Source organism: Geotrypetes seraphini, chromosome 8 (genome assembly GCF_902459505.1).
Source record: "Geotrypetes seraphini chromosome 8, aGeoSer1.1, whole genome shotgun sequence".
Lineage (NCBI taxonomy): Eukaryota > Metazoa > Chordata > Amphibia > Gymnophiona > Dermophiidae > Geotrypetes > Geotrypetes seraphini.
In genome coordinates this window covers 111,148,538-111,292,716 of record NC_047091.1, presented here as the reverse complement: position 1 = coordinate 111,292,716, position 144,179 = coordinate 111,148,538, and the positions used below count along the sequence as shown (strand labels likewise).

At 43.6% G+C, this 144,179-nt stretch overlaps 2 protein-coding genes across 5 annotated transcripts; one reads left to right on the top strand and one right to left on the bottom strand.

The window, feature by feature from the left end:
* Positions 1-25,101: 25,101 nt before the first annotated feature.
* MFSD12 (major facilitator superfamily domain containing 12) lies at positions 25,102-91,059 on the bottom strand. 2 transcript variants are annotated; one of them, XM_033957135.1, is made up of 10 exons: positions 90,278-91,059; positions 68,786-68,996; positions 46,781-46,910; positions 44,680-44,883; positions 40,644-40,736; positions 36,234-36,326; positions 35,865-36,035; positions 30,038-30,132; positions 28,958-29,088; positions 25,102-26,012 (listed from the first exon to the last, which is right to left on the bottom strand). In XM_033957135.1, exons 1-10 carry the CDS (start codon positions 90,537-90,539, stop codon positions 25,924-25,926), a joined length of 1,479 nt encoding a protein of 492 aa, XP_033813026.1. In that variant the 5' UTR covers positions 90,540-91,059; the 3' UTR covers positions 25,102-25,923. The 2 variants fall into 2 exon arrangements, with proteins under 2 accessions (XP_033813026.1, XP_033813027.1); XM_033957136.1 differs by lacking the exon at positions 90,278-91,059 and adding an exon at positions 85,024-85,344.
* Positions 91,060-91,173: 114 nt separating this feature from the next.
* Positions 91,174-141,194, top strand: HMG20B (high mobility group 20B). Of its 3 annotated transcripts, none has more exons than XM_033957138.1 (11): positions 91,174-91,330; positions 104,705-104,760; positions 117,021-117,177; positions 120,968-121,091; positions 121,205-121,408; positions 121,740-121,860; positions 123,387-123,439; positions 129,124-129,193; positions 130,148-130,363; positions 136,230-136,362; positions 138,438-141,194. In XM_033957138.1, exons 3-11 carry the CDS (start codon positions 117,134-117,136, stop codon positions 138,448-138,450), a joined length of 978 nt encoding a protein of 325 aa, XP_033813029.1. In that variant the 5' UTR covers positions 91,174-91,330; positions 104,705-104,760; positions 117,021-117,133; the 3' UTR covers positions 138,451-141,194. The 3 variants fall into 3 exon arrangements, with proteins under 3 accessions (XP_033813029.1, XP_033813030.1, XP_033813028.1); XM_033957139.1 differs by lacking the exon at positions 104,705-104,760 and adding an exon at positions 94,607-94,692; XM_033957137.1 differs by lacking the exon at positions 104,705-104,760.
* Positions 141,195-144,179: the final 2,985 nt, after the last annotated feature.

Here is a 144,179-nt window from a genome sequence, read left to right as displayed (position 1 = left end):
AGGGAGAAGAATGGTGATGTCGTCTGCATAGCTGTAGGAGATTATGTTTGATTTATCTAGACAGGTGCTGAGGGACACAATGTAGAGGTTGAAGAGTGTGGGGGATAAAGGGGATCCCTGAGGTACACTGCAGGAGTTGGACCAGGGTTCTGACTTTTCATTGCTTGATTTTACTCTGTAGGATCTGGTCTTTAAGAATCCTTGGAATCATGTGTGCACTTTATCAGTGATACCAATTGCATCCAGAATTTGTAGAAGAATGTTATGATCAACCAGATCAAACGTTGCGGATAGATCTAGTTGTATGAGGAATATTTTTTTTCCTGTACTGAGATTTTGTCTAGCTGTGTCCAGGAGGGATCCTAATAGTGTTTCAGTGCTATAATTGGTTCTGAAGCCAGATTGTGTGTGGTGGAGTATGTTGTGGTCTTCTAGATAGTCAGTGAGGAATTTGGCTACTAGGCCTTCCATGATTTTGACATGAAGAGGTATTGATGCTATGGGTCTGTAGTTGAAAGGTTGATCCGTTACTCCTTTAGGGTCTTTTAGGATAGGGGTGACAATGATTTCGCTGAGGTCTTGTGGGAAAAGGCCATCTGTGAGCAGTGTTTGCATCCATTGTAGGAGGAGAGAGCGGAATTTGATACTGGCGTTTTTTAGTAGATATGGAGGGCAATGGTTTAGGTCACAGGCTGCATGACTGTATTTTCTGTAGAGTTTGTTGAAGTCTGACCATTGTATAGTGGGGAAGAGGGACCAGGTTCTATCTGCTGCTGTAGATTCTTTGTCTGAGGGGATTATAGTGATCTCGTCTAGGAGAGTTGGGTTTCCAGAGAGGTTGGTCCTGGCATTTGTGATTTTATTTTTGAAGTGTTCTGCTAGTGTGGTGGCTGAGGGGGGAGGGGTGTTATCAGTGGCCAGGTAAGGTTTGGTGTCTGTGAGTTTTTTCAGTATTTGGAATAGTTTTTTAGTGTCTTGGGTTTATCTGCCTATTAGGTTGGTGTAGTATGTCTTTCTTTTGTCTTTTAATTGTAGCTTGTAATGTAGGATGAGTATTTTCCATGCAATTTTTGTGGGTTCTTGGTTGGTTTTCCTCCATTTCCTTTTGAGTCGTCTGCATTGTCTTTTGAGTAGGAGTAGTTCATTGTCAAACCATTTGTCAGATTGTCTGTTGATTCTGGCTTTTGTTTGCATTGGGGCTAGTTCATTTAAGGTGGCTTTACTTAAGCTGCTCCATTGTGAAGTGAAGTCTTTGGGGTTAGATTCTTGGATTAATTCATCTGTTTTTGACCAGAATTTGGAGGGGTCGATATGTTTATGTGAGTTGTAGGTTATTTTTAGGATTTTGGTTTGGATTTGTTTTTGGCCCAGTTGATATTGAAGGAGTATGTGTAGTGAATGAGACCACTTTCCATTTGATGTCTGAATATCTGGGAGAAGGGGCTGTAGCGTCATGAAGGCTGCGATGTCGATTTGGTGACCTTTTTCATGGGTGGCTTGTGGGTCTAGGATCTTGTATGTTAAGGCTTCGAGAAAGGATAGTAGGTTTTCTACTTGTTTGGAAGAGTGATCTTCGAGATGTAGGTTTAGATCTCCTAGGATAAGGTTGTATGGGGTCAATAGTGAATTTCTGTATATGAAATCTTCAAATTCCGATTTTGCAGTGTTCCAGTTTCCTGGTGTTATATAGCATAGTATGCATGTCATGGATTCTTTTAGAGTGGAGCATGAGAGCTGGCTTGCTAGGAGGTCCATGTAAGAAGTGGATATCTTGTCTTGTGTGTTGATGTTAAGTGATTTTCTGATTATAATGGCTAGACCTCCTCCTCTAGCAGGATACATATTTCAAATCTGAAATATTTTAATCACAAAATATAAAATAAATTTATTTTTTCTACCTTTTGTTGTCTGGTAATTTTATTCTTCAAATCACATTGGTTTCAGGCTTTGGTTTTCGATTCCTTTGTCTTAATCATGGCATGGCTGGCTCCTGAAGGTAAAATAGGCCCAAGAGGAGCTGGGGAGGAGATGCCGAGTCTGACACGGGTGCAATTTTTTTACCACAGGAGCATGACTTTTCACCGCTCCTGCGGGGCGGTGAAAGGTCTTGTCCCCATTACCGCGGTGAAAGGTCTTGTCCCTATTCCTGCGGTAAACCAGTTGAACATGTCTCCATTCCTGCAGATTTACTGCGGTAACCAAGGTTTACCGCGGTAAATGGTCCCAGTGTCATTCTCTGCTTCATTGTCTGTGTTTTACTGAGACTTGGCTTCATCTTGAGGAGGAGGGCATTCTAGTTCAGCGCCTCCCTCCCAGATTTGACATTCTGTACCCATTTAGACCTCATAAGAGGGGTGGTGGTCTGACCTTATCTATTCTACCATGTTGTCAGTTCAGGAAATTCCTAACACCTTACCATCTCCAGAGGTTCCGATTGCTAAGGTGATTGCTACAAAAAATTGCTACAATGCTTAGACGCAATCGGCATCGGAGGTGAGGTATTCGACTGGTTCCGAGGATTCCTTACGACCCGCACCTATCAAGTACGCTTCAACTGCAACCTCTCTAAAACATGGAGAAACCCATCAGGCGTTCCACAGGGGTCTCCATTATCCCCACTACTCTTTAACGTCTATATATCATCACTAGGCATGCAGCTGGCCCAACGGGGTATAAAAGTATTCAGTTATGCGGATGACTTCACAATCATTATCCCGTTTAATACGTCACCCTCTGAAATCATCCCCACGGCAACAGAAGCGCTAAACCTGATGGAACAATGGACCACAGAATTCAAACTGAAGCTTAATTCAGATAAAACTAAATTCTTCATAGCCTCGCCACATCCACCTATCACCACAACACCACTACGCATTAACAATCTTAACTACCCTATTCAACCTACAATGAAGGTTCTGGGGGTAATACTGGATCAAGGTCTAACTATGAAAGACCATGTGGACTCCCTAGTCAGAAAGGGGTTTTTTACTCTCTGGAAACTTAGGTCCATTAGAGCATACTTCGACGCTTCAGCATTCAGAATTCTGGTACAATCCCTAATACTAAGCCACCTTGATTATTGCAACATTACCCATCTGGCAATCACCCGGAAGCAAATGCAGAGACTTCAACTGATCCAAAACGCAGCAGTCAGGTTGATCTTCAGACTGAAAAAGTCCGATCATATAACCCCTTCCTACTGACTCCTGCATTGGCTGCCAATGGAGGCACGTACGAAGTTCAAACTGGTTTGTCTCTGCTTCAAGGTATTATCCGGTCTAGCCCCTAAATATATAACAGATCTCTTCTCATTCCCAACCAACAGACATGAGAGAAGAGCACACCAGAAATTCGTTTCCCCACCAGCCAGAGGATGCAAATATAAGAGACACCATCAACAACTTCTATCATACCAAGCAGCCTTATGGGGCAAAGACTTGGAAAAACTAATTACACACTCAAACAATTATGGTGAATTTAGGAAACACCTAAAAACATACCTGTTCTCGAAATACCTAGGTAACGAATCGGAACAATAGCCGCCATCGCAATCCCTCCCCAATTTAGATCTTGTAAACTGTTAACCTCTAATCTCTAACTATGAATGTTCCTCACAATTTATGGAATTTTTCTAATTCATAGTGAACCGCATGGAACTTCACGGTCCTGCAATCTATAAACTGTTGTTATTATTTTTATTGTTGCTACTATCAGATATTCGCCGCTACACTCTGTAATTCGATGTCTGTGCAATTTATCTTCATTGTAAACCGCCTAGAAGTCGCAAGATTGTTGGCGGTATATAAGAATAAAGTTATTATTATTATTATTATTATCCTGGTTAACCATCTGTATATTTTGTTATTCTACTGCCTCCCCTCACTTTCATAAGAACAATGATACTATTGCCACCAGGCACTATTAGAAGCCACTATCAGATACTCTAACACGCTAATCCTAGTTGACTTCAGTGTCCAGGTACATAAGAATAGCCTTACTGGGTCAGACCAATGGTCCATCAAGCCTACTAGCCCGTTCTCATGGTGGCTAATCCAGGTCACTAGTACCTGGCCAAAACCCATGGAGTATCAATATTCCATACTACTGATCCAGGGCAAGCAGTGGCTTCCCTCGTTTCTTTCTCAATAACAGATTATGGACTTTTCCTCCAGGAACTTGTCCAAACCTTTCTTAAAACCAGCAACGCTATCTGCTCTTACCACATCCTCTGGCAACGCGTTCCAGAGCTTAACTATTCTCTGAGTGAAAAAAAAATAAATTCCTCCTATTGGTTTTAAAAGTATTTCCCTGTAACTTCATCGAGTGTTCCCTAGTCTTTGTAATTTTTGACAGAGTGAAAAATCGATCCACTTGTACCCATTCTACTCCACTCAGGATTTTGTAGACTTCAATCAAATCTCCCCTCAGCTGTCTCTTTTCCAAGCTGAAGAGCCCTAAACGTTTTAGTCTTTCCTCATACGAGAGGAGTTCCATCCCTTTTACCATCTTGGCCGCTCTTCTTTGAACCTTTTCTAGAGCCACTGTATCTTTCTTGAGATAGGGAGACCAGAATTGAACGCAATACTCCAGATGAGGTCGCACCATGGAGCGATACCGGGGCATTATAACATTCTTAGTCTTGTTAATCATCCCTTTTTTAATAATTCCTAGCATCCTGTTTGCTTTTTTGGCCGCCGCCACACATTGGGCGGAAGGTTTCATCATAAGATGATACCTAGACCCTTTTCTTGGCGCTAATCCCCAAGGTGGGCCCTAGCATCCGGTAACTGTGATTCGGGTTATTCTTCCCATCTCAAATCATCTGCTTTTCTTTCACTGTTGTCAAACATAGGGCTGACTCAGTGGATATCTTTTTCCACGCACCAGGCAGGACACACATTATCTCTCGTAACAAACCATGCGGTATCACTACTTCATCTACTTCATTTCATTACAACTTTGTGTTGTTTCTATCATGTTATACTATCCTGTATCACCCAATTCAAATACTGTATTCTGCTATCTCGTTACTCTGGTCATTGGCGTCACACAGATTTTTGAAGAGGTAACCCCATGATCAGCTCTTTTGCCGCTTGATTTTAATGTAAGAGCCTTCGCAGATCAGGTGCAAGTGTGGAATGATAAACTTAAGGCATCCTTAGACTCTTTTGAATCCCCTACTCCCACTTTATCATCCAGAAGCTCTAACCAGCCTTGGTACCACGGTAGCCTGAGGATGCTTTCACCTATTGTTACCCACCTTGCCCTGTTGTGGTTTGATTGCAATGTGATTGATGCTTTCCTATCTGAAAACTGTAGTTCCTTTCCTAAATGTACTAGTAGGTTGTACAATGCCTTGCTCTGTGCTTACAGTTAAAGGTGGTATAGTAAATCCGCTTTAAATAAATATAAAATAGAAGAGCGAAGACGCAATAAACTAGGCACGTCCAATAAAATTTTGTCAGCAGACCTCAATGCGCACACAGGTTTATAAATTCTGAGGACAGTTGCCAATATTAATGGAACAGCATTTCTTAAGGCTTTAAAAAAAATCAGTGTAAGAGCCATAACTCAATCCTTGTTGATTCTGAGAGCCAGTGAAGTGATGCTAAATTTGATGGACTATATCAGGTTTAAGTACAAAAGTTAATAATTGTGCTATTGAATTTTGTGCAATTTGAACCATATAGACAGTACAATTGGAAAAGGAGTTTTGGGTCTTTAAACTGATTCATGGCTATATTTCCAGACATGCAATATCTAGCCTAGACTAGAAGCAAGGACAGAAATTTCACCCATCCCTGTATGTCCCCACTGGAATCTAATCCATCCCCACACGTACCCTCTAAGATCCAGTTCATCTTCACTATCCCTGCAATTAATAATAATAATAATAATTTTATTCTTATATACCGCCAAAGCCATAGTAGTTCGAGGCGGTTCACAATAAGCGGAGCTGGACAATCAGCGAAGATATGTATAAAGAAGGTATTAAAGTACATGAAGCGGATACAGGAAAAAGAGAGCAGGAGCCTGCTGCAAACAATCAGCGAGAGTGGGGCACTGGACAGACATCAATTCCAGTAGGCCGAAAGCAGAGCGGAAATGAGAGAACGAGGTAAAAATCAGATGGAGTAAAGCGATAGGGCAAAGGAAGCAATTAGGATACAAATCGGTTGAACAAGTTTATTTTTACTAGTTTTCTAAAACTAAAACAATTAATCTCCTCTATCCCCACAGGTACTTCCACCCAAACTTTCCTTCAGATTCTAGAATGCATAAACATTAAAAAAATAAAATACAATAGAAAAACAACAATTTACTTCTTGACTGAGTGTGGTGCAGTGGTTAAAGCTACAGACTCAGCACCCTGAGCTTGTGGGTTCAAACCCATGCTGCTCCTTGTGACCCTGGGTAAATCACTTAAATCCCCCCATTGCCCCAGGCACATTAGATAGATTGTGAGCCCGCCGGGACAGACAGGGAAAACTGCTTGAGTACATGAATAAACGCATATAAACCATTCTGAGCTCCCCTGGGAGAACGGTATAGAAAATTTAATAAATAAATAGTTATTTCTTAAGTCTGTGGAGAAACAAAAGTCTGTCTACAGTATGTGGTCCTAACTATGCAAAGGGAATGGGGATCAGACTTGTATAGTGCATTTTTGTGGCTACAAATTCTAAATGGTTTACATATACTGTATATGGGGACTTATTTTGTACCTGGGAAAATGGAGGATTAAGTGACTTGCTCAGGGTCACAAGGAGCAGTGTTAGGATCAATCCTACAACCTCAGGGTGCTGAGGCTGCAGCTCTACCTCTAGGCCACTTCACACCTCACAGAAGGAAGCAAACTCATACAACCATGAACAGAGCACAGCTGAAGTGTATAGCTGTCTTGGGAAGACACTAGTAGACAGAGTAGGGAAATCGAGATGGGTATGTTAGCAGACCCTGACCCATCAAAGCAATAGGTTACATGCTACCTCCCAGCTGGTTTGAGGGGAGATGAAGACCGTGACCTCATCTTCTTGGAAGAGTCCAGCAGATTAAGTTGACTGTCATCGGCAAACGTATTTGATTTTCCAGAACAAGTATTACAGCTCAAAGAGTAGGAGATGGGGAAGCAGGAGATGGGAATGCAAGTCTTTTCAAGGCTGCATTTCAAAGTGTGTTTTCAGGTTTATTTGCATGTTTTGATCAGTCTGAACCCCCTCCCCCCCAGGACAGCATTTGTTCACCCCAAGTTTAAGACCTCAGGTTTTGAATTTTGTTCATTTCATAGGCGTCAGAACGTGGGAGGCCAGAGGGACCATGGCCTCCCCAAAAATTACTAACTGGAAGTATGGCTCTCCCGACTCCCTCACCTATCACCATGGCTGGCGTTAGGGTGGAGCAAACAGGGCAGCTTACCTGGGCCCCACAGCTACAGAGGACCTCTGACTGCCTGGTGAGATGAGGTAAGCTTCCCTCCCTTTGACTCATTTGCTGCTCTCCCACTGCTGCTGAAGCTGGTAAACAAATTTAACATGTGCCACAGGGCTCTAACACTGCGCGTGCTACTGCTGGCTTCCCTCCACCTCCTCCTCCATCAATGAAACGGGAAGTTACGTCATGAGGGGGAGGAAGGAGGAGGCGGAGGGAAGCCAGCAGCAGCACGCGCATTGTTAGAGCCCGCGGCACATGTTAAATTTGTTTACAGGCTGCAGCAGTGGTGGGAGAGAGAGCAGCAAGTGAGTCAAAGGAAGGGAAGCCTACCTTGCCTCTTCAGGCTGTCGATGGCCCCTTATAGCTGTGAGGCTCAGGAGGAAGAGAACAAGATTTGACAATACGGTGAGTGAGGGGAAGAGAGATGGGACCGGAGGAGGCTCCTTACCGCTGGTGGTTTGCCAAGCTTTACTCAAGCTTCGGGGCTAGCAGTGGGACATGTTAGCAGTGGCCCATTTGCTCCAGCAGGCACAGCTTCCTTCCTCTACTAGCGGAATTACTGGGGCAGAGATGGGGAGGCAGCTGGAACCCGGATCCCAAAAACACTTGAAAGGGGAGAAGCTGACTCAGGAGAGAGTTAATGAAAATGCATGAGACACAAATTGATCTCATGCATATGTATTGAGCTTACTCCAAATACCAGTCCATTTGGGTGGGCCTGCAGGGGATGCCACATACCAGAGTCATGATGGGGAAAGGAAAAAAGAGTGGGACAGGAGTATTGGGAAAGAGACAGTTGATGCTGAATGGGGGGGGGGGGGGTGAGGAAAGACAGATAGGGTAATGCTGAGGTTGAGAGACAAAATGGCATTGTAGATGGGGAAAGAAATAGAGAAGATGTTGGATTGTAGGGATGTAAGAGAGGGAGAGACAGAAGAGATCCCGGATGGCTGTAGTGGAAAAGGGGGAGAGAGGAGATTCTGGATGAAAGGAGGAGGGGAGGGAGACATGGGATGGAAAAGGGGCAACACTGACTGTAAGAGAGAGAGGGGAAACCGGAGGGAAGGGGGGGAGACTCTGGTTGGAAAGGAGAGAGAGAAGAAGGAGACACAGGATGGAATAGGAGGACAGGAGATAGTGAAATTCTGAGAAATATGAGGAAGAGGAAGGGGATGTCCAGGGTAAGGGAAGAGAAAAAGAATTGTTGGACATAGGTGTGTGGAGTGGGAGGGAAAGAGAGATGATATACATGGGGAAAGGAAGAAAGAGGGAAAATTATTGGTTGTGAGAGGAGGGAGGGAGGGAGAAATGTTACACTGAGAGGGAGGAGAGATGACTCAAAGAAGGAAGAGATGTCAGATTCTGGAGAATAGTGATGGAAGGAGGGAAGAGAAATATGTCAGACCACTGGAATGGGAAGGAGAGAGATGCCAGACCAGGGAATTGAAGAGGAGAGAGGAGTGATGCCAAACTGGAAGAAAGAGATGCGGAAAGGAGAAGAGAAAAAGAGAGAGATGTTAGACCACAGGAAAAGAGATGGAAGAAGACAGAGATGCCAGACCATGGGGAGAGGAGAGAGATTCCAGGCTATGGGAAGGAAAGGAAAAAGATGCCAAATTAGAGGGGGAAAGCCAGAGATGACTGACTACAGAAGAGGGAGAGAGAGGGATGAGGTGGTGCACAGGGATGGAGGGGAAGGGGAGACAGAGGGAGGAGATGGTGCACATCAATGGGTGTGGCAGGGAAGAGATGAGAAGAAATGCTTCTTATGGATAGATGGGAATAGGGGAGAAGAACTTGGGAGGAGAAAGTACATATGGATAGATTGGAAGGGAAGCTATGGAAAAGTAGATAAATTTTGAGAAGAAAACAGAAAAATAGAAGAAAGTTGAATGTTAAAAATTAATGCTAAAGATGAATGTAGCAAGGTACAGGGTGAAGTGTAACAAACAAAATGGAAACCAGAAAGAGGAATGGATATAGTAAAACAAACTGGCTTCAATAGAAGTTTCAAGTTTCAAGTTTCAAGTTTAATATTTATTTGTTTAATCGCCTTTTCAATATTCAAGGCGATTTACATATTAATAAAATTACACAATAAAATAGTTAAAAACTGACAAGACTAGACAATAACTGTACTAACTGGGAACAAAAGGAAGGACGGGAAAGAAGTTACAATGTAATTAAGCAAGGTGGGGAACCAATTAAGGAAAACACGAAAAGGATGGGATAGAAATAGTTGAATATATGAAGACAAGAGAAATAGAAGTAAATGGAATTGAATAATGTTAAAAAGAAAACTATAAATCAGATGAAAAGGAGTGATTGAGAAGTGACCCAATTAGGCTTGAAAAACTGCTCAGAAATATGAAACTCTGAAGGGAAGGCTGTTAAACCTCCCTTGGAGAAGAGTTCACCTTCCAGTCACTGCAAACTTAACAAGTTTATGGGCACCCTCAAAAACTCCAAAGATGTTTGAAAAAACAAAGTTTCAAAGTCTTTCTGTTTTATGCAAGAAATGTCTTCATTTGGTAAAAGTTAAAACTGCCACCACTGAGTTACTTAGCTCTGTTTATTATCTTTGGGGGTCCCAACGTGGCCCCGTTTCGAATCCTGCTTCAGGAGACCCGATATAGATGAAAATCAGAGAGTAACAAATGTGGACATGTGTGAATCTACAGTTCTTCATTAGCTAAATACTTTTACTGGTTGTGATGTTCAGTTGCATCACGGCTCTGGAGACTGACATGTAACAAACCCAAATTGCCAGCTGCAATTGCAATTTGAGTTTGTTACATGTCAGTCTCCAGAGCCATGATACAACTGAACATCACAACCAGTAAAAGTATTTAGCTAATGAAGAACTGTAGATTCACACATAGAAACATAGAAACATAGAAAGATGACGGCAGAAAAGGGCTATAGCCCATCAAGTCTGCCCACTCTACTGACCCACCCCATTAAGTCTGAGTACTAATGACCTAGTTCCTTAACTTGACCCTCGTAAGGATCCCACTAGGGCATCCCATTTATTCTTAAAGTCAAGCACGCTGGTGGCCTTGATCACCTGCTCTGGAAGCTTGTTCCAGTGATCTACAACCCTTTCTGTGAAGAAATACTTCCTTACGTCACTATCGAATTTCCCTCCTCTGAGTTTGAGCGGATGCCCCCTTGTGACCGAGGGTCCTTTGAGAAAGAAGATGTCTTCTTCCACCTCGACACGTCCCGTGATGTATTTAAATGTCTCAATCATGTCCCCCCTCTCCCTGCGTTCCTCTAGAGTGTAAAGCTGCAATTTGTTTAGCCTTTCTTCGTACGAGAGACCCTTGAGCCCCGAGATCATCCTAGTGGCCATCCGCTGAACCGACTCAACTCTAAGCACGTCTTTACGGTAATGTGGCCTCCAGAATTGCACAGAAAGACTTTGAAACTTTGTTTTTTCAAACATCTCTGGAGTTTTTGAGTGTGCCCATAAACTTGTTAAGTTTGCAGTGACTGGAAGGTGAATTCTTCTCCAAGGGAGGTTTAACAGCCTTCCCTTCAGAGTTTCATATTTCTGAGCAGTTTTTCAAGCCTTTTCTTCTACTGAAGCCAGTTTGTTTTACTATAAAGATGAATGTAGGGCAGAAAGTGAAAAAGGAGAGAAAAACAGCAAATGGATAAGAAGGCCCTGGATACACAATTAAGAGCAGAGACAGAATGAAGTGCAGCTAGAGACTGGGAAAAGATGGTTAGAAAAATAAAATCACCAGACAGCAAAGGTAGGGGAAATTATTTTATTTTCAATTTAGCGATTGAAATGCGCCAGTTTTGAGAATTTATAACTGCTGTCTATTCCCCCCCTTTTACAAAACCGCGATAGCAGTTTTTGGCGCAGGCTGGCGTGCTTAATACTCTACACTGCTCCCAACAATCAGAGTTCCTGCTATTGCAGTTTTTAATTTAAAAAAAAAAGGGGGGTATATTTTGCAATGTTCAGGAAGAAATGCATTTGTTTCTATTTCTCTGGGGTTGTACTGCATGCAGAGTCTTGAATCTTAGGATTTTGTTTGTATATATTAGTACTTTTAGTTTGTTGTCCCGTATTTGCATAGAGGTTATCTGTGTTCTGCATGTGTGACCAAGGCCAGGTGTTCTGGTAGGAATGAATGTTGAGAAACATACAGTGTGCTTTGTGTAGTTTAATTTTGTGGTAAACCATTTTGTGTTGTTAATAAGATTATATTGTGTGTATATACAGTATGAAAAATGAATGGAAAAATTGGTATTACAATTAGTACAATTAAGGGGCGGGGTCAGATTATTAACTATTCCATCATTAAGAATAATTAATACCAAAACGCCAGGACATCTTCTCTGTTGTCGCTCCTCAATATTGGAATTCGCTACCCACCAATCTAAGAAATGAAAAAAATCTCGACCATTTTAAAAGTCTACTTAAAAGTCATCTATTTAAAGAAGCATTCACGCTGTGATGACCTTCAGTTCTAAACTAAACTCTGCCCATTATACATCAAGGAAACATCTTTTTTGCACTGGTCCTCTAGTTCTTACCTTAAATGTCCTCTTTTACTTTTACAATTGTATTTCATTCCCTCATACCTTCTGTTTCCCGTTAGTCAAATGTCTCCGTTTAGTTTTGTTATCCGCATTTTAAAATTTGTGTTATTTTTAACCCATGAATCTTTTTTATTGTAACTTGCTTAGAAATCCTGATAAGTGATCTTATCAAATTTTTAATAAAACTTGAGAACTTGAAACTTGAACATCCACCATTGGATTCAGAATTGCCTCTCTCAGTGCATTCCAAGCCTCCTGCCGACACTTTTGCAGGAAACCCACAGCAACTTCTTCCATCCTTCAGGAACCCTGCAAATCCAAAAATTATACCTGCAGGATTTCCATGAACCCAGAAGTCATACCCATAGAAAAGTCTATTGCTTTTATATTTTTTTTTTATTTGTTCATCTCTGATAACTGATTCGTATATGTTTCATACCTGGAGTATTAATGTAATTAGGAAGATGGGAGAGAAGACTCCACTGACTGTGGCTCAGATACTTAAAGAAAATAGGTTGAGATCTAGTATTAACTTATTCCAATTATAAACTAATAGTTATTGATGCCAATTTTGTTATAAAGATTCATTTAAGACACACAGTCTGGCTACAAGAGACTTTTTTAAAGTTCTTCTGGGCAGTTATTTAGAGCTGCTGACAGCTTCAGGTCACACCGAGGGTTTCCACCTCTGAAGGGTTAAACTGCTTAGCATTGCCAATGAGATTGCCTTCCTGGGCTGTGTGCCAAGCTAACCTGTTTGAGGCCTTAGGGCAGCAGGGATGGCCAAAGTAAACCTTGAAAGAATAATCATAATCAAGGCAGTTGCCACAGAAAAGCAATGAGCTGTTTTGTAATAAGGACAAAAAAAAAAGTTCTGTCATTCCTGGAAGGAAGTTAAGCACTTCTCCTTCCTTTTCTGAGTACACATTGGACAATTAATGCCTCATTTATTCCAGGTAGGGGCACCAGCTTACACAGGTCAACCTCAATAGACTAATTTAGTTCTGGTTTTGCACCCTAGTCCCACTGTGTCTACAATCTCTCTGGAAAAGTAGGTCTAGATGTCTATAGATGCCAGGCTTAAGGGGTCCTTTTAATAAGGCGTGCTGGCCAATTTAGCGCACGCTAAACGCTAACGGGTCCATTCTATTCTATGGACGTATTAACATTTAGCGGACGCTAATATTTAATGTGCGCTAAATCAGTTAGTGCGTCTTAGTAAAAGAGGGGATTAGATTGGTTTGCTAGGGTTGACAAGGTTCAGATGGCAAACCCAACTGAGGACTCCTGCTTAGAAAGGATCCAGGTGATGGCGGGCAGGCTGAGCCAATCCTGGGTGTCCTTCCGTTGAATGTAACCTTGGATCTGTAGGAAGCTGATTTTGCACGAGGTCTGTATTTAGGCATAGGCAACTATTTGGTGTGTCAAATATCCCTGCCCCAAGAGAGCCTGCTCCAAACTAAGAGTGATTTCATAGGGATGCTTGCTTCTCCTCTAGTCCTACCTAGGGGTACCAAAATCTTAATCCACTGCTATATTTCCTTCCCATTATCAAGCATACAGAACTTGCTGGAAGAGGCTAAACTGGAAAATTCCTGCTCCCCAATGCACAGCACTGCAGTCCTATAATTTTGTTTGAATTATACCTCACAATCTTGTCCCTGCGTAGCAGTAAGGGTCAACATTAAATAATCTAGCATGCAGTAGAGACCCAGTAGGTTTAAATTTATCTCATGCTTCTTTATCCAGATATCCCGAAAAGCAGACTGGCACAGGATAGGTTTTTCAAAACCCTACCCTAAATACTTTTGTTGAGAGTGTGGCTTCCTGCTTCATAAAACACACACACACATCATAATAGCATCACTCATTTAAATACCAGAATTTCTTTGCTAGGTCACTGTCATACACTTTCACTCATAATTTATTGAGAGGTCTTGGCTTCAGTCATATAAAAAACAAAACCTTAATTTTTCTACCTTTGTTGTCTGGCTATTTTATTCATGTTTATCCTAGTTTCCAGTTCCAGTTTCTGCTTTACTCCATCTTTAATTTTCTTTCTAGGGTCTTCAGTCTATCTGCCACTTTTCTCTCTTCATATCTTCTTCACTTCCTCTCCTACATCCATCGCTGACTTTAACCTTTTCCTTTCAGTTATCCTTCATTTATTTTTCTGCATCTCTATCTGCTACTACTTACAGCTTTCCATCTCTCATCCTATTATTTTCCAGTTCTTTGCTAACTTTTCCCCCTTCTAGCATCTTCTTTCTCTTTCCCCCCTCTATTTTCTAGTTTCTCCTCTCTTGCCCCCTCCATACAGCATATCCTCTCCCCTCTTTCCTCCAATACCTCAACTCTCTCTCCACCTCCATCCAAGATCTCTTCTCATCACCTTATTCCTCTTTCATATGCAACATCCCTTGATGTTGCTCTCTTTCCCCTTCTGTGTCAGCATCTCCCCTATCTGCTTAATTCTCCAATGTCCAGAACTCCCTTTGTCTTATTACTGCTTCCACCCCATATCCAGCATCTCCCTTCTGCCTTCCTACTCACTCCATTCCTGTTTTTTCCTTCACCCTACAATCCCTATGTCCAGCATCCTCCCATATTCCTTTTTTCTCTTTAGCTGATCTAGTAGCAACTTTTCCCCTACCCCATCTCATTCTAGTACCTTCCTTCATTTCCCCATCTTAATCCAGCATCTCCCATCTAGCACTCTACTCCCTCTGTAACTCTGTGGTTATTATTTGTTTTAGATTTAATGAATTCTGTATTGAGGAAATTTATGGGGAAGATTTATTTATTTACTGCATTTTATAATGTTTGTTTGTGCTTGAAATTGTGGATGTACATCGCTTAGATTTAAGCGATTCATAAATTTATAAAATAAATATTATACCTTCTTATAAACACATATAAATATATACATCCATATTTAGTATCATGTACTGTGTTCATGCTACTCCTAATTCAATTCACGATTAGTGTCTGTATTGTGATCTGTGTTCATCTTGGAAGTACTAAAGTACTAAATTCCTGATAAATCTGGTTATCTGTGTTGTGGCCAAAGGCTTAGACGCGAAGGAGTGGACAAGTCCAAAAGAGACAGGTAAACTCAAGTTATTCCACAGAATCCTTTATTCCTTCAATACAACATACATCGACTCGACATGTACATGTTTCGGCCCGAATGGCCTGCCTCAGGAGTCTCACAGGTCTGTGTAAAGAGTCAAAGGAACGCATCCATTGACCAATTCAACATCACCTGATTCACGCTGCAAAAACACCACCACTTGCAAACTGTATACAGCTTGCCACCGCCACCGGCAACCAACATAACCTTTATATTACCGCAGGGGAGTATAAGAAGTGAGAGAGTAGTGCCAGCCCCACAAGGAGGAAGGAGAGAATTGGACAGACTGGACCTGGGGGAAGGGGTGGAAAGAAAAGGCTTAACTTATAGATCAGGTGAGATCAGAATATTTTCGTATCTTGGTGCCCCTAAATCGCCTGAGCCTTACCTAGTCCAATGGTTAAGCCGGCCCTATGAAAAACATTTGTGACAGACTCAGAGCCTTTCAGCATTCTACAAAACTGAACTAAAAGCATAGTTCTGAAAGGCTGCTGCTAAATGTATTTACTCCAGGGAAAAAAAGGTCTTACTAGCAACTTATTTATTGATTCTTACTGCCATACAGAGGATAATTCTATAAGGGGTATCTATATTTATATACCCCTTGTATATGTAAATTTACAGAATACCTGCATTTTCATAGATAAGGTGCCAATCTGAAAGGGCACACAAATGCAAGGAGGGTGTGCAAATGGGCAGAGCACCTTTCAAAATACTTTTAAGTTACATATGTCCGTGCTAGTGTTATGCAACTGCAGTTACATCAACTCTATAGTGAATGTAAGGCATGTCAACAACACTGGGTTACAATAGCATTTTATAATGGAATTTTACCACACATCCTCGGGCTGCCTAAATGGAAGTGGCCAGCTATAGTCTGGCCCCCATAATATTTACAAAATGAAAAACACTGCAACCTTTAGTTCTTAGAAACAGGGAAGCGGCCAGCTAAGAACTGACCAACCTTTCCTGGCAGTCAGCACACACAACTGTAGTGGTGAAAAGAACTGGTGAAATCGCCTTTGCTAGGGAAGGCTTGTCAAGTGGTTTCCTTTTCGCAACACAAGCACCAAAGAACTGGATTTAGCTCAAGGATTCTGCATCTCAAGTTTTCAAGTTTATTAAAAAAAAATTTTATACCGCTTATTTAAATTTCTAAGCGGTGTACAACAATAATAAAAAGAAATATTTTTAAAAAGAACATAACAATTGGAATAAAAAAAAATTATACAAACCATGATGAGTTAATAGACACATACAAGAACATATATACTAACTGCACACAATTGGGAAAGAAGGATGGAACCACAATATTTGAGAAAAGGCACACTTAGGGAAGAAACAATAGGTAAGGGTGGAGGCTATAGTTGATTTGGTCCTGAAAAGGACAGTTTTATCCAAAAGCATCTTCGAAAGATTCTGCATCACTAAGTGTAACTGTATGGTGGAATCTAGTGTGTCTCTATATTAAATACGAAAAAGTAGCAGCTGAGAAAACTAATTCATTGTCCACCTTTAACAAAATCTGGGCTTCTATTGTAGACATGTGTTGATTTATATAATATTTTGCCTGCCTCTTTTTGTATATTTCTTGTTATATGGGTATTCCCTGTGATAGTTGGTATGTATTTCTAGACAATGCCACAATACTGTATCATGGTTTATTTTCTTGTACATTTCTTATATATTTTCTGACAAAACTTCAATAAAAATATTGAACACAAAAAAAAAAAAAAGAATGTTTTTAGTTTTGCTTTAAATTGCTTTGTCGTGGATTCGATTCGTAAATGATTAGGCAGCGAATTCCAAAGAGAGGGTGCAGTGACAGCAAAATTATTAGCTCTCAACATAATAATTAGTTTTAATGATGGTACGACGAGAAGATTTTGTGATATGGAACGAAGAGATTTAGTGGGACAACAGGGAATTAGGAGTCTATCAATAAACTCTGGTTGATTATTTGAGCGAATTGTAAAAGTTAATAGTAGAATTTTGTAGCTAATTCTGTGTTCGACGGGCAGCCAATGTGCATTGATTAAAAGAGGAGAAACATGATCATATTTCTTTGCGCCATAAATGATCTTGATAGCAGTATTTTGTACTATCTGAAGGCGTCTTATTTCCTTTTTAGTAATGCCCTTATAGAGGGCATTACAATAATCTATGCAAGAAATTACCAATGAATGGATTAGTGTATTCAGAGATGATGAGTCTAATAGTTTGGAAAGGGAATGTATCATTCTAAGGCGGTGGAAACATTTCTGGACCACTGTGCTAATATGGTTGTAATAAGAGAATTTGCAGTCAAGAGTAACTCCTAGTAGCTTTAGAGTGGGTACGACTTTAATTGGGAGGGATTCAAATTTCTTATGTTTAGATATATTATTGTATAATAAAGTGCCAGTGCTTAGTAATGATAAATACATAGAAAATCGTCATAGTTTCCTAGTAATCTTATTAAATTGCCACTTAGTGTAGAGGGTCGCTACTTAAATATAAAGAGAATTCTACTGATGAGAATGCTTTGGTTTGTGTTCAACAGTTTTCCCTCCTGGCTTGGGATATAAAGAATATCATTTTGAAGAACATAAGAAGTTGCCTCTGCTGGGTCAGACCAGAGGTCCATTGCGCCCAGCAGTCCGCTCCCGCGACGGCCCATCAGGTTCATGACCTATAAGGTGATCCTTGCCTAAATCCTTTAATCCCCCTTGTCCTTCTATCTATACCCTATCATAACCTATCTCTATCTCTACCTCTATCTATATCCCTCAATCCCTGTATCCTTCAGGAATTTATCCAATCCTTCTTTGAAACCCGGTAGTGTACTCTGTCCTATCACAACCTCCGGAAGCGCATTCCAGGTGTCCACCACCCTCTGGCATTTGTCAAATTAGTACTAGATTCTGACGTGGATGTCCCAATTTTTGCCTACAGGCGAGCAAAAATTTTGGTGAGCTTATAAAACCTCCCAGAAGTCAGCCTGAGTATATTCAAAAAGGCCACTTTACTTGTGGACGTTGCCAATGGTGTGAGTCCTCTCTGACTGGGAATAGTTGGATTCACCCCCAGTCAGAGAGGACTTATTTTGCTAAATCTAGAACAGATTGTAAATCTGCATATGTTATATATATGATCCAATGTCCATGCCCTAAAATATACATAGGACGTACTATTAGACCCATGAACGTCAGATTGAACGAACACAAGTCTCGGGTTAACACGGGTCTGAAACAGCTCCTTTAGTTTGCCATTGGGCTTTTCTCAAACATAACATCACTGATTTGAGATGGCGGATCATTGACTCAGTACAAGTTGGGTGGGAGGGTAGTAATATTGAACATATTTTAAATCTTAAAGAACTCCGATGGATATTTGAACTCAACACTATGATCCCTTATGGGCTTAACCTAACAAGTGATTGGCTGACTCTGGCAGCATGAATCTTTATGCTGATCTGCTCCTGGTATGCCAGTGGTGTTTTGTATTGTTGGTCAGTGATTGGTGGGAGGTGGTGCACGTCACAGGGTATTCCTCTCTTTAGCTCCACCCAGAACGTCGCGGCCATGTTGCAGTCCCGGTGTGAATGTTATGGATTTAGTTACAACTTAAGAGGTTGAATTGTTCTGGTAAGCTAATGATTATGCACTTTTTTATGTTGTGCTTTTTACTTAGACGTTCAGGGAGACCTAATGAAGATCTTTGTGTTTTGTAGTAATCCCCGACCCTGAGGAAGAAGCTTGAAACACGTCAGTGGGGAATGAGACAGAACGGTTCTAAGCTAAATGGCAATTTAATAAGATTACTATGAAACTATGACGATTTTCTATGTATTTATCATTACTAAGCACTGGCACTTTATTATAAAGTAATATATCTAAACATAAGAAGGTCCAAGTGAAAAAGCTTCACCTATTGGTTCCCATGAGGATGGCTACCAACCAAGCAACTAAAAAGTGAATATACTCGGTGTGGCTTTCTGAGGAACATGGTGTTGGAAATCACTGGACACAATTGAGGTGGAAACTAAAGAATTATCAAGTTATTTGATTAGAGACTATTGTGTGTTGTAAAAAGTAGTGGTGACAGGATAGAGCCTTGTGGAATTCTGTGCTTAGTGGAAGAAGGCTTGGATGATGTATTGTTAAAAATAACCTTGGATGATCTATCTGAAAAGAGGTGAACCAGTCCATAACTTGACCTGTTATGCCTATTTCATGAAGACGAGATAGTAATAAGCTGTGATCAATGGTATCGAAAGCAGAAGAAAGATCTAAGGAGAAGAGCAGAACTGACTGGTGATGGTCAAGATGGTATAGTATTTTTGTGGTTAAACCTAGCAAAAATAGTTCAGTGGAGTGGTGGTGACGAAAGCCAGTTTGGTTGGGATGTAAAATCAGAAATTTGGTAGAAAACAATTTTTTCAGTGAGTTTGGCTATAAATGGTATATTAGCTATGGGACGATAATTAGACATGGTTTTTAAGTGCACTTATAGGTTCAGCCACATAAAAGACGGGTGCAGCTAGATTATGGAGAACCAGAGGAACCTTTGCTACAGGAGAAGAGCAAGCAGTTACAACAAAACAAGAAACCCTTCGGGTCGCTGATTCATCAAGCCTACTGAGCAAAACAGGAGATGCTCCAGTTAACATGTATACTTAAGAATTGCCATACTGGCACAGACCAAAGTTTCATGAAGGCCAGTATCTTGTTTCCAACAGTGGCCAACCCAGGCCCCAAGAACCTAGCTAGATCCCAAGTAGAAAAACGGATTCTATGCTGCTTATCCTAGGAATAAGCAGTGGATTTCCACCAAACCATCTCAATAATGGCCTATGGACTTCTTTTTTAGGAAATTATCCAAATCTTTTTTAAACCCCGCTAAGCTAACTGATTTCACCATATTCTCCGGCAATGAATTCCAGAGTTTAATTACATGTTGTGTGAAGTAATATTTTCTCCAGTTTGTTTTAAATCTACTACGGTACTTTGTAACTTCATCGCATGTTCCCTAGTCCTAGTAGTTTTGGAAAGAGTGAACAAGTGATTCACATCTACCCTTTTCCACTTCACTCATTATTTTATAGACCTCTATCTTATGATCCCTGAGCCGTCTCTTTTATCGATTCCCCCTTTGTTCTTCCCTAAAACATATTGCAAACCTTCCCTTCCTTTGTCAGCCTGCTTGTGTTCAGTTTGATTCCTTGTCATGGTCTATCTACTCTGTCTTTCTTTATTGATTTTTAACTGTCACCCTTGGTTTTATTATTGTAAATGGCTTTGGCTTATCATTTTTTTAAATAATTGCAGTATATCAAATAAAATAATTTTAACTGTTGGCACTGGCTTTTGATTGGCTAGCAGAGGAGGCTCGTTAGCTAAAGAAGCCACACGACCGACTGTTACTGGCAGTTTCTGGCATCCTGTAGATGAAAGCACCAGTGACCTCTATATTTCTCAAGAAGTCACCTATGTACTCTGCCAATCAGCAGGAGGTGTGATAGGCCAGAACTAGAGGAAGCTCACTTAATTTGATTTATTCATGGCTTAACTTGCACTGATGGTTAGGAGTTATAGCCCAAAGATGATTCTCTCTCTTTTTGCTTGAGCAGTTAGCACACTGAAGGAACCTCAAATATTTACCGTATTTGCTGTTTTACTCATCCCAGTAGCTAGAGGTCCAAAACTATCCAGGATATGAAACTGGAGCTGCAGCTTGAAAGTGAATTAAAAAGGCAAATGAATCCATCGGTCTGCCAGTGTTGAAAAAAAAATGATGTGGCCTTAAATTTTTATTAAGAACCACTGCTTAGAAATGAGGAGCTCGGGGGAGGGGGGAGCTGTGGGGAATTAAAAGAAATGACAGAAAACATGATAGGATAAAGGGGATGGGAATAGGTAATAATACTGTTTTTTCTGTGTGGCTACAATCAATGCGGTTTACATATTTTAGACAGGTGCTCATTATGTAACTAGGGCAGGGGTAGGCAATTCCGGTCCTCGAGAGCCAGAGCCAGGTCAGGTTTTCAGGATATCCACAATGAATATGTACGAGATGGATTTGCATGCACTGCTTCCTTGAGATGCAAATCTATCTCGTGCATATTTATTGTGGATATCCTGAAAACCTGACCTGGCTCCGGCTCTCGAGGACCGGAATTGCCTACTCCTGAACTAGGGCAACTAAGTGTTAAGTGACTTGCCCAGTCACAAGGAGCTGCAGTGGGAATCGAACTCATGACCTCAGGGTGCAGAAGCAGCTGCTCTAACTTCAAGGCCACTATGGGGAGCAGAAGCAGGGAGCAACACTATTGTATAAACAGCAAGCCCTCTTGGCTCAGCTTCAAGGACTGTGCCAGCATGTTACCTCCATCTAATCGGAGTCTCACCTTAACAGAGAGCCCTGAATTAGAGAATGACACGGTGACAAAATTCATCACCGTTCCCGTCCCCGCGGATAACCGCGGGAAATAATCCCACGTCATTTTCTAGTATCTATTTCAACCTCAGTCCTTCTACACCAGCATTCTTCAAAGCAAAGCTTGCGGGTCAGTGGCTGTGCTTATGTGAGCCAAGGATAATGAAGCCATTATGACATCACTGATGTGATTGGTTCTTAGGCACTGGTGGAATGAGGCATTATGACATCACAATATCTGCTCTGGATACCAGAGACTGTCATTCTGTAGTGTCTGTTTCAACCTCAGTCCTTCTACACCAGCATTCTTCAAAGCAAAGCTTGCGGGTCAGGGTTGTGCCCAATTATACTCTGATTCTTCCCTCTCTCTCCTTAAAGAATGACATGAAGATGGTTTCCCGCGGTTATCCGCGGGGACGGGAACGGTGATTAATTTTGTCACCATGTCATTCTCTACCCTGAATCACCCTTCCCAGTCATGACGTTCACATGCTGAACCCCCACCTCAGTGAAAAAAACAAGCTGGAATTTCTAAGAAACTGACAAAATAAAATTTTATTTCATTTCAACAATGGGGGCTATAGCAGCATTATATACTTTAATCAATGAATGGTAACATAGTATATGCAGGTTTACCATCTACTAATTTGAAATTACAAATACTACAGCATGCCGCAATAGTTACTGGATAAAGCCTGAGGACAGATTCACATTTAACACCTTTGTTTATAAATTTTCATTGGCTTCCTATACTTTATAGCAGTGGTTCCCAACCCTGTCCTGGAGGATCACCAGGCCAGTCGGGTTTTCAGGATAGCACTAATGAATATGCATGAGAGAGAACTGCATATAATGGAGGTGGCAAGCATGCAAATCTGCTCTATGCATATTCATTAGGGCTATCCTGAAAACCCGACTGGCCTGGTGGTCCTCCAGGAAAGGGTTGGGAACCACTGCTTTTATAGGATTGATTTTAAATTGCTGGTGCAGGGGAGTGTGGCGCAGTGGTTAAAGCTACAGCCTCAGCACCCTGAGGTTTTGGGTTCAAACCCACGCTGCTCCTTGTGACCCTGGGCAAGTCACTTAATCCAGTGGTTCCCAACCCTGTCCTGGAGGACCACCAGGCCAGTCGGGTTTTCAGGCTAGCCCTAATGAATATGCATGGAGCAGATTTGCATGCCTGCCACTTCAATTATATGCAAATCTCTCTCATGCATATTCATTAGGGCTAGCCTGAAAACCCGACTGGCCTGGTGGTCCTCCAGGACAGGGTTGGGAACCACTGACTTAATCCCACCATTGCCCCAGGTACGTTAGATCAGTGGTTCCCAACCCTGTCCTGGAGGAACACCAGGCCAATTGGGTTTTCAGGCTAGCCCTAATGAATATGCATGAAGCAAATTTGCATGCCTATCACTTCCATCATATGCAAATCTCTCTCATGCATATTCATTAGGGCTAGCCTGAAAACCCGATTGGCCTGGTGTTCCTCCAGGACAGGGTTGGGAATCACTGCGTTAGATAGATTGTGAGCTCGCTTGGACAGAGAGGGAAAACTGCTTGAGTACCTGACTAAATGCTTGTAAACCGTTCTGAGCTCCCCTGGGAGAATGGTATAGAAAATTGAATAAATAAAATCCATAGAACGTCTTGTAAAAATAGTCCATCACTGTATTCCTGGCAGAGCACTGAAGTCACTTTCAGATCATAGGATGGTTCTACCCACTCCATCCAGAGCTCACTGGGGAAAAAATGTGACAAAGTACATAGTTTTGGGGCTTTACTCTGGAATAAAGCTTCCTGTTTGTTTGTGCTGAAGTATCATTACATTTGGTATACAGGGTCCAGGGACATAGGGAGTCTGTATTACAGCATGCAAATTTTGAATGTATTTTTAGAAGGGTATTGCATATTTTTTGTGTGTGTGCAATTTGGTTTGGTTCTTTCCTATTATATTAACTGGAGTTCCTTTCTTCTTAAACATTTTATAATGTAACGATATTGTGAACTACCGTGATGGCTACAAGCTTGGTAATATAGCAAATTTTTAACAAACTATGCAGCCCCCTACTTAAGGAGCAGAGGTAGGATTTTATGGGTCTTAAGTTTCTCATCTAAAAATTTTTTTTAAAAAAACCTCTTGGTTTCCTGTTTATGGAATCAAATCTGCTCAGATATCCTATATCTCTACTTCTGTACTCAACATACATATAGTAGCACTGAAGTCCATATAAAACAGGCTTGTCCAACCTACAGCCTGCAGGCCAGAAACTGGCCCACCAAGTGCTTTTTTTCTGGTCCTCAGAAGCTTGGCAATTCTTGTGGTACTTACAACAGGATTCCTGCTAGCCACCACAATTCAACGCTTTGTAAGCTTGAGCCATGCAGTATGGGAAGTTCAGATTGATCTTGTGAAACCTGAAACCACATGACCAACCCCCAACTTCCGGTACCACATGGTTTCAAGTTTGCAGAGAGCTGCGTTACGGTGGGGAATTAGGAATCCCTCTGTTCCTCTGCACCTGAAGCCGGGTGAGGGGAAAGAGACTAGGTGAAGATGGGTGTGTATGAGAGAGTAAGAGCATGCGAGTGAAGGACGGGGAGGGGGGCAATACACCATCATATTTTGCCACAATTTGACAAAACATGTGGCAAAATATTATGGTGCGTGTTTTGGCCCTCCAAAAGTTGGAAAATAGGAAATGTGGCCCCTGATAGAAAAAGGTTGGGCAAGCCTGATGTACAGCATCTAAGTTCAGTATCCAGTCACAGCTTACTCCAACAGAACAAGCTCATCTAGGCTCTGGTTTTGCGTCATCACATACAGGAATGTGCAGTTTGGATCTGCTTAGGAAAATTCGTGGGAAACTCAGAATTAGGAGTCTAAACATGTGGGGAGGGAGAAGGGGAAATCAGAATTAAAAACACCCTGTTCAATGGATCTGGGGCAAGAAGCAAATGTAGGGCTCACTTTCCTACCAGAAGAGGCAACTAAGAGTATATATATATATATATATATATATATATATATATATATATATATATATATATATATATATAAGGTAATACCTTTTTATTGAGCTCCGTACATTTCTTGACCAGAAGACACTTCATTTTTAGCTAGTCAAGAAATATATTTAAGTTATATTTCAATTACCGCTATCACCTTATATTTTTGCAGGTCAATATTCATCCGCCACAATCAGCATTATTTTTTAAACAGCACCAGGGGCGGTCATAAAATATCCAGATATTCAACATCTTTACCTGGATAGTGGCCAGTGCAGAATACCCAGGTAAGGCAGTTAACACTGGGGCTTATATACCATCTTTCCAGATAAACAGATTGAATATTGCCACGATCTACCTAAGGTCCAGGACTGACCAGGCCCCAACACTATATGGATGGTGCCTCTGGATATCCCAGTCAGCAACACTTATCCAGATAACAGGTGCTGGTATTCAGATTAAGTACTTTATGAATCTGCTATTTTAGTCCACTTTTTGAAATGCAGCAGCTGTGGAAGGCACTGGTTTCAGTGAAACAGATAGGCCCAGAGCTCATTTTGAAATCCTTTTAATATAAACTTTTCTTTTTATTCCTTGTGTGCATAGCAAATTTAAGTGCATTAACTAACAACTAGAAAATGCAAAGACTAATTAACCAACCATAAATACAGGAACTTCCCACATATTGGTTAAAAACACAATGCCCATTGATTTCTATGCTGTATGGAATTTGTCCCTTATTTTTTGATCATGATGGTGGCAACCCTGACTGGCTAGCACAGTCCCAGCCTTTACTAGGACCAATCTCAGTGAACATTCTAAAACAAGATCCAGAAGAATTGTAGGGGGGGGGGTGACACTTAAGGCCCAAAAAGGGGTCACCAGCAGCACTTAGTCCTGCAGCATTCCAATCAGCTTTTGACTGTATTACCTAGATATGGCACCTGGGGAAGAAAACAACAATTAATGGGCAAACAGACAGAGAGCCCATGAATTGCAAAAGTATCAAGTAGTCTTGGGAGGGACCACTTCACTGGCCTTGTCAATGTTGAGAAATCCAAAGGATGGAGGTCCACAGAAGGCCTAAGCCTATTTTTTTAAGGAATGTGTTTGCTTGAAGTCTTGTGTCAGATAGCATGAAAGTTACCCAGTCCCATACACCAGCACATTATTATTACACCCACCAGCTTGGGCCCCAAAGTGGTATAATGCAAATAAAAATACAAAAGGAGTCAGAATAAAATAATGCCCGCAATGAATGGACTTGACTTTCTGTGCACCTGGGGTGGACGTGAGGGACTAAAGTGCTTTGGGCAGCCTGATCCCGAGGCTGCTACAGTTTGATTCCAGAGGCCAAGTTCTGAAAACTCTGTTCAGTTCACAACCGCATTCTCCTGATAGTCTACAGGGACCTCCAAGGTGGCTGATGTCCCACGTAACTTTGTCATTATGGGCATGCCATCTGTGGGGAAGGAAGGGGAAAAAATGAACATGAACCAGGCTCTCTCAAACCATTTAAAAAAAATAAATATACGTGTCAGAATGTACCAAGGTTATAACAAAATGTAACTTCACATATAAGGGGTTAAAGTCTTAAAGCACTTTAATATATAATCAAAAATTGAGGTGGGGGCACAGAGGAAGAGTAATACCAGTTTAAGTGAGTCTATATCACCCTAAAAATGAAAGATAAATAACTTTATTAGAAAGGTGGTGGGGTCTGCAATTACCACTGGTAGAGGAGCCAGCAAACCAAACTATGAATGCAGAGTAGGATAAGGCTTAGATGTGCAAACTCATGCAGAGTATTCAAGCCTAGGGACCCTCCTAGTTACATGGAACACTGGAGCTTTTCTAAGGCTGATCCTTTTCATTTGCAGCCAGCAAAGCTGGGTAACATGCAAGAACATGCAGCCTGCGACTCTGCATCCACCCAACCCTCGTCATCGACATGAGTAATGCTCAGAGCATGTTCTACTCTTTTTCATGGGATTACTCAAGCAGCGGCACAGGACATGCTGTATTGTATACTGGAATGCAGGGATTAATATAGCCAGCTTGTGACCACCTCACATGAGAAGAGTCACAACTAAGAATGAATGGTCAAATTGGGGGGGGGGGGGTGCGGGAGGAAACAGTTAAGATTAAAAAAGAAAAGGCCAGAAAAGCTAAAATAGTCTATATAAATGACTGAAAGAATTGGGGTTAGGAAGGCCTGTTTAATGTGTAATGGTGTGGTCAGATGATAATAGATGAGAATTTGATCCTTATATAAAGGGAAAATGGAGACCTTGCTCCTCTTCCAAGTTCTGACTACAATGATGCAGACCCCCACCTTACTTAGGGCCTCTTTTATTAAACTGCGCTAGCAGTTTTCTAGCGCGGGAAGCTGCGCTGAATGGCCCGCGCTGCTCCTGACGTTCATAGAGTTCCTATGAGCGTCGGGAGCAGCATAGGCCATTCAGCGCAGCTCTCTGCGCTAAAAACTGCTAGTGCAGTTTAATAGAAGAAGGCCTTAATGTTCATCACTGGAAAATGTGAGAACATGGCATGAAGTTTGGGGTGAGGGGAGGGGCACCGATTCCTTTACCCTCCTGAAATGTATTTCAGAATAGGAGCAAATAAGGCAGTAGCAGGCTTGGCTTATGGCTAAATAAGGATGTCTGAAGGAAAAAAAGAATATGGATATTTTTCAAATTTATTCACAAATATTTTCCAGTTTTCTTCTTCTTTCAGTTAGTTTCACATTCATTTCTTTTAAATGCACAATAGCATGTTAATATGCAGTTATCAACATAATGCACAGGTTGGTGAATGTTGAATCACTTTAAAGCTACTTAAAAAACACTTACTAACAAATGCATATCTGTACTGCTAAATTTTTATCCACTTGGCAAAGTTAAAGGGTAAGTATAATCAGGGCTACTGCTGGACAGGGAGGGTAGGGAAGGGGTGCTGCTGGACAGGGGGGAGGGTAAAAGTAAGGGAGAAGGGCTGCTAGCACCCGTTAATGTAACGGGCTAAAAAACTAGTTAAATTATAAAATAGGAAAGAGCCATATAGGAGAAATACAAAAGGAAGGAAGATCCCATCAGATAACCAAAGCAGAAATGAAGATAATGTTTCATAAGGTAAGTGCTTTAGAGGTTGACTGCATCTATAAAAAGAAATGTTTTTAGTTTTCCTAAGTAGTGTTGAGCATTGGCTACTAATGGGGTCAGAACTTCCCAGAGCATGCCCACAAGAGTTGTGTGGGCAGGCACAACTCATGTGTACATGTCCAGGGAACCATACTCCCTCCAAATAAAAGTCCCAGTGCTTTAGTGGACCTTCCCTTTAGCTAACTCAACCCCCCCCAATCTAAAAAACAAACATGCGTTGTTGGTCCAGTGGAACCCCTCCAATCTCCCCAAGGGTCAACACATTATTCCTGGTGGTCCAGTGTCTAGCTTGACAGCCCTCACTGCTTGCTCCTTCCCTCCATCTTCCCCACCCCCGACAGTGGATAGGTGGGTAGGCTGGCTGGCCAGGACCCAAGCTAAGCAGCCTTTCCCCCCTTTGTTCCTGCTCCTGTCTGGTATATCCTGTGAGGGGCCTAAACGCCATAGAAGGAGAAAAACTTCTTATATGGTGTTTAGGCCCCTCCCAGAATACACTGGGCATAGGCAGGATGCTGCTGTTTTGAAGAAGCAGGCCTAGAGCCAGGAGAGAGTAGGCACCCCTCCCTCCTGCCACTTCAGAAAAGGTACGGGGGTGGGGAGGGTGCTTAGCTTGGGTCCTGGATGGTTCACCCACCTGCCCACCCATCCACCCACCAAGGATCTTTTTTTTTTTTTTTTTTTAAATTCAGAAGGGGGACCTTTGGACCCCTAGGGTTTTCTGCAGGTTGAGCTTGTGCAATTCCCTGAGTTTCCTGTCAGTGCCTGAGCCAATCAGCGCTCAGGCACTGACAGGAAAGTAAGACTACGAGAGCTCAGACCTGCTGGAAAAGTCTGCACGTCATTCCTTGCTGTGCATTACAAGGAGTTCTCATTTTAATACTAATGAGCTCCTTGTAATGCATTTGCATAGGATTTTTGGTGGCTGCTACTGCTATTGATAAAAGCCACCAAGAACCTTTTTGTGCATTGATGGCTTAACTAATGTGCAAACTGGACTGGCTACCAGTCTTGTTTCACGGTAAGCTTTTGAGCACCTGCCCCTGAGATTGCAGGAGCAGTGAGCTCCCCCCTACAACCAGTGCTTCAGCACCATCTATCACAGTACCTCCTCCTGTAATCAGAAAATGATTTACGCAGCTGTGGTCTTCACTTAGTCAGAAAAGCCCAAATATTCATTCATGCAATAGTCTCATTGATTTCGCTCCTCAAAAACACACACCACAAACATTCAGAATCGTTTACTTACAGAATCGGATTCTGATGGGCCAGACCATTATGCAGCATAGGAAGAGTGTGGCTGTAATGGCCACACCTCCCGTCACGATCACCATCGTCCAATGGTAGAATCCAACACAGGCAGAACAGCAGAGCTGGGTCCTGATAGAAAGCGGAAGTGAGACTGAATTCATGGACATAACAATCATCAGAAACATAAGTCTTAGCACTCCCCCACCATTCCTAAAATGTCCAGTTACACTACATACAGCACAGGGGAGGGGAGAGAAGCACACACTGGAACAAATGTCTGAGGTTCCCAACTGTAAACTGGATACTTCTAGCATCTAAGAAAGAGAACACCTGACCTAAGAACTGTAACATCTTTTTTTGTTGGTTTTCTTTTTTGAATTAAACTCACACCTTTCAACAATAGCTCAAGGCAAGACACATTAAGGTACAGAGTATTTTCCTGCCGCCAGAAGGCTTACAATGTAGTTTTGTACCAGAGCACTGGAGGGTGAATCAATTTGCATTATGTCAGAGAGCAGCAATGGGATTTGATTCCTGGCTTGCTTGGTTCTTTGTGCACTGCTTTAACGATTCTGACAAGTAGATCGTTATAAATAAATAATTATTTATACCATAGTTTGTATGTAAATTGCTCCAGGTTTCTATCTATGGTCTGCAACCAACTCAAAAATGTGGAAAAAAATTGATAAATAGTTTATGTATTTATATAACTGTAAGGAAGTATATAAGTCATGAACAATGATAACTTTCTTCAGTGAAAAGAAAGTTCCAAAACAAGAAGGCTAACAAACTCAAGTGTAATGCCAGCAAATAGTTTGCCATGTAAAGTGTGGTAAAGACAAATACTGGAATTCAAGAACACATAGGTCAGGTACAGAGGATTAGTAAGAATTTCTACAGGAGTGGGTGGATTTTGGGGGGCGATTATCTGCTATCATATGCCAAGTCTTGAACATTCAAAACTCAGTAATAAGTTCTGTACCTGCTCCTCTCACCTATAGAGGGCACTGTAGGCAGTCATTGGCCTTGGAGGCAGCCATAGGTTGGGAAACACACTGGAGTTCTTTGTAATACTTACTGACAAGGATGCAAACTCTGAATCACCACCACTGCTACTCCGTTGGCCACCTTGTCTGTGAAACTCATAGCTCCGTACACAAAAGCTGCACTTTGCTGCAAATTAACCAGCATAAGAAGGTAAAATAGCTGTCATACTGAGTCACATCAAGAAGTCCATCAAGCCCAGAAGTACCCCATTTCCAACAGAAGCCTATCCAAATAGTTTAGTGTTTTATGAACTTGCTATGCCACTTGGCTTTACACAGGGCTTTTCTTGTGTCAGTATGCACCAGTACAGTGTACTGGCACCTTTTATTCCACCCAGACCTGCCAGTTCGCTCTCCCTCCCCCCTTCCCCCACTTCTCTCCAGTGGCCTCTGCTGCTTCTCTCAACAAGCAGCAGCGGAGGCAAAGAAAGGACTAACAGGCACAGGGCTAGAGTGCTCAGGTGCACATTGTCAGCTCTGCCAATCTCTTGACCCTCTGTTAACTTCCTGTTCCAGGGCAGGGGATCAACCGAGCAGACAGCATGCGCCCAAGCACTGTAGCCCAGCGCCTGCTATTCCTTGCTCTGTGGGGAGAGAGAAAGAGGAAGGATAGGGACAGAAAGAGGGGAAACCCTGGTAGGAAGGAGAGAGAGAAAAAGAGGTGGTGCTGGAAGAATGGAGACAGAAAGAGGGGAGATTGCATTGACATGGGGAAAGCTGTACGTTAATAAAACAAATTACTTGAAGTTTGATTTTTCAACTTACATTCATTAATATATAAATTTTCCTTTATACATATACACATAACATCCTATAAATACACTGCACTACATTTCCAAAACATGAATTCAAATTCTGAGATAACCACCATTGTGATATAAACAGTCAAACAAGTGAAATTAAAGATTAGATATTAAGAAATAATTAAATCTCCTTTTGACTTCTGTACTGATGTGAAGGAACTTTTAGTTCTGTATCATTACCGTCTTTCTGAAAGCTATCCTTCAGAGTTATACACAGACTGACATGTTGTGTACAACTGCACATTCCATTAAAAATAACTGAGAAACACACACTTTGGGCCTGATTCTGAATAGGATGCCCTTGCTCAGCAGCCACCTAAGTGGCTCTTTGAGAATCGCACACAGGCATCCTATACAGAATCGCATCTGTCCTAACCCCGCCTAACCTCCCTGATTCTCTATCTGGCATCCATGTCACAGGCACCATATAGAGAATCATGTTGCTGCTGAGCTGATCACGGCAAGGAAATCTCCAAGCCACGATCAGCTGAGCGTCAGGGAACCTCCAAACCCTACTGCAAGTCGGTCGGCAGGAGGGATGCCCACTCCCTTCTGCTAGAACCCCCAAAACAGCCCCCGGAAGGAGGGATGTCCATTCCCTCCTGCCGGCACCCCCCTTGAACACATGACCCTCCCCCAATACCTTTATTAGAATGGCAGGCCTTCCCCTTCCTGGTGCATTCTAGCCTTAGGGATCTGGCCAATCTGAGACTTAGTCCACTTCTACTGCATCACAGAATGCACTGGGAAGTAGGCTTAAGACTCCAGTTGGCCTAGATGCCTAAAGCCCCTCCTATTAATTGATTGGTTGAACAGACTGCCTGCTCAAGCAAAAAGTAAAAGAAACAAACAAAACCTATACAGCTGGGGATTCGCCAAATCCCCTAAACATATGCCACTGTAGGACAAGCATGTGCAGTTTTGCAAAATGTATGACACAGATGCCAAATTTCACTCATTAGGAATGTGTCCAGTTGCATAGTAAGGGGGGAACTCCCCCCCCTCCATATCTCTAACTCTTTACTGGCACGAGCAGCATCTCCAACCTGCTGTCGGCGCTGCCCTCAGCTCTCTCTCTCTCTCTCTGAAGTCACTTCTTGGTTGTGGGACCAGGAAGTGATGTCAGAGGAAAAGCCGAGGCCGGCATGGGCAGCAGGTTGGAGATGCTGCTTTTGCCAGCAAGGAGTTAAAGAGATACAAGTGGAAGGGAAAGTGCATGCAGCAGAAGGGTGGGGAAGGAGTTGGGGGGGCAGAGAAAAGGGTGGGGAAGGCGTTGGGAGGGCAGAGAAGAGGGCGGGGGCACCAGTGCCCTTGCTATGCCACTGAGTGTCACGTTCATTTGAAAGCTATCTCACACTTTTTGAGCACTATTTGTCACTCATCAAAGCTTCAGTACCAGTGCACTGATACTGATCACTGCTTTCATGAGAGGGAAGCCTTAGAAAAATAAACTAAATGGTCCAACCAGTAGGAAGAAATCTAAGCACACATTCTTGCCTACTGCTTCCTTTTGCCTTCTTTTCCCTTTACTGTTAAGTACATGTGATTTGAAACCAATGTACATACTTGTAACTACTGGGGGGGAAGACAATTTAAGCTCCTAAATTGCTCCTTACTTTGTCTATATTCTTTCATAGGCTCCAAAGAAAAGCTAATATCATTTAATACTGTCTTGATTCATTTGAAAAGCAATACTACACTTAAATCATTCTAGATTTTATACCCTGAAAAATCTCACTCTTTGCCTTCACACAGTAAATCTCACTCTTTGGGATGGCTCACCCTTGGCACGGTAACATTCATCATCTGTTCTCGACACATCAGTTTAACTATGGCAGTTGTTTTACTAATAACCATCTGATTGTACTAATAACAAAACACAACAGAGCAGCAAAACTTTAGAAGTTTAGAAGGGAGGGTGGGGGAGGGGCTTAATTTATATATTTAAGAAGATAATAGAAAAGATTTTCGAGTGATCGGTATGATTCAATTGATGTATTATTGTACACTTGATGTAAGATGAAAAAATGAATAAAGAATTGGAAAAAAAAAGAAGTTTCGCTCTGAAGCTATGTAAGCTAAAATAAAAGGGCAAGTGTTTACCAAGAATGAGCCTGCATTAGAATCTGTGGCTTCTGAGTGAATGCTTCTCCATGTCACCAACCTACAACTACCAGCCACTTGACCTACAGCAAATGTTTCACATGATCAGCCAGTTTGCAGAAGCAGCAGCCATCAGTGACCTCTAGTGGGCAGATGGAGTACCCACAGAACCAACTGGGGGTTTTTTTGTTTTGTTTTTTTAAATGCTAGGTGAGCATTGCCCAATATAGGAATATATATTATTGCAGTGTCATGGGGGAACCCAGTCATGTTTTCAGGATATCCACAATGGATATACGATATGGATTTGCATACCAAGGAAGCAATGTAAGCTAATCATTCTCATAAATATTTATTATGGATATCCTGAAAACCTGACTGGCTTGGGTTCTGCCAGGACAGGTTTGGGTATTACCAGATTATACCTCTGCAGCGAGCTCTGAGATTTCCAGAGAGTGCTCTCTGTCACTGCAAAAATCTACTTTTTCAGAGCCCCTGTAGCGCTTCCTAGGGCTACCTTTTACAAAATTATGAAACCCTTTATAGGAGAAATCTGGAACGCTCTTCCGGAGGCTGTAATAGGGGAAAGCACCCTTCAGGGATTCAAGACAAGGTTGGATAAGTTCCTACTGGAACAGAACATTCGAAAGTAAGGTTAGACTCAAAATAGAGCACTGGCCTTTGACCTAAGGGCCGCCACGTGAGCGGACTGCTGGGCACGATGGCAAATCTTATGTTCTTAATGTAAAGAAAGATTAGGTTCTTACTTCAATCTTCTTTCTTGTAGATGTGTCTAATGCTAGGGTTATGCATCTGAACCCGCAAGTTGCTTCCAGAATGATATCACTCATCTTTCAATTCCGCCTCCTTCCCAGTAGCCTTGTTCCTGCCTCCTTAGTTTGTACAAAAGCAGTCAAGAACCACTGTAATGGAAGACATCACTGGAAGGAAGGCAATGGGGAGAACTCCCCAACACTATACCTTTGTTCTGCTCTGAAACAAGTATAAAGTTATCAAAATTACACAAAACTGCGTGCAACTGGCACTAATATTTAGAGAGCTCGTAGCTACTCATATATCCTACTAAGATGCGAAAACTCAAGACATGATATCCCTTACCTGAGAGACAAAGAAATTCTTCAGTCAGACACAGACATGGGAGTGGTCTAAGGGACCTGGCCAATCTGAGTCCTAGGTCACTCCAAGTGCATTCCAGAATGCACTGGGAGAGAGGCCTAAGATTCCAGTTGGCCCAGATGGCTAAGACCCCTCTTATTGGAGGGGCCTTAAATGCCTGGGCTAATCAGGGCCTTATGCCCCCTCCCCGGTGCATCCTCTGATGCACCAGGAAGGGGAAGGCCCACCATTCAGTGGAGGAGGGCCTGCTGGCCGGAGGAAGTAAGCATCCTTCCAGTCAGCCAACTAAAGAAGGTACTATTGGGGTCCAGGTAGGCTTGGTAGGGGAGTGGGATAGGGTGCTGGAGGATGTCTTGGGGATGAGGGGGGGGGGGTCCAGCAGGAGGGACCAGGCATCTCTTCTGCTGGTGGATGTGTCGGAAGGGTGGCAGCAGGAGGAACTGGACATTGGGGGGGGGCTTTGGGGGTTCTGGCAGGAGGGACTGGCATCCCTCCTACCGATTATCTTAGGGGGGGATTCCGGCAGAAGAGACTGGGCATCCCTTTTACCAGTGGATGTGTTGGCGGGGTGGCGGCAGGAGGAATTGGACACTCCTCCTGCTGCAAACATTTGGGGGTGGGGCAGCTTCGGGGGTTCCAGCAGGAGGGACTGGGCATCATTCCTGCCGATAGTCTTTGCGGAGGGGGTGGAGGACATGTTCCCTGCCGCGGCCACTACACTGATCACGGCAGGGAGATTCCCTTGCCGCGATTAGCTCAGCAGCAACCCGATTCTCTAACTGGCTCCTGTGACATGGACCTCGGTTAGAGAGTCGTGATGTTAGCCGGGCTTAGGCGTCTGTCTGGGTGATATAACTGACTGGAGAAAGAATTCCAAGCTAGAAGTCTCAAGAAGAGACTTAAAATACATGTGTGGGTGGTCCTCCATGGACAACTATTTCCATGCTGGGGAAAAGCACAAAAGGAAGTGATTTTGTATCCTAGCTACTGCTTCCTCCTCCTTCTATAGGCTATTGGCTGCTGTGTCTAACCAATGGGTTGCAGGAGGAAGAGGAAGTTGATGTAGTCTAGCAGCTATCACTTGAAAAAAAAAAAAAAAAAAAAAAGCAGCAGGTAGACACCAAAAAGACAGTTACACTGTCTTATCAGCATAACTTTACCTGTGTTGCCAAAGTAATTTAATTAAGACTAAGGTAAGAAAGAGGCAAGCACTGCAAGAGGCATAGAAGAGCTGGGAAGTGATGAAGGGGTTTAAAAGAATACTGTTGTTGTTTGAAAAAAAATCAATAAAGATTAAAAAAAAAAAAAAAAAAAGAAACAGAGACAGTTACAGGGACTTTGAATAGTCCTGAGCTGTATGAGGTGCAGAAACAGGCTATGAGGGCGAGAGCATCTCAGGGAAAGAATATGAACTGTGAGAGGGGAAGGAGGTGATTTGAGAGAGAGGAAGAAGAGCAGCAGAATAACACAAGCTACAGAGGGAAGAGGAGCTAAAATGGAGAATAGCTGTGTGGAATTGGGAAAAAGAGGGGCTCGAGATAAAATAGTTCAGAGGAAAGCTTCACAGGACATTCAGCAGAACTGGCAGGTCTCCTTAATCACACTCGCACTAGGGGGCTGGTGAAGCACCTTAGAGTCTGTTAATGCTTATCAAACTGCTGGATGGTGTTTTGAACTTGCTTCCTTTTTTCTTTTGCAGCAAAAATAAGAAGGTGGAAGTCATCACTGGACCCAAACGACCACCTTTAATTTTAAGATGTTACCACCAGTTGCAGCTAACCTTTTCCCAGCAAGGAGCACCTCAGATTGAACTTACCGTGTTGTCCCCAATCAAGTCTGCGGTCATGGAGAGAGATGTGACCAAGATAACAGCCGACCCACTCCCCAGCACTACTGCAGCTCCATACACTGCGACTCCCATCTGGTGGTCTAATGCAACCCAGGAGGCAAAGGCCAGGATTGCCACTAAGCCCAGGAAGTAAGTAAACTGCAAGACAGACAGACAGAGAGAGGAAGAAAATAAGGAGCAAAACAAGAAGACAGAATCACCCTATGGAGGCACATGGAAGCTTGGATCTTGTATTGCATGGAATCAATGAAGTCGGTAACCCTAGAGGTTAACCTTAAAAACAGCAAAGGGTCCAGGTGTGCATGAATGGGACATGGAGATCACTTTTACACTCACATTTCGTCCAATCAGCTTGTTGATAGGTTTCATGAAGAAGGAGGAGAGAAATCCACTTACGTACATCACCAAAGGGATGGTGGCAATATATTTCTGTCAAAAGAAGAAAAAAAAAAATCCACCAGAATGATTAGAATGGAGGGAATGACAGGGAATGCTCAGATTGAGAGATGAGAAAAATGAACCTCGTATCTCTGCTTCAGAGAGACTGGCAAGAGGCAAGATCTCAATGGGTTAATTGTAAGGGATTTTTAGGGGGAGAATAAAAGGGAAGGGTTGTTTTCCACAGACAGAGGATTTTTAAAAAAACTTTATATTTATTAAACTTTATAAATATATCAATCATTCGTCACATTACAAAGAACAAAAGTAAAAATCAAAAGATCTCCACAATAAAACACCCCACAAAACTGAAGTCAACCTTTGACCACAATATACAGTATATAAGCAAAAGTAATGGGGCCAAGAACAAGGAAATAAGAATCAAATTACAGAACAGGTGGGATAGAAGCCAGATGTCAGCCAGGCCCAAGCGGGAACATCTGGAACTACATCATCTGGGAAGGTATGGGTATAACAGAGAACCTAAACAGTGTAGTGGTTGAACAGGAAAATAAGTGTACATTAAAATTTTAGAAACGCTCCTTGATGCCAGAAACAATGGATGAATCTGTTGCAGTATGATGCTTAAGCAGCTGGGCACATGATGGAAGGATGTTGCAGATGGCAGACAAGACACAAATTATGTCATTTAACTGTAGTTCATTGAAATCCAAAAGCAGTGTCTCCAGTTTTCTTTTTAATCACTGAATTCAAGATGTGTTAAGTTTTTATATATTGATACTAGTCTCAAGTTAGAGAATGACACGGAGACAAAGTTCATCACTTTCCTGTCCCTGCCCCATGGGTATCCATCCCCGTGTCATTCTCTATCTGGCACGAAAAAAAAAGCAAAAGGAATGGAAAGTGTTGCTTCTCCACATCAAACTATGGTGCCACATCAACCAGCTCACAGTAGATGTCACTCCCCTTTTCTTCCCTCTGCAAGGGTATGCTCAGCGACAATCAGATCAGGCCAGCATGACAAACACAGCCACTCAAGATGTTCTCTCAGGGTTTCTGCAGCTGGCTTGTTGCAGCTTTCCAGGTCTTGCTGCATCTTTGTCAGGTAGAAATAGTCGTTTCAGCCACCATGCTGTGGCTTTCTTCAGGGTATGCTCTGAAGTCTGCAGTATGACTTTGTAAATAGTGGGTTCACTGACCTGATTGGGAACAGGGCAGTCCACCAATTTGAATTTTGGCGGGAAAGTCAATTGGTCAGAAATTTGAGTTTTGTTGTGGAAATCCAATATCACAGCTTACTACAGAAGCAGCAGCTCCAGGTCACCTTCTGTTTACTCTTTCTCCAGAATTTGGGAGAAAACTTACCTCTCCTCCAAACATAACAGCTCAGAGGATGCTCTGAACTCATTTCCCATCTCAACCTCCTCAGTTTATGTAACACCTGTGGAAACAATTTCTTCAAGAGTACTACAATTCAAGACGTCTAGATTATCCTCTCCTCATAGCAGGTGTTTTATTCCGAGATATTTCACCATCTCCATCTTCAAAGCACTGAAAGTGTACCTGGTCCTTGCAGAAGCTTTATCAGACAGTGACCTATAATCTTCTGATAGTAGCTGGGCATCCCACAGTCCAAGGCACAGTTCACATTTCAAGTCCTGAAGGGGAACTCATTGGTTACTGTAGGATCCCATCACCACTGGAACTGGTCAAAATCTCTCAAACAAACACAAATTATCTCAAAATTTCTCCCCAAAATTACAAAGAATTTACCAATTTTACACAGTGAACTTGATGACCTGGAATTTGTGGGCATCATAGTGTGGGTCACTATGATGCTCCAAAAGAAAAATTACAACACTACCATTATGCAAAATTCTTTTGGATCATCAAAAGATTTGGAAGACACCATTCTCCTCTAGGTGAGCCAAGAAGAGTCTGGAAACTAAATATAAGGTCCAGGAAATAATGTGGCATGACAACTCAGCTTTCCTACAATTCCATGGTGGTCAAACCAGCCATGAGAAAATACACGAGTTCCAGATTATAACTGTTCACCAGGAAAACATCAACAAGACCACATAGAATTTTGATATGTTCTCTTTCCTATGTTAAAAGTGCAAGAATTGCCACCCACCAGTTCCAAATATTATAATTTATTTATTTTATTAGGCATTTATATACCGCCTAACAAGGTTATCCAAGCGGTTTACAATCAGGTACTCGAGCATTTTCCCTATCTATCCCGATTAAAAATTGTATATTTTTATCTTCATCATCCAGACTGATCATTCAGCACTTTCATCTCTTATTGGATTTTGAGAAGTGCTCAAAAAACATGATTTGGGCTGCTCATGATGCATATGATAACAGCGGTTATGTGCAACAGAAAGTCACATGGCTTGGCTCAGAGTATCGGCTTTAAGAGAGGACATTCATGAAAAAGCTGCAGATGCTCATTCCACAGGAGACAACCTATTTGGAGAGAAGGTAAGAGATCATTGGCTCCATTGAAAACAACTGCAATACTCATTACTTTAGCAGAGGTCAACAGAGAAAAATCAAACTCCTGCTCAAGAAAATCACAAATTATTACTCTGGCAGAAAATCCTATTATTCATCTGGAAGATATCAACCCTACAACAGATTATATTTGAAACACAGATTTAGTTATTCCTCCAAACAATTCTAGTAACAGCGTTCCATACAGGATAAGAAACTGCAGTGAGCAATTCAAGACAAATCCTGGTTTTTGAAATCATACAACATCTCCAAGTACTAGATAGGAGGCTGCTTGCACTTGCTTCTCAAGCACTGGAAAACGATAATAGACAAATGGATCCTTAGTCTAATACAACATGACTATTGATTGGCTTTCTAAGAGGTAGAACCGACAAAGTTTAATTTCTCAAATAACTATGCTGCAAAATGAAGTGAATCTCCTATTGAAGGTTAAGAGCAACTGAGGAAGTACAAGAACACAATTGGAGACCAGAACATGACTAAAACCAGTTTCTATGGTTTGGGCCGAAATCAAAACTGTCCACTAGGATGCACAGAATGAGCCCCTACTCCCCTCCATCCCCTCTAAATAGAAAAAGCCCCCCCTCCCCTCTGAACATTTCTCGGGCCTATCATACGCTCTTTGGTGGTCTAGTGGATAGATCGGGGAAGGAGTGATGCTCAGCCAGTCACTCTTGCCCATGTCCTTGCCACTGCCAAAATGGCTACTGCTGGAGGTTGTGGCAGCCATTTTAAGATTGAAACTGACACAGACAGGAATGATTGCCAGTCACTGCTGCACATGCTGGCTCCAGTCTCAAAATGTATTTTCTTCTGCTACTCTACCGCAGGCAGTGCACACACTGCAAACATTTCCAAAATTATAGTATACTATCTCCACTCCATGGCTGCCACAAGAGCATTTTTGTAAGTGCTTTCACCACAAGATATTTGTGAGGCAGCTACTTGGTCTACCATTCATACGTTTGGAAAGCACTACTGCCTGGACCATTTGTCAAACGTGGACTCAACACTTGGACAAGCGGTGCTCAATTTTCTTCTATTAAATGCTTCACTTCTCCACTGCCATAATTTTACAGGCTGCAAAATTTATGAAACGTGAATATGTACTTTACCTCTGCAACCCCCAGCTTGGAGTCACCACTTGAGAGGCTTAAAGATCTGTTTATGGAGAAAACAAGAGTTGCTTACTTAAAATGTGTGGTCTCCATGGACAGATGATCCTTCAGCCCCACAAATTCTTCCGGTCAGCTCCAAGCTGAAGCAAACTTTTTGATGAATACATTACAGTATGTACAGTAGGTTTACAGTAGGTAGGAATGCTCACACATATGAAGAAGTCCAGCCAGGTTGGCTACATCACCATGATGTCACCACTTGTGTCCAAAGAGAATACTCATTACAGGTAAGCACCTCTGTTTCTGTTTAAAAACACACTTCTTTTCCCACTTTATCTTTTTTACAGTTGCAGAGTTCTGTTTTAGGTTTGCAGATTATATTAAACCATTACTGCATGTCCAAATCCTTAAACACCCAAACCCCAACCACCATCGTCATGGATGTTTCCATGCATGTGTTTTTTGGTCACTGAAAGAATTATGACAACCACTGAATGTGAATGATGATGATGATGATGAAGAGCTCAGCTGCATTACTAAATTTCTCTAGTACTGCATAGGTAAGAGCAGAGATTCCCCATTAAAGATGAGAAAAAGACATTTCTTGAAATCTCTGTTACAGGACACAGTTTTTAAATTGATCTGGAAATCTAAAGAGCGAGACATGTCAGGCAGTGTTTCTGCCGTTTCTTTAAGGGCAACTTACCTTAGGCAATTGCAGGGAACTGGTCAGATACATAGCAATGTAAGTCTGGCTCAGGTTCACTATCAACCTTGTGCTCATGTACAGCAGAGCTACCTAAGGACAAATATTTCAAAATTACCAGGCATACTGTCTACTATGCATAATTTAAAAACAAACAAACAAACAAAAAAAAACACCTGCTTTTTTTTCTTCTGATATTTATAAAACCACCTCCCAAACAAGGGTTCGTCCTCTAAAAGAATTTCCTTATCCTAAGCTAGCATATAGACTTCCCTTTAAAAATAAAAAAATACCCAGCATGCTTTTCAGATATTGAGGCAATTGGTTATACAACCAAGATCTATATATTACTCAGCCTTGCGAAAATAAAGGGACTCAAAGCACAGTGGAAATACAGTAAATAAAGGTAAGGCATCTGCCTAAGTAGGGGGTGATTTTTTTAGCTTTTCCATCAGTAGTCTGACTACTAAATTAGAAACAAATTCTATAAAATAATTTTTCTAATTAACATAATTAAATGGCAGGTTTGTTGCCAGAGAGTGAGATCAAGGCTAGTACTTCTATTAAGGAATATTGGATGGTTTTTCCAAGATCCAATGATCAGTCCACAATCCAGAGAATGTGGACAGTTTGAGACAGGTATCAGCGTTACATTACTGTATGCTGGCTGTCAGCATTTGTGTTGGTCTAACCAGAGTATTAGCAAAGGCCTATGGGATAGTAAACAATTCTGACCCTGGGAAGGTTAGTGCAGATAGACTGAATAGTTCCCCTGCCCGAATGAGCCAGAATGGGAGTATCAAGCCAGCCTGAACTTCTCAAACAATAGAACAAAAAAAGCCAGACAGACTGATTCCAACTACAAGTCACACCTTCCTTATCAATTAAGGGCCATTGTCTCAAACAGATACTAAAATTATGGCACAAATAGATAATGGAAAATATGTTATGATCAGTATTTACTAAAAATTGTATCTATTGTTAGAACAAGACTCAAATCTATAAAGACAGGTTGCAACATCTTGATCCCTCTCTCTCTGCCTCCTCTCTTTCCCCTTCAGCCTTATACATCCATCCATTTACACAAACTGTCTTTTCTCTCTTATTCACCAAAGCAAAGAAATAGCTCTGTAACATCTCTTCTATGCACTGTACCTCTGTAATAACAAGCCTATATCTATATAAATAAAGAATATATTTTTAAAAAAACACCTTTTATGCACCACTCCTGGCTATTATTGTCATTAAATCTACTTCTCACTGCATCTCTGAGGCTGAATCTAGGAGAGGGAGATGCGAGTTTACAAGTCCTTCTGGCCCACTGAGAGACTATGGATCCACAGTTTCAACCAAGTGCTAAGCAAATATTTTGTACAGATCTTTGAAACCTTCTCTTATTAATATTAGGGTTTGTCTTTGAGGATTACAGATAAGCGACAGGCACTGACTGAGAAGACCTTGAGAGTAAGGCTGGAACTATGATGGAGCGCTATAGGCCAGGAATGAAGTGTAATAATGGCAGAGCTGTGTGTGTTTCAAGAGTGGAACAGCAGAGGGCACTGTTGGACACGAGCAAGGTGATTTAGGGCAGTGTTCTTCAACCTTTTTACACCTATGGACCGGCGGAAATAAAATAATTATTTCGTGGACCGGCAAACTACTAAGACTGAAATTTTTTTTAAAAACCATCGCCGCCCCGTCCCCACAAGCTCGGTCCCACAAACCATCTGATCTCATCTGCACAAGCCTCAAATAGTTATGATTTTATATTGAACATATTTTATTAAAGTATAAAAAGAAACAATATTCTATACAATTGTCATTTTATAATACAAATAATACAGGGCAAAGATCAACAAAACCCCTGTCTTCCCTCCCCTTCACATATATCCCCTCTACTATCAAGAAAACTGAATAAGCCAAATTATTACAGAATGCTACACAAATATCATGTAACAGAATACCACAGTCACACATGGCAGGAATGGTGTTAGGGGAGTGCAATTAGGGCAACTGCCCCCTGGTCAGAGAGAGCCCTAAGCCAGCTGGAAACTAAAGAAGCACTGCCTGGGCTTTGCACTCTCCAGTTATGTCTAATATCAGCTCTAGCAAGATACATATTTCAAATCTGATATATTCTAATCACAAGATAGAAATAAAATTATTTTTTTCTACCTTTTGTCGTCTCTGGTTTCTGCTTTCAATGTCTTTTCGCTCTCTTCCATCCAGCGTCTGCCCTCTGTCTCTTCAGTCCAGCATCTACCCCTTCCATTCACTGTCTTTCCCTGCCATCTCTCCTCCTGCCCCCCCCCCCCAATTTGGTCTGGCATCCATCATCTTCCTTCTGTTCCCCTCATGGTCTGGCATCTCTCCCCTTCCCTCCCCCCTGTGGTTTTTAGCATCTCTCGCTTCTCATTTCCTCCACTCAGATCTGATATCATTCTCTCCTCTCTCTTCCCTTTCCTTTTCTTCTCTGGTCTTCCTTCTCTATTTTCTGTCTCCATTTAAATTAAATTCTTTCTTACTATTTAGTCCTGTTTCCCTCTTTTCACTGTGTCTACCCACAGCTTGTCACCCCTTTCCCTCACCCCTCCATTATCTTTCTAACTCTATTTTCTTCCCCCTTTATTTATCTCCTCCTTCCATCCAGTATGTGTTCTTTCCCCACTTCCATTCAGCATCTGCTCTCCCCTCTCAACTGACATCCATCTGCCTTCTGCTCTCTCTCCCTTCTTCTCACTTCCATCATCTGTCCCCTTCTCTCTCTCCTCTCCTCACTTCCATCATCTGCCCCCTTTTCTCTCTTCACCATCCCCCATACTTCCATCATCTGCCCCCCTTCCCCTCACCTTTGCGGGTCACTTTTTTCCCTGAGGGTGGCTCATGTCAGAGGGGAAGCTTTGGCCATGCAGAACTGCTTGCAAGGAACAGTGGAACTTACTTGACGTCAATGCCAGGGCCCGTCGCTGTTTGAAGGGAAAAAAAAAGTGGAAAAAAGGGACCTGCAAAGGTGAGAGGAAGGGAGACCTCCAGGACAGCTGCTCTTTGCCCTCCTTCAGCGGCCCAAGAGTCTTTAGGCTAGCAGCAGCTCTGTGTGCTTTTAACTTCGGCACAGAGCTGCCCCTAAGAAGTAATTTAGCCGCGGTTTCATGAGGCAGCTTCGGGGCCTTTGCTAGGCCGGCCCACATTGCATCATCGAAGCGGGCTGGCCTAGCAAAGGCCCCGAGGCTGCCTCATGAAACTGCGGCTAAACTACTGCTTAGGGGCAGATCTGTGCCAAAGTTAAAAGCACACAGAGCTGCCGCTGCTGGTTTGGGGTAAGGAGACAAGGCAGGAGGCATATGCGGTGGAAGGCAGGAGGCATACGCGGTGGAAGGCAGGAGGCATACGCGGTGGAAGGCAGGAGTCCCGGCACACTGACGGCAACAGGAAGTTGCAAGTCAGCTGACGCCGGCACCTTTCGTTGCGGCAGGGACCTGAATCCTTTGCGGACCGGCAAGATTTTTTTGCAGACCGGCACCGGTCCGCAGATCGGCGGTTGAAGATTTAGGGGTCCTTTTATCAAACTGCGCTAACGGGGTTAGCACTTCAGACATTTCATCACGTGCTAACCCCTGCGGCCAGCTAAAAAACTAACGCCTGCTCAATGCAGTTGTTAGCGGCTAGTGCGGCAGGCAGTTTAACGTGCGGTATTACGCGCATTAAACCCCTACCGCAGCTTGATAAAAGGACCTCTCGGTGAAGAGGGGATCCCGAGGTAAATTGTCAAAGCTGGGAGGTAGATGGTTTCTGAAATAGCAGATGCAGGGCAGGAATGGATGCATTTGCCATATGAAAACAATTTTTGTAAAAAGGCACATCTTGCTAAGTAGTAACCAGAAAATTGAAGTAATTAATGCTAACAAGTTTGTTAGTCTTAACCTGTACTTAAAAACATAGAAACATGAAGGCATAAGGTCTATCCAGTCTGCCCATCCATGCCATCTATCATCCTTTCGTCTCCCCTAGAGATCCTGTGTCCTTGTCCTAAGCTTACCTGATAAAAAGCCGGCTCTTGCAGCCAGTGCTTCCACAGAAGGAGAGGCTTGACTGCAGTCACCGGAATTGGATCCTGTGATAGTGCAGAAACATGCTCCTCAACATTAGGAAGTTGGTTATATGCCTGCTTCTTCTCCTTTGTCCCAATATGAAATGCTATTGAGAATAAAGTGCCAATGCCCACCACGATCAGTGCAAGGTTCTGCAATAAACACACAGAATATGTAGCTATAAGAAAGAGGAAAGGCTGACTGACCGCACTCCATTTATACACATCATCAACTGGTGGTGCAGGGCTCTGCCAATATTGGGTCACTATGAGGCCCACAAACTCCAGGTCATCAGCGACAAGTTGATCCAATCCTAACTTTACTCTCAGTCTATCTATGAGCTTGCAGTCCTACTGGTCTTAGAGAAATTGGCTAAACATGTCTCTTATGACGCTGACAACCAGTACCAATCATATGCCCACCTTTACAGCTTGGGTTTCAGAGTCCCTGCCCCAAAAAATCATGAAGCAACAGCTTTATGGGGGACCTTAAAACATATAGAAAAGCTCTTTCCAAACACTTCAGATCTAGAGTCGGTTGCATTTTTCATCCAATTCTTCTAAGGGTTATATTTAAACTTTATATATTTTACCATCAAGGAATTACTGTCTTAGGCAATATTAGGCTAAATGTCTGAATTCTGGGATTTACAGTTAGTCCCAGATTTCCCCCAATCCCTGAAGCTACATAAAATTTAAATGAAAAACTTAGAAATTTTCTAACACTTCAAAATAGACTTATTTGATCAGGATTACTTTTTAATTTAGTATCAGACTGAAGTTAAATCTAATTTAATTTAAATGTGTAGAATTATTTTATCTGGATATCAGTGATGTCCACAGGTTTACCATAGAGGGATGCTTCATATAGTAAATACTGCTATCAATTCTATAACACTATGAGAAATACAAAATATTTAGGGAGTGTAAACTTCATAGATTCCTATTAGATAACACCATAGAAAGGTTTAAATGATCCTCAGCAACAACACTTAGGGCTCCTTTTACAAAGGTGGGCTAGCGTTTTAGCGCACGCACCGGATTAGCGTGCTCTATAGTGCGCACTACCTGAAAAACTACCGCCTGCTCAAGAGGAGGTGGTAGCGGCTAGCGTGCATGGCATTTTAGTGTGCGCTATTCCGCGCATTAAGGCCTTAACGCACCTTTGTAAAAGAAGCCTTTAGAGTTCAATAAATTTCATTACTCTAAGCTTTACATGTTCAATCGTCATCTGATCATAAGGAAATTTCATTAAGTAGATTTATTTCATTTTAAACGTTAAATAATCTTAAATAGTTAAATTTTTTAAATAGCTGAATAAATAGAATACTTGTTTCACTCTTTCATATAATATACTTTGAATAGTTAGTACTTAGCTTTCATTCGTGTGGTCTGAATCGGGGACATAAAATTCACCAACGTGTTTCGCTGATCAGCTTTTTCAAGGTGAAGTCCCCTCAGATTTAAGTCCCAGATTTGAGGGACTTCACCTTGAAAAAGCTTATCATCGTGGATGAAGTGGTCTATGTTACTGGCGACTTAAATCTGAGGGACTTCACCTTGAAAAAGCTTATCAGCGAAACATGTCGGTGAATTTTATGTCCCCGATTTAGACCACACGAATAAAAGCTAAGTACTAACTATTCAAAGTATATTATATGAAAAAGTGAAAAAAGTATTCTATTTATTCAGCTTTTTAAAAATTTCACTATTTAAGATTATTTAACGTTTAAAATGAAATAAATCTACTTAATGAAATTTCCTTATGATCCGATGACGATTGAACATGTAAAGCTTATTTATTGAACTCTAAGTGTTGTTGCTGAGGATCATTTAAACCTTTCTAGGGTGTTATCTAATAGGAATCTATGAAGTTTACGCTCCCTAAATATTTTGTGTCTCTGCTGTGGGATACCCCAATACTATTACTAGTATTGAATTGAGTGCCTGAACTTGGATAGCACTAGAGAAATAACCTTAAAGAGAGAGACAGTCCCTGCTCTGTGGACCTTATAATCTAGAAGCAAGGACTGCTATGGTAGCCACTTACCCTAAAGACTGGAATGTCACTTCTGCCTAGATTTTCATCATCGTCTGTGGGAGAACTACCAACCCTAAAATGCAGAAGCAGCCAGGCAATTGCATACACTGTGATATTAGCCATGACAGTGAAGGCATACCTTGGGAGGGGTGGGGCGCAAGAATGACAAAAGACAAGAAGAAAAAGAGAGAGATGCCCAAAGTTATATGGTGGACTGGAGGCATGTAATGAGTGAATAATTATTTTTCGTAACTAATAGAAACACAGAAAATCGGAACAACATTTCTGATCACAGAAAATACAAAAGAAAAAAAAAATATTTTTGTATCTAATGTCTATTAGTATACAGTTTATAAAGTTTCATAAAGAATCTTATCTGAGCTAATTGCTTTCAAAATGGTTTACAATAACTGGAGTCTCCAATATTCAGTCCAAGAAGAAAGGAAAACCAATGATTAACTAGGTAGCAGAGATACTGCATTCTAAATGCGTGACTCCATGCAACCACCAGATTTTCTGGCACCACCCTAAACCTGCTTCTACACGCCTAAACGTACTTAGCTCTATACAGCATTTATGAGAAAAAAGGCAGAACATCTGTGAAAGGGCCAAAGCTTCTTGATATAACAGAAGAAACTGCTTCTTGGGGAGGATTTGTTCAGGCAAAAGGATTACACCAACTAGCCCCTTCCACTTCCAATGTCAGATCACATGTGCATAGGATTTCAAATGTCCTTCAGAACTGCAGCACCAGAGAGATTAAAATTTAAAAAGCAGTGGATCCATTTATTCTAAAATACAAAAATACAAAAACCGTTTGGTGGAAGATGGGCAGGGGAGGGCTTCAATGGCTGGGAGGGTGTAGATGGGCTGGAGTAAGTCTTAACAGAGATTTTGGCAGTTGGAACCCAAGCACAGCACCGGGTAAAGCTTTGGATTCTTGCCCAGAAATAGCTAAGAAGAAAAAATTTAAAAAAAAAATAAAAAAATTTAAATTGAATCAGGTTGGGCAGACTGGATGGACCATTCGGGTCTTTATCTGCCGTCATCTACCATGTTACTATGTTAAAACCAAAGTGGGGAAAGCATGTGAAGCATGGCTCATGCAATTCTTTCCAAACCCACTGTAGGTGTATGAATGTTATGTCTGCATTGTCTATGAGCTGTTGGGGGGGGGGGGTAGGAGGAAGAAATGTATGTGTTTAGAATATGGTTGCGTGTTTGTGGTTTGTGGGGTGGTGGGACAGCTGAAGGGGTAGCAGAGAGCAAGGAGAGGCAGCTTGAAAGGATGAATTGTTTAACTGCTATGTTTCACTGTATGTAAGTTTGTATCCCATTAAAATGCACTGGGCCTATTTTTTTAGGGGAGGGCAGCTTTTTTTTTTCTGGAACCCCAGTCCCATTTACTGGTTTTTCCTAAGTACTAAGTTTCATCCCATTCCATTAGATTTTTGGAGAGATATATTCCCTACCAACCCTGAACAGACATAAATTCAACTCCTTATGTATAATTTTTCTAACTTATGTTGGGATGGGAAGAGTTAAAAAAAAAGAGTGTGGGGGGGAAGGACCCAGAAATCATTTGCTCAGCCTAGAAAGTGGCAAAGCCTATAACTCTAGAGCCACAAGGACAAGAGCAATGAGAAACACAAGAGCACAGATAAAGAAAAAAAAACTTGGATTTTTATGTCAGTAAACAGAATTGTGTTAAAAAGTGATGGTGTGAGTGTATAGTTGTGTGGATGCACTACCAGAACTGCCTTTACAAAGGAACAAGCAAGGCAATTACCTGAAACCCCAGTACCACAAGGGATCCCCCTCAGCAAAACTGTCATGACATCAAGTTAGTGCTTTAGGTTGCTTAGCAACAACTGAGGCCACTGTATGTATTTTCTGCTCTGGATTCCAGAGAACCTCATTGATAGGCCGCAGAGGTTTCCGCATCCGTCGTCACTGGGGGGGATGGGAGAGGTGAAGAGAAAGGGCATTTCATGTGGTTACAACATTTTGACCCTGAAAGATGACTTTTTTCACCTTTACTATAGTCACTATGGTGGGAAGGAGGTGGGAAGTCTGTACCTAACAGTTTTTGCTATGAACCTGGAGGCAGAGATAGGGTTACCAGACGTCCAGATTTTCCCAGACATGTCCGGGGGTCTAGATGGCTTTTCAAAACCCAACACTTTGTCCAGGTTTTGAAAAGAAATCACGTCGGGAAGGGGCATCCGCAAATGCACGAATGCAACGCAGTGATGTCACATGCACATGACATCATCACATCACATTCGCAGATACCTTCCAGCCCGACGAACAGCCATCGGGGGGTAGGACTGGGGCATAACAGGGCGGGGCTGGGTGGAACTGGGCGGGCCTAGGGGGGGTCCAGATTTTACCGATGTAAAATCTGGTAACCCTAGGCAGAGACACCTGACTATATTAGTTCACTGATTGGCTGATAAAATAAAGTGCACAACGTAGTGCAGCTGTTCTGTACAGTTTTGTGTACTACCGGGGATACATTATGTTAAAACACTTCTTGCATATGAGCTAACTGTGCACAAAGACTCATGCTGACATCAGCACATAGCTCATTTAAAACCAAGGTACTCTTCCTGTTTGTTTTGTACATTTGGACCTCTGTGAAGGAACAACACGGATGGTCTCTTCCAGTTTTGTTGACTGTCTATTGTCATATTGGTTGTTATTGTGAGAAAAAATAATAAAATTTTAAATAAAAATACAATGGTACTCTTGATTTGAGTGATAATTCAGACTTGGAGTCAGATGAGCAGATTTTTGTTCATCTTGAAAGCTTATCCTTAGAGCTAAAAGATATGTGAGGAGTGTGTGGCACAGTGGTTAGAGCTACAGCCTCAGCACCCTGAGGTTGTGGGTTCAAATCCCAAGTTGCTCCTTGTGACCCTGAGCAAGTCACGTGTAAAACCCTCATTGTCCCAAGTACATTAATTAAGAGTGTGAGCCCTTCAGAACAGATAAGGAAAAATGCTTGAGTACCTGAATGTAAACCACTTAAGCCATAAGTGGTATATAAATACATAAATAAATAAAATAAAATATATTATAACACTAGTTTTATGCCAAAATCAAAATGCGCACACACTTAAGAACAGAGCATTTTTCTATGTTGCAAATGGGTGAAAAAGTTATTAATCAGTTTATACAAGTCTGAGAACTTTTTTAGGCTCTCAACATCAAAACTTAGCATAAATAAGGAGAAAAGTGGTAAAAATGGAAAGCTCAAGAAGGATAATACAGTTTTGATACTAAGGTAAAGATGCTAGAATACTTGTACAAAGATAATAGTGACAGAAAGCATGATAAATAAAATAAGGAGAAAAATATGCAATATTGACTTAGGAAAACCCAGTTTATGAATAGAATTGGATTTGTAACAGCTTTTGATAAAGTTCCTTCTGAGAGACTCCTGAGAAAATGAAAAGTCACGATATAGGAGACAATATTCAGTTGTGGATTAGAAATTGATTATTGGACAGAAAACATAGGGAAGGGTTAAATGGATATTTTTCTCAATGGAGAAGAGTGAATAGTAAAGTGCCGCAGGGATCTGTACCGAGACTGGTGTGTTAGAGGTGACATTACCCGTTAAGAAGGAAATGACACAGTTTAGGGGTTGTTTTGGACCCAGGTTTAACCATGAAATTACAGATAGTCAAGACTGTAAAGGCATGTTTTGGCCAACTTCATATGCTTCATTGCCTTAAAACATTGATCCAGACCTATGATTTTAGAACCCTTCTTAATAAAACCCCAGCATTTATTTACAAATTATTGATTCCATATTCTCCAATCAGAACCCTGAGATCCAACGAACAGAATTTACTAACTATTCCATCCCTTAAGTCATCAATACAAGACGACAATTCATTTTCTCCGTTACTGCACCTCAGCTATGGAACGCCCTTCCAATTTATTTAAGGGAAGAGCAGAATCAAGAGAAATTCAAAAGTAACTTAAAAACATTTCTCTTTAAAGACGCTTTTGATAATTAACGAAACTCACCGCAGCTCAGATTATTTTATTGTACTATATTATACTGTTTTTTTTTTGTTACTCATTTTGTATTTTTCCTTTTTTGTTCTACTTTTCTATAATGATTTTGTATTTCATCTCCCCCCCCCTTCCTCGTGTATATAAGTTTGTAATGGTAATTTTTTAATTTCGTATGTTATTATAATAACAACAACAGTTTATATACCGCAGGACCGTGAAGTTCTATGCGGTTTACAATAAATTAGAAAGATTTTACAAATTGAATAGAACATTCATAGTTAGAGATTAGTGGTTAACAGTTTACAAGATCAGATTTGGGGGTGGGATTGTGATGGGGTCTATTGTTCAGATTCGTTACCTAGGTATTTCAAGAACAGGTATGTTTTTAGGTGTTTCCTAAATTCACCATAGTTGTTTGTGTGTGAAATTAGTTTTACCAGGTCTTTGCCCCATAAGGCTGCTTGATACGATAGAAGTTGTTGATGATGTCTCTTAAATTTGCATCCTCTAGCCGGTGGGGAAACGAACTTCAGGTGCTGCTTCGCGACCTTCTACTGCCGATTTCCTCTGCCGCGTCTCTGATGACATCATCGGAGACAGACGCGGGAGAGGAAATCGGCAGTAGAAGGTCGCGAAGCAGCGTGTTTAAAGTGCTGCCTACGCGGCTGGAGCCCAGAGGTTTGTCGGCGATGGGAAGGTCAGGAGCAGGCCAGATCGAGCAGGACAACGGCAGTAAAAGAAGGGAGAGGAGCCGAACGGAGCAGGGAAGGGTAAGGTAAGAGAAGGGAAAGGGGGTGGGGGAAAATGCTGCTACTGCTTCTGCACAGGAAAGGGGGAGGGATAGGAGGAAAATGCTGTTGCTGCTGCATAGGGAAATGGGATGGAAATGCTGCTGCACAGGGAAATGGGGGAAAATGACAGACAGACAGCGGGAGGAAGGGAGACAGAAAGAAAGAAAGACACAGGGGCAGGGAGAGGGACAGAAAGACAGACAAATTCAAATTCAAATTCTACTGCCTGATATTCAAAGCATTACACGGCTCTTCCCCCTCCTATCTAAATAACCGCTTAAACCAAATCTCCACCTCAAGACACAGAAGAACCTCGAACCCTTTCGCCTTCCCCCCACTCAAAGGCACACAACGCAAGAAAATGTTTGACAACCTTCTAGCAACACAAGCAGCAAAAATCAACCATTCCATCTCCAATCTTATGACAATATCAGACAACTTCAAAACATTCAAAAAAGAAATCAAAACCCTGCTTTTCAAAAAATTCATCCAAATATCTTAACCCCTCCTCTTTTACCTCCAGAAGATTCACCTACCTTCAGATAACCTTCCCCCAAATTACCCACCTTAACACCTTCCAATTAAACAAATACTGTACCATAAATAGATTGTAACCTACCCTCTCTAACTGAATTCCATATGTATTTTTCATACAGTTCTTCACTGTCAGTTTAATTTCCATCCTATAAATTCACATAGAATTTTTCTTTTTTCAACCATCTTTATTTTCTCTTCTTTATTAATTTCCAGGTACTTTAGTTAGATTGTGAGCCTTCGGGACAGTAAGGGAATTTTTTAAGTACCTTCTTACTTCTCATTTATAATATTAATGTATATTTTCTTCAAACCGCTTAGAACCTAACGGATGTAGCGGTATATAAGAAATAAATTACATTACATTACATTACAAAGGGGGCCAGAGAGAGAGAGTCAGCGGGAGAGGGAAAGGGGGCTGCTTTGGGGGGAGGGGTGTGCTGGGGGGAGACAGAAGGGGCCATGGAGAGATAGGGAGAGGGAAAGGGGGCTGCTTTGGTGGGAGGGGTGCTGGGGACAGACAGCTTTGCTCTGGAGGGGGAAGACAGAAGAGGGCCATGGAGAGACATTTCAGGGGGAGGTGTGTGCTGGGGGAAGACAGCTTTGCTTGGGGGGGAGGGGGAGACAGAAGGATACAGACAGTGGCCAAAGAGAGAGAGATAAAGAAACACAGACAGACACATCTATTCCAGCACCCGTTAATGTAACGGGCTTAAAGACTAGTGATTATTATAATACATCTATTATCACTCATGGTGCAACCTCACCTTGCATATGGCGTTCAATCTGTTCTGTGACCATGGATTGTGGGTCATTCATAAATCCATCTGATCAGCAAGAATATACTTTGAGAACCTTGACTTCATGTGACACTAGAGGGGTGATTTATGCAATGCAGTGCCCCTGTAAACTTTTATACATTGGACAAACCTCGAGATCTTTTAAAACAAGGATTATTGAACACAGATCTTGTCTGACATGCCAAAAATTGGAGGCTCCTATGGTACAACATAATATGGACTTTAACCATTCTTTTGAAGATATGCGATGCTGGATAATTGAGAAATTAATCCCATCACAGAAAGGAGGCGACTTTATGCAGCTTCTGAGGCAACGAGAGCAAAAATGGATCTTTAAATTACAAACCTGTATCCCGAACGGCTTGAATGCCCGCATTGAATGGCGTGCCTTTTTTTGAAGATCGCTTTTGGTTTTTGTTCTCACTAGCTTGCCATCCCCCTTGCTAATGCGATTCATGTCAGCACGCACTGATTTAAAGCTCTGGGCTGACGCCGGGGTGCCATTTTCCCGCGGAAGATTTTTTTGAAGCTGTTGCTCTTTTTCAAAGGTAACTCAGATTTCTGTTGATTAATGTATTTATACATTTCTTCATGACTAATTATATAATTTTTTTCTTAGATATTCCCCTGAAGCAGCCAATCGGCGAAACAGGGCCTGTCGGGAATAGTGAGATATATTTTAAAGTACAACTTTAAAATTGAAATTGGTTCCTCTTATGGAGCAGTGGAGATCTTACTTAACTGTCTGCCGGGAGATGTATGGAAGATAAGTGCAAGTTTATTTTTGTTGTTTATTTGCAGTTTAAACTGTGTATTTTAAACTGTGATACTAAAGCTTTCTAACTTTTATTCACGGAGTTTTTTGACCAAGGATGTGTTTTTTATGACAGTAAAGTACTTGTCATAATAGTTTCTTGGATGTTTCCTTGAAACACTGAGGTCTTTTTCTCCGTGTTAACTACTTGCCTTTCAGCCTTTTTACCGTCCGTTATTGGCAGTTCTATTCTGAATATTTGTTGTGATATTTTCTATTTTTGATATTCAGCTTGTTTATAGTTTTGATAATTTGTCATTTGATTCAAACATATTTGGACAAATGGCAACCTCTTGGCAAACTGGCCTTGGCTTTACTGAGAATGAATGGCAGTCCACTCTACAAGCACCCTGTCTTTTCTCAGAAGACACGGTGCTTCCTAATATGTCAATTTTGATTATCCGTACAGCACAGATCAAAATAAGTGAAGAACAGAAAAAGATAGAAACTATGATAACAAACATGCAAACTGAGACCCACTTTACAATTCAAAAGAGTATAATTGATTCTAAACTTGATAAAATTATAGCTGATCTAAAAATGCAAAAAATTAAGAAGTTTAAAAGGGACGAGAAAGATTATACTGAGGGGTATGTCTATGTTTGGATGAAAACTTCCTTAGAAGAACAAGATCCTAATGTGAAACAATCTGTTCGGTTCCATTTATCATCCAACTCATCCTCTGCTAGTGATGGTAGTAATTTTTTAGGCAGAGGTGGTCAAGGCAAAAGAAGGGGACAAAGAAGAACCAGAGGCAGACATCAAGGCAACTCCCGCCCCAATACCAGGTCCCAAAAGCAGACCAACTAGCAGTAGTTAATATTTCACAATATACTCTTTCTGAAATAGAAAATCAGGTATTGTCAAAGGGGCTTACATTTGTACCAGAAGTAAAAACTGACCCCTTTCAATTAAGGATAGATTTAGAGAAGTTCTTCAGAAAATTGCATTTACGTCTACATTTTTCCAAACATGATACTGAATACTAAGATCGTTCAGTGATTCGACAGAAATCTACTTGGGTCTCTATTGGTCCTTTAGATCCTGCATTACAGCTTTATAAGGATCTAGTAATGACAGATATAGAACAACTGGAAACAAAAACATTTTTTTGTAAATGGAACACGACTCAATTAGAAAGAGATGCCATCCAATCTTTACGTCAGAATCAAAACATAATCATCAGACGTGCTGATAAAGGAGGAGCGGTTGTAGTTCTGGATTACCAGACTTATATAGCCGAAATTGTACGACAGCTGTCTGATAGAACTGTTTATCTCCCATTAGTAGCTGATCCCATGGAAGAGTTGAAGCAAGAAATAGCGGTTTTAGCAACAAAGGGTTATAAGATGGGATTTTTAACCCAGAACGAATTACAGTTTCTATGTCCTCAACACCCTACGGTTCCTTTTTTCTATATCTTGCCGAAAATCCATAAAAGCTTGAATTCTCCACCTGGACGCCCTAAAGTGTCGTCCTGTGGGTCATTGCTTGAATGGGTAAATCAATACGTAGATATCTTTTTACAACCACTAGTATCTACGGTTACATCATTTATTCAAGATACTACACATTTTTTACGCTTATTAGCTCAACACCATCCCTCATGCAATACGATACTTGTTACATTAGATGTACAGGCTCTGTATACTAACATCCCGCAAGATTTAGCTCTTGAAATTGTAGAGGATTTTTTGAACAACCGTACTCGTCCACATTCAGTACCGTCTGATTTCTTGATTAGTTTACTTTCAATATCCTTGAAGAAAAATTATTTTATGTTTCAGGATGTCTTTTATCAACAACAATCTGGTACTGTGATGGGTGCCACATGTGCCCCCTCATTAGCTAACTTATTTATGGCACATTTTGAAGACACTTTTGTATACACCTCATTTTGGTTTTCGAAAGTAATTTTTTGGTGCAGATATATAGATGACATCTTTTTTCGGTGGGAGGATTCTGAGACCAATTTGGATGCCTTTGTAATTTTTCTTAATGGTTGCTTACCTACAATACATTTTGAAAAGTCGTCCGACAGTCGACAGATTCCTTTTCTGGATGTCATGGTTAAGATTCAAGAAAATGAATTTGTTACCACAGTCTATCGTAAAGCTACTGACAGGAACACTTTGTTGGACTTTTCAAGTTCTCATCCGCCTCGCTTGACGGAAAGCTTGCCTAACTCCCAATTTTTGCGGTATCGCCGTGTATGTTCCACCAAGGAAGAGTTTAAAGAGCAAGCTAAGACTCTTACAGTTAGACTGAAAGATAGAGGATACCCAGAACCTTGCATTAAGCGTGCCTATACTCGGGCATTGTACAATCAAAGAGATCTTTTATTGCAATACTCTGAACCACAATTAGAGAATGTTCGTATTGTTTGCATATTAAGACATTCCCAGCAAGCACGCTTTTTTGATAAGATTCTCAAAAAATATTGGAATTGCTTATCCATTCATCCATGTTTTAAGGATATCCAAATAACTACAGCATATTCACGTAATAAAAATTTACAGGAGCTTATTAGCCCTACCAATAGTGGTGCGTTTCAGCTAAATAATATACATGTTGAACAGGGAGGGAGGGTGGGACACTTTAAGTGCGGGCACTGTTCAATCTGTTCTGTGACCATGGATTGTGGGTCATTCATAAATCCATCTGATCAGCAAGAATATACTTTGAGAACATTGACTTCATGTGACACTAGAGGGGTGATTTATGCAGTGCAGTGCCCCTGTAAACTTTTATATATTGGACAAACCTCGAGATCTTTTAAAACAAGGATTATTGAACACAGATCTTGTCTGACATGCCAAAAATTGGAGGCTCCTATGGTACAACATAATATGGACTTTAACCATTCTTTTGAAGATATGCGATGCTGGATAATTGAGAAATTAATCCCATCACAAAAAGGAGGCGACTTTAAGCAGCTTCTGAGGCAACGAGAGCAAAAATGGATCTTTAAATTACAAACCTGTATCCTGAAAGGCTTGAATGCCCGCATTGAATGGCGTGCCTTTTTTTGAAGATCGCTTTTGGTTTTTGTTTTTTGTTCTCACTAGCTTGCCATCCCCCTTGCTAATGCGATTCACGTCAGCACGCACTGATTTAAAGCTCTGGTCTGACGCCGGGGTGCCATTTTCCCGCGGAAGATTTTTTGAAGCTGTTGCTCTTTTTCAAAGGTAACTCAGATTTCTGTTGATTAATGTATTTATACGTTTCTTCATGACTAATTATATAATTTTTTCTTAGATATTCCCCTGAAGCAGCCAATCGGCGAAACAGGGCCTGTCGGGAATAGTGAGATATATTTTAAAGTACAACTTTAAAATTGAATTTGGTTCCTCTTATGGAGCAGTGGAGATCTTACTTAACTGCCTGCCGGGAGATGTATGGAAGATAAGTGCAAGTTTATTTTTGTTGTTTATTTGCAGTTTAAACTGTGTATTTTAAACTGTGTTACTAAAGCTTTCTAACTTTTATTCACGGAGTTTTTTGACCAAGGATGTGTTTTTTATGACAGTAAAGTACTTGTCATAATAGTTTCTTGGATGTTTCCTTGAAACACTGAGGTCTTTTTCTCCGTGTTAACTACTTGCCTTTCAGCCTTTTTACCGTCCGTTATTGGCAGTTCTATTCTGAATATTTGTTGTGATATTTTCTATTTTTGATATTCAGCTTGTTTATAGTTTTGATAATTTGTTCAATTGTGGTCACCATATCTCAAAAAAAGATATAGCAGAATTAGAAAAGTTTTAAAGAAGAGTGACCAAAATGATAAAGGAAATTAAACTCCTCTCATATGGAGGAAAGGCTAAAGGGCTCTTCAGCTTTGAAAAAAGATGGCTGAGGGGGGATATGATTGATGTTTACAAAAAAAATAAAAATTCGAACAGATCAAAGTAAATTATTTTTTTCACTTTCAAAAATTACAAAAAGTCTAGGTGCTAGCTGCACTAAAGTCAGCAATTGTTGCTAACCCTGTTTTCACAGCTTTAGCAATGATTGCTTTTACCAACCCAATGCACAAAACGGCTCACTGCGTGTTTTTCCCCTTCGATCGCCCATTTTCCGACCCGGCCATGCAAATTAGCTAAAACCCCATGCAAAGTATTTATATATCCGCTATAATAAAACCCTTAGCACGCATGCGCAGTTGAAACTCAGTGCGGCCGTGCTTCATGATCCATGTCGCCACATGCACAGTAGGAGCCTGTGGCGGTTTCTCTATCTGCCTCCATCCTCTGTCCTCATGCGCATACGTGGCAATGGCTTCCCCCCCTCCCACACCCCAGCCAGCCTGTGCCTCAAAATTTCAGGCCTCTAGGGGTCAAGGCACCGCTGCCAGGCGAACACACAGGAAGGAGCCAGAGGTAAAAGGGAGGAGAGCTGTGATTGGACATCTTGCCAGGATAGAAAGAAAGCCCCGAGGTTGCCCGGCCTAGCGGATGCTGGACAGGGAGCAGGAAAGGGAGAAGGGGTACTACTGGACAGGGGGGAAGTAAAAGTAAGGGGGAAGAGCTACTGCTGGACAGGGGGAGCAGGGAAGGGGTGCTGCTGGACAGGGGGTAGAGACAGAAAGAAAGAAAGAAAGACAGGGAGCCAGGTAGAAAGAAAGACAGACATACAGAAAGAAATGCCTAAGTCTACACATCTATTCTAGCACCCGTTAATGTAACGGCTAAAAAACTAGTGTGTATATATATATATATATATATATATACACACACACACACACCGTGGAACCTTGGTTTACGAGCATGATTCGTTCCAGAAGCATGCTTATAAACCAAATTACTCGTATATCAAAGCGAGTTTCCCCATAGGAAGTAAAGGAAACTTGCTTGATTGGTTCCACCTCCTCCCCCCCCTTGTGGCCACCAGCGCTGCTCCACCCCACCCCACAAGACTCCACCCCCAAGGTCACTGGTGCGCTTCCACATCCTCCCCTGCGAACCGGCATCCCCCCCCTCACGAACACCCGCCCGCCCAAACTGAAGCCTTACTCCCATCTGGCACTGGCACACAGCACCAATCCACGGAGGTACCAGTGCCCGAAGATCCTGCCTCTTACCGGACTGGGCCTTGAGCATCTGCGCATGTTCAAGGACTTTTGGCTCCCACCTCTCTTCGAGGTATATGTCCTGCCATTTTTTTGGTGTTCAGGTGAGGCGGGGGCAATGGCAGGAGGAATTGGGCATCCCTCCTGCCATTTTTTCTTTGGTCCTGGGGGGGAGTGGAAAGGAGCCATGGCATGGGGGTGGGGGGCTGGATTTTTTCATTTCTTTTTTAATGAGACAGATTGTGCACCATCTGTACCATTAAAAAAAAGAAGCCTTAACAGCAGTGACAGGAGGCTGCTTCCCCTGTCACTCCTGTTATGGCTCTGCACATGTCATTCGCTCACTGAGCAATTATTGGTCTCATTTGCATATAAATCATTTGCATGCAAACTTGATAGTGCATTGATCGTTGCTGGAGAATCGGCCAGAGAAATGGCCAACAGCGATCCAGTCGGTCTCTTTAGTGCATCTAGCCCTAGGAGACCCTCAATGAAATTACATGAAAATGCCTTTAAAAATAAATAAGAGGAAATATTTTTTCATTCAGCATACAGTTAAGCTGTAGAACTCGTTGCCAGAGGATATGGTTACATTGGTTAGTTCATCTGGGCTTAAAAAAAGTTGTGGACTTTTTCTCCAGGAACTTGTCCAAATCTGCTATTGAAACAACTGCTTACTCTGGGATCGGTAGCATGGAATGTTGCTGCTGTCTGGGTTTCTGACAGGTACTTGTGACCTGGATTGGCCTCTGTTAGAAGCAGGACAACAAGATAAAATGGACCATTGGTCTGTCCCAATATGGGTATTCCTGAACTTAATATATAACAGAGCATCAAAAGCTGAGAGCCTGAGAGAAGGTAAAGTAAATGGAGGGCAGGAGTCCCTTAAATCCCCCCAGATTAGTAGATATGATCTTTGTAGTATAACCAATACAAGCACACACTCACATTTACATGCCTGGAGTCAGTCTAGTAATGCTGACAACACTTTTTGAGATAAAAACAAGTCACAAGACTGAAAGTTAAAACTTGCACAAGCCTCTGTCTGATGTTTGATCGTGGGTCACAGATCCATGCCTGCCCCAGCAAGATAAGCCTGCCAAAGATCTTCCTTCTGAGGAGAACTGCATACAATGTAGCTACACAGCAGGTGAGACAATCCTGACCAAGCTCAGAAAAGTCACTTCTGTGAAGGTCTAAACCAGGAGTGTCCAACCTGCGGCCTGATGAAGTATTTTGTGTGGTCCCGGTCGAGGGCGATGCAGTGTTTTCCTCTGCTGCCCCTTGGTGTTTACCATCTTGCCGGTTCCCTCCTCTGTCTTGCTGTAGCATTTGCACGTTTGTGCGGCCCCAGAAACATTTTTTTGGGGTCAATGCGGCCCAGGAAAGCCAAAAGGTTGGACACCCCTGGTCTAAACATTACACCTTAAGGGAACCTGGAACTGGGAGCAGCCTTAGGGGCGGTATCCTGCTACCAATCCTCAAGGTGTAAGACATTCACAGGAGTAAGGGCTAGATTCACTAAGCCCATCGATTAAGTCCCGACCACTTAGCTACCTGATTTTCCTCTGACCCGATTCACTGACCTCTGTCCCGATCATCCTCCGATCCGTGCATGCAAATGAAGGGGAACTGCATTCAAATATAGGCAGGCAGCGATTCACTAAAAAAAATGAGGGACACCGACTGGGCTGACCAATCAAAAATAAGTGACTGCTAAGGACCAGTCGCTCAGGTCCTTTCTGACTGCCCTGCCTTCTGCCGCTCTGCTCTCTGCCCCGATCTCCTTCTGCTCTCTGCCCCAATCCTGTTTCTCTGCCCCGACTCTCCTGCCCTTCCCCGCAGTGCCAGCCCGTGGTTTTAACTCACAGGTTTAAAATGGGTTAAAACCACGGGATCGTGAAGTGAAAAAAGTAAAGTAAAGCAAAGTTCCTCCCGACTAAAAGAAAAAGTTTCAAGCATGGTGAGCATGCGTAGACTATCTACAGGCAAAGTAGATGGTCTGCGCATACATCAGGATCGCTGGAGAGCGATTCGGTCGGTCGGTTGGGGGCGTGATTCCGAACGCCCTCATTTGCATGAGGGCGCTTCGTGAATCAGCCCCCTGGCCATGGATCAGATCGTTGACAGATCGGATCTGATCCATGGCCTTAGTGAATCTAGGCCTAAGAAACTTCTGTTTCTACTTCTACTGAAAAGAGAAGGCAAGGCCCCTTAATATTCAGCAGCCAAAACAGCACTGTAGCCAGAGAGTCAGAGCGTTTAAAATAAATCTTGCACACCAGCCTTTATATCTTTATAAGAAACTCATCCCCCATTACTCTCCGCGTACTCTGAGATCAGCAGACCAAAAACTTCTACAAATTCCTTCAATCAAAGAATTCTATTATACCCGGAAAACAAACTTTACAGTTGTCGCCCCAACACTATGGAACGCTTTACCACAACAACTTAGAGAAGAACAACATCTAGATAATTTCAAGACCAATTTGAAGACATTTTTATTCCGAGATGCTTTTGTCTGTTCTTAGTTCCACCTTTTTTCTTTTTTTCCCTCTCTCCTAAATTCTCTCTTTTACTTACCCTACTTTTTCAATCTCTGCCTACCTTTATCTCCTCTATTCCACTCTTTTTCCTATCATTTTTTCCTTTTCAACTGATTCGTTTTAACTTATTTCGCCAACCGCTTAATTAAAGCGATCCTACCCAATATGTGTTTCCCTACCCTCACTATTTCCCTCTCTTCTCCAGAATATGTAACTTCCCCCCCTTCCCCTCATATCCTCACTTTCATGTTAGTCAAATTATGTCTTTAATGTTCACCCACCACATTTTATATTTTAAATATTATCTTTGTTTTCCTTTGTATAAATTGTACTGTGAACCGGCCAGATACTTGGTGATGGTCGGTATATTAAAAAGTTAATAAACTTGAAACTTGTCTGTGCTGAACACTTTATTCTACTTGCCTGATGTAGGGATTTTTGTTTTTTGGCATCCATTTTAAATAGTTTTGTCCCTCCAGGTGATGCTTTAACTTCTTGCTCAGGAAGCAAAAGTTACAATTTTTTCAGAACTTATGCAGTACTACAGGACAGTACACCATAAACTCAGACTATTATTGACTCATGTTGATTTTAAAGCAACACGGTTTGCCTCATCTTTCTTGAACATAAGAATTGCCGATGCTGGGTCAGACCAGTGGTCCATCGTGCCCAGCAGTCCGCCCAAGTGGCGGCCCTCTGGTCAAAGACCAGCGCCCTAACTGAGACTAGCCCTACCTGCGTATGTTCTGGCTCAGCAGGAACTTGCCTAACTTTGTCTTGAATCCCTGGAGGGTGTTTTCCCCTATGACAGACTCCAGAAGAGTGTTTCAATTTTCTACCACTCTCTGGGTGAAGAAGAACTTCCTTACGTTCGTATGGAATCTATCCCCTTTCAATTTTAGAGAGTTCCCTCTCATTCTCCCTACTGTGGAGAGGGTGAACAACCTGTCCTTATCTACTAAGTCTATTCCCTTCAGTACCTTGAATGTTTTGATCATGTCCCCTCTCAATCTCCATTGTTCGAGGGAGAAGAGGCACAGTTTCTCTAATCTTTCGCAGTACGGCATCTCCTCCAGCCCCTTAACCATCTTAGTCGCTCTTCTCTGGACCCTTTTGAGTAGTACCGTGTCCTTCTTCATGTACAACGACCAGTGCTGGATGCAGTACTCCATGTGAGGGCCCACCATACCTCGGTACAGCAGCATGATAACCTTCTCCGATCTGTTCGTGATCCCCTTCTTTATCATTCCTAGCATTCTATTCACCCTTTGCACCGCTGCCGCACATTGCGCGGATGGCTTCATCGACTTGTCGATCATAACTCCCAAGTCTTTTTCCTGGGAGGTCTCTCCAAGTACCGTCCCAGACATCCTGTATTTGTGCATGAGATTTTTGTTGTCCGGGGCAGTACTTCTCCCAATCCCTAAATTCCCAAAAAGGTTTGAAGGACAGGCATATCTTTACTATTGAGCATACTTTCCATCCTGGCAAGTGAGGTTTGAGAAAAGCACAGTTACTTACCGTAACAGGTGTTATCCAGGGACAGCAGGCAGATATTCTTAACGTATGGGTGACGTCACCGACGGAGCCCCGGTACGGACACTTTTAACTAGAAAGTTCTAGTTGACCGCACCGCGCATGCGCGGGTGCCTTCCCGCTCGACGGAGGAGAGCGTGGTCCCCAGTTAAGATAAGCCAGCTAAGAAGCCAACCCGGGGAGGAGGGCGGGTCCTAAGAATATCTGCCTGCTGTCTCTGGATAACACCTCTTACGGTAAGTAACTGTGCTTTATCCCAGGACAAGCAGGCAGCATATTCTTAACGTATGGGTGACCTCCAAGCTAACAGAGGGGGAGGAGGGATGGTTGGCCATTAGGAAAATAAATTTTGTAACACAGATTGGCCAAAGAGTCCATCCCGTCTGGAGAAGGCATCCAGACAGTAGTGAGTAGTGAACGTGTGAACTGAGGACCAAGTGGCAGCCTTGCAGATTTCCTCGATGGGCGTGGAACGGAGGAAAGCCACAGAAGTAGCCATAGCTCTGACTCTGTGGGCCGTGACAGCACCTTCCAGTGAGAGACCGGCCCGAGCATAACAGAAGGCAATGCAGGCAGCAAGCCAGTTGGAAAGCGTCCGTTTAGAGACAGGGCGATCTAAACGGTTAGGGTCGAAAGATAGAAAGAGCTGAGGGGATGAGCGGTGAGCCCTGGTGAGATCAAGATAGTAAGCAAGGGCACGCTTACAGTCCAGCGTATGCAGCGCCTGTTCCCCAGGATGAGAGTGGGGTTTGGGAAAAAAGACAGGCAAAACAATGGACTGGTTGAGGTGAAAGTCCGAGACCACCTTGGGAAGGAACTTAGGATGGGTGCGCAGAACCACCTTGTCATGGTGAAAAACAGTGAAAGGTGGGTCGGCAACCAGTGCATGCAGCTCACTAACCCTCCTGGCAGAGGTGATGGCAATGAGGAAAAGCACCTTCCACGTAAGAAATTTGAGCGAATTTGTGGCAAGAGGCTCAAAAGGAGGTTTCATGAGGGCGGATAAAACCACATTCTGGTCCCAGACGACTGGAGGAGGCTTCAGAGGTGGTTTGACATTGAAGAGGCCCCTCATGAACCGGGAAACCAGGGGATGAGCCGTGAGAGGTTTTCCGAGGATAGGCTCATGAAACGCAGTGATGGCACTGAGGTGGACTCTGATTGAGGTAGACTTGAGGCCAGCGTCGGACAGAGAGAGCAAATAGTCTAGAACAGTTTCCACCGCCAATGAGGTGGGATCGTGGTGATGTAGTAGACACCAAGAGGAGAACCGGGTCCACTTCTGATGGTAACATTGGAGGGTAGCCGGTTTCCTGGAGGCATTCAAAATACGACGGACAGGTTGAGACAGATTCTCTGGAGAGGTCAGCCCGAGAGAAACCAAGCTGTCAGGTGGAGCAAAGACAGATTGAGATGCAGTAGAGACTGATGCTGCTGTGTAAGTAGAGTAGGAAACACAGGCAGAGGAATGGGTTCCCTGGAGCTGAGCAGGAGGGAGAACCAATATTGACGAGGCCACCGAGGGGCGATGAGAATCATGGTTGCTCTGTCCCTGCGTAGTTTGAACAATGTCCGCAACATCAGAGGCAGTGGAGGAAAGGCATAGAGGAACTGATCCATCCAGTCGAGCAGGAATGCATCCGGGGCCAGACGATGAGGAGAGAAGAGTCTGAAACAGAACTGGGGTAGCTGATGGTTGTGAGGAGCTGCAAAGAGGTCCACCTGAGGAGTGCCCCACCGATCGAAGATGGAGTGGAGTGTGGTCGGATCCAGAGTCCACTCGTGAGGTTGAAGGATGCGGCTGAGATTGTCGGCCAGGGAGTTCTGTTCGCCCTGGATGTAGACAGTCTTGAGGAAGAGATTGCGGGCCGTGGCCCAGGTCCAGATGCGGATGGCCTCCTGACAGAGGAGGGGAGAACCGGTGCCACCTTGCTTGTTTATGTAATACATGGCGACTTGGTTGTCTGTGCACAGGAGAAGAACCTGAGGGTAGAGAAGGTGTTGGAAAGCTTTGAGTGCATAGAACATGGCCCTGAGTTCCAGTAAGTTGATATGATGTTGACGCTCCTGAGGGGTCCAGAGACCCTGTGTGCGAAGTTCTCCCAGGTGGGCTCCCCATGCGTAGGGGGAGGCATCCGTGGTGATGACCATGGAGTGAGGGGGTAGATGAAAAAGCAGACCCCTGGAAAGATTGGAGGAGTTCAACCACCATTGAAGAGATCGCTGAAGAGACGATGTCACACAGATGGGATGAGAAAGAAGGTCCGTGGTCTGAGACCATTGGTTGGCTAGAGCCCACTGAGGTGTTCTGAGGTGGAGTCGTGCCAGAGGGAGCACATGGACCGTGGAAGCCATGTGGCCTAGGAGGACCATCATCTGCCGAGCAGGAATGGAGTGATGAAGGAGTACCTGACGGCAAAGATGGAGCAGGGTCTGTTGACGGTCGGAGGGGAGGAACGCCCTCATCAGAGTGGTGTCGAGAACAGCTCCAATGAACTGAAGTCGCTGTGTGGGAAGCAGATGCGACTTGGGCTGGCTGATCTCGAACCCCAGAAGATGGAGGAAAGAGATGGTGTGTTGAGTGGCTTGTAGCACAAGCGGAGACGTAGGCGCTTTCACCAACCAATCGTCCAAGTAGGGGAACACTTGGAGGTTGTGAGACCTGAGGAAGGTCGCTACCACAATAAGGCACTTGGTGAACACCCTGGGTGATGATGCGAGGCCAAAGGGTAGCACTTTGTACTGGTAGTGATGGTGCTGTATCTGAAACCGGAGATAGCGACGTGTAGTTGGATTGATTGGAATGTGAGTGTAGGCCTCCTTGAGGTCTAGGGAACATAGCCAGTCGTGTTGAGAGAGAAGAGGGTAAAGCGTGGCAAGGGAGAGCATTCTGAACTTTTCCTTGACCAGATACTTGTTGAGGTCCCTGAGATCGAGGATGGGATGTAGGTCTCCCGTCTTCTTGGGTACCAGGAAGTAGCGGGAGTAGAATCCCTGACCCCTTTGGTCTTGGGGGACTTCTTCGATGGCATTGAGAAGAAGGAGGGATTGAACCTCCTCGAGAAGGAGGAGGGTTTGAGAGGAGTGAGAAGCAGACTGTACGGGAGGATTGTCTGGTGGAAGAGTCTGGAAGTTGAGAGAGTAGCCGTGGCGAATGATGGTGAGGACCCACTGGTCTGATGTGATGACCTCCCAACGGCTGAGAAACAGTTGCAGGCGTCCTCCGATAGGTTGAAGAAGAGGTAACTCTGGTGAGAGACTGGCTATGCCCTGGAGAAAGGAGTCAAAAGGGCTGAAAAGGTTTTGACTGAGGGAGAGGCTTGGCCGGTTGATGAGATTGGGAGCGAGCCTGAGTTTGCTGTTGCTGACAAGGTCGGCGAGGTTGTTGCGGAGGTGGATGAAGAGGTCTGGCTGAGAATCTGCGTTGGTATGAAGACTGCTGTTTATAGGGGCGAGCAGGCGGAGTCTTCTTCTTCGGTTTGATGAGAGTATCCCACCTGGTCTCGTGAGCAGAGAGTTTCTGGGTGGTGGAGTCTAGGGACTCTCCGAAAAGTTCATCACCAAGACAAGGTGCGTTAGCCAGGCGGTCTTGGTGGTTAACGTCGAGGTCGGAAACTCTCAGCCAGGCCAGACGTCTCATGGCAACCGCCATGGCCAAAGCTCGAGAGGTGAGCTCGAAAGAATCATAAATAGAGCGCACCATGAATTTGCGGAGTTGGAGCAGACTGGAAATGTGTTGTTGGAAAAGAGGGACCTTACGTTCAGGAAGATACTTTTGTAATGAAGAGAGTTGTTGAACCAGATGCTTCATGTAGAAGGAGAAGTGAAAGGTGTAATTATTGGCTCTGTTTGCAAGCATTGAATTTTGATAAAGGCGCTTGCCAAATTTATCCATCGTTTTGCCCTCTCTGCCAGGAGGGGTAGAAGCATAAATACTGGAGCCCTGGGTTTTCTTCAAGATGGACTCGACAAGAAGAGATTCATGGGGTAGTTGGGGTTTGTCAAATCCCGGGATAGGGATGACCCTGTAGAGACTATCCAGTTTTCTAGGGGCCCCCGGTACCGAGAGAAGGTTCTCCCAATTTTTGTAGAAAGTTTCTCGTAAGATGTCGTGGACGGGTAACTTTAGAAATTCTTTGGGGGGTTGCTCGAAGTCTAGGGCATCTAAGAAAGCCTGTGACTTCTTAGAGTCAGATTCTAATGGGATAGAGAGAGCCGCTGACATTTCCCGAAGAAATTTGGTGAACGAGGATTGTTCAGGCTTGGAACCGGTATCGATTGTGGAGGGCTCCTCGTCGGTTGAAGAAGCCTCATCGTCGGTACCGGGTTGGGATTCTTCCCAGAGGTCCGGGTCCCTGACATCGGTGTGTATAGGACGGGACGGCGGTGTGGATGGTTCTGCATGGCGAGTCTTAGAGAGAGATTTGCCAGAACGCATGGAGACGGTACCGGGGGAAGAAGAGCGGCGTCTGTCTCGGTCTCGGGGGGCTTGGTGATGGTCCCGATGTCGGAGAGGATCGGCATCAGAGTGTAGTTGCACGAGAGGGTTGATGGGTTCCGCCGCGAGCACCGGCATGGACGTGTTTAATGGTACCGATGGAGTCGACTCCGGTGGTATGGTGCGAGGCTCGGGCCGGTCCGGTACCGGAAGGAGCGGGGCCAATATTGTTGGCAACAGGTGTTGTAGTTGTTGCTGCAGCTGCTCCTGTAATTGAGTTTGGAGTATGGCCGCTATGCGGTCGTCCAGAGGAGGCACCGGTACCGCTTTTTTCTTTTTCGGTACCATAGGTGCTGCTCTACGCCCCGGCGATGAGGAGGCCGATGACGAGGCACTCACCGAAATCGGAGCGGAGCGTTTACGGGGTCGGCTGGATGCCGGGAGGACCGGTGTCGCCGCCGTGGCAGGAGGGCGCTCAAGGGAAGTGGAAGGCTTCTTAGCCGGCTTACCTGATGCCATCGACCCCGAGGAAGGATCTGGCGGTGTGGAGGTAGTCGGTGCCGAGTTTTGCGGCGCCGTCGACGGTGTGGCAGACTCCATGGCAGATCCGGTGCCAAAAAGGAGGTTCTGCTGGATCTGCCTGTTCTTTAACGTACGTTTTTTAAGAGTAGCACAGCGGGTGCAGGTGTCAGCCCGATGCTCTGGACCCAGGCACTGTAAGCACCAATTGTGCGGGTCAGTGAGAGAGATCGGGCGTGCACACCGCTGGCACTTCTTAAAACCCGGCTGGGGGGGCATGAATGGAAACACGGCCTCCGCAAAATCAAACCCGGAGTCCTGTATGTTGGCAACAGGCCCCGCTGGGGCCGGCCAAAAAAATAAAGGAAAAGACAAATTAAAAAAAATTTTTTTTTTTTTTTTGGAAGACGAAAAAGAAACCCGAAGGGAAAAAAGCAAAAAAGGAAGAAAATTACGCGAGCGGGAAGGCAAAGTAGGATATTTCAACAGACGTTGAAAGCACATGCGTCTTCTTCGCTCCGCGGAAATGAAGAAATTGGGGACCACGCTCTCCTCCGTCGAGCGGGAAGGCAACCGCGCATGCGCGGTGTGGTCAACTAGAACTTTCTAGTTAAAAGTGTCCGTACCGGGGCTCCGTCGGTGACGTCACCCATACGTTAAGAATATGCTGCCTGCTTGTCCTGGGATAAAATCTATATCCCTTTCTCAGAAGTTCAAGATGAGATACTGCAGGAAATTTTACTTTCACCAGAGGGCTTACAATCTATACTTTTATCCGAGACAATGGAAGGTTAAGTGACTTGCCCAAAGTCACAAGGAGTTGCAGTGGGATTTGAACCTAGCTTCTCTGGTTCTTAGTGTGCTGCTCTAACCATTAGACTCTGCTCCATATGAGGATTTCAGGTTAGATGGATAGACAGCAAAAAAGTATCTTACCTGAAGGCTGTGAGTTGCACCTTTTCATGTTCATTTCTCACCAGCTCAGGAATGAGGGCTAAGTGTGAGATCTGAGTGGCTGCCCAGCCAAACTGGAACAGAACAATGAAAGGGATAAAGTAGATCAGCCCCACCCACTCAGGAGTGGTCTCTGTGCAGCCCAGGCAGGTGTTAAAGATGAATGGGAATGAGATCACCACACTGATAGTCCCTAAAGGGGGGGGGGGAAAAAGCAAAAATATTCAGTACTTCCTTCACTACTAAACATCTGAAGAAGGGTACAGAAGGAAAGATGGGAGGGATTGCTATTTATTTATTTATTTGGATTAACCAACTTTTCATGAAGGGATTCACCCAAAGCAGTATACAATACATTGAATGGTAATCGGGTATGCTAATGTATCTTCCTTATCAGTCCTGGCAGGCTTACAATCTAACTTTGTGCAGATTTGATCTTCCATCTCCCCTAATGATTTCTTTTAGGAACTCCAACTAATATAGATCTACAGAAGCCTCTCGAGCAGTGGTCTAAAACTCACAGCTCGCTAGGTACTATTTTGAAGCCCTCGGTATGTTTATCATAACCACAAAAGTAAAATAAAACAGTTTCTTGGTCATATGTCTCTTTAGCTATCAATTACAATATTATTATTAAGACTTAGCCAAAAGGAAAGATTTATAAACTATAAAGAGTTTTACCTCATGCAAAATAGTCATTTCTTTAATAAGACATTAACTATTTTTTCTGAGGCCCTCTTAAGTACCTACAAATCCAAAATGTGAGCCTGCAAAGGGTTTGAGTTTGAGACCACTGCTCTTGAGAGTCCTGGAGGGCTGATGCTCAAAGCTTCAGTGTGTGGTGCAGTGGTTAGAGCTACAGCCTTGGCACCCTGAGGTTGTGGGTTCAGATCCTGCACTGCTCCTTGTGGCCCTGGGCAAGTCACATAAGCCCCATTGCCCCAGGTACATTAGATAGAGTGGGAGACCACTGGGACAGTTAGGGAAAAATGCTTGAGTACCTGAATAATTTGTAAACCGCATAGAATTGTTGGCTATGCGGAATACAGTACTCCCCCGAAATTCATGGGGGTTCTGTTCCAAGACCCCCCGCAAATTTTGAAAAACCGCGAATACAGTTTTTAGGCAGGGGAGACAAGAGAGGGCAGCCAGAGCGCCAGTGAGTGAAGGAAATCATTCGCTGTATGCTTTGACCGCCTCTTCCTGTACTAGAGTCGGGCTTTATCAATCAGGAGCTCCTGATTGGTGAGGCTCGACTTTAGTACAGGAAGAGGCGGTCGGAGCATACAGTAGGTGATTTCCTTCACTCACCAGCACTCCGGCTGCCCTCTCCTGTCTCCCCTGCCTGGTCATTCACGGTCGGAAAATACCACAAATGACCGGGACCGTGAATCGCCAACCGCGAATTCGCGGGGAGCACTGTATAAATTATTTTTTTTTTAAAAGCCGACAGCACAGACACCATGGGGCAAGATCAATGCAGTAAACTAGTTCTGCAATGCTGAAAGCAAATGGTATTCAAATTATATTATATTTAATTTGGTTTCTATCCTATTGCCCCCAAAGAGCTCAGAATAGGCTACAAGTTAAACATATATAATTACAGTATCCTAACTTGGCACATACTAGTGGTCTGATATTAATATACATAATATACAGTTTACTGGTTACGATTTGCCATAGTTATCCTTACAATACAAGTTTTATCCTAATTTGACACATATGGACAGTTTATAGGTTAGATTTGCCATAGCTACAGTGCAAGATTTTACAATGTAAGTTTTCCTTACATGACACATACTGGTTCTGGAGCAAATATACATTTCTTTGTAGTCCATGGGTCAAGGGAAGGGGGTTAGGTAAAGAGGTATGTTTTTATTGCTTTTCTAAAGTTGAGGAGCCCTTCAAGGGATCTAATCTGTGGTGGCAGTCGATTTCAGTATGGTGAGAGTAGGACCATCGTTTGGCAGTTTGCAGTTGAAGGGCACGACCAGGGGTGTATTTCATTCTGGGAGCGGAGGAATCGGTTAGGCACACACAGAGGAAATTTAGCCGTCAAGTAGCCTGATGCTATGTCGTGCAAGGATTTGAACGCTAGCATAAGGCCCTTGAAGACACATCTTTCTATCCCTCCCTCCCATCTGGCACCAATTGCCTCAAAACACCAGCTTTAGGTTTTGATCATGGTTTCACCTCAGGCTGCAAGACCTTGACAGAGCAAATAGCCAGAGAGATGCTGCACATGATCTTTTTAGACAATCCAGAGATGTCTCTGGTCCCAAATATAGCTGGACAACAGCATATCTGGATAATACTCAGGCTTCACCAATAGCATGCCACCTGCAGCTTCTAGAGAAGGGAAATGTGTTCCAGATGATAAGACAGCTTCATTTCAGCCAGTTCCTGCTTTCATTTCCTGTAGAATAAACACAGCTGAGACCATTAAGCACAGTTACTTACCGTAACAGGTGTTATCCAGGGACAGCAGGCATATATTCTCACATGTGGGTGACGTCATCTACGGAGCCCCGATGCGGAAGCATTTTCAAGCAAACTTGATTGAAGATTTAAGTTTGCTCTGCTGCTCCACGCATGCGTGCCTTCCTGCTCCACTAGGGGGTGCATCCCCTCGTGGTCTCCAGTTCACTTAACTAGCAAAGAAGCCAACCTCGGGGAGGGGGGCGGGTTGTGAGAATATATGCCTGCTGTCCCTGGATAACACCTGTTACGGTAAGTAACTGTGCTTTATCCCAGGACAAGCAGGCATGATATTCTCACATGTGGGTGACCTCCAAGCTTACTGAAGAGGGATGGAGGGAAGTTGGCAATTTAAGCAAATAGATTTCGCAATACCGATTGGCCGAACCGGCCATCGCTTCTGGACAGGGAGTCCAGACAGTAGTGGGAGGTGAAGGTATGAACCGAAGACCACGTGGCAGCCTTGCAGATTTCCTCGATAGGTGTGGACCTGAGGAAGGCTACGGAGGCTGCCATCGCTCGGACTTTGTGTCCCGTTACTCGACCATGCAGCGCGAGACCAGTCTGAGCATAGCAAAAGGAGATGCAATCGGCCAACCAGTTGGATAAGGTGCGTTTGGAAACTGGGTGGCCTAACCGGTTTGGGTCGAAGGACAGAAACAGTTGTGGGACTTTCCGGTGTGGCTGAGTGCGTTGGAGGTAAAAGGCCAACGCTCTTTTGCAGTCAAGAGTGTGGAGCGCCACTTCTCCTGGGTGAGAGTGGGGCTTGGGAAAGAACACAGGTAAGACGATGGACTGATTTAGATGGAAATCAGACACTACTTTAGGTAGGAACTTTGGATGGGTGCGGAGTACCACCTTGTCATGATGGAATACCGTGAAGGGTGGGTCCGCTACCAGTGCTTGTAGCTCACTAACCCGCCGTGCGGACGTGAGCGCGAGTAAGAAAATTACCTTCCAAGTGAGGAATTTTGGATGGCATTTGTCTAATGGCTCAAATGGAGGTTTCATTAGTTGAGCCAGAACCACGTTAAGGTCCCAAACCACCGGGGGAGGTTTGAGAGGGGGGTGGACGTTTAGCAGACCCTTCATGAAGCGAGTGACTAAGGGATGGAGCGAGAGGGCTTTCCCTTCCAGGGGCTGATGAAAGGCCGCAATCGCACTGAGGTGTACTCGAATGGAGTTGGTCTTTAGGCCGGAATGAGATAGTTGAAGTAGATAGTCAAGGACCAGGGGGACGGGGACCGACACCGGGTCCTGGCTGTGGGAGGAGCACCAGGTTGAGAATCTGGTCCACTTTTGTGAGTAGCAGGTTCTCGTTGAGGTTTTTCTGGAGGCCTCCAATATCTCCTTGACTGATTGAGACACGGGGAGAGCAGTCAGGGGGAGAGAAACCAAGCATTCAGATGAAGAGACTGAAGATTGGGATGTAACAGTGAACCCTGACCCTGTGACAGTAGAGAGGGAAACAGAGGCAGAGGCAGTGGATCTCTGACACTGAGTTGAAGTAGCAGGGAAAACCACGGCTGGCGTGGCCAGCGAGGGGCAATCAGGATCAGGGTGGCTTGTACTGTTTTCAGGTGGACAAGCGTCCGCAGTATCAGAGGAAACGGCGGGAACGCGTACAAGAACCTTCCCTCCCAGTTGAGGAGGAAGGCGTCGGCCTCGAGCCGGTCCGGGGAGTATATCCGGGAGCAGAAGAGAGGTAGCTTGTGATTGTGAGGGGACGCGAACAGGTCTATTTGAGGCGTCCCCCATCGTTCGAACACTCCTCGTAGTGCCTGAGAGTGTAGTGACCACTCGTGTGGCTGGAGGAGGCGGCTGAGTCTGTCCGCCAGGCAGTTTTGTTCTCCTTGTATGTACACCGCCCGAAGGAAGGTGTTGTTGGAGATTGCCCATTTCCAGAGGCGCAGGGCTTCCCGACAAAGGGGCCAAGACCCTGTACCCCCTTGTTTGTTTATGTAGTACATCGCTACCTGGTTGTCGGTTCGGATGAGAACCACTCGGTCGCGGAGCAGATGTTGAAAGGCTACAGTTGCGAGGTAGATGGCCCGAAGTTCTAGCACGTTGATGTGGCAGCGACGGTCTTGTGCTGACCACATTCCTTGGGTGCGTAGGCCGTCCAGACGGGCTCCCCAAGCGTACTCCGACGAGTCCGTGGTGAGTACCTTGCTGTGGGGTGGGGAGAGGAAGAGCAAACCTTTGGAAAGATTTGAAGAGTCGGCCCACCAGCGGAGCGATCGTTGCAATGAAGGAGTCACTGTCACGGAGCGGTCGATCGGGTCCCGGTCTTGACGCCATTGAGACGCCAGGGTCCATTGAGGGATTCTCAGATGGAGGCGGGCGAAGGGTGTGACATGGACGGTGGAGGCCATGTGGCCCAGGAGGGTCATCATCTGTCGGGCTGATACTGAGGTCAGCCGAGAGATCCTTCGGCTCAGACTTACTAACGCCTCCAAGCGCGGAGGGGGGAAGAAGGAACGGAGGCGAACCGTGTCCAGCGTGGCCCCGATGAACTGTAGGGACTGCGAGGGGCGTAGTTGAGATTTTGGGAAGTTTATTTCGAACCCCAGACTTTGTAGGTAGGTAATAGTCTGTTGGGTCGCTGAGATAACCCCTTCCTTGGACGGGGCTTTGATTAGCCAGTCGTCCAGGTAGGGGAATACCTGGAGGCCCTGGGAGCGTAAGGTTGCTGCTACCACCACGAGGCACTTGGTGAAGACCCGAGGTGATGATGCTAGTCCGAAGGGGAGGACTCGGTATTGTAGGTGCCAGTCCCCTACCTGGAAACGCAAGAACTTGCGGTGAGCGGGGTGCACTGGGACATGTGTGTACGCCTCCTTGAGATCGAGGGAGCAGAGCCAGTCGCCCTCGTCGATCAGGGGGTAGAGTGTTGGTAGCGAGAGCATCCGAAACTTTTCCCGTACCAGGAATTTGTTGAGGCGTCTCAAGTCTAGTATTGGGCGTAGGTCTCCCGTTTTTTTCGGTACCAGGAAGTAGCGGGAGTAGAAGCCCTTCCCCCGTTGGTCGGGGGGGACCTTCTCCACTGCTCTCAGGCGGAGCAGGTCTCGAGCCTCGGAGAGGAGTAGAGGTAGCTGAGTCCGGTTGGGAGGGCAATTCCTTGGTGGATTGTCTGGGGGAATGGCCCGAAAGTTGAGAGAGTACCCTGATGAGATCACGCCAAGGACCCATGCGTCCGACGTGATTTGTTCCCAGCGAGGGTAAAAGGCTTTGAGTCGACCCCCGATGGGAAGGAGGCCTGGGACTATGGCGGAGGAGGCCCGCCCCCTTCCGCGTGTCCCGTCAAAAGGACGGGGATGGTTTGGTGTTCGCGGGTGGTTGAGACTTGGGCATGGCCCTGTGGTGGGCTTGCGGACGTCTGGGTGGGGGCCGCGAGAAAGCAGGGGTGGACTTTTGTGGGTAGCGGAGCGGAGGGGCCCTGTATGGCCTGGGCGCTGGCGGTTTGGGCTTTTGCCGGACAAGGGAGGCAAACGAGCGTTCATGTTCGGAGAGGCGTTTTGTCGCTGCCTCGATAGTGTCATCGAACAATTCCTTTCCCACGCAGGGGAGGTTAGCCAACCGGTCCTGTAGGTTGGGGTCCATGTCGACCAGGCGCAGCCAAGCTAGTCGGCGCATGGCGATAGCGAAGGCTGCTTCTCTGGAGGAGAGTTCGAAGCCATCGTAGGCCGCGTGGAATAGATGAAGGCGCAGGTTGGAGAGGGACTCTAAGAGCAGGCCGAACGTTCCCTGCCGGGAGGCCGGTAGGTCAATCTCAAAGGCTCTCAATAGTCCAATGAGGTGTTTGAGGTATGATGTAAAGGTGAAAGTGTAGCTTTGCACCCTAGAGGCCATCATTGCGTTTTGGTATAGCCTCCTGCCGAACTTGTCCAGGGTTCGGCCTTCTCGGCCTGGGGGGACCGCTGCTGAGACCCGGGACGGGTGAGCCTTTTTCAAGGAGGATTCTACTAGCAGCGATTGGTGGGAGAGCTGTGGTTGCTCGAATCCCGGGTAAGGTACTGTGCGGTACTTGGCCTCCATTTTGGAGGGTACGGCTGTGACCATGTAGGGGGTCTCCAGGTTCCTGAAGAAGGCCTGTTGGAGTACCGGGTTAGGTGGTAAGCGAAGGGACTCTCTGGGCAGTGATGGCATATCCAGCTCCGCCAGGTATTCCTTAGAGTATCTGGAGTCGGACTGGAGGTCTAAGTCCAATGCGTGGCCCATGTCTTGGACAAAGCGAGTGAAGGATGGGCGAGATGTCTCCGGGGCCCCGTGCGGGGTCGGGGAACGAGACCTTCGTCGGTTGGAGAAGGATAAGGAGGCTTCCCTCGAGTATCGAGGTTCATGCTCTGATCCATGCTCCGAGACTGGGGAAGCACTGTGAGAGTGTTCCGGGGTTGTCGATCTTCGGCGTCTCGAGGAGCCCCTCGGAGACGATGCCGGGGTTAGGGGTACCGATCGATGTCGGATTGGTGACCTTGATCCGGACTCCCTCGGAGAATGCGTCCGAGGGGGAGTTCGGAGGATGCGCGGGTTGGAGAGTGATAACTCAGCCACCCTTAGTGGTCCCGTACGAGGTGTGGGAGAACGGCCTCGTAGAGTTGGTGAACCTCGTGCCCTCTTGGAGGTACGGCGGTTCGAGGTTTCTGTAGTTCTAACCCGACGTTTTGCCCCTCTGCGGTCTGCGGAGGGGGAACGTCTCGGGCGTCTCGGCGAGGAGTCCGAGGAGGATGGGATGCGGCGAGGGTTGCGCACCTTTCCTCGAGGTTGTTCGGTGTGAGGCTCAGGCTGGTCTGGCACATTCGAGGTCGAGGCCGATTGAAACTGGGCCATTGCAGCGGACAGCTCCGACGTGATCATCGCTCGGAGTAGGTCCTGGAAGACGGGCACGGACAGCATCGAAGGCATGTCCACTGCCTCGGTGCGTCCACCGGGGGCGACCTCGTATTAGAGTATTCCCGTGTGGTGGAGGCACGACCCGAAGGCTTGGAGGGCTTAGACGGGGCTGTAAGCATGGGGCTTCCGCCATGCGTCGCCGTTGTCCCCGAGGTTGGCTTCTTCGCTGTTACAGAACCTGAAGAGGGAAGAGGGGACTTACCCGGAGCCGAGGCTTTTTGTTGTCCCGAGGACTTCGGGGTCGAGTCTCGAGGCGATGCTGAGGTTTCCGGGGCCGAGGTCAAGGCCGGGGTCGAGGCCGGGGCCGACCTCGAGGCCGAGGTGGAGGGTTGGTCCGGGGTGAAGAGATCCGCCATGCGGGCTTTTCTTCGGCGGAGGGCCCGGTTTTGGAAAATAGCGCACTGGGGGCAGGAGTCGGTTGGATGAGCCGCCCCCAGACAGAGGATGCACCGGCGATGCAGGTCTGTGAGAGAAAGAAGCCGCTCGCACCGGGTGCACTTTTTAAATCCGGTCAGAGGCCGGGACATTAAATCGAAAGTAGCCGCGGCTCGATTAGCCACGCGGCCACGGGGACCCGGAAACCTCCGGGTCGTCGAAAACGAAGCAGGGATCAAGTAAAGGAGTAAAGAATTCGCGCACAGCGACTTAATCGTGAAAAAACAAGAAAAAAATCGCGGTGCTAGAAGGCAGTTGGGGCAGAGCCTGAAAAACACGTCTTCTAGGCTCACGGAAAATTTTGAACTGGAGACCACGAGGGGATGCACCCCCTAGTGGAGCAGGAAGGCACGCATGCGTGGAGCAGCAGAGCAAACTTAAATCTTCAATCAAGTTTGCTTGAAAATGCTTCCGCATCGGGGCTCCGTAGATGACGTCACCCACATGTGAGAATATCATGCCTGCTTGTCCTGGGATAAAGGGTTTCACTGGAATTTAGTCGGAAATTCCCCTTTTTCTGTGAAGTCTTGTGCTCTGAATAGAGAATAAGGGGAGAAAAGTCCCTTACTCTGCTTTCCATACCGCAGTAAGTGGCAAGTAGAAAATATAATGTTTGAACATTACACAAGGAAACTTGGCCTGGTAAAGGTTAAGAAAGCTGTGCCAATCTGAAAATCAAAATCTTTACCCAGAAATACTGAGCTAGCAAAAAAAACAACCAATTTCACCAACCATTCACAGACATTCTTTTTATAAGATGCTATCTGACCTGCCTAAGCCACAGCTCCTGAAACTTCATTGTTACATGAAACATATTGACCTGACCTAGCTTCTCCTCCCGTGGCAAAGATCCAGGGAGGATAAAAATCAAATGATAGAGAGATTTATTTTTTTTAATTTAAATTGGATTATTTTAAATAAAATGCTTTTTTTTTTAAGGAAAAATCTATCTAAAGGTCCAAAAGATTATAGTCCAAAAGTTATTCATCATGAAATAAGGATTAGTTTTTAATTATGTAGTATGAGGCTATATATTCATAAACTTTTTGGTAAATGGATCACATTAATCCATTCATGTGTCATGGGCAATTTTTCTGTCTAGAAGATATCACAGATGCTTGGTTTTGCATTTCTCAAAACTGAATTTGTGTCTGCAAAGATAACATGCTTCTTTTTTGTGGCAAAAAATGTTATAAAATATACAGAATTGAGAAAAAGACCTTAGCTCCATTGTTCCTTTGCAAATCGATGTACAAAGAATCAACCCCTTACTTCTTAAATGCCAAGTTTATATATCTGCACAAGATGCTAAGTGCAAGGGGCAAGCAGCAAAAATGAAAGTGAAACTTTTTGAGCAGAATACTCCATAATTCTTGGGATCTTTGTGTGTATAGCCTGAGGTTTATCATATTCTCTCCTTGGAGGAGAAAACCTATAATGGCAAAAGGCCACAAAAGAGAGCAAGTTTGGGAATATTTTAATTATACCAGCAAATCAATTCTTTCCGACTAGTGATTTAAATTGATTTGATTTAAATCAAATCCACTCTGCAAGGATCTCTTTAAAAATAATATTTTTTAAAAAATTAGGCCTGCAAGTTAATCTTTACAGACCTCTATGACTTTCAGCTTGCATCTGCCTCACTGCACAAGTTAGGTTTTAAAACCAAAATTTCTTACTGCAAGGAGAACATAGGAGGCGAAGGTCAGTCTGTTTCCTTCTATAGCTGTCTGATAGCTTTACAGAACAGCTACTACTTGTCAGGCAGTAGCCAAACTTGCTACAGATGCAAGAAAATTATTTGTTCATCTTGGTGTCAACTGCAATAGAAAATACCCGGGCAGGATTTTTCCATATAACAATTGAATAATATTTTTTAAATCGAATATCAGATATTGCCTTAACATATGGGTCCATCAATTATATTATAGTGGGCAATGCCGCCAATCGTACCTACCATGACAGTAATGAACCTTACTCTCAAACAGGTTACATGGAATATGATCTTAGGGGCTCTTTTGCTAAGGCATGCTACTGCATGCATTATATTCTATGGACCGCATTGGCACGTGTTAGCGTTTAGCACGTGCTAAAACAGCTACCACACCTTAGTAAAAGGACTAGTTAGTCTCTCAAACCTTATTGCTAATGTTTACTATAGTACTTGCATCAATGATTGCCAAAGAGCGCCTCCTTCTGGAGTTTATAGGAACAAATGGGTTTCTGTAACCTACCCAGGTGTGCTTGAAAATTCACTTTAATCAAGCCTGAGGCACCCAAAACAATAGAAAATATGTCCATATCTTTCTATCATATTTTCTTGTTTCTGTGAATCATTTGAGGATTTTCTTGTTAAGAGCTATCACATGGGCCTGACACCTCTATGACCAATGCTGTTCCAATGTTGTTTTCTTACCAATATGTCCAGCTTCCTTGCAGTGATGGTGTGAAGTGTAGTGTGTATTTGTGATGGGACAAAGTAGGAACGATGACAAAGCCAGCAGAATTATGACTGGAAACCCCAAATTTCTAAGTCTCTTTATATTAGATTTGAAGTTTTTGAAAATGTGATTCTATAATGAAATAAAATACCCCATCTGCAGCCCTCTCTCATATTAAATCTTAATGCGAAAGAAACTAGAAGCCAAGCTAAACTTTGGCTGAACATACAGAAATGTGTGCTACAGAGCAGAACGCTTCTAAACTATAGTTAAGAGCGTCATTAATTTACAATCCATACTCCCCTGCTGCCAACTACATCAAGCCTGTTATGGTCAGGGTACACAATAAGAACATGCCTGCATAAATCCAGGGATCTAGGCTCAGATCTTCCCTATGTGAATCACAAATGTTGTCAGACACATTAGGGTTTTTTCCACTAGTAGCTCCAGGTAAGTTACATACGTTTTATACGATGTACTGCAAAAGTGAAGTTTACATCTTAGAGCTTGCAAGTTACCAGATCCAGGAGGAGATTTCAGGCCAGTACTAGATTTTTGAAAATCTCATCTTGATGCACCATGGAACCTGAATCACTACACTCCCCCCTCTGAATTCATGGGTTTAGGATTTGCAAATTCGATTATTCATAAGTCTCCTATCACCCTGCCTCCCTCCCTTCTCTCAGACCTCTCCACACCTTAAAGCCTGGTGGTCTAGAAGTGAAATGGGGCAAGAGCGATCTACCTATGCTCCTGCCCTGTGCAGATCTGCTATAAAAAATGGCTGCCTCAAGTTTCCACATCAGTTTTGTGAGTTCCCGCAGTCTCAGAAGACTGACGCAGGAACTTGAAGCAGCCATTTTTGATTGCGGATCTGCACGGAGCAGGAGTGTAGGAAGATCACTCCTGCCCCACTTCACCACTAGATCACCAGGACTTTAAAAGTAAGCTGTGGAGGGATCCAGAAGGCAGAATGGGGACCCTAAAGTTATTCATGATTTTTTTTTAATATTCGCAAGAGAGCTATGCTCCTAACCCCCGGGAATGTGAGGGGAGCCTTGTAGTTTTAACTGGAAGAGTCAGGAACTACAGATACCACACTGGTTTAAGATGCAAGTTAAAACCAGGACTGGCCTAAAAGTCTTCCTCCTGGAACAGGGTAACTTGGCAGCTCCGACATCTAAGCAGTTTATACTAAAACTAGTCTTATAGCCCGTTACATTAACGGGTGCTAGAATATATGTGTGTGTGTCTGTCTTTATTTGTTTCTCTCTCTCTCCTTAGCTGCTTTCTTTCTTTCTGACTTTCTTTTTCCTTGGATGTCCATCACCACCCCTTGCCTGCTCCCCCTGTCCATTGTACCTTCTCCTTTTACCTCCCCTGTGTCCACCACCACCCCTTCACTGCTCTCCTTATGCTGCAGCAGCCCTTCTCCCTTTGTTTTACCTCCCCCCTGTCTAGCAGCACCTCTTTCCTTCTCCCCCTGTCCAGCAGTAGGCATCCCTTCCTTTTTCTCCCCCCCTCCTCCTTCTTATCCCTATGATACACTTACCTTGCTCTGCCCCTGATCAGAGATTCCCGACAGCCGCCTAGTTGCACCCATTGGAAAAGTTCCCTCTGCCGCATCCCGCACCCCTCCTGACGCGTCTCCCGTTGTCTTTCTTTCTGTCTGTCTCTGTCCCTGGCCCCCTTTGTCTGTCTGTCTTTCTGTGTATCTCCCTGCCCCTGTGTCTTTCTTCTTTTCTTTCTGTCTCCCTTCCTCCCTCTGTCTGTCTGTCCGAAGCAGCATTCCCTCCCCCCACACCAGTTCCCTGTGCACCTGCCCCTGTGTCTTTCTTCTTTTCTTTCTGTCTCCCTTCCTCCCTCTGTCTGTCTGTCCAAAGCAGCATTCCCTCCCCCCACACCAGTTCCCTGTGCAGCAGCATTAGCGTTTCCTCTACCCCCCTTTCCCTTCCCGCGGTCCCGACTACAAACGTGGTCCCGACTACAAACGCGGTCCCGAGTCCTTTGCCACCTCCCCCTTCCCGCGGGCCCGACTACACATGGCGATTCAAGCAGCGTGTGCAACAGTCTTCACACGCTGCTTTGGGTCCTTCTACTGCCCTGATTTACTCTGGCATGTCCCCGATGACATCATCAGAGACGCGTCAGAGCAAATCAGGGCAGTAGAAGGGCCCGAAGCTGCGTGTGAAGACTGCTGCACACGCTGCTTAAATCGCCAGTCGTGCCCGCGGGAAGGGAAGAGGGGGGCGGCAAAGGACTCGGGTCCCGGGCAGCGGAAAGTTGCTGGGCTCCTCGGTGGGGGCGCTGAGCGGGCCGTGATCCCTCTCCTCCCAGAACCCCCCCACTGGAGGAACGGAGATCGGCGGCTAGCTGCGGTCCGGCTTGTGGAGGCAATTGGCGGCTGGTGACGTATAAGTGCGCATGCGCACTCCTGCGACCACAGACCTACTGATCACGGAAGCACGCAAATAGGAGTGCGCATGCGCGGCTAGCCTTTTATTATATAGGATATATTATAAAAGAAGGCAAGAAAAAGCAGATTAGAAATAGGAGTTAGCCTAGTTTGCAGTTTGTAATTAATATAACCAAAGAATGATACCCAGTGATACACATTAGTAAAGGAGGAAGTTTGAAAACACAAGACGGTGACTATGCTAATCATACTCTAGTTCCCTGTTCCTAAAGGGGCCCTTTTACTAAACGTTAGTATTTGCTAAATGCTGTGCATCTTATTTTATACCTCCGGGCCACTTGGTACTAAGGCAGTGTATCGCACACTAGTGTGCCTCCTGAGATTTCAGGTGTGCTGCGAGACACTGGGGAGAGGAGAGGCACCAGCTTACTGCCTACAGGACATGCGTCCCGCGGCGAGAGGCACATCCTGTAGGCAATCAGCTGGCACCAGCGCCTCTCCTTCTCTCTGCGCGTCTTCCCTTTCGGCATCTCACTGGTGGCTCAGGGCCTGTCTGGAGGGCCTTTGCGCATGCGTGGACATCGACGTAATGTCATGCATGCACATGACACCATTGCATTGACATCTGCGCACTTCTGTATGCCTTGACCCGCAGCCACTACGTTTTAGTGTGCCGTGGCTCTACAAAGTTTGCAAGACACTGTACTAAGGCTTAGCTTGTACTAAGTGAGCAAGTGAGGTAATGGAGAGTTAACTGATTTGCAAAAGGTTAAAAAGGAGCACGAGTGGAATCTGAAGTTCAAATTTTGAACCTTGTCTTCCTGGTTCTCAGCTTGCGGGTCTATATCTAACATGTGAATTGCTGCCTGCACGTCCCTGCAACATAAGAATTACTGCTGCTAGGTCAGACCAGTGGTCCATCGTGCCCAGCAGTCCGCTCACGCGGCGGCCCTCTGGTCAAAGACCAGCGCCCTAACTGAGACTAGTTCTACCGGAGTACGTTCCGGTTCAGGCAGAAGGAGCGAGTGTAGCTCTAGCAAATAAGAGAGAGAGGGGACATGATCTGGGACAAAGGGAGAAAGGGGGGGAGGGGGAAAGGAGCACATTAAGACATGGGAAGAGCACGATTTGGGGACAAAGGCTGGAAGGCAGGAAGGGGGATGGCAAGGACTTGGGAGACAGAAGGAAGGGACACTAACTTGGGACATAGGAGGGAGGGAATAGAAAAGGATTGCTGGGCTCGAGTGTGTGAGAGGGAAAGAGATGGTGCACATAGGGAAAGGAAGAAAGGAATATTGGGCATAGAGAGAGGAGTGAGATAAAACTGAAAAGGGATGACGGGATATAAATAAAGCTATTATTATAGAGGTGCATGGGGAATAGAAGGATGAGAGGAAGAAATGTTGGATATGGTGGTGGAGAGGGAACAGAGGGATAGATTGAAGGGGAGGAATGTTGGAAATAGTGATGGAGGGAGAGATGTGGCATTGTGCTGGAGAGGGGTGATAGAAGGAGAAATGGGCATGGGGCTGGTTGGCAGTGGTGAAAAATGCTGCAAATGATCCTGGAGATGAGAGAGGGAGAAATGTAGGATGTAGCAGTAGAGGGGGTGGAAGAGATGCCTCAAGACAGATGGACAGTGAGAGATATGTTACCAATAGGGGTGGAGGAGAGAGGAAGAAAAATTGGACTCATGGAGGGACAGAGAGAGAGATGTTGGTTGGAGAAGTCTTCAGCAAAGCATCATGCCCAAAGCTTGGAAGGAAACAATTATTCATCCCATTATTAAGGATCATAAAACCAGTCCTGAGGATAAATCAAATTACAGACCAATTTCAAATATCTCTTTCCTAGCAAAGCTGACTGAGAAGGTGGTATTTAAACAAATATCATAATTTATAAAAAAAACACAATATTTTACATCCAAATCAAACAGGCTTCAGGCAGCATCACTCTATGGAAAACTCGTTAATTGGCATGTCTACCTCCATACTTTACTACCTGGATCATCATAAATCTGTTCTCCTAATTTCTATTGATTTCTATCACTTTTTAGGAAAAATCTGAAAACTTATCTCTTTCAGAGATTCTTAACTGTGGACTGATCTAATTTATTGAAAATTTGTCTATTACCTTCATTATTGTTTTATATTATACTAGTCTTTAAGCCCGTTACATTAACGGGTGTTAGAATAGATGTGTGTGTCTGTCTTTCTTTCTTTCTCTCTCCTTGGACGCTGTCTGTCTTTTTTTCTTTGCCTCTCTCTCGTTAGATGCTGACTGGCTGTCTTCCTTTCCTTTCCCAGAGCAAAGCATGATTGCTGTCTGCCCCCCAGCACACCCCTCCCCCCAAAGCAGTCCCCTTTCCCTCTCCCCCCTGGTCCCCTGTTGTGCCATGCTTGCCTGCTCTGTGGCCCCCTTCTGTTCCCCCCACTCCCAGAGCAAAGCATGATTGCTTTCTGGCCCCCAGCACACCCCTCGCCCCAAACCAGCCTCCTTTCCCTCTCGCCCTGGCCCCCTGTATTGCTCCCTTTTCTGGCCCACTGGCACAAACTGCCACTGCTGCTCCTCTTCAAAGCAGCCTGCTCAGGATCGCTTCAGAGGGAATGTGCTACCGAGGTGGAAAGCGGCCTGCGAGGTTCACTACAGCCAGCCGCGATCCTTAGCAGGCTGCTTTGAAGAGGAGCAGCAGCGATGGCAGCAGTTTGTTGTCTGGGTGAAGGAGGGAGGGAGGGAGGATCACCGGCGTGTTCCATGCCTCTGTTTTCGAAAATGGAATTCGACACAGAGGGACACATCACACTGTCAAGGAATACGCCGTCCTAAGTGCACATACGTGCTTAGGGTTTTATTATAGAGGATTCTTTTAAACTTTATTAACCGGCTCGAGTCCTTGCTGGAATGATCCAGTATATAAGATGGAAATTAGATTACCGTATTTTTCACTCCATAAGACGCACCTGACCATAAAACGCACCCTAGATTTAGAGGAGGAAAACAAGAAAAAAACCCATCCTGAATCAAATTCTCCCTGCCAGGCTCTGTACCCTGTCCCTCCTCTGGTAGTCTAGTGGCCTAGTAGCAGACAAGCAGGCAGGAAGGGCCCCCCACCCCGAGGTAAGGCAGGGCCCTCCCATACCCCCTCCCCTAACTCCCTCCACCCGTTCCTCCGTCGGTCCTGCCCTTCCCTCCAGCTGACTCCCAAACTAGCTGCAGCGTCAGAGTGGCACAAAAGGCAGGCACAAGCTTTTCACGTGCCTGCCTTGTTCCACACCACTCCGTGAATGGCTGCTCCAGAAATGTGGTAATCCAATAAAACAAAGTCACCTTATCTTCAAATTTTTTGTTTACTGCATTAATCATTAAACAGCCTACCACCTGGTTTAGTTGCCAGTTTTCTCAACTTCATGCCTGCTTTGGCAGGCTGCTACTTTCTCCCCTCTATCCTGGGACTGTCCCATCCCCAACCCAGCTAATGAACCTCGTCTGCCCCCCAATCGGCTACTCAGACTGATTTAGCAGTGCCCAACTCCCCTGCTCCGTGGCTCATTAGTTACCTGCTGTACACCAGGCAGTCCATGTGGTTGATCTCATGGTCGGAGCAGTACCCAAGATACTCCTCCCAGACATCCTTAATGGCGGTGACGGCCAGGATGAAAAGCATGGGGATCAGTGCCAGCTCAGGCTTGAAGGCATTCACAGAGGACACAAAGTTGAGGAGGGCGATGAAGACGAAGTAGATGTCGGCAAGCCGGTGAAACTGCTCAGTGGTTTTTGGGCAGGAAGGAGAACGCCGTGTATTTGGTGGTTTGATCTTATTGCTGGCGGCGGGCACAGTGCCCCCGGCTGGCAGGAGCAGCAGTCGTGATCGCACCATCCTCATCTTGCCCTCCTTGCTCTTCACCTTCTTCTTCTCCTCCTCCTCCGGGACCCTGCCCCCCCCCCCCTGGTTTTCCTCTCGGCTCCCTCACCATTCTTTTTTTTTTTTTTTTTGCAGTCTGCATTGATTGCATATAAAAAAAAAAATCCAAAGTAACAGTATTGCTCAAATAGCAGCACTTCAAAGCCAGTTTCCTCTGGAAACCATTCTTTTGCATAAGAAAACAAAACAGGGTGAAGCCAAAACAGAGGAGCGGAAAGTTTCTGCTCTTAAGGGATAGCGACTCTGGCCATGCTCATTATGATAACCTTTTTCTGAAGCAATCAGGCCAGGCACAGCAGAACAATTGCGTTGAGAGAAGAAAAAGGGGGCAATTAAGACAGCGGGAGGTCCAGCTCAGTAAAGTAAATAGTGAGCATTAAAAAAAAACAGAAACTTCTTCTCTCGTTTCTTAAAGGGCTCGGGACTGAGCCGTATGTCACTCTTGTAAGCCTAGTTTCCGTTGCAGACGGACTTTGGAAATCGACAGTAGCTGGATGGGGTTATCCTAAGCTCTAAAACAAAGTTTGCAACTGATTTCTGCCTCTTTTATCTGTGTGCGCCCAGCTGGTCCTCTGCTTGCTTTTTTGTTACTTTTTTTTAGCTTGTTGGAAGAGGGTGGGGAGGGTTAATTCTGCTTTTTCTGTTAAGGTCTCGGGAAAGACGCTGCAACTAGTTTGTAAGTCAGCTGGAAGGAAGGGCAGGACCACCAGAGGAACTAAAATAAGGTAATGGGGGGGGGGGAAGGTTGGGTATTCGCTCCATAAGACGCACCCTTATTTTCACCCACTTTTTTGGTGAAAAAAGTGTGTCTTATGGAGTGAAAAATACTGCAGATTAGATCTGCTTTCGACACAATTGACTGAAAGGACACATTTGAAAGGATAAGTTTTCTGTCTCTGTCTATGAAAGGACACATTTAAAAAGGACACACATATCTTATGTCTTTTGTTTCTGCCTGTGCTGGAGGTAATCAAATGCAGAATGTTCGTGTTTACTCTCTTGATGGTTTGGGAAGAGGTCATTTGGTCATGTTAACGAAGTTGGCTCTCTGAGACAATGAAGGCTCGATCCCCCACTGCTATGTACCGATTGAGAGTGATAAGGGATGCTCTTAACATCTTTGACAATGAAGTACATGTCCTGCTCACGCACCCCCTCCCCTCTCTTGTCCATCCCCCTTTTCCTGTGATGGTTACCACTGACCCATGTGACAGATATATAAATGAATGTACACTTATAATAGAACAGGCAATTTCTTTGGGACTTCTGTGAATCCTTCTTACCTAAGGAAATTGCCTCCAGATATCTGACCAGGCGGCAGGGTTTTTGCAGGACAGTTTCGGGACCAAGAACCGGACCTCATTCGTTTCATTGACCATAACCTCCTTTTAGATAGACTGCAGACTATTGGCATTACGGATCAGGTCCTCTCTTGGTTTAGATCCTATTTCTCTAATCGATCCTCAATTGTGTCTTTCAACAATACTACCTCAGAAAGTTTCTCAGCAACACATGGTATTCCCCAAGGGTCCATTCTCTCACCACTTTTGTTTAATATTTTTCTTGCACCCTTGATGACTGTCTGCCAATCCATTGGTTTTAACATATTCGCTTATGCAAATGATATTCAGCTTTTACACCCACTAGACTCCAATAACCCTCTTGAAACAACAGCAATCAATAAGAAACTCGAACAGATTCACCAATGGCTTGATGCTAACAGATTAGCTCTCAATGTTAATAAATCAAATGTTAGGCTCTTTCCCTGGAAAGATGGTCCTAAGCTCATTTTCCCAATCACTATCAAGGGTTCCACTCTACAGTCAATCAGTTGCACTAAGATCCTAGGGGTTATTTTTGATTATAAACTAACTTATCATGATCACATTAGTAGTATTGTCAAATCAACTTTCTTCAGACTATGTCAAATTTGTTCAATTTCGAAATTCTTATGTCCCAAGTCACTTAACACATTAATTCATTCACTGGTAATCTCAAAAATCATTGTAATGCTCTATTTAGTGAAATAGCCCAAAAAGAAACCAGACGTTTACAGATTATCCAAAACGCTTCAATTAAACTCATAATGAAAGCTAAGAAATTCGACCATGTGACACCCCTCCTTAAAAAAGCGCATTGGCTTCCAGTTGCTCACTAAAAAACATATAAATTAAGTCTGCTAACTCTCAAATCTCTTCTTTATAAAACTCCCGCCTTCATTCATAGATTATTGATTCCCCACACTCGAACAAGATTACTTATGTCAAACGACATTTATTAATTGTTCCCCCTCTCAAAAACATTAACACATGGCGGCAATTCATCTTTTCTATCTCAGCTCCCCGAACATGGAATCCCTCCCTATTTATTTAAGGGAAGAATGCAACAGGGATGAAGTGCGAGATAATAAAATTTGCGGACAACACCAAACTATTTAGTGGAGCTCGGACTAAAGAGGACTGCGAAGAATTGCAAAGGGACTTGATCAAACTAGGAGAATGGCTGACGAGATGGCAGATGAAGTTCAACGTTGAGAAATGTAAAATACTACATGTGGGAAGCAGAAACCCGAGGCACAGCTATACGATGGGAGGGATGTTATTGAAGGAGAGTACCAAAGAAAGGGACTTGGGGGTAATGGTGGACATGACAATGAAGCCGACGGCACAGTGCACATCGGCCAAGAGAGCGAATAGAATGCTAGGTATAATCAAGAAGGGTATTACTACCAGAACGAAATAAGTTATCCTGCCTTTGTATCGGGGGATGGTGCGTCCGCATCTGGAGTACTGCATCCAGTATTGGTCTCTGTACCTTAAGAAGGATATGGCGATACTCGAGAGGGTTCAGAGGAGAGTGACACGTCTGATAAAAGGTATGGAAAACCTTTCATATGCTGAGAGATTGGAGAAATTGGGACTCTTTTCCCTGGAGAAGAGGAGACTTAGAGGGGATATGATTGAGACTTAAAAGATCATGAAGGGCATAGAGAGAGTGGAGAGGGACAGATTCTTCAAAATTTCGAAAAATAAAAGAACAAGTGTGCATTCGGAAAAGTTGAAAGGGGACAGATTCAAAACGAATGCTAGGAAGTTTTTCTTTACCCAACGTGTGGTGGTCACCTGGAATGCGCTTCAAGATGGCGTAATAGGGCAGAGTACGGTACTGGGGTTCAAGAAAGGATTGGACAATTTCCTGTTGGAAAAGGGGATAGAGGGATATAGATAGAGGATTACTGCACAGGTCCTGGACTTGTTGTGTCGCTGTGTGAGTGGACTGCTGGGCACGATGGACCTCAGGTCTGACCCAGCGGAGGCATTGCTTATGTTCTTATGTTCTTACATGATCAAAACATTCAAGGTACTGAAGGGGATAGACTTAGTAGATAAGGACAGGTTGTTCACCCTCTCCAAGGTAGGGAGAACGAGAGGGCACTCTTTAAAGTTGAAAGGAGATAGATTCCATACAAACGTAAGGAAATTCTTCTTCACCCAGAGAGTGGTAGAAAGCTGGAACGCTCTTCCGGAGGCTGTTATAGGGGAAAACACCCTCCAGGGATTCAAGACAAAGCTAGACAAGTTCCTGCTGAACAAGAACGTGCGCTGGTAGGGCTAGCTAGCCTCGGTTAGGGTGCTGGTCTGACCCAGCAGCGGCAATTCTTATGTTAAAATGCTTTCTTTTTAAAGATACATTTGACTGCTAGATTAGGAGCCTCAATTGAATCCTATTTCCCAACTTATTTGAAGCCCACCGCTCCCACCCTTCCTATTGTTTTTTCCCTCTACTTGTCTTATTTACTGTCAACAACTTGTATTTCTTTCCCCATTTCTTCCTTTTGTTTAATATGTTTTGTCAGGTTAGTGTTATTTGTTTGTTTAGTTTCCCCCTGAAATTTGTAATTTTACTGTTTTGTACACTGCTTGGAATTTTGAATAAGCGATTAATCAAATTTTTAATAAACTTGAAACTTAGGTTTGGAGGAGAAGAAACGTGCAGGAGGCAGAAAGAAAAATTGGATGCACAGACAGAAGGAAGGGCAACCAGAGACTCATGAAATCACCAGACAACAAAAGGTAGGAAAATAATTTTATTTTCAATTTAATGATTGAAATGTGTCCGTTTTGAGAATTTATATCTGCTGTCTAAATTTTGAACTATATTGGTCGATTTTTCTATAGTTGTTACCGAGGTGACATTGCATATTTTAAAGTCATCTACCATGACCTCTTTGAGAAAAAGAATATAAATGATAATTAACATTTTCTGTGCTATACAGTGTGCTTTGTGTTTTTTAAAATTTTGTGGTTACCGTTATGTATTAAGATTATATTGCGTATATATGAAAAATGGATGGAAAAAAATTACGTTACAATTAGTACTATTATGGGGGTGGGGGTCAGCGCAGAGCCTGAGGGGGTACTTGGCTTGAAGAAGTTGAGAAACATTGGTTTAAGGTACTAGCCGTCACGTGCTTGCAAGACAGAACCACAGAAACAAGGACACAAAGTAAGGCTCATTGAGCCAGTCTGCCCTAGCAAGGCCATCAACTCAATTCATCCATGGCTTTCTCTTTCTCTTTCCTGTAGCCATAGCATCAGTGCTGTTATCCCATACCTCCTTCAGTTCCCTCATAGTATTACACATCGAAGACTAATTTTTGTAACAAGAGATGCCGAGAATCCTGGAGATTCTGGTTTTTTTTTTTTTTTTAAAAAAATCATACCTAAACAAAAAGAAAGGCAAGGGAGGCGTCTATTCAACCATACCTAAAACACACCTCGCATATGGGGAGGCCCTCTTCTTAACCCTGCCTCATTAAAGGCTCCCAGCCATCCAAGATATAATCACAGTTAAGGATAAGACATTAATACAGTCCCCGGCAGACATACCGATCAGGTGCCAGGATTTCCTCCTGCTATAACAGGAGCAGGCGGTCGAGTGGTCGGACTCGTAGCCCACCAGCGGGGTGCAGATCCCGTCGGCGATCTGCCCCACCAGCAGGAGGAGGCCGGCGAAGGTGCTGCTGAAGCCAAGCACGGCGTGGTAATAGACCAAGAAATAGGTGAACCAGATGGAGGCGCAGAGATCGTTCAGGAAATGTCCGATGGAGTAGCTGATCTGGGCTCGGAAGGGCAGCGACTCATGCTCCATGACCGCGGTAGCCCCGAAATATCGCACTTCTCCTTCTCCCCCCCCCCTCCCTTAAATGTTAATGTCCTGCTCACCCTCTCGTGGCTGTGGGTTTCGGTAGGATTCTCATTTAAAAGTGATCAACTTCACGACGCGTTCGCGATTCTTTTCCAAACTCATTGGAAAGGGAAAGATCGCCTTAAACAGGTCACTTCAGGGTAGGTCGATTTGGAAAACTACCCCCTCCCCCCCCCTTGCCCAGTCCAAACTTTTTTGTTTAAACCGGGAGTAACGCGTTCGACCAGCTGAGACAGGAGAAAGAAACCATCAGACAGCAATGATTATTGCTCTTTCAGTTCCCAGCCCGATTCCTCCTCCATCCGTTTGAATTCCGATATCTCTTCTCCTGGACGTCACCGAGAAATTCCCGACCGAGCTCCGGCAGCGCTTCAAACCCAGCCTCCAGAGCCGCAATACACATCCACCGATTCACCACTCGCTACACTGTAAAGAGCACCGCATGACAACACGCTGAAAGGGCGGAGATTGGCGGCAAAAGGCACCAACCAGGGCAGAGCTGGAACGACCCGAGCCAATAGGACGGAGATCGGGGGGTGGGGCTGGATAGCGTCCTAGTCTCCGCTCATCACATCCTGTCTCGGAGGGAGAGTGACCGCCTTTTCCTGAATATCGGTCTCATCGGGAGTCTCGTGATCTGTTGTCTCTAGCGCTTGTGCAACTGTGGCTCCTAAGTCTTCATGATGGACAGCCAAAGGGCCGGCTAGTTGCTGCAGGAGGGCAGCAGAGATGGGGTAAATAATGCGGGGAAAGTCCACGGTATGGGTGGACATCCTTTAACCAGAGGGGGCAGCTAGTCTAAAAAAAAAACAAAAAAAAACAAGTCTCTGCTGTGCCTGCGGTAATCCACTTTCCGGCGGGGAAGAGGCAACTTTTCTTTTTCTCCTCCACTGCTGGGCTGGTGAGCGGAAAAATAAATCCCGAGACACAGGAGAGCTGTGTGGGACGGGACATGACCGACAGATGTTGAGCCCCCCTCCCCCAATCGGCTCCGACCACCATCACTGCCCTTACTTTTTACATCTGTCGCAAAACAGGGGAAGAGAAGAAATGCTGGAATAGAGGGAAGGAGAATGAGATTTGCTATACTGCCTTACTTTGGTTACAAATGAAGCGGTTTACATATATAGATGTATAATAATACCTGGGGCAACGGAGGTTTAGGTAACTTGCTCAGAGTCGCAAGGAGCTGCTGTGGGACTAGAACCGGTTCAGTCCGTTGCGCTAACCATTAGGTTGCTCCTTGAAAGTGTTGAGTTGGGCTGGGAAGATGATGGATATGGGATAAGCAGGGCCGGATTTTTATGTATTGAAGCTTCTACTGTAACATTTAAGAGCCACCCCTTCCACTATGTAGGAAGTAAACCTTAGATTAAATAGTTTTCCATTCAGACACCCTTTATAATGTGAGGCTCTCTAAACTGTAGCTTGTCTATCTTAGTTACTGGGCTGGGGGAGGAAAAATGGAAGGTGAGATAGGGAGAGTGGAAAAGAAAATCAGGAAAATGCTGATAATGGAGTGAAAGGAATAAAAGGAGTCAAGATTTTTACTCAATCTCTGATTTTTAAGCTCTCTCAACTTTGGAATGATCTTCCACTCCTTTTAAGGAGGTGCAGTCCACTCCAACTTTTTCATAAATCTTTAAAAACTATTTTATTTGTTAAACACTTTGAAAATTAATCTTCCCTAACTTAGTCTTATTCTTTATGGTTTTTATTTGTTAAGTTAATTATTGTAAACCGAGTTAAGCTTTCTTGGACTGATGTCTCAGTATATAAAGTCAAGCATTAGATTAGATTAGATTAGATTAGAAGATAGACAGATAGGAAAGTAGAACCAGGGACCAACATGATTTAAAAAAATAGAATCACCAGACAATAAAGGGAGAAAAAAGAATAATTAGTGACTGGAATATCACTTGTATGTTAATATTTGGACAATACCCCCCCTCCTTCTATATGAGCACATGAAGTTGGGTGCGTAATTCGGCATCCAGTTACAGCGTAGCACCAGCTGTTCATATAACAGATCTATGACCTTATTCTATAAACTTGCTTCCAAATTCTGCATATGGTGCTTAAAGTTGTGTGCACTAAATTGATTAATTGGATTAATTGGCACTGATAATTGGCAGTTAATACCTTGTAATTGATGCTAATGAGCACTAATTAAGTTACATGCACAACTCGGAAGGCATGATTCTATAAAAAGTATGTACCAGTTGCAGTAAGCAAATTTGAAAAGGGTGTGTTGCCAGGGTCAGATTGTGGGTATTCTTAAAAGTTAAGCACATTGTTATAGAGTGCACCTGATGTACACACAACTTAAGCTCAGGCTTTTAGGCCTGGTTTTAGCTGGCCTAAATGGGTACACCTAAGTAGAGCACAGGTGTCGAAGTCGGTCCTCGAGGGCCGCAATCCAGTCGGGTTTTCAGAATTTCCCCAATGAATATGCATTGAAAGCAGTGCATGCACATAGATCTCATGCATATTCATTGGGGAAATCTTGAAAACCCGACTGGATTGCGGCCCTCGAGGACCGACTTCGACACCCCTGATTTAGAGAATCGCATGCCGCTCTGCATCCTAACGCATCAACCTAATGCCTAAAATGTAAGTGTAGCAAAAGCAGGTCCACTTTTGAGCGTGAGTTGGGCGCTAGATAGGCACGAATTAGATGGGCGTGACTTAGGCATGCTGGAGGTGTCCGCATATAGGTGAACGGGGCTTCTATTTTTTGGGTACATAGATGAAAGCGTGCGAGGACAAAGGAGCTCAGATATATGCGTGCAGGACATCAGCGCACCGGATTAAAAGTTAAGTTTAAAGGGGTAAAGAGGAGTCCTCTTTGATAATAATAAAAAAAAATGTTTAATAATGCATTACTCAAGCAAAGCAAATGAAAAATATACAACATACTAAATAAACCTCATTCTCAAAGGCTAAGAAAATAAGAAGAGAATCCTTACTCACAATGGCTGTGGTTCAGAGCAAGTGGACATGTCTGATGCACAATCTTGACATCACTGAGTAGTACATTATTAAACATCCTTTTCTATTATTATGAAAGAGGAGACCTCTTTACCCCCCAAAATAGAAGGTTTAGTATGCAATATATATATTTTTTTCATGTGCTTTGCTTAAGTAATGCATTATTAAGCATCTTTTGACCTTAATATCAAACTGGAGTCCTTTATACCTCAAAAATAGAAGCCCCGTTCACCTATATGCGGACACCTCAAGCATGCCTAAGTGACGCCTAAGTCGTGTCCACCTAACTCAAGCCTATCTAGTGCCTAACTCATGCTCAAAAGTAGACCTGCTTTTACAAGGAGTTCTCTTTGTACCAAAAAAAATAGAAGATTTAGTATGATATATATATATATATATTTTTTTTTTTTTTTTTTTTTTTTCATGTGCTTTGATTGAGGAACTGGACAAGTATTGAAGATACATGTTTGATATTTATCCTAGAGAAATGACTGCTTGTAAATCATGAGGATATAAGCTTGGCTTTGGAATTGACATGCAGTTTACTACCTGAGTGTGTGTGGTGCAGTGATTAGAGCTACAGCCTTAGCGCCCTGACGTTGTTGGTTCAAATCCCCCACTGCCCCTTGTGACACAGGCCAACCGGAACAGAAGAGAAATATGATAAAGGAGCCAAATTTAAATACCACACAGGATATAAGTGGTATATGAATAATTAAGAGAGAAATAAATAAAATATGATAGTGGTGCTAGCATTTTACTGTATACCATTTTAATGTAAAAAACAGCATAAAATTGCCCTTCTATTGACGTCATAACCCTAACACACGATAACATTATATACATTATTAGGACAATGCCTAAAAGGCGATTCTGCAAAAGACGTCTAACAATATAGACTCGCTAAGAGCGCCACTGAACGCAATTCTTTATAGTGCGTCTATGCATTATAGAATCGGGCTCGGGCATTTTGTTCCTGAATGTCTAAATGACGCCTAACATTTACACGTCCTTTACAGGATCTGGTCCTCGGTGCCTAACTTCTAGAGTATGCGAAGGCGGCATGGGCGGATTGCACACATATGTGCGAAACTTACAGAATGTTGTAAGTTGTATGCATATTCGGTAACATCTAGGTACATGCATTTATAGTAACAGAATTTGGGCAACCAGATGCCACTGTAAATTACTAACCCAGTGCTTTTTATTTTATTGCTTCATTTGTTGTTCATTCAAGGTACAAGTGCTTTGATTTTGCAGTTAGATCTGAGCAGTGCTTTTGTTCTGGTGGATCATACTATTCTTATTGACTACTTAGAATCTATTGGTATCTCGGGAAAGGTCTTAAATTGGTTTTGAGGATTTGGGGGTAATAGATCATACCAGGTGTTTAAGGACGACAGTCTTTCGTATCGTTGGAAAAACCAATGTGGGGTTCCACAAGGTTCGCCTTTATCCCCCACTTTGTCTAATATCTACTTGGCCTCACTGGGAAATCTCTTGCACAATTTAAATCTTAAATTTTACATTTCTGCGTATGACAATACAATAATTATAACTTGTCTGACAGAAGAGATCTTACATTTTTTAGCGACCATCCTGAATCAGATTGAGTGTTGGATGATTGCTTTTAAATTGAAACGAAATCCAGAAAAAACTAATTTTTTTTTCTTGCAACCTCCAATGACAAGATCAAAGAAACATCGATTCACTTGAATGGCCTTGACTATATTATAGAACAGTCTATAAAAATATTGGGAGTGATTATAGATAAACATCTCACTTTAGAACAGGGGTGTATGCGGCCCCGTGAAGTATTTTGTGTGGCCCCGGTCGAGGGTGATGCAGTGTTTTCCTCTGCTGCCCTCGGGTGTTTACCGTCTTGCCGGCTCCCTCCTCTGTCTTGCTGTAGCGTTTGCACATTTGTGCGGCCCCAGAAACATTTTTTTTCGGCCAATGCGGCCCAGGGAAGCCAAAAGGTTGAACACCCCTGCTTTAGAACATCATACTGATCTATTATTGAAGAAATGCTTTGCTGTGCTCTGGAAACTTCACACTACAGTGGTACCTCGGTTTACGAGTGCACCGGTTTGCGAGTGTTTTGCAAGACGAGCAAAACATTTGCAAAATCGGTGCCTCGGAATCTGAGCATGGCTCGATTTACAAGCACCCCCTCCCCCCCCCCGCAATCCGGCACCCCCGCCACGATCCGACCCCCCCGCCACGATTGGTCACCCCCCCCGCCACGATCCGACCTCCCCCCCCGACATAATTGGGCACACCCCCCCCCGCCGCTTCTTACCCTCATCTGGGCACTCTTGAAGATCGGCCTACTCGTCTGCTGGGCCTTGAGCATGCTCAGATGCTCAAGGCCCAGAAGACGAGTAGGCCGATCTTCAAGGGGGGGTTTGGATCGTGGCAGGGGGGTGCCGGATCGCAGGGGAGGTGCCTGATCACAGGGGGGGCCTTCGAGGGGAGCAATGCCGATTCTCGGGGGTGGGGGAAACGCATCAAAGCGAGTTTCCATTATTTCCTATGGGGAAACTCGCTTTGATAAACGAGCATTTTGGATTACGAGCATGCTCCTGGAACGGATTATGCTCGTAATCCAAGGTACCACTGTATTAAGAAATACTTTGATGAAGCTTCATTCCGTCTGTTAGTGCAGTCATCCGTTTTAAGTATTCTTGATTATTGTAATATTATTTATTTGGGCGCTTTTAAGAAAATTGAGAGTGGTCCAAAACACCGCAGTTCGATTGATCTTTGGATTGAAAAAATGGGAGCATATTACACCATATTATTTGAAACTCCACTGGCTGCCGATTGAGGCCAGAGTTTTGTCTAAGTTTGCCTGCATTTGTTACAAATCAATTTTTGGTTTGTCACCTGGATACCTTGTTTCCCATTTTTCTTTGAACCACCCAAATAAGGTCACACGCAGAGTTTCGTCTGTTTACATTTCCTTCTGCCAAATTATGTTGTTACAAAAGATTTCTGGAGAGAACTCTCTCTCTCTTTTCAAGCTGCCAAATTGAATGATTGGTTTGATAAAATTATGCTATGATCCTCTTCTTATCTTGATTTTAGAAAACTATTGAAGACCCAACTGTTTGAAAAATTTGTATCCTAACTCGTTGTTTCGTTTAACAATTCTATGCTTCAGTTTTGCCATGTCTCTTCTTTTAAATTGTATTTTTACTGTATGGCCGGTTCTTATTTGTTGTAATTCGCTTAGAACCATTCTTTTAAATTGCATTTTTCTTTTAAATCATATTTTCTACTGTAGGACCAATTCTTATTTATTGTATTTTGTTTTGAATTGTTTATTCCTTTTAAATTGTGCTCTCCACTGTATGACTTGTGCTTATTTGTTGTAAACCGCCTAGAACCATTTTTGGTCAGGCAGTATATAAAAATATTATTATTATTATTATTAGAATTATCTCATACAGGAGGAAAAGCATCTCTAATTATGTGGTGTTGTGTTGCATGTGGAGAGTGCTTCTTGGGGTCTCAATTCAGTTTTTGTGTACATATCTATAATTTTAGTTTTGGGTCATTTATGACAGTGATTCCCAACCCTGTCCTGGAGGAACACCAGGCCAATCGGGTTTTCAGGCTAGCCCTAATGAATATGCATGAGAGAGATTTGCATATGATGGAAGTGATAGGCATGCAAATTTGCTTCATGCATATTCATTAGGGCTAGCCTGAAAACCCAATTGGCCTGGTGTTCCTCTAGGACAGGGTTGGGAACCACTGATTTATGATATGTTTTGAGAGGGTCTCTCTGTGATCTGCATATGTGACTAGGTTCATAGTCAAATGCGCGCAAGACAAAAGCGCGCAGACAAGTGAGTGCAAGACATCTGAGCACAAGACAATTCAGCGCAAATGATTTCTAGTAAAAAGCACGAGCGGGGCAAGTGAGCGCAAGGCAAGTGAGCGCAAGACTATTGAGCGCGACAAGAGATGGTAATTATAGTGATTAAAAATGCATTTGCACACCACAGTATCCTTGCGCTCATTTGTCTTGCGCGCTGTTATCGTTGGCGCTCAATTGTCTTGCGCTCATTTGTCTTGGCGGTTTTGTCCACGCGTTTTTGTCTTGCGCGCATTTGACCTGTCACCGTGTGACCAAGGCCTGCATTGGTATGTGTAGTAATCTTGTTTATTCGGTTTATCTAATAGGTGTGTTGATGCTTTAGCAGTTGCTGAAATATTTATAGTACTGCCTTTACCGAGGTAAATTCTTTGTAGCGCTGTTGTGAAATTCAGGACCTATAGAATAAAACTACCATATCTTTTTTTTTTATTTTTTTTTTTTTTTTATTTATTTTATATTTATCAAATTTTACATTTTATAAATCAAGTATCCACTTGTACAGAAAGTTGAAGAAAAGCAAGAAAATAATACTCATAGGTAAAATACATAATAATCCACTAAATAAAAATAAATGTTAAGCTTAAATTCTTTTGGTGGGGTTTTATATTACTTTACAATATGTCTAGTTATGGAGACGGTTTATGCTGCTGATACTGAAGTGAAACCAGAATCAGACTTTGTATGTTCGGCAAGTTCTACGGCTAAATATCCTAATTCTGCTCTACAACCTTGTTGCATGAGGAAGGCTTCTGTGAATGTAGAAAACAAAAGGAGTTGACCCCAAAATATCCACAAAGAAGAAAATCCAGAGAAAACCCAAAAAAACTCTGTGGAGTGACGATGTTCCTAAATGGACTTTATTTGAAAGTGTCAAAGTTCAAAAGGTACACTGAAATATCATGCACATAAAATGATTCCATCCACATAAAAGTAAATCATCCACATAAGAGCCTTAAAGGACCTAGTCCGCAGTGTCTCACTTCCGGCTCTCCACACAATTGTTTCCCATGTACTCAGGGACCCCTGAAGAAGACTTTTTGTCAAAACGCAGACCATGTTGGGTCCTGTATCCCTAGCGGACTAGGTCCTTTAAGGCTCTTATGTGGATGATTTACTTTTATGTGGATGGAATTATTTTATGTGGATGATATTTCAGTATACCTTCTGAACTTTGACACTTTCAAATAAAGTCCATTTAGGAACATCGTCACTCCACAGTTTTTTTTTGTTTTTTCTGTGAATGTAGAACATATGTTTGCTTTTAACACTGTGATAGTTCAGATTGCAAAGTCAGTATTGTTTGTATTAGAACTCTGGGCTACATAATTTAAAAAAACTTTGGCCCTCTTTTACTAAGGGCTCCTTTTACTAAGCTGCGCTAGCAGTTTTAGCACGCGTTGGACGCTAACGCCACCATTGAGCTGGCGTTAGTTCTTGGCGTGTAGCGTGGGGGGCAATGCGCGCTAATCTGCAGAGCGCGCTAAAAACGCTAGCGCAGCTTAGTAAAAGAGGGGGTAAGAGTTGGAGCATTTTGCACTCTGGGCCTTGGTAGAAATTGGAGAATGACACGGGGACAAATTTTTCTCTGTCCCCATGGGAGCTCATTTTCCAGTCCTGTCCCTGCCCCATTCCCGCCAGCTCTGTCCTCATCTGCACAAGCCTCAAACACTTTAAAATCAAAAGTAGCAACATTCTAGAGCTCAGATTGTGATGTCATAATGCCGCATTCCACCAATGCCTAAGCTCTGTCCTCATCTGCACAAGCCTCAAACACTTTGAAATCAGAAGTAGCAACATTCTAGAGCTCAGATTGTGATGTCATAATGCCTCATTCCACCAATGCCTAAGCTCTGTCCTCATCTGCACAAGCCTCAAACACTTTGAAATTGTAAGTGTTCGAGGCTTGTGTGGTTAAGGCAGAGCTTACGGGAATGGGACAGGGACAGCGACGGGCAAATTGAGTTTCTGCAGGGACGGGGAAAAATTCCCCCCCCCCCATGTCATTCTCTACTAGAAACCTCTACCGTGGTGTAGTAAAATGGAGGAGGTTATCTATGCATTTTAAATTTTAAAAATAATTCATGTGTCCACTTATGTTGTCTGCTGTTCAGGTTTTGTTTAATAAGAAAAATATGACAAAAAAAAAAAAGACAACAATCATCCACCACTCCATTAGATTGCAAAAGGTGAGGGGGAGAAGACAAAAAAATTGGAGATAAATAGAAAAATATCAGATGTACAGGGTGAGGCAATAAAAGTAGCTCCCTAAGAATAAGCAGCGGATTTTTCTTAGTCCACCTTAATAATGGCTTAAGGACTTTTCTTTTAGGAAATTATCCATACCTTTTTTAATAACTCTGTTAAGCTAACTGCTTTCACCAAGTTCTCTGGCAATGAATTCCAGAGTTTAATTACACACAGAGTGAAGAAATATTTTCTTTGGTTTGAGTTAAATCTACTACTCTGCTTCCCCCTAGTCCTAGTATTTTTGGAAGGAGTGAACAAGTGATTCATATTTACCTGTTCCACTCCACTCAGTATTTTATAGGGCTCTATCATAGCTCCCTGAGCCAACACTTCTCCAGGCTTTAACTTTTCCTCATAGGGAAATTGTTCCCTTTATCATTTTCATTGAAGATTTAAGTAGCATATATAACTCATTAGAACATGTATATCACTAATAATATAACCCTTACCGCACATGTGCAGTTGGCACGCTGTGATCCCTGCCTCCGTGATCCGTAGCTCCATAGCAGAGACAGGGTACAGTACTACAGTTTGCAGTGCGTGCAGCGCTGTCCTTGCCTTCCTCCAGGATGCTGGGACACCTCTTCTTCCATCTCTGATGCCGGCTGACTTCCTGCCACTGCAGGGACGCCTCTTCTCACTCCCAGATCAGCAACGGCAGCAGCCATGGTCTCCTCAAGTAGCCGCGGAACATTTACTAGGCCGGCCCACTTCAATATTGTGAGTCGGGCCGGCCTAGCAAAAGGCCCAAGGCTGCACTGCCTAGCAGATGCTGGACAGGGGGAGCAGGTAAGGAAAAAAATGTACTACAAGGCTACTGCTGCACAGGGGGGAGCAGGAAAGTTGCTGCTGGACGGGGGGGGGGGGTAAAATTAAGGGAGAATGGCTACTGCTGGACAGGGGAGAGCAGGCAAGGGGTGCTGCTGGATAGTGGGGAGGTAAAAGGAAGGGAGAAGGGCTGCTGCTGGACAGGGGGAGCAGGGAAGGGGTGCTGCTGGACAGGGGGAGGTAAAAGGAAGGGAGAAGGGCTACTGCTGGACAGGAGGAGCAGGCAAGGGGTGGCGGTGGGACAGCCGAGGGGAGAGACAGACAGAAAGAAAGAAAAACAGACAGACAACGGCCAAGGAGAGAGAAAGAAAGAAAGTCAGACAGACACATCTATTCTAGCACCCGTTAATGTAACGGGCTTAAAGACTAGTGATTCTGTTTAATTACTATGTAGTGATATGCTGCTTATAATCCACCTAGAATTCAGTTTGCGAGGATTTGACAGGACATAAGATTGCACATAACATAACCTTTGGATACACTCATATCCTTTGCCTTCCTAAAGTAAAGGTACAGAAGTGTGTTTGTCTTTTGCTCAAACCTAAGTATTGTCCTCTCCTGGGCCTCTAAGCTTGATGTTTCCAGTAAGACCATAATATCAATGTTGCTTTCCGACAGGAATGACCTGTTGAAGCAAGAATGTGATACTTTGATCCAGTATTTTTTTTTTCATTGCCTTTACAAACCAAATTACAATGGCTACTTATAGGAGAACAATGCATTTTTAAAATCTGAGTTACAGGCAGTCCCCGGGTTAAGTTACATTTTTAAAGCTGTTCTTAAGTCAGATTTCTGTGTCCCTACCAGTGTTCCCTCTAAAATATAGCATGCAGAACCACACACTGTTCTTAATGTGGTCACAAATCATTTCTGAATCTGCTACATGAGAAGTATAGGAGGCTATGGCCACAGGAAATACTGCTCAGTGAAATCAAATTAAGCTTCAACCATTATTCTTAAGTATGAGTCATACTTAAGTTGGGCGTCTTTAACTTGGGGACTGCCTGTATTTGACTTTTAAGGTTTTGAAGAATTAACACTTAAATCAGTGGTCTCAAACTTGCAGCCCAGGGGCCACAAGTGGCCCGCCAGTACTATTTTGAGGCCTTCGGTATGTTTATCATAATCACAAAAGTAAAATAAAACAGTTTCTTGATCATATGTCTCTTTAGCTATAAATTACAATATTATTATTAAGACTTAGCCAAAATGAAAGATTTATAAACTATAAAGAGTTTTACCTCATGCAAAATTGTCATTTCTTTAATAAGACATTAACTATTTTTTCTGAGGCCCTCTAAGTACCTACAAAACCAAAATGTGGCCCTGCAAAGGGTTTGAGTTTGAGACCACTGACCTAAACTGTTATGTGAACGTTTGCATCAGTATATGCTCTCATTTTTTTTACAATCCCCCTCAAAATAACTTATTATTGAATTCAGGTAAAGACAGTGTAACGAAAGAAACCTGGTGTAAAAAGACTATTTGAGAGATTGTAGTTGAATTGTGGAATGTTACCTGAGGTGCTGAAAGGTGAGGTTTCACTTTTGTTTGTTTAGAAAAGATCTTAAAGCACTTTCTTTGTTAGTTTGATAAATGAGGTTAATTTTGCAATATTTTTATTTTATGTATTTAATCAATTTTCTATACTGCTCTCCCAGGGGAACTCGGAACGGTTTACATGAATTTGTTCAGGTACTCAAGCATTTTTCCCTGTCTGTCCTGGTGGGTTCACAATCTAAATAATGTACCTGGGGCAACGGGGGGAATTAGATGACTTGCCCAGGGTCACAAGGAGCAGTGTGTGTTTGAACCCACAACTTCAGGGGGCTGAGGCTGTAGCTTTAACCACTGCGCCACACTCTCCCCCTATTTATATGATCTTGACTGAGACTCAAGAAGAGGGTATATGAAGTTTAATAAATATTTACTTATATATTTATAAAAAAAACACTTACAGGCAGCGCACCAAGATCTTTTGGGAAGTTTAAGAACCAGAGATTCAAGTGCCTAGCCTGGTTCTCCATCTGTTCCAACTTCCAATGCAAACTATTTTTCTCCAGAACTAGGGTATTGATGACCCTTCCAAATTCCTTAACATCTTTTTCTGAAGCCACAATCGTCTCGTGGTGGTCGTTCCGAAACACATCGTGCTTCTGAGCAAGTACTCCCATGGAATGAGTCAAGGAATTAATGTCCAAGGAACATTTAAGTGGTGTCAAGCTTCATAAACATTCCCCAAATAGATTTAAGAGTCAGCTCTGGGGCTAGAAATAATCCTCCTTCCTTCAGAGTTTCGGGGGTAATTTCAGCTTTTGTGTTCAGGGCCATCACCATCCCTACTCCCAGATGCTAATGTCAGGGCATTGGCTGATGCTGTTCTGGGCATAATCACGAAGAGAGACTCCCATGGGGTATCTGTGAGTTCCCTCTGGCACACCCTCCAACATCTTCCATCTTGGTGTTGTGCTGCCCAGTTTGCGGTGTGGATTAGTTCTGGGGTCAAAGAGAAACCTCGCTCCCACATCAAAAGCTACAGTGGGAGACTTGCTGATGCCAGAGCCAGTAGGTTGGGCAAGGTAACCATTAACACTTCTGGAGAGGGTCTGGGCCAGGAACTTCAGCGATTTGGAGCCATGGAAAAAGTTAACAGGAAAAATTTCCATCAGCAGTTTAAAATTATCCCTGCAGAGCAGTGGTCTCAAACTCAAACCCTTTGCAGGGCCACATTTTGGATTTGTAGGTACTTGGAGGGCCTCAGAAAAAAAATAGTTAATGTCTTATTAAAGAATTGACAATTTTGCATGAGGTAAAACTCTTTATAGTTTATAAATCTTTCATTTTAGCTTTTTTAATAATAATATTGTAATTTATAGCTAAAGAAACATGATCAAGAAACTGTTTTATTTTACTTTTGTGATTATGATAAACATACCGAGGGCCTCAAAATAGAACCTGGCGGGCCACATGTGACTTCCGGGCCGCAAGTTTGAGACCACTGCTGTAGAGATACTGCCATTTTAACTCCCCAGGCTACATAGTTTAGTGGACACAAATTTTGCCAAGTATAACTAGCTTTTACGAAGCTTTAATTTTTTTCTGGTCTGTAGCCTGGGAATATATGTTGTGTTCTTTTATTTGTGGGGTAACTGTCTGACCAGTGGTCTGAATTAAGGGACTTCCCCACTGTACTTCCTGACCCAAATTTTGAGGGGGACCTTCTTTTTGGATGCCTTGGTAGGGAAAGGAGGTGGGGGGTGCTATCAACCCTTGCCACGTGCAGCAGACTGTAGCATTTCAACACTAGTCATGAGTTAAAAAGCTGTAGCTAAAGGTAAATGTCTGTATTTGCTTACTTTGATCTGTTCTCCCTACTGGAGGAGATGGGGCTTATTTAGCTTCTGGATGCACCTTCTGCTTAGCTGGTGGCACCTTTATAATTATACAAAAATTCAAAAATTATCACTCCAAAACAAAAGTACCACACAAGCCAAGAAAGCTAGCTTATTACTTAAGCGAAAGAAATGCCTCAGACAAATGGAGAAGTGTGCCCACACTCTTCCACCAAAGCATCATAGGCAAAAAACTTTCGCACAAGTTTAAAGTTAACAGGTGGAAGCAAAAAATAGCCGAGAATGATTAATGGTAAAAACCACTGAACACAAATGGGCCAGTGGTTCAGTGGTTTTTACCATTAATCATTCTCGGCTATTTTTTGCTCCCACCTGCTAACTTTAAACTTGTGTGAAAGTTTTTTGCCTATGATGCTTTGGTGGAAGAGTGTGGGCACATTGTCTGAGGCTTTTCTTTCGCTTAAGTAATAAGTTAGCTTTCTTGGCTTGTGTGGTGCTTTTGTTTTGGAGTGTTATTTTTGAATTTTTGTGCTATACTTCCCTCCTTTCCTCCCTGCTTTTTGTGGTTGTCTACCTTTATAATTGTAACATAAGTAAATGGGGTGGGATGGGGGAAGGACACCTGGCTTTATTTTAGTGTGAGGAGGAGAGGAGTAAGAGGGCATTTTTTCTCACTTTATTTCAAAAGGGATCAGAAAAAGAAGTATATTGAGAACAGAGAATTAGTGTGTTGTAACCAAAAACCATGCAAATTAACCTTTACAGAAATCCAGTTCTATATTATTGCTTTAAAACAACAGGAGATTCACAGAATCAAAGGAAAATGTGCTTTCCAAGATGTACTGAAGTACAAAAAGTAAGTTAAGCTAACATAAAGCTACTTTACGAGTAATACTAGGAAGTGCTGGATGGTTGCTCTGGCCTCTTTTTGACTCTGTCCCATTCTTTTCGGAGTGTGTTGTTGGGTTTACCAATTTAAAATTAATCCAACAAAAACATGGAATATGATAGTAGATACAGGCAAAAACTGTACATCCAGTGTAGTCTGCCTATCTGCACCTCTTGCTTATCTCTGTAATCCTTTCATCTCCCTCAGGGATGTTTTTGTGCTTGTCCTGTGTTGTTTTGAATTCAAATGCTGTCCCTGTCTCCACCTTCTCCACTGCACGCATCTGCTACACTGTCTGTAAAGAAATATTTCCCTAAGCTGACTCCATTTTACTCTCCTCTTGTGCCTCCTTGTTCCAAAGCTGCCTCTTGTGCATTTATATCACAGGTGTTGTCTCCATAACTCTCCTGTTTTGTCCTTCAGGATATATATGTGCAGGTTTTTAAGTCTGTCTGTGTGTGCGTTGATGAAGACTGTTAGTCCAGAAGGTAGCTACTAAAATGATTAACTGCGATTTAAATACTGTAGACAGGCAGTTGCCTTGGGTGCTAAATTTTGATAGACGCTGGCATGTGGCTTCTGTTTCTTTCCAATCCTACCCTGCCTTTCCTCTGGTTATCCTGATGGCAGTAAAGAGCAGAGCATGGCAACCAGAGGAAAGGTAAGGCAATCCAATCTGTGCATTCTGATAGCCCCGTGGTGCTCCGCCTCTCACATAGGTTTCCATGGTAATGGGAAATCCATGTAAGGTGTGGAGGCGGAGCACCACAGAACCTGTCATAACCTACAGGTGGTATGCTCTGTTACTGCTAGGCCAGCCAGGGGAAATCAGTCCTGAAGGTGAGGAGGATCTGGGCAGCAATAGATGTAGTGGTGGGGCCTCCCTCCCCTTAAAATCTGGCACTTCTAGAAAATACATCTTTACAAGAATTGTACGCAGCATTACAAATGCAGTCTCTCCAGAAACTAATACAAAGAGATTATCCTCTCCTCCTTCCAGGCTGGGCTGTGCACCTTATCTACCTGTTTCAGATAGTCAATCCTAGGTCCCACACTTGTTTAGCTGTGCATGTAAGTTTTTGCTTACAAATCCTCTGATGTTAGTTAATATCTTCTACTCTGACTTTAAGAAAATCAGTAAGAGAAACCTCATTTGAAGGATACCTGTTTATCTGTGTTTTCTAATTAATCACAAAAAAATGTAAAGGGTTTGCCTGACTAAACACCCCACCTCTTGTCATATGATCTCTGCTGTCTCCCACTTGACCTACTTCTTCAGTCCTCATCCTGGGTCTGGTTTCTAATCTTTGGACCAGTACCAGGACCAACCAGATATATCACTAGGTGGCCATTACAGCTCATCTTTCCACACTTCTACCTTCAGGTAACAAGTAAATTTCTTGCTTCATTTGGAGAAAGAACGCTATTGTGCAGTGCTGGAATTTGTCAGGTTACCAGTCATTATCCTGTTTGAGCAGTTTAAAACTCGTAGCAAATTTATCTGTTGCCGATGCAAAGGATTTCCATATTCTGTTAAAGAATTCCATCTCGAGTTTTTTTTCCCAAACAGATTTAGATTTATTGTCATCGATATAGTGTTTTTTTTTCTTTTTTCTTCCACTAAAGGAACTCAATCAAATATTTTTTTAAACTTTTTTTTTCTCAGCATCCATTTTGCAGTAGCTGACATGAAAAAACTACAAAGTTACTCCAAAACACGTGGAGGGGCAAAATCGAAAGGAACATCTAAGTCCGTTTTTGTCCAAGTCGCCCAAAGTAAAAAATAACTTAGGACACATTTTCGAAAAATACGTCCAATTTTTTTTTTGTTTCGAAAATCGTCTAACTATACATCCTGCCGATCTGATCATCCAAGCCGCTAAATCATCTATCTTTATACCATATTTTTGTCCAACTTTTCGTCCAAGTCAAAAACACCTAGAACAAGCCCTGTTGGACGTGGGAGGGGTCTGCAAAGTGATGGACTGAACACCAGACATGTCACCTAAATAGTGGGTTACCTTACAGGGCATTGCTGTGAACTTCACAAAAAGGGTGCCATGTCTTCATCTCACTACAGCTCCCTTATAGGTCATGGTGAGCCTCCCAAACCATCTCCAGAATCCCCTAGACCCACTTATCTACCACCCAAATAGCCCTTATGACTGCAGGAGTCACTTATATGCTAGTACAAAAGGATTTTGTAGGTATATAGGGGAGTGCACATGTTTCAATATCAATGCAGTGATTACAGGGGCTTATGGGCATGGGTCCACCTTTCTATGGGTCCCTAAACCACCCCTAAGATGGTTTAAGACACCTCTGTGCAGCACTACTAGGCTTTCCTATGCCAGGCTGCCAGGTGGTGATATTCTGGGGGCACATTTTTCAAGTTGTGATTAATATTTTTATGGGGGTGGGGGGGGGTCGGTGATCACTGGGGTAGTGTGTGGGGGTCTGTATTATGTGTTTGCAGTGCTTATTTGGTCTCTTTAGGTGGGTTTTTGTGACTTAGACCATGTTTTAAATGGTCTAAGTCACAACGTCCAATTTCCATCGATCCTGTGCTGTATAACTTTCGGTTATACATGAGGTACAACTAAGTTTAAGCCTGCCCACCTCCCGCCCAAATTCTGTCCTCGACACTCCTCCTGAAACGCCCCGTTTACTATGGTCATTCAGCGGCACTATGAAGGCCTAGATTGTTTAGAAATACGTCCAAAACCCAGCTTCCCCTACATCTCCTGAACTACCCCCATACCTCTGAGTACAGATGACAGCAGGAGGCATGCCTAATCCCTCCTGCACGCAGGCCTTCCCCTCCCTGGTGCTTCCTGAGATACATGAGGAGGGGCCTGAGACTGATTGATTGACTCAGATGCCTAAGGCCCCTCCCAGTGTATCCGAGGATGCATTCCTCAGGCATCCCCTGGGGAGGGGCCTTAAGCGTCTGAGCCAATCTGGGCCTTAGGCCCCCTGCCTGATGCATCCTGGGAGGAGCTGAAGACCTGATTGGCTCAGAAGTTCAAAGTCCCTCCTCTGCACCTCTGGGAAGGGCCTTAGGTGTTTGAGCCTTAGGCCCTTCCCCGTGCATAAAATCATTTTTTCTACCTTTTGTTGGCCGGTGATTTCATGAGTCTCTGGTTGCACTTTCTTCCGACTGTGCATCCAATATTTATTTCTTTCTGCCTCCTGTACGCTTCCTCTCCTCCGGACCTCATTCCCTTTCTCAACTAACATCTCTTTCTCTCTGTCCCTCCATGAGTCCAACAATTCTCCCTCTCTCATCCTCCAGGTCATGTGCAGCATTTTTCACCACAGACCACCAGCCCCATGCCCATTTCTCCTTCTATCACCCCTCTCCAGCACCATGCCACATCTCTCCCTCCATCACTATGTCCAATATTTTTCCCCCTTGCATCCCCTTCAATCTGTCCCTCTGTTCCCTCTCCACCACCATATCCAATATTTCTCCCTCTCATCCTTCTCTTCCCCATGCATCTCTACCTCTTTCTATGCCCAATTTTCCTCTTTCTTCCCTTCCCCATGTTCCACTCTTTCCCTCACACACTCATGCTCAACAATTCTCCCTTTCTATTCCCTCCCTCCTATGTCCCAAGTTAGAGCCTCCTTTCTCCCTCCCTTCTGTGTCCTATATTCCTGCCACCTCCCTTCCTTCTTAGTTGAGTTTGTGCCCCCTCTCTGCCTTCCAGCCGTTGTCCCAGAATCGTGATCCAACGTGCTCCTTCCCCACTCCTTTCTTCCTTTGTCCTTCATGGAACAACTTGTTAGAGAACCGACGAGAGGGAATACCACTAATTCTAAATGGGCTAAGAGGACCTGCGAAGGAAGTGGAAGTAGTGGGACCGTTGGGAAACAGCGATCAAGTTCAAAGTTGAAGTAGGAATACCGAAGGGAAAGAGAACCATAGCGACAACTTTTAACTTCAAGAAAGGAAACTACAAAGCGATGAGAGTAATGGTAAGGAAGAAACTTAGGACACCTCAAAGAAATGGCAGACTGTAGAGCAAGCCTGGTCTTTATTCAAGGACACGGTGATTGATGCGCAATATTGACATATACCAAGATTCAGGAAAGGGTGCAAAAAGAATCGAACAAAAGACTCGGCGTGGATAACCAAAGAAGTGAAGAAAGCGATAGGTGATAAGAAGAACTCATTCAAGAAATGGAAAAAAGGCAAAACTGGAAAGAGCACAGGAAGTATCAAAAAGAATGTCACCGTGTAGTTAGAAAAGCCAAAAGAGAATATGAAGAAAGGCTAGCCAAGGAAGCACAAAATTTCAAACCGTTCTTCAGATATGTTAAAGAGAAGCAGCCGGCTAGGGAGGAGGTGGGACCGCTGGATGACGGAAACAGGAAGGGAGTGGTGAAGGAGGAGAAAGAAGTGGCGGAAAGACTAAACATTTTCTTTTCGTCTGTATTTACAAAAGAGGAAACATCGAACATACCGGAACTTGAGAAAATCTTCAAATTAGCCCAAACAGATAAACTAACATCCATGGAAGTAAGCATTGAAGACATACGCAGGCAGTTAGAAAAATTATAAACTGACAAATCGCCAGGCCCGGACGGAATTCACCCAAGGGTTCTGAAAGAACTAAATTAAAGAACTAAAGGAGGAAATAGCAGAACTACTACAGCAAGTTTGCACTCTATCCCTGAAAACAATGTTACGCCCATCTTTAAAAAGGGATCGAGAGGTGACCCGGGGAACTACAGACTGGTGAGTCTGACCTCGGTTCCGGGGAAAATGGCGGAAGCTCTGATAAAAGACAGCATCAATGAGCATTTTGAAGGAAATAAACTTCTAACCACAAGCCAACATGGCTTCTGCAAGGGGAGATCGTGCCTAACGAACATACTGCACTTCGAAGGAATTAACAGACGGATGGACAAAGGGGACCCTATAGACATTGTATATTTAGATTTCCAGAAAGCCTTTGACAAGGTACCCCATGAACGCCTACTTTGGAAACTGAAGAACCATGGGGTGGAAGGAGACATACACAGATGGATCAGAAATTGGTTGGCGGGGAGGAAGCAGAGGGTAGGAGTGAAAGGCCACTACTCGTACTGGAGGAGGGTCACGAGTGGTGTTCCGCAGGGGTCGGTGCTCGGACCGCTGCTATTCATATTTATAAATGATATAGAAACAGGGACGAAGTGCGAAAAAAGAAAATTTGCAGACGACACCAAACTATTTAGTGCTGCTCGGACTAAGGAGGACTGCGAAGAATTACAAAGGGACCTGAACAAGCTAGGGGAATGGGTGACGAGATGGCAGATGAAGTTCAATGTAGAGAAATGTAAAGTATTGCATGTGGGAAGCAGAAACCCGAGGTACAGCTATACGATGGGAGGTATGTTATTGACTGAGAGTACCCAAGAACAAGACTTGGGGTAATAGTGGACAAGACAATGAAGCCATTGGCACAGTGCGCAGCAGCCGCTAAGAGAGCGAATAGAATGCTTGGTATAATCAAGAAGGGTATTACAACCAGAACAAAAGAAGTTATCCTGCCGTTGTATCAGGCGATGGTGTGTCTGCATCTGGAGTACTGCGTCCAATACTGGTCGCCATACCTTAAGAAGGATATGGCGATACTCGAGAGGGTTCAGAGGAGAGTGACACGTTTGATAAAGGGTATGGAAAACCTTTCATACACTGAGAGACTGGAGAAACTGGGGCTCTTTTCCCTGAAGAAGAGGAGAATTAGAGGGGATATGATAGAGACTTACAAGATCATGAAGGGCATAGAGAAAGTGAAGAGGGACAGATTCTTCAAACTTTCAAAAACTACAAGAACGAGAGGGCATTCGAAAAAGCTGAAAGGGGACAGATTCAGTGCTAGGAAGTTTTTCTTCACTCAGCGGGTGGTGGACACCTGGAATGAGCTTCCAGAGGGCGTGACAGGACAGAGTACGGTATTAGGTTTTAAGAAGAAATTGGATAATTTTATGAAGGAAAAGGGGATAGAGGGGTATAGATAGAGGACTACTACACAGGTCCTGGACCTGTTGGCTGCCGCGCGAGTGGACTGCTAGGCACTATGGACCTCTGGTCTGACCCAGCAGAGGCACCTCTTATGTTCTTATGTTACTTGTTCGAGGTGCACTCACTCCATCTGCCTTCAGTGGCTTGTTGGGGAGACATGCTGCAAGTGGCTGACCTACAAGCCTTCCCTCAGACGTCAGCTCTGATGTCGAAGAAAAGGTTTCTGGGTCAGTTATGTGCAGCTTTTGAACCGCTGCCTGCTGTGCATTTTCCCAACAAGCCGCAGAAGGAGCGAGTGCAGCAAGAAGGTAACTGGGAACCTACCCCTCCCCCCCCACCTGTTGACCTGGAAGGCTTTCCTCTGAAGGTCAGCTCTGACATTGGAGGGGTCCGGCTGTAGGTGTGCTTTGGAAGGGAGGAGTGGGTGGGAGGGTTGGGCAGGGATCCTTGGCAGCGGGTGAGGCAGGCAGCACAGGTTCGATGGACAGGCAGGCAGGGAATATTCTCCACGGCAGCCATGTTTTGTACCCCCAAGGGTATGCGTACCGCATGTTGAGAATCACTGCTTTATATCACTGCCTATCTGTGTTGCTGTGAAAATTTATGGACTCAAGTTTCAGCTGGCAATAATCATTATTTTGCTGACCACAGCTGGCATTACACCCATTCCAGGCACCAGCACTGAATTTACAGGTGTTTGGAGCCAGCTAACATATAACTGGTTAAGTGCAGTATTCAGCTCTTATAACCAACCATGAGTTTATAAAATACTGAGTGGAATGGAAAGAGCAGTTGTGAATCACTTGTTTACTGTATCCAAAAATAATAGGACTAGGGGGCAAGTGATGAAGCTACTAAGTTGCAGATTTAAAACAAACCAGAGAGAATATTTCTTCATACAACATGTAATTAAACTCTGGAATTTGTTGCTGGAGAATGTGGTGAAATTAGCAGGGTTTAAAAAAGGTTTGGCTGATTTTTTAAAAGAGAAGTCCTTAAGCCATTATTGAAATGGCTTGGGGAAATCCACTGCTTATTTATAGGATAAGCAGCATACAATCTGTTTTACTACTTAGGATCTTGCTAGGTTGGCCACTGTTGGAAACAGAAAACTGGGCTTGATGGACCTTCGGTCTGTCCTAGTATGGCAATTTTTTTTTTTTTTTTTAAATTAATTATAACTTTTTCACAAGTATAACAACTTGTTTAAGGAGATACAGAGCTATAATCCAACATGAAAAGAAATCTAAATACAAATTAAGAAGTAATAACAATCTTATGGAATAGCTCTTCCTTAGACCACAAGTATAAGGAAAGGAGGAATCAAAATTACTGAGAAAAGTTATAGGGAAACTATTTAGGAAAATGCGTCAACCCCCCTCCCCCCCCCCCCCCCCAGTTACAAATTATTTGAACCAGACACTCCTCTGATAAACCCCTTGAGGTCCAAAAAGGATCTTAGCTGATCGGGCTCATAAAATATATATTTCAAACCCATATATTTAAGAATACACTTGCAGTGGTAGGTTAACATAAAGGTAGCACCCAATGTCTTTGTCTCATCTCTCATTGCAAGAAATAACTTGCACCTTTCTTGGGTTAATTTTGTTACATCATGATATAACCAAATTTTTTGGCCACAAAATTGTGAAACAGAGCTTTTGAGAAATAATCTCATTATAGAATTAAGATCTTGCTCAAATATAAAACTAACAATCAGTATAGCTCTCTCTTTAATATCAGAATACAAGCTTTCCAAAACTGCCGTTAAGTTCTGTGAATCAGTGTCAACAGGTAAACTATCGGACACAGGTAATTCTTTTGTCACAAAGTTTTTCCTTGAGGCAGGCAAATAGAACAATTTATTTATTGGTGGTATCTGGTCAGCTGGAAACTTCAAATTTTTTATAAGAAATTTTTTAAAGAGCTCAATCGGCAGCATAGTAGAAATTTTTGGAAAGTTCAACACTCAAATTCAGGCGACAATTATGATTTTCAATCATCTCAATCTTCCTTGAGGTTAAAGATTATTCTCTAATAATTGTAGCAATAGAGTTTTTCAAAGAGACAGTCTCAGATTCAATTTTATCAAAACATTCCTGTTTTACCTTTCAATGTTTAAAGAAAAAGAGTCCACTTTATTAACCAGTACCTGCATATCAGAAGTTTTATTCACCTTTTCATCTATTCTCTTTATGGCCTCCAATAGAGTTTCCAGAGTTACCGCAGGGTGTTCCTTGTCCCTCAGGGATCACCCCTATCCCCTATTCTCTTTAACATCTATATGTCCTCCCTGAAACTCCTCCAATTATCCCCCCTTGAAACAATGACACTGATGACATCCTTGTCCTCCTTGAGACAGACCAGAACCTCACCAACCTCCAAGAGAACATTACAGCTTGCATAATGAGACTCCATTCCTGGTCCTTCTCAGTACAGATGAAATTGAATGAATCAAAAACAAGATTACTCTGGCTCGGCCCAAAATTAGAGCACCTTCCCACCCTCTTCGCAATACCCTCAGGCGCTGCACTGCAGCTTGAGTTCTCAAGCAAGGGCTTTGGCATCATTATCGATTCTTCTCTCTCCTCAATGACCACCTCAAATCCTTGGCTAAATCATGCTTTTACAGCCTCCATATGCTGAGGAGAGTAAGATCCTATTTTCGCCGACAACATTTCGCCGTCCTTGTCCAATCCATCATCCTCTCCAAACTAGACTACTGCAATGCCATCTACTTAAGCCTATCAAAAAAAAAAGTCTTCAAAGACTCCAGCTAATCCAGAATACTGCAGCCAAGTTGATCTTTGCAAAATGCAAGTCTGACCATGTCTCCCCACTCCTAGCCAAACTTCACTGGCTCCCAGTGATTTCCAGAATCCATTTCAAATGCTCCTGCCTGGCTTTTAAGATCATTCATGGCATCCTTCCTCCCTTAATCCCACTATCTTATAATTCCTCGAGTCCTGACTCTATTAGACCCGCCCAAAGGTATAAACTATCCTTCCCCTCTCTACACGGTATTCGCTATGTAGGCAAACTGGGAAAATCCCTTCTCTTCAGAATCACAGGTCTTTGGAACGAATTTACTACTCCGCTGCGGAACCTGGGCTCCCTCCAATTATTCCGCAAGCAACTGAAAACCTGGCTTTTCACTAAAATATAATTCTATCCCCCCTTACTCTTCTTTTCAATATATAAGTTCATGTAAACCTTTTTTTTTTCCTTCTCTTCCTATATTTTAAGTTCTTGTAAACCGTGCCAAGCTCCACATCCGTGGAGATGATGCAGTATATAAACTTAAGGTTTAGTTTAGTTTAGTGTTTAGCTGAGGTTCTCAAACCCTCATCTTCAGCGTCCTTCCATCCCTGTGGTCCAGCCTGGAGTATAGTTTCACCTGTTACCTTCTCCGTCATCACTCCACCCTCCTCTCCAGAGAAGGAATTGCTACTCTTTCCGCTCGCTGGACAGAGCGGTGCAGAGATCATCGGCGGTGACAGTGATGTCTAGAACTCCAAAGACTCGGATGCTCCCTCACTCCGAGTCTGTGCGGAAGTGTACCGTTGTTGGGATGACTGAGGGTCGGCTGTTGTCCGCAATTCAAAAAAGTGCTGCAGTGTCGGATGTACCGGTGAGGAGGTGAGAGGCAAAGATTGCAACTCTCTACTCCTTTTCTTTTAGTGTGGGGCATGCTTCAAGAAAAACTGCAAACAGCATCTCAGAGCAGCATCGCAAGATAAAAATTTTAGAAGAAAAAATTCAACAATCGGATCACAGCCGCTAGACGTCCGCCATCTTAGTTCCTCCTTTACCTACAGGTTTCAAGGTCTTATTGCTCCAAGAGAAAAAAAAGAAAAACAGTAATCAAACAATAAATTTTCTCACCATAGTCCCCCAAAGTCCTCCCCTAGTATGGCAATTCTTATGTTCTTATGACTGACTTTTATGTGTTTAATGTTGCTGGTTAAGTGCTGAATAGCCAATCTTCATTTTGTTCCTAAGGTAGGCCTGGGGAGGACTTACTGGTGTGTGTATATGTATGGGGGAATGCGGTTCAGTTTCAGCCAAATACAATAGACATTTTCAGCCAAAACCCAAACCAGGATTTCAGTCAGCCTCTAATTAGGAACCAGTTAAATGCCCCTGAAAATGAGCAGTTAGACCTAAACAAGCATTGTAACTGGCCAGGAGCCATTTCTGGCCAATCAAATCGCTTTTGAATATTGGCCAAGATATGGTGTCAACCTTAGGCATCATAGCATCTGTAAAGTAAGTCCATGGGCAACGATTGTTCTCTGTTCACAAATTGGAAAGCATGGCCTAGTCACAGAATTATTTTGATTTAAGTTTGGCCGAGTGAATGCCGTTGCAGGAAATTGTCGCCTGTTGCCATGTTTTTGAGCAGTGTTTTCAGCAGTTATGTTTGTAGCCATGATCAACATTTTGGCTGTGTTTATTGATTGAGATACCACGCAAGCTTACCATTCAACTGAAGTAAAACATAGTAATGATGAATTTCCTGGGTTTTAAAATAAAATTTAAAAAAAAAAAATTCTGGCCCTGGAGGCATCCATTTTAAGCAAGGTCATAGCAGAACAGCGACGGTATCTGCTTCTCTTATCTGCCCCTACGAGGGGTGCCCTCTTTTTCCTCCTTCAGGAGAAGGCACTCTTTTTAATAGTACAGAAAGGAGGAAACGAGATCTAAAACAGAACTGATGGGATGGTAATTGTGCAATCCTGAAGCATCAGCAGTTTCCCCTCCTTCGTGCAAATAAATAACAGCAGGTGGTAATCTTTTGTGACTAGCCGGTGACTTCGCTGGAAATGTGAATCCGTGTTAGAATTTCGTGCTACGATGCTACATTTGATTCCAAGCAATACAGTCTTAAGAATGGTGGTGTGTTCTTGTAGGTGAGGAATAGAGCTGGATGAGGTTTAATGTTTTACAATTATTATTTAAAGAATAGTACACAGGAGCCATAAGTGATTCACGCAGAGTTCCTCTTAAGAGCTGAATTGGTCATCCAAGGCAGCTAGCAGGATGTTTCTTCTGCTCACTTGTACCAGACAACCAGAGTCGCAGACAAGGCAGGAGGAAGTGAAAGCAGCCTAAACTTAATCCACATAGAACTACATGCTACGACCACCCCTGGCAATCGAGTAGTCGCTAATGTGTGGAAAAAGCCTGCTCAAAAAAGTAGGGTTTTCAATAGTGCACAAAATGAGGAATAAGAGTTTTCTAAACTAAGGTGTCATGGAAAGCAGTTCCAAAGTGCTGGGACCAGGAAATAAAATGCAATGGATCTGATTGATTCCCATCTAGCTTTAGAGGGGTTAGGAAGAACAAGCCTGTTGGCGAGAGAGCAGAGAGCATGCAAGAGGGTATCGGGAATAATAAGTGAAGCTAGATAGAAAGATATTCCAGTATGAGAGTTAATATTTTGAATTTGATCCTATATTTGGTAGCCAGTGTAGACGGTCAAGTAAAGGTTTAATGTGAACTTGTTGTTTTTGGCCTTACATAGGGCATACCTACATTTAGGCATGCCCACTTATGTCAGATCTTTGGCTGACATAAGTGGGTGTGCCTAAATGCTTATGCCCATCCCTTGTGAACACCCCTTTGCATTTATGCACTGATCCCCTAATCTTATATATTTTGCAATAACTTAGGCCCCTGTTAAGTGCCCAGATGCGCAGGTGCTATTAGATTCCAAGTGCTTTAATGTGTAACTGGAATGGTGAGTCATGGGTGGATCACCTACTTTGTGTGTGGCGCAGGGGTTAGAGCTATAGCCTTGGTCAGTACCCTGAGGCTGTGGGTTCAAATCCCTCGCTGCTCCTTGTGACCCTGGGCAAGTCACTTAATCCCCTCATTGCCCCAGGTACACTAGATAGAGTTTGAGCCCACTGGAACAGATAGGGAAATATGATAAAGTGCCGGAATGTAAACCACTTGGGATATAAGTGGTATATAAATAATAAAATAAAAATAAATTTAGGTGCTAACGTTTTAAACTCCTCAATTTAAACTAGACTCTTTACCTTTAGTCTGGCTAAAATCAAATTCTCAAGGTCTTCTAGCACTAATTAATATTAGCAATAGCCTGCCTTTGGGGTCAGTCCTTTGGAAACGTGCAGTGGTATGTCCCCTCTTTGAATAAGCCCTCCCAATAGAGACTTACTGATTTGAATTTGCTTCCTTCTAGAGTCTAAAAGTGTTTCTTGAAGAAACCTGACGCAGAGACTTGTGGTGCCTCTAGTATGTAGGAAATTGTTTGCTTTCATCAAGTGGGAGAGGATCCTCTGGACTGCAGTAGCCATGTCCCAGGGCACAAAGCAGCTAACCACAGGAGGAGAAATGCTGTAAGTACTGGCTTCACATGTGCACACTTTCTGCTTTCAAGGAGGAGGAGAAGCAGGCTCAGAACCACTGAAACCAGGGTTCAAATCCTGCTTCCCCCCCCATGACCTTAGGCAGAACACTTCATGCTCCATTGCCACAGGTACAGACTTAAGACTGTACATCTTCTGGGGCAGGGAATTTTTGTAACACCACAGAGGCTTTGGAAAGGCAGATAATAGAATCCAAAATATTAATAACACAGAGACTTTAATTTTATTATACTTGTTTGCATAGGGTTGTTATTCCCATGGAGAAAATCAGAGGGAGCCAGCCAGAACATACTTGTCTGTAATATTAAGTCACTGTCACAGTATCTGAGATTATCTTGTGTGTGTTTATTTAAATTTCCTTAACATTCAGGGGTGCAGCTCAGATTGACAGGTTATTCTCTTCTGTTCTATCCATGTTTTATATACTGCCCACATTCCTAAAAGGATTTGTAGCAGTTTATAATAAGTAAGTTACAATCTATATATATAAAATCGGAGGTATGTATATGTGTGTGTGTATGTGCCGCGATCACGCAAAAACGGCTTGACCGATTTGAACGAAACTTGGTATGCAGATCCCTCACTACCTGGGGTGATATGTTCTGGGGTGATATGTTCTGGGGGTCTCGCGGCCCACCTGCACACGTGGGCGGAGCTACAAACTGAAAATCAGATTTCACCCATTCATGACAATGGAAAAAATGTAAAAAGCTGCCATTCTCACTGTAATTCCAACTATAAAACACTTTCTATGACACAATAACCACTAGGGACATCGTTTCTATTCTACCACGGACACCATACATATAGAGTTTGTATGTTCTAACTGTGTTTGTAACTGTTTCCTTCATGCACCCCAGTTCATAATGTTATTACATTACATGAGTACTCACATATGCTGAACTTGGAACACAGGTTCCATTCTGAACCGGGAAAAAACTGCATGGAGTTTCTTTTCAACCTGAGTTTCCACATATTGAGTTGTTTAAATCAATACTGAAACTTTTGGATGACACTTATTCCAACAGATCTTCCTTTTCAGTTTAAGAGCTTGCAAATTCCAGTGAGACTTGCATTCTCTATCACAATCAACAAATCACAGGGACAGACTATTACATACTGTGGAGTGGATTTAAGATCCCCCTGTTTTTCCCATGGACAACTCTATGTTGCTTGCTCAAGGGTGGGTTCACCCAAGAATTTATATGTTCTTGCTCCTGGAGGTGAAACTAAAAATGTTGTTTATAATCAAGTTTTGTGTTAGTTGTATTGTATTCATTTTGTCAAATATTTCACATTATAATTTGAATATAGTACTTTTTATAAAGCTGTTAAAAAATAATTTCATTCACCACTATAAAGTATCTTTATTTAAATCCATTTACAGTGTTATTGCTATAATTAAATACCCGTGCAACGCCGGGGCATCAGCTAGTAATACATAAAATACAAATAAGAAAAAGCATACGAAATTGCATGCCGCCCTATCAGCAGATGGAGGCAGAGATCTGAGCTTTCCAGTGACATCACCTGTACAAGGAGTGGTACAGCCTAGACCAGTCATGGGCAAACTACGGCCTGCAGGCCATATCTGGCCCGTTTAGTTTTTTAATCTGGCCCACTGACCATCCGAACCCCGCCGACCACAAGCCCTACATAGAGCAGCGTCAGGCCAGCATCACTCTAAACAGGCTGCTTCATGGCCTCTCATCAGGGAATTCCCTCTGCCGCATCACCGATGATGTCATCAGTAATGCGGCACACGGGGCCTTCCACGAAGCAGCCTGTTTAGAGTGCTGCCGGCCCGGTAGGGCTCGCAGTTGGCGGGGTTCGGATGGGAGGGAAGAATGGAGGATCAGCGGGGGTTCAGCTGCGCGGCGGGGGCTCAAGGGTTTTGCTCCACAAGGGATGGAAGGAAGGGAAAACCCGAATGGAACCCAAATTCAGCCAAGACATCAAGCAGATGGGGTAAAGAACATTCTGGATTGGTCAGAATCGGCATCAAATCATCAGCAAAAGCCAAGGCTTTCAACTCAGAATTAGCAACGTGAAGACCTGTAATATAAACATCCCGCTTCAAAGTTCTCAATAAAGGTTCCAAATATAAGAGAAACAGCAACGGGGAAAGGGGACACCCCTGACGAGTACCTTGCGCGATAACAAAGGGGGAGGAACGAGTCCCATTAAGAAGTATACAGTAGACGCCCGAGGGCCTGCATATATAGTGTGGATGCTGTCCAAAAACCATCCCAAAATGCCTATATGAGACATCACAGGAAAGAGGAAAGACCACTCTACCCATTCGAAGGCCTCGTCGAGACTGGCCAACAGTCCAGGGGTCGCAGTTGACTGGCCCATCGCCAAAGCTGTCAAGACCTTTCGAACGTTGATTACAGACTGGTGGCCACGCACAAATCCAACTTGCTCCTCCCCTATGAGCAAAGGTAAGAAAGACGCCAACCTATCTGCACCACTTGTGCAAAAATTTTAACATCGATGTTAAGTAAGGAAATAGAGCGATAGGATTCAACAAACATAGGGTCTTTACCCGGCTTAGGAATAAGTGTAATAAGAGCATCTGTAGTACCCGGAGGAAAAGAAGCGTCATCCACACAAGCAGTGAAATAATGCTACAATGCTCCTGGAAGATGATAAAGAAGCAATTTGAATATTCTACGGTAAAGCCATCGGGTCTGGGACCCTTGCAGGTGGACAAAGATTTGATAACCTGTTGAATTTTTACCACTTGCAAAGGTGCATTCAAGCCTGCACCAAAGAGGGTTGAGAAGATGAATCTGCAGTGTACAATCGAGAATAATAGCCAGAAAAAGTCTGGGAGAGCCGGTCAGTAGCATTAGTAATAGTCCCATCAGGCAGACGCATTGAGTGAACCAAACGAGGCCTGCCCCAAGACTTAGTAATAAGGGCAAGAAAACAGCTAGGACGATTCCCAAACTGAAAGAATTAAAAATTTCTACAGATAGTACTATGCTTAGCCCGCTCATGCAGTAACGTATTTAAAGCAACCTGTGCGGACAGCATGCATTCCTTATGTGCAGGTGTAGGACGATGAATATAGGTCCTCTTAGCTTTACTCATATGTGGTTAAATAGCAATTTACATGCTTAAATTGGCCTCCTTCTGAGGAAGGCAAAGTTAGGATGCCCCAGATAAAATATGCATGAAGACTTCATTTTGCGCTTGTAAAGTCTGAGTGGCAAACTAACCAGCATCAGATTTTTCCCTCTGAAAATTGACTTCCACGTTTTTCCTTCTCTTGCTTCTTTGGTGTTTTATTAGATAGAGCTCAAAATCTGCTTCTAAGATATACATATAAGATTTAAAAGCAAAGAGCAATCTTTGGACAACCTTTTGTTCATTTTTAGAAAAAGTCATGGTTCCCCTGTGATACTGGAAAAGCCTTTTGACCTCTCTCCAAGCTTATAGTATGGGGCTAAACTACGAGGGTTCTTCAAAAGGTTTCCGCACTTTCATATTTCCACGCTCAACCAAAAGCATTTTTTTCTGATGGCATTAAGAAGTTAGTAATGCTGGGAAAAATATATCGCACAGGGTGATTATGTGGAAAAGTGATGTAATTTGCTTTTGATATATTAAAAGTGCAGAAATCTTTTGAAGATCCTTCGCACAATACAGCTATTTAAGATTTATTCAGTTGATACTATCTGCTGCACCAGAGCTGGATGTAATTGGTTAAGTGACACTGCTGACTTTGTTCTGTGTCATCCTTGGATTACAGACATCCCATAGGCAAGGCACATGCAAACACCGAGAGTCTTTTGATGGCTGTAAAGCAGGAGAAGAATGAGATGCCCAGACCCAACAATGGGAAGAGCGCTGCTGTAGAGGAAGAACAAAGCGGGGTCAGTAGAATCATCTGTTTTATCACTTGGAGTTTTCATTTGTGTACTGAAAATAATGCCAGCCAGCGATGCTTAACATTTAAAGTTATTTGTCCTTTTTCCTGCTCTGGAAGCCTGTGAAGAAGAGGGGCTGGCCGAAGGGGAAGAAGAGAAAGAAGGTCCTGCCCAACGGTCCCAAGGCACCAGTGACGGGTTATGTCCGGTTTCTGAATGAGCGCAGAGAGCAGATCCGTGTGAAGCATCCAAACCTGCCCTTTCCAGAAATCACCAAGATGCTGGGAGCTGAGTGGAGCAAACTTCAGCCTGCGGACAAACAGGTGCTGTGAGAGGAAAGAACAGAGTGGGAGCAGGGAAAGGACTATGGTTGGAATAGAGAAATCACCCACTAACAGAAGCATAAGTACAGTAGTCTCTGTAGTTACCAAAACATCTTCAGCTATGGGATGGGGCTCATGTGGTATCTGCAGGGATTAGTCTGTGAGGGACTTGTCCTGGTCTTCTGGAATATGCACACCTAATGTTTATTTTTCCTGGGTTTTAATTATAGGGTCTGGAAGCTTTCTTCCGGAATCTCAAGGAAATGTGCAAGTGGGAGTCACTTTGCTCTCTAAAGTTGAGATTAATCCATTCTTCCCTCCCTTGTTCCAGAGGTACTTGGATGCAGCAGAAAAAGAGAAACAGCAATACATAAAGGAGCTACGGGAGTACCAGCAATCGGAGGCTTACAAGATAAGTGCAGAGAAAATTCAAGAGAAGAAGATAAAGAAAGGTCAGTAGGTTTGGGTCCAAGACACCAAAGGAATTGTGGTGTTCAGAAGACTCACTTCTTCTCAGTGCTGGTGCTAGGTTCTAAGGCTAGATCAATGGTCTCAAACTCGCGGCCCGCCAGGTACTATTTTGAGGCCCTCAGTATGTTTATCATCACAAAAGTAAAATAAAAGACAATATTATTATTATTAAGACTTAGCCAAAAGGAAAGATTTATAAAGAGTTTTACCTCATGCAAAATTGTCATTTCTTTAATAAGACATTAACTATTTTTTGTGAGGCCCTCCAAGTACCTACAAATCCAAAATGTGGCCCTGCAAAGGATTTGAGTTTGAGACCACTGGGCTAAATCTAAGGGTCCAGCTCAACCCACCTCTCAAAACTACTGTGTAGAATTCAGGACAGTCGCCAGCTTTTGAGTCACCTTTAATGGATCATTAAGTTCTAGATTGTGTGATAAACTTTTACTGAATTTAGCTGGAAGGTTTGTCCTGAGTGCGTCTACCCTTGGCTGCCCATTGAATAGAAAGAGTGTGCCAAACAAATGAGGATGTCTAATAATAAGCAACAGAATACCCTATCATGATATCTGCTCAGGAAACTTAAGGGCTCCTTTTATTAAGGTGCGCTAGTGTTTTTAGCGCACGCAGGAAATTACCGTGCGCTACGCTTCTAGAACTGAACGCCAGCTCAATGCTGGCGTTAAGGTCTAGCACGTGGGGCATTGTGGTTCGCACTATTCCGTGCGTTAAAGCCCTAGCGCACCTTAGTAAAAGGAACTCTAAATGATCATGGTTACTCTATCTTTCCTTTAGGCTCTTGAATTGTAAACATGGCTGGAAGAGGAGAACACTTAATTCACACCATTCTAATTTTGCATTCTAAATTTGCATTCTAATTTTTTGTTTCTAAATTTGCATCAGGTGATTTACATTACGGAGAATAGAATTGCATAAACATTAGAATGTATCCATAATGGCTTCTAATAAAATATTTAAAATAATGATTAACACAGACCCTGTTTAACCTAAATTGGCAGCTGTAACTAGTAACTCCGTTTATAACAGCCTATAAAAGTGCATTTAACAATCTTTAAAAGCTGACACTATACTTAACTACTATTATTTATCATTTCTAAGCCCTGCTAGATGTATACAGTGCTGTGCAATGGAACATCCAGGACAGCCAGCCCCTGCTTAGAAGAGCTTACAGTCTAATCAACAGACAGGTAGGGGGTTAGGTAGTTCCTCAGGCATGGGTGCTTGCAAGTTAGTTGGGGTTAGGAGTTAAAAGCGACCTTGAATAAGTGGGCCGTTAGCCAGGATTTGAATACTGCCTGCATCCCATAATGCTGAGTTAAAAAAAGAAAAAAACAACAACAAGCTTCTAGCTTTTTATAAAACTATGCATAGTTATAATGTATATGTAGTTTGTAAGGCAAATCATTTGAAAAGTATCTAAAATAAACAAAAGACTTTAGATGTACGAACATACTGAGAAGACTGTGGTCTGGTTTCTGTTCTGCAGAAGAGAACAGCCTAGCAGCTGTGAGCACCTTCCTGAATGGACATCCACACAAGGTAAGGCATTTCCCTGGATCATGATCCGATCATGAACTAATGGGACCAGCAAAAGATATAAGGAGGATGGCATAACATAAAATTTATATGCAAAAAAATGTTGGCAAAAAAGACCATATGGCCTATCAAGTCTGCTTATCCATACCAACTACTAAGCTCTATAATCCTTTCCTCTCTTAGAGATCCTCCGTACTTATCCCATGAATTCATTCAGTCCTTGTCTCCAGAAAGCTGTTCTTATCTACCATCATTTTTGTGAAGAAATTTCCTTGAGTGCTCTTATCCCCTTTCATCATCATCATCCTCTGTCTCTTAATCTAGTGCTTCCTTTCAGTTTAAAGAGGCTCACCTTCTGTGCATTTAGAGAGGTATTTAAATTTAATTTAATGCAGAGTTTATATACCACTAAATTGGTGTGTCAAACTTTTTTAGGTCTGGCACACTAAACAGAGCAAATGTTTTTCACGGCACACTAAGGGCTCTTTTTACAAAGCCGCGCTACCGGTTTTAACGCACGCACAGGATTAGCGCACGCTAGCTGGAAATCTACTGCCTGCTCCAAAGGAGGTGGTAGTGGCTAGCGCTTGTGGCAATTTAGTGCGCGCTATTCCGCACGTTAAAGCCCTAGCATGGCTTTGTAAAACGAACCCTAAATGGAGCAAATGTTTTACACAGCACATTATAATTGAAGTTATAAAATTGCAAAACCAATAAAAAAAATAAATTTGAGAGTTATTTATTCAAAGTTCTTTAAGTTATGTATGGGTAATTGTAACAATGGTGAAACTAAAGTAGATAGAATAGAATTGCTAATCAATGCGATGGATGTGCTTATTTTTGAGTGCGAATTAACTCAAAACGCAGCTCGATAGTTGACAAGCAAACATGCATTTCATCATCGACCATCTGAAGTCATTCTCTTTTTCTCAATTTCTGTCAGATCTGAAAATCTAAATTTGCATAAGATCAGAAGGCCCAAACAGTAACAAAGCCTTGATTGCTTTGTTGCTCAAGGTAGGATAACCACTGCATATATATTAAAAAAAAAAAATAATAATTGCCGTTAGTTTCAAGGGCCAATCACACCAAAGAATGATGCTTGTCTGGGCAGTTCTATCCTTACGCACACAGACGTTCATAACATTGACAGACTCTTGCGTACATGACGTACATGTCATATATTCTAGTGTATACTTATGAAGGGAATTTTTGAAAATAAAGTAAGATTCTGGAATCTTTCGTGGCACACCTGGAATCTCTTCAGGGCACACAACTGTGCTGTGGCACACAGTTTGAGATACATTGCACTAAATCATCATACTGGCTTTGAAGCGGTTTACATTACATTAGTGACTTTTATTCTGCCATTACCTTGCGGTTCAAGGTGGATTACATAAGAGGTTATCTGGACATTTCCAGAAGAGTTACAGAGTTGAGCGGGTTACTTTGGGGGATTGAAATGCTTCCTGCGGAGTTAGTTTTGTTTGATGGATTTCTTGGTTTTCATGAAAACAAATAGAAACTAAACTTATACAATAGCCAAAAATCTAATCAGGTACTTTAAATAATTTCCCTCTCTGTCCCAGTGGGCTCACAGTCTAACTGCAGTACCTATGAAAAGGAATGAACAAACAATTATCAATCCATTCTTAACCTGTGCTTAAATTGCTGCATAGTCTTTGTATTGTCCAGATGTACTCCACTGTGAATGTTTGCTTGTAGGCCGTTCTGAGCTGCTGGGAGGACGGGATAAACATCTAAATAAATAAATGATAACAGATATAGATGAAGGAAGGAAGAGGGAGTCATAATACAATAATTTGAGAAAAACGCCAAGAAGCAAAGTTTAAATGTCTCTCATCATATTTCGCCTCTCCTACCTTTTTTCCAAATATACATAGTGAGATCTTTCAGAAACCAGTGGCCATTTTAGTAGCCAATCTTCATCCTGTTTATATGGGTTTTTGAAGGTCTCTAAAATTGCACACAGCAGGCCAAATGAAGTCTGATCAGAGTCTTATACAGAAACACTATCACCTCCTTTTTCTTGCTTGCAATTCCTCTCCCTATGCACCTGTGTATCCTTCTGGCCTTTGTCATCTTCTTTTCTGTTTGTCCACCTTAAGATCATCAGTTATGGCCACCCCAGTTACTACTTCTACTACTATTGCTAAGAATTATTTATACCAGAAGCACGCACTACTGTATAACAACAGTTCTGCTCTTCTTTCTTGTTCATAAGTACTTCACCGCCAATACTGTATCACTCCCTTGGGTTTTGCAGACCAAATATGCAACGTTGCATGTTTCATCATTAAATCATAGTTGCCAAATTCTAGACCAAGCTTCACTAGATCCCTCCTAATGTTAGCCACACCTTTCAGGGTATCTACCCTATTCCGTTTAAAACATCATCTGCAAAGAAACAAACCTTATTTTGCAGCCTTTCTTAAAATTAGTGTTAAAAAGAATTGGACTAAGGACAAATCTGTGTGGCACACCTCTGGTAACACTCTTAAGAACATAAGAAGTTGCCCCCGCTGAGTCAGACCAGAGGTCCATCTTGCTCAGCGGTCCGCTCCCGCGGCGGTCCATCAGGCCTAGTGCCTGAACAGTGGTCCCTGATTAATTTTGTAACTTACCTCTAATCCCATCCCTGTAATCTACCTTTACTCTTATCTGTACCCCTCAATCCCTTTGTCTTCCAAGTACCTATCCAAAGCTTCTTTGAACCCCTGTAGCGTGCTCCTGTTTATCACATCCTCTGGTAGCGTGTTCCATGTATCCACCACCCTCTGTGTGAAAAAGAACTTCCTGGCGTTTGTTCTAAACCTCTCCCCTTTCAATTTCTCTGAGTGCCCCCTTATTGATCCCCTTAATTTGAAAAATCTGTCCCTGTCTATTTTTTCTATGCCCTTCATGATCTTATTCTCAGAATGAACACCATTTACAACTGCCCTAGGTCACCTGCCACTAACCCAGTCAATATGTTAGGGCTTAAACCGAGGGCACTCATTTTATACCTTGTCTATGGGAAATTAGAAACATAGGAACATGATGGCAGATAAAGGCCAAATTGCTCATTTAGTCTGCCAATCCGCAGTAACCATTATCTCCTCTCTCCAAGAGATCCTACATGCCTGTCCCAGGCCCTTTTGAATTCAGACACAGTTTCTGACTTCACCACCTCTTTTGAGAGACTGTTCCATGCATCTGCCACCCTTTCTGTAAAAAAAGTATTTCCTTAGATTGCTCCGGAGCCTGTCACCTCTTAACTTCATCCTATGCCCTCTCATTGCAGAGTTTCCTTTCAAATTAAAGAGACTCAACTCGTGCGCATTTATATTATATAGGTATGTAAACATTTCTGTCATATCTCCACTCGCCCGCCTTTCTTCCAAAGTATACAGATTGAGATCTTTAAGTCTGTCCTCATACGCCTTATGATAAAGACCACATACCATTTTAGTAGCCTTCCTCTCCATCCCGTGTGGGTTCCATTACCAACTGCTTGAACAGTTCTCCTTGTAGATAATCCAGAATTTCTCTACTTCTAGAAGACACCTATTAGCAAGACTTCCCCTTTTTTAGATATATTCTGAATGTCTACTATTAAATCTCTAGCTACTTCTTCTGTCTATGAAGGAGGCCTGTATATCACACCAATGTATATATATTCACCATTCCCTCTTTCCAAATTGATCCACAGTGCCTCTTCCTTGCCCTGCAGACCCTGCAATTGTGTGGCTTTGATGAAATCTTAAATACACTATGTCCAGCGTTCTCCACTAATAGTGGTAAAAGTATGGAAGAAGTTTGCCGACATGTTATAATGGACAGTCTGAGTCAATCATGGTTTTATTCTATTGTATATATAGACTTGTAATTCCACTTTAAGTAATAAATGTGGGCCAATAATAATAATAATAATAAATAATAGTTTTATTTTTGTATATAAAATTGAAAAACATTTTTTAGTCAATAGATTTGTGTGGTCATCCAAAGTTCCAGACTTTACCCGAGATTCCAATTGAGTCCAGGCAGTCCAATAAAATCTTGTGATCAACCAGATCAAAAGCTCTGCTTAGATCCAACTGAAGGATCAATGCATTCGAGCCTACACTAAATAGTCCATGAAGATAATCAATCAGAGAACCTAGTAATATGTCTCTATACTAAAACCTGAACGAAACCCTGATTGACAATCATGAAGAATATCAAATTTTTCTATATACTGTATTTTTCGCTCTGTAAGACGCATTCACCTGTAGAGGAGGAAAAACCAAGAAAAAAAATTTCTGAACCAAATGGCGTGCCCGGTACCCTGTCCCCCCTCTGGTGACCTAGTGGTAGGCCGGGACAGGGCACAACTAGTGGTGGGCACGTCTAATATGCACGTCTAGTGGTGGCCAGCCAGCCAGCCCCAAGCCAGCCTTCCGTCTACCCAGTCACCTCAAAATAAGGAAAGGCTGCTGCCACGTGGCGGCCCCATGTGTAGCAGCTTCAGCCTTACCTCATTCCCAGAGCTGCAGGCCTATGTCCAACTCATACCACCTCCCGGCCCCCACGCTTTTCTTTATTTACTGATCCGGATCGCTGCCGCAACTCTGCCAATGAAAAAACAAAAACGCTGGGCATAGGTGGCTGGGCACTCCCGATTACGGAGGCACTTCACTGGGTGTAATGATGCGGTACACCTGACTCACACTCTAAACACACTCATGCCACCGGAGCTCCCAAGCCTCACTGTCGCTCCCCACGCTGACTTGGCCATCGATGTATGTGCCTGCAAGGACGGAGGCACGTTGCTGCTGGGCGTCCCATCTCCGCAACTTGCCCTTGTTTGCCGAAGGAAGAACGCTGGATACAGGTGGCTAGGAACGTCTGAGGATGAAGGCGCTTCACTCACCAGCGGCAGAGCGCTTTACAACACAGGCATACACTTTTTGCATGCCTGCTTGGTCCCGCACTGCATTCCAAATGGCTGCCATCAGTTCTTGCACGACTCGCAAAAAGCCAGAAAAGAGCAGGGGAACTAAGGCAGGAGCGCAGAAAGCATGCTAGGAGCTAGGAGCCAGGATGGAAAAAAAAAGTATGGGTTTTTTATATTTGCTCCTTAAGACACACCCTTATTTCCACCCCCTTTTGGGGGATGGAAAAAGTAGATCCTATGGAGCGAAAAATACGGTACTTCACCAAGTCAGCGTTAACCACCCCTTCCATTAGTTTGGTAAACAACGGGATACTAGCTGTAGGCCGATAATTGGAATTAAGTGCAATAGATTCCTTGGTATTCTTCAATATGAGAGTAATTAAAAAATTTGACCTAAATCCTTTGGAAATTGACCGTTATTCAATAAAAATGTAATCCAATTAAAAAGACCTGCTTTAGAAGTCAACATGTGAGGTGGAGTAAAACTAGGAAAGCCTCAGTCTGGCCTATAGGACACAGAGGTAGTGTATTGCCCAGGTAGAATCAGAAGTCAGAAATGCAGGGCACCAAAAACCCTGGTTTAACAGGACAGACTAATCTAATCCTGTGGCTACTCCTATTGTATTCAGTGGGAAATCAGGAGTTGAGTATTCTTGTTCTGAAAGCATCACCTGCCTGGAGCACACCAATGGAACCTGTTTCCCTCCTTTGTGGATATAACCATTTGATGTGTTTTTTGCCTTTTTTTCAGAGTGGTACTGATGGGTTCTCCACGTTTGATGTTCCAATCTTCACAGAGGAATTTTTGGACCAGAACAAAGGTTTTGCTTGGACTGGACCCTGTGAACCACTTGGGGGTGGGGGTGGGGGGAAGAACAGAGAAGAGGGGATTTAAAGATGTCATGAGTTTAAAGTTGCATGGTGTCAGAATCCAGTGTTGAGAGATGAGTTTTGGAAGGGTAGCCTAATGGCTAGCCTGAGGAACAGGGGAACTGGGATCAATTCCCACTGCAGCTCTTTGTGATTCTGGGAAAGTCACTTAACTTGCCATTGGCCCAGGTATAAAATAAGTACCTATATATAATATGTAAGCCACTTTGATTGTAACCACAGAAAGGCAATATATCAAATCCCATCCATCCCCTTTTGATGGTCTCGGGTTCTTGACCCTATTTTACTAATCTGCATTGAAATTGTGAGATGCTGTGCATTAAGGGTCAAATTAACACATCTTAACTGATGTGGCATGCCCAGAATCCTCCCATATACCGTATGTACTCAAATATAAGCTGAGATTTTGGGACCAAAAATATGGCCCAAAAATGGGGGTCTTGGTTTATATTCAGGTCAGCACCCACCCGCCCTCTCCCACCCGCCTCTGCTGGGTCTGTCGTAAGACCTAGTGGGACAGGAGTGATTCCTCCCACCTCCCCTCCTGGCCTATATGCGGGAAAATATGGTAAACTGTTATTAAGGTGTAACTTGTGGAAACTCTACTGCTTATTCCTGAGATAAGAGTTTCTGCCAGGTACTTGTGACCTGGATTGGCCACTGTTAGAAACAGGACCCTGAGCTTGATGGACCTTCTGTCTGTCCCAGTATGAAAAAAAATAAAAACAAAGAAACATCTGTAATAACCCATTGGGAGAGGAGATTCAAGGAAAGAAGGAAGTGGTACCTTTAATAATGGTTTGTAAAATAAACTCCATTCCCACGAGACTTACTGATGCAGGAACTGAAATTGCCCTTTTTTGTGTGTGTGTGTGTTCTGCTAGTCCGTGAGGCGGAGCTGAGGCGCTTACGGAGGATTAACACAGAATTTGAGGAGCAGAATGCCATTCTTCAGAGGCACACGGAGAACATGAGCTGCGCCAGAGAGAAACTGGAGCAGGAGCTAGCGCAGGAAGAGAGGCAGACCCTGATGCTTCAGCACCAGCTGCAAAACATCCGCCAACTGCTCACCAGCAGCTTTGCCGCTCTTCCTATCCCAGGTGAGAGCAGGCCAGAGATCCTTCGCAAACTGGCATGCAGAATAAGAGGGCCAGAAGGGACTAGGGAGGTCACATAAGGCCAGATGTACCCTTGGGTACTCTAACATCATATAGTGATAGGATTGGAAGTGAGCTTTGGAAAACATTAAGTCTCCCCCCCCCCGTGCAAAATCCAGTTTACCTAAACCATCCCAGACAGATTGATCTAACCTGCTTCTTAAGATATTCCTCTAGCTCCTCAGATAACTTCTAATATCAGTCCTCCTTTGTTACTAGAAAATTTGGTCCATTGTCTGACATAAATCATTTCTGCTGTGACTTGAGGCCATTGCGTTTTATTCCTTCCTCACTGGAGATAGAGGAAAATCTGATCACCCTTGTTTTTAATGCTTTGATTTTGTGTCTTGCTGTGTGAAACATGCTGTTTACCTGTATCCTCTTTTTTTTTTTTAAGTATTATTTGCATCAAATTTACAAGCAAAAACTTGAGCTTACCTTATCTTCTATGAAAGAGAAATTTTCCTGTGGAGCAGGAAGTGTTTGCCAGTTCAGCCTGTGAGCACCTGCTTCAACCCATACAATGTAATATATCAAGTTTCAAGTTTATTAGGTTTTTTTTATATACTGCCTATCAAGGTTAAGTGGTTTTACAATCAGGTACTCAAGCATTTTCTCTATCTGGCCCGGTGGGCTCACAATCTATCTAAAGTACCTGGGGTTATGGAGGACTGACTGACCGGAATGGCTAAAATATAGCTATGCTCACAATCTGGCAATCTGCAAGTGTGGTGTGACTTGTTGAGAGTCACAATATGTAGGGTTTAGCCCAGCCCTTCTGGGAGTCACCTAGTAAGTGTTTTACTAGGTAAACACAACCTGGAATATCTTCTTGTTCTTATAACAGGGATCATGTTATATACTCCATGGTGGCACTGGCAGCTAAGTACAAATGGACCCATCCAGTCTGCTCTGCTGTCCTCCTTTCTCTTTTTTTTTTTTTTTTTTTTTTACTTCTTTGGGTAGATGAGCATAAAACTTAACATGACTGCAATTCTTCAACATTTCTTACTCATAAAACTACTTTGGCTACCTGTTGAATTTCAAATTCTACCACTGTTACCGATTTCTCCAGTTCTACTAGATGTATGCAACACTAATATACAATAAGAGATGGCTCCTGCTCTATAGAGCTTACAGTCTTTTCAATTGAAAACCATGTATTTATTATTTAAAGTTCTTCATAGATGAACCACACTACTTAGCATCTTTGTTGTACCATCTCAGGACTACATGACAGCCAAACTTCCTCCGTACGAGCCAAACAGTTTCCCTCTGCTCGCAGGATGACATACACCTCAAAATGCCCCCTGGTCGGCACTTCAACTGCAAACTGTCAAATGACGTTCCTACTCCCACTTCATACCAGGCCAATAGAATCAACAGCCCCGCAGATCCCTTGAAGGACTCTCCAACTCTAGGAAAGTAATAAAAACATACCTCTTCACCAGTGTTCCCTCTAAGCGGGCGGGTGTTGTGAGCAAACTTTTTTCACTGTGAGCTAAAAATATCGGGCGCCAGCAAGTTATGAGCCAAATAAATATGTTGCTTTCTACCACAGAACTTCCTTACGTTTGTATGGAATCTATCCCCTTTCAACTTTAGAGAGTGCCCTCTCGTTCTCCCTGCCTTAGCTACTAAGTCTATTCCCTTCAGTACCTTGAATGTTTCTATCATGTCCCCTCTCAATCTCCTCTGCTCAAGGGAGAAGAGGCCCAGTTTCTCTAATCTTTCGCTGTACGGCAACTCCTCCAGCCCCTTAACCATTTTAGTTGCTCTTCTCTGGATCCTTTCGAGTAGTACCGTGTCCTTCTTAAAGTACCAGTGCTGGACGCAGTACTCCAGGTGAGGGCGTACCATGGCCCGGTACAGCAGCATGATAACCTTCTCTGTCTCTTCAGTCCAGCATCTGCCCCTTCCATTCACTGTCTGTCTTTCCCTGCCATCTCTCCTCCTGCCCCCCCCCACCCCCCAATTTGGTCTAGCATCCATCATCTTCCTTCTGTTCCCCTCATGGTCTGGCATCTCTATCCTTCCCTCCCCCCTGTGGTTTTTAGCATATCTCTCTTCTCATTTCCTCCACTCAGATCTGATCATTCTCTGCTCTCTCTTCCCTTTTCTTCTCTGGTCTTCCTTCTCTATTTTCTGCCTCCATCTAAATTAAATTCTTTCTTACTATTTAGTCCCGTTTCCCTCTTTTCACTGTGTCTACACACAGCTTGTCACCCCTTTCCCTCACCCCTCCATTATCTTACTATTTTCTTCCCCCTTTATTTATCTCCTCCTTCCATCCAGTATGTGTTCTTTCCCCACTTCCATTCAGCATCTGCTCTCCCTTCTCAACTGACATCCATCTGCCTTCTGCTCTCTCTCCCTTCTTCTCACTTCCATCATCTGTCCCCTTCTCTCTCTCTCTCTCATCTCCTCCATTCCATCATCTGCCCCTTCTCTCTCTCTCTCTCTCTCCCCCCCCCAACTTCCATCATCTGCCCCCCTTCCCCTCACCTTTGTGGGTCACTTTCTTTCCCCTGAGGGTGGCTCATGTCACAGGGGAAGCTTTGGCCGAGCAGAACCGCTTGATTGACAGTGGAACTTACTTGATTGATGTCGATGCTGGGGCCCGTTGCCGTTTGAAGGGAAAAAAAAAAGGTGGAAAAAAGGAACCTGTAAAGGCGAGAGGAAGGGAAACCTCCAGGACAGCTGCTTTTTGCCCTCCTTCAGCGGCCCAAGAGTTCAGACCAGCAGCGGCAGCTCTGTATGCTTTTAACTTTGGCACAGAGCTGCCCCTAATCAATAGTTTAGCGCGGTTTCATGAGGCAGCCTCGGGGCCTTTGATAGCCGGCCCGCTTCGATGATGCGATGTGGGCCGGCCTAGCAAAGGCCCCGAGGCTGCCTTATGAAACCGCGCTAAACTATTGATTAGGGGCAGCTCTGTGCCGAAGTTAAAAGCATACACAGCTGCCGCTGCTGGTCTGGAGGTGCGGAGACAAGGCAGGAGGCAAACGCGGTGGAAGGCAGGAGTCCCGGCGAAGGCAGGAGTCCCGGCACAGCGACTGCAACAGGAAGTTGCAAGTCAGCTGACGCCGGCCTTTCGTTGCGGCGGGGACCGAATCCTTCGCGGACCGGCAAGATTTTGTTTGCGGACCGGCGGTTGAAGAACTGTGCTCTACACTGTGTGCGCTGTGACGAGAAACTTGTGCGCTGCGAGGTAATATTTTGTGCGCCCGCGCACCCCAGCGCAGCTTAGCGGGAACACTGCTCTTCACCTAACTCCTCTGCCCACAACCGATGAATCACAAAAAAAAGTATTTATTGGTACTAGATTCTTGGTATGTGTTGCGTTAGGATAAAATCTTGCACTGGAACTATGGCAAATCTAACCTGTAATCTGTGTATTGGTATTGGATCCCTAGTATGTGTCAAGTTAGGATAAAAACTTGTATTGTAACTATGGCAAATTGTAACCTGTTAACTATATTATGTATGTCAACCTGTAACCCGTTCTGAGCTTTTTTGGGAGAATGGGATAGGAAACAACTTAAATAAATAAATAAATCTCTCAGCTTTGTGGCCTTCTTGGTAGACTTTTATCAATTCCAGATTATCTGGAAATAGTAACTACGAAGATATCAACAGGTGACTATTTTGTGCCATCCCAAATAAAATATTTTACCATTACATTTACAATTAGAATTGTCTTATTTAAAAGTCAGGGAACTATTTAAAGTCCTGCTTTTATCTGTTTAAATTGTTACTAGTGTTTTAGCACGTTACATTCGTTACAGTAACGGGTGCTAGAATAGCCCCACCTATACCCTGACCCTGACTCTGACCTCACCCATGCCCCGCCTCTATCATGCCCGGACCCTGTCTCCCACTGATCCCAGTCCCACCATCTCACCTTTCACCATTTCCTTTGTACCCTTTTGGCCCATCTGACAGGGTCTTTACTTACCCGAGGCGGCAGCAGCAGTCCTGACGTACCAACCTTTCCTCCCTCAGTGCCCCAAAGCAGCAGTGGTCCTACCATTTCCATCTCTCCCTTTCCCCCTTTCACACCCTCTACCATCTCTCTCTGACCCTGTTTCACCTCTTTTGCCATATTTCCCTTTCCTGTCCCCCTCTGTCCTTCCCCCTCCACACTCCCTGAAGTCTATCTCTTCCTATCCCCTACCATCTCTCCTGGTCCCCCTCCCCTCTGTCCTTCTCAGCCATCTGTCTATGTCTCTCTCTCCTCACCTCCTGCCTCTGCGGAGCTCTCGCAGCTCCTCCCTGGCCTACAATGTCAACAAACAGATATTAATAATAAACCCAACCTTTCCTTTGAAAATATTGCACTTTTATGAGATGGCGATGTATGTCAAGTATATTGAGTACTTTCTGGCTCCGATTCCTTCTTAAGTTTCACAGCAAATATTTCTCTATGTGCTTGCTCAAGCCATTAATTACCGTAAGTCTTTCAACTGAAGAACTGTTCAATGGCTAATTCACTTTTAATAGACTAACTTTCCAGTTGCTATTGGCCAAAGTCTGTTTGACATATTTCTCCGTGAGGCCATAAACCGTGGAGCATGCTCCTCCTGCAGCCAGGCTTCAGCCATCTTCCGCCAAGGGTGGCTGCAAACGGGGTGAATGTTGGGAAGCCGCCGATAGCCGCTGCTGCGGCCTTCAGCCGCCGACAGCCGCTGCTGCGGCCGACATCCCCTTGGGGGGATTCTCGCGCATGCCCACTCCTACCTACGGTGCCCTACAGCGCACGGAAAACGGGAGCACGCTGGTGGGAGTGCGCATGCGCGCTTGGGGCTTTATTATATTAGATGCCAGTTTGAGAATGTGTGATGATATAGCATTTGTTCTTTAGTTTGATAGTAAACCATTTAAAGACTAGGAGGGTTGGGAGTGGTATATCAAGTTGAATAAATGAATAATGTGAAGAATTTCCCTCCTGCTCGCATGTTTTTCATTCAGACTCTTCAACACTTTGCAGCGCTGCCCTCTATGTATGTCTGGCCCAAATATGCTACCCTTCTCCTTGTCTCTCCATGGCCCCTTCTGTCTTCCCCCCCGAGCAAAACTGTCTGTCCCCAGCACACCTCTCCCCCAAAGCAGCCCCCTTTCCCTCTCCCTGTCTCTCCATGGCCCCTTCTGTCTTCCCCCCAGAGCAAAGCTGTCTGTCCCCAGCACACCTCCCCCCAAAGCAGCACCCTTTCCCTCTCCTTGTCTCCCCATGGCCCCTTCTGTCTTCCCCCCCGAGCAAAACTGTCTATCCCCAGCACACCTCTCCCCCAAAGCTGCCCCCTTTCCCTCTCCCTCTCCACCTGGCCCCTGGTATTGATCCGCTTCTTACCTTCCCTCCATCCCGGCGTCTTCTGGCCTGCTCCTCTTCAAAGCAGCCTGCAATCGTGGTGGCCGGCTTTAGCGAACCTCGCAGGCCGCTCTTCAACTCGATAGCACATTCCCTCTGACGCGATCCCGAGTGAGGGCAGGACAGGCTGCTCTGAAGAGGAGGATCGGCGGCAGCGGCGAGTGAGGGTGGGAAATGTGTTCCCTGCCGAGAACGCGGGCAGGGACAGAGCTTGCCTGGCCAAATGGTGAGTGAGGGCGGGAGGAGGGGAGTGGTCAGAATGTTCCCTGCCGCCGGGTTCTAAAATAGAACACGGCCATGGATCGCACACCATGGCGGCAGGGAACATGAAACCCTAAGTTCGCATGTGTGCTTATGGTTTTATTATATAGGATATCTGTGTATGTTCTCCAGTGCTCAGGGACTACCACAGAAATAGTATGACATTTTCTCTTTCCTGCGCAGGCACTGGAGAAATCCCAACATTAGCAACTTTGGATGTTTATATGACCAGACTGCACAATGCAATTGAGAGCAACCCCAAGCAGCATGAGAAGCTGGTGGTTCGTATCAAGGAGATTTTGGCCAGGATAGATAGGTAAACAAAGGCTTGAAAGGAGCTGAGAACAACCCCAAGCAGAATGAGAAGCTGGTGGTTCGCATCAAGGAGATTCTGGCCAGGATAGACAGGCAATCAAAGGCTTGAAAGGAGTTGGGGGCGATGGAGAGAGTGTAATCTCCAAAGAGATGGGGTGGCAGGTCATCTAATCTCTTGACTAGGAAATGCATTTTTTTTCAGCCATCCTTTGGATCAGTGGTTCTTAACCTTGTTGGAGGTACTGAACCCCACCAGTTTCATATGCGTGTTCACCGAACCCTTCTTTATTGGAAAAATAAAATATGATTTTTACAAATTCAAAACATAGGTATACAGTGAGGGAAAAAATAATATCAATTTTGAAAACAAAAAAGTTCTCCTATATTTCAAATAATAATAACATAATAATGAAATTTACTGCAAATCAATGTGACTTCTGCTGTTGATTGATAGATCAAGAAACCGAGTACACGATCAGTCTTGATCAAAATCACTGAATAACTGATAGATGATTGAACGTGACCAATGCGCTATATGAGTCGGAGGTGTGTTTTGACCTCCGCCGAACCCGCGAGACTGACTCACCGAACCCCTGGGGTTCGGTCGAACCCAGGTTAAGAACCACTGCTTTGGATCATTACTAAGAGTTTGTCTGTGAGACTGAAGACAACAAAGACTAAGGGGACAGAATTTCAAATTTTCGCAAGGACTAAGCACCCGCAGGTTTACAAGTATATTCATTGGGGACTCCCTCAGTGCCAGATACACAAAAGATTTATTTTAGAGGGAACTCTACCCTGAATCCAGTGCAGAAAAATCAGCACAGCAGTAATTTGCTGCTCATTTCTCTGGCTGAGCGTTGATTGGCTCAGATGCTGACAGGAAAGTTAAAAACAACAAAAAAGAAGAATGCCATAGACTCTTACCCCTCCCCCCCAAAAAAACCCAAAAACCCAAAAACCTTTCCTGAAGAAAAAAAGCTCGAGCCTGAAATCTAAAAAAATATCCCCAGTGATCCGGTGGACCCCTCCTAGCCCCCTTCACAAAAAAAAAAAATGGTCTTGCGGGCCCACTGACCTGACCTGGGCAAGACGCCCCTGGTCACTACTGGCCCTTGTGATTTATTGTAATAGATTCCCACCCCCTAGATTGCTCCCCATTCCCATGGTAGGAAGCAGGTGGAGATACCTACTCTCTCCTGCCTCTGGGGGTCAGAAGGAGTCCACCAGAACACCAGAGATTTTTTTTAGGTTTCAGGGAGGGGAGGATGGCTCAAGTGTGCATTTTGGGGAAGCCCATCCAGGGCAGGGTTGGTAGCAGAGAAGGGATGCAACCAACCCTCAAAGCTGTACTAGACCAGGTGTTAAATTTCCAGCACTAAACATGCTGAATATATATATATATATATATATATTTGGGAGGGGTGGGGTTAAGCATTACTGTTTGGACTTATACTGAATGCATTTACATACAGTTGGTGCTGAAACCCATTAAAGCATCCAGGACATACTAATGGCAGCATTAGTCCGGCACTAATTGTCTCTAGCGCCGGCGTTAAGTTTGATAATCAGCCCTTCAGTCAGGAGTTGTAGAGTGTGCCTCCTTTCATATTGTTATGCATGTGTTTCATAAGTATGTCCACTAGGTGGTGCCTTTGTATGATGGCCAAAACCTGTGGCATCTTTAATTGGACACAACCATGATTATCTGAAGGGAATGATTGAATTTTGAGAATGCATAGATTCTCTTTTCAGATGAAGTGTTTAGAGAGAGAGGATTCTTCTGCAAGAGAGAATTCTTCTCTTAGTTCAATAAAAAGCATCATAAAGAATCTGGCTTAGGAGAGAGGTTTGTTACTGTCATGATATGTATAAAAACTAACCCATTTGAAGACATGATAGTAATCTTAACCTATACCAGTCAGAAACCCCTTCCATGATTTTGAGCAATTTCAGGTAGTCAGCAGTTCAACCCCTGCAAATGTTTTCCCTGATTTTCATTTTTAAGAGAAAGGAAGAACGTATTAAGCCTTGGAAACTCAGGAGGTTTATCTATCTTTCTTTCTTTCATTTCAGTGAGAACTTTTGAATGCAAAAGAAGTATATATTCTTCTCCTGAGCATCTTGAAAGAGGACCATGGAATTTGGAATCAGGTGGTCCCGTTCCTCATGGTCTATATACTCATAGGCAATTAGATTCAATTGTCTTCCTGTCTTGGAACTAGAGGTGTGCACAAGAAAAACAAACAATTCCATTAATTTTTTTCCTGATTTTTTTTTTTTGAGGGGTGTGCTTTTTTCAGTTAATTTCATATGCTCATTTTAATAAAAACTGTTTTAACATGCATTAGAACTTTTTAATACATGCAGATGTTAATTCATATTTTAACCTGCATTAAATCAATTTTACACAAAGCTTTTTCAAGGCACATTAATGAACTGAGTGCATACTAATGCAAGGGCAGTGAAACACCTTTTTGGTTGGAGGGGCCAAACAAACAAATCTTCAGCCCTCTCCCAACCTCTTTAGTGGCTGATACTGTGTTATGTAAAATATTGGTAGGGCCATCGCCCCAGCAGCCCACCCAGTACTGCTGCCTATGTACTAATGAATGCACAGCCCTACCAGGAAACATCACAGCTTTTATTTGTTGTTTGCACATATCGTTCTAGAGAGAACCTTTTTTTCTGATATCAAGCGATGAGAAGAGGTGATGGAGAATGGCAACGCATTATCCCATTGTTACTGCTTAATGTGCATCTTATCTGAAAAACGGGGGACAGCATGAGAAAGGCGGCTCAGAGCAAAAAAAGGGTGAAAAGCATTTCACAAAAGAATGAAAGTCCAGCTTTGAATCTGCTGTGCCAGAGACTGGATGGGCAGTTGATGTGAACAGAATTTGAAGCTGACTGTGGTTGAAAAATGCCACCCTTAGGAATCATCGTACATGACTGTTGCCCCAGGAGTCTCGCACACCTTGCAGAATTAACCCTATCACTGAGTCCCTTCAAACTCCTCTTTTATCGTTTTTTTGAGGTGACCTTTGCCTTTGGTCCCAAACATCTGCCCAGTACAGAACTAAAGCAGTGTGAAGGTTTTGTGTAGCCAAGGGCAAATGTTTGCCTGTGTGTAGAGCACCCTGAGAATTAACAGTTTGGAAAGGTGGGTAGCATTCGGAGATGGAGAGGGGATTAAGACACATTGGGCTCTGTTTTCAAATTTTTTTTCCATGGGTGCAGTAGAGAAAACAGAGTCGTCCCTGTTAAGGAGACACAAGAGATATCAGTGTTTACATACAGGTCATGCTGGTGCCAGATTACCCAGTAGGAAAATATCTAGGGTCTGTTCCCATGTTAAGGGGCTCTAGTCTGATTATTTTATTGGATTGTAGATTGATGATACTAATTTTGAATGGCGGTATATCAAATATTTGCTAAATGTCTCACAAACACTACATGCAACAAAGTGATGCAATAAACTTGTCTTCCTGCTGAGCAACCAGAGTTGAAGAAATAAGAGAGAGATGCATGCCCTGATGAGCTTGAGCCAGCTGACATACCGGAACTCACCTTGCATTTTGTTCCAGCATTATATAGAGTCATTGTATGCACACACAGAAAGGAATGGATCAGTGTTTACGGCTAGAGCCTCATCTGGATGTTGGCTTGGGACGCCCCACAGACAGCATTCGTTGAAAGCTAAAATAAATTGGTGCAGACGACATGTAGATCAGAGATTCTAAATTAGGGTTACAAACAGATGAGATTTTTAGGATGCTGATGACAAATAATCAGATGTATTTTCATAGAGAATAAAACTAATTTGCGTAGCTTGTTTACCTTAGAAGCCAGATCTGTTGTGTGGCCTTGAAGAGCTGATCTAGTTACTGTAGTCTGATGTTTAGCTTGTACATTTGAATCACTAATAAGGTTTTTTAACGTATCTATTTTTGATATCTCACTACTGCATAGATTTTTTTAAAATGTAGTCTAGTATTTCCATGTCTTCAGTGTGTGTGGGGGAGGTGTTTCTATATATGTCTGATTTTTATTCTCTGGTGCCTTTTCTCTCCCTCCCTGGTCTATCCAAGCAGTGGAGGATGTAGCATCCCAAGCTGCTAGGAAATCTCCACTTACACAGCCTAATGTTTTGCGTACAGCCAATGAATGCTCAGGTCATGGGTGTACTAGGCAAGCAAGCGACTGATTTGTATTTGCTCTATGAGGCCTCCTATAAATAAGCTAAAGACCTGATATTCAAAATGATTTGACTGGAGAGGCTTCTGCCCAGTTAAACTGCGCTGAGCAAGTCAGGAGGAGAAATTCAGCATCACTTAGCCAGGCACCACAGTACTGTCCAGGTTGTGTGAAGGCAGTCATGTGGGCACTGGTGACATTCAGTGCTGGTCCCCACATAGCTAGCGGGGCAAGTAGGACCACTTAAATAGAACAGTAGTCCCATCTTTACCTGGTGAGCTATGCAAATACAGCACCGAATATCAGCCATCCCCACATAACTTCTGGGTACCACTGCTGACCTGTATATTCAGTACTAGTGACTGGATATGGCTTAGCACTGAATATCTGGGCCCAAAATAGCCATAAGCTGTGAGTGCTTTTAAAAATGCGGACTGCTGCGGGCTTAATATTGACCCATAAAGGTTTAGTCTATGTGGCCTTTTTCTAAGAGTGCCAGGTTTGAGGTGAATACTATTGACAGCTTTTCCTCAAACATTTTTATATTTTACAAAGTCTACAGCCTATCACTGTTCATGTACAAGCAGATGAATTTCATATTCTTAATAAAAGATGAACTTTTTTTGTGATTGAAAATTCTGGTGACTTGGTTTTATTTTGTGTCTGGATTTAAATATATATTTTAGATTTGATTGCTCACTTTTCTTCAAGGCTGAGCTCAAGGTAAGTTAACAGCAGGTCCAGAAGTTATTTCCCTGTTCAAATGGACTTAAAGTCTAAGCTGTACCCAAGGCAGTGGAAGTCAGTCTCCTAGTCTTTGTAAATCTTGTCCATGGTCACAAGGATTTAACCCTGGCTTCCCTGGTTTTTCACCTGCCATTGTAATCTCCAGGCTGCCCCTTTGCATATGCTTCAATTACATGTCTATCTCTAGATCACTCAAGAAAATAAAACAGTGGAGCATTTCCCCCATTTACTTTCCTGATGCTGTTTAATGTATAAAGCAGTTTGAGGATTATATAGAAGATCATAATGCTATTGATTCTGCTCAAGGCTTGCAATGGTTCAGATTCATTTCACTCATGAATCTTGGACAAATTTCTAAATTTGTAAGATCATAAGAATAACCTTACTGGTTCAAACTAATGGTCCATCTTTCTAGCTCTATCCCATCTTCACGGAGGCCAATCCAAGTCACAAGTACCTGGCAAAAACCCAAATAGTAGCAACATTCCATGCCACCAATCCAGGGCAAGTAGTGATTTCTCCCATGTCTGTCTCAGTAGCAGACTATGGACTTTTCCTCCAGAAACTTGGCCTAACCTTTTTTTTAAATCAGTAAATTGCAGTTGCAGGCCGCCCTCTTTGCCTAGTTCCTTCAGTCTTCCCAAACATGATATCCTCCTCCAGTGATCTTTCTCTTCTAGCAGTGTGACCAAAATAAGATAGCCATAACTTAAGTAAATGGACTTTGAGTGACGTATCTGGTCTGATCTCGTCCAAAGTTGATTTGTTAGTTCTCCTGGTGGTCCATGGCATGCAAAGAATCACCAGAGTTCAAATGAGTCAATCCTTTTTTTGTCTTGTTTTCATAATGTCCAGCTTTCGCATCTGTAATTGACCACTGAGAAAATGAGTGCATGGACTAATTTGATCTTTGTTTTAACTGTTATTTCCTTGCCTTTAAATACCTTATCAAGAGCCTTCATTATAGAGCGACTGATTGCTATTCTGTGGAGTATTTCTAGCTAGTTGCTCCCTTTTTACCAAAGAGCCCAAAAGGTTAAAACTCTTTACAACTTCTATTCTATTGCTTTCAAGCTCAAAATCTTCATAATTTTCCATATTCATAATTATCCCAGGACAAGCAGGCAGCATATTCTTAACGTATGGGTGACGTCACCGACGGAGCCCCGGTACGGACACTTTTAACTAGAAAGTTCTAGTTGACCGCACCGCGCATGCGCGGGTGCCTTCCCGCTCGATGGAGGAGAGCGTGGTCCCCAGTTTCTTCGTTTCCGCGGAGCGAAGAAGACGCATGTGCTTTCAACGGCTGTTGAAATATCCTACTTTGCCTTCCCGCTCGCGTAATTTTCTTCCTTTTTTGCTTTTTTCCCTTCGGGTTTCTATTTCGTATTAAAAAAAAAAAAAAATCTTAAATTTGTCTTTTCCTTTATTTTTCTGGCCGGCCCCGGCGGGGCCTGTTGCCAACATACAGGCCTCCGGGTTTGATTTTGCGGAGGCCGTGTTTCCATTCATGCCCCCTCAGCCGGGTTTTAAGAAGTGCTAGCGGTGTGCACGCCCGATCTCTCTCACTGACCCGCACAATTGGTGCTTACAGTGCCTGGGTCCAGAGCATCGGGCTGACACCTGCACCCGCTGTGCCACTTTTAAAAAACTTATGTTAAAAAATAGGCAGATCCAGCAGAACATCCTTTTCGGTACCGGATCTGCCATGGAGTCTGCCACACCATCGACGGCGCCGCTAAAGTCGGCACCGACTACCTCGACACCGCCTGATCCTTCCTCGGGGTCGATAGCGTCGGGTAAGCCGGCTAAGAAGCCTTCCACTTCCCTTGAGCGCCCTCCTACCACAGCGGCGACACCGGTCCTCCCGGCATCAAGCCGACCCCGTAAACGCTCCGCTCCGATTTCGGTGAGTGCCTCGTCATCGGCCTCCTCATCGCCGGGGCGTAGAGCAGCACCTATGGTACCGAAAAAGAAAAAAGCGGTACCGGTGCCTCCTCTGGACGACCGCATAGCGGCCATACTCCAAACTCAATTACAGAAGCAGCTATAGCAACAACTACAACACCTGTTGCCAACAATATTGGCCCCGCTCCTTCCGGTACCAGACCGGCCCGAGCCTCGCACCATACCACCGGAGTCGACTCCATTGGTACCATTAAACACGTCCATGCCGGTGCTCTCAGCGGAACCAATCAATCCTACACTCTGATGCCGATCCTCTCCGACATCGGGACCGACACCAAGCCTCCCGAGACCGAGACCGGCTCTGCTCTTCTTCCCCCGGTACCGTCTCCATGCGTTCTGGCAAATCTCTCTCTAAGACTCGCCACGCAGAACCATCCACACCACCGTCCCGTCCTATACACACCGACGTCAGGGACCCGGACCTCTGGGAAGAATCCCAACCCGGTACCGACGATGAGGCTTCTTCATCCGACGAGGAACCCTCCACAATCGATACGGTTCCAAGCCTGAACAATCCTCGTTCACCAAATTTCTTCGGGAAATGTCAGCGGCTCTCTCTATCCCGTTAGAATCTGACTCTAAGAAGTCACAGGCTTTCTTAGATGCCCTAGACTTCGAGCAACCCCCCAAAAAATTTCTAAAGTTACCCGTCCACGACATCTTACGGGAAACTTTCTACAAGAATTGGGAGAACCCTCTCTCGGTACCGGGGGCCCCTAGAAAACTGGATAGTCTCTACAGGGTCATCCCTATCCCGGGGTTTGACAAACCCCAACTACCCCATGAATCTCTTCTTGTCAAGTCCACCTTGAAGAAAACCCAGGGATCCAGTGTTTATGCTTCTACCCCTCCTGGCAGAGAGGGCAAAACGATGGATAAATTTGGCAAGCGCCTTTATCAAAATGC

Coding starts and splice junctions, on each gene's coding strand:
- MFSD12 (XM_033957135.1), bottom strand. CDS start 90,539: ATGGAGCATGAGTCGCTGCCCTTCCGAGCCCAGATCAGCTACTCCATC. Junction 40,737..44,679: donor AAGAGCCGGCTTTTTATCAG/GTAAGCTTAGGA, acceptor ATTTGTCCTTAG/GTAGCTCTGCTGTACATGAG. Junction 26,013..28,957: donor GCCCATCAGAATCCGATTCT/GTAAGTAAACGA, acceptor CCTTCCCCACAG/ATGGCATGCCCATAATGACA.
- HMG20B (XM_033957137.1), top strand. CDS start 117,134: ATGTCCCAGGGCACAAAGCAGCTAACCACAGGAGGAGAAATGCT. Junction 121,092..121,204: donor TAGAGGAAGAACAAAGCGGG/GTCAGTAGAATC, acceptor CTGCTCTGGAAG/CCTGTGAAGAAGAGGGGCTG. Junction 130,364..136,229: donor TGCCGCTCTTCCTATCCCAG/GTGAGAGCAGGC, acceptor TTTCCTGCGCAG/GCACTGGAGAAATCCCAACA.